The sequence below is a fragment of the Schistocerca americana genome, chromosome 3 (genome assembly GCF_021461395.2).
Source record: "Schistocerca americana isolate TAMUIC-IGC-003095 chromosome 3, iqSchAmer2.1, whole genome shotgun sequence".
NCBI classification, from domain to species: Eukaryota; Metazoa; Arthropoda; class Insecta; order Orthoptera; family Acrididae; genus Schistocerca; species Schistocerca americana.
The window spans coordinates 348,277,332-348,421,510 of NC_060121.1; the positions used below are offsets into that span (position 1 = coordinate 348,277,332).

Consider the following 144,179-nt stretch of genomic DNA (forward strand, 5'->3'; position numbering starts at 1 on the left):
AAGTGGACACGAAAGCATCTGCAGTTTTGTATGTTGGGTATGTTTCTGGATACCGAGAATGGTTTTTATCCTTTCATTATTTTGATCGGCATATATTCGTTTCAATAAAAATACGTGATTAGACTTTGCTTTGTGGACACTCCTGATTATGTGCTTACCCTAGCTTAGCCCGTCAGCAAAATGCTTGTCTCACAGAGAGTTAAGCGTCTTTATAGCAAAGACACGCTGTAGAAACCTTCTAAGACTCGGTGCAAACTGGCTGTCATAAAGAAATAAATAGAGAGCAAAAAGTGACATTTATTTCGATTTTGACATTTAATTTCAGTAACATGACACGTTTAGCGTCAGCGTCAGCACCAGCTGTTAGAGAAAGATAGGCGGTGAAATTACAATAAATAAGAACATCTAAGATTGAGGCAGATGGGCTGCAAAGTATGCTGGTGTAGTAAACTTTCAGCTGTTGCGTTGAGAGTCGTCCCCGTGAAAGATGGTATTTACGATGCCCTTGTCGTTCTTCACTGAGAATCCGTTTTCTGGAACAATAATAGGTATCTGAGTACAGAAATTACTGTTTTTACTAAATAAAAGATGTTCACAGTTAATTGGAGATATAGTGTTGTAAGTGCGCTGCAACATTACTGTGGCATCCTACCTGTAAGGGAATAAATTAAATATACCCCTTAATAAATATCTTAGAGCCATCCTGTACGTCAATTTATATGGTTATTGATTTACTATTCTAATCCACTTCAGAAGTTAATTTATATTAATTACATTAATTGGCTGTAAAAGTTGCACTTAGAGCGACATTTCTAGTTACTATAAAATAAAATAAAAGATGCATGAGCTGTAGAAACATATTCAAAATATAATTCCTCTATCATCATCATCATTTAAGACTGATTATGCTTTTCAGCGTTTAGTCTGGAGCATAGCCCCCCTTATAAAATTCCTCCATGATCCCCTATTCAGTGCTAACATTGGTGCCTCTTCTGATGTTAAACCTATTACTTCAAAATCATTCTTAACCGAATCCAGGTACCTTCTCCTTGGTCTGCCCCGACTCCTCCTACCCTCTACTGCCGAATCCATGAGTCTCTTGGGTAACCTTGCGTCTCCCATGCGTGTAACATGACCCCACCATCTAAGCCTGTTCGCCCTGACTGCTACATCTATAGAGTTCATTCCCAGTTTTTCTTTGATTTCCTCATTGTGGACACCCTCCTGCCATTGTTCCCATCTACTAGTACCTGCAATCATCCTAGCTACTTTCATATCCGTAACCTCAACCTTGTTGATAAGGTAACCTGAATCCACCCAGCTTTCGCTCCCATACAACAAAGTTGGTCGAAAGATTGAACGGTGCACAGATAACTTAGTCTTGGTACTGACTTCCTTCTTGCAGAAGAGAGTAGATCGTAGCTGAGCGCTCACTGCATTAGCTTTGCTACACCTCGCTTCCAGTTCTTTCACTATGTTGCCATCCTGTGAAAATATGCATCCTAAGTACTTGAAACCGTCCACCTGTTCTAACTTTGTTCCTCCTATGTGGCACTCAATCCGTTTATATTTCTTTCCCACTGACATTACTTTCGTTTTGGAGATGCTAATCTTCATACCATAGTCCTTACATTTCCGATCTAGCTCTGAAATATTAATTTTCAAACTTTCAATCGAATCTGCCATCACAACTAAGTCATCCGCATATGCAAGACTGCTTATTTTGTGTTCACATATCTTAATCTCACCCAGCCAGTCTATTGTTTTCAACATATGGTCCATAAATAATATGAACAACAGTGGAGACAGGTTGCAGCCTTGTCTTACCCCTGAAACTACTCTGAACCATGAACTCAATTTACCGTCAACTCTAACTGCTGCCTGACTATCCATGTAAAGACCTTTAATTGCTTGCAAAAGTTTGCCTCCTATTCCATAATCTCGTAGAACAGACAATAACTTCCCCCTAGGAACCCGGTCATATGCCTTTTCTAGATCTATAAAGCGTAGATACAATTTCCTATTCCACTCAAAGCACTTCTCCATTATTTACCGTAAGCTAAAGATGTGGTCCTGACAACCTCTAAACCCACACTGATTTTCATCCAATTGGTCCTCAACTAATACTCGCAGTTTCCTTTCAACAAAACCTGAGAAGATTTTACCCACAACGCTGGTTAAAGAGATACCTCTGTAGTTGTTACAATCTTTTCTGTTTCCATGTTTAAAGATTGGTGTGATTACTGCTTTTGTCCAGTCTGATGGAACCTGTCCCGACTCCCAGGCCATTTCAATTATCCTGTGTAGCCATTTAAGACCTGACATTCCACTGTATTTGATGAGTTCCGACTTAATTTCATCCACCCCAGCTGCTTTATTGCACTGCAATCTATTGACCATTTTCTCCACTTCCTCAAATGTGATCCTATTTCTATCATCATTCCTATCCCATTTTACCTCGAAATCTGAAACATTACTGATCGCATTTTCACCTACATTGAGCAACTCTTCAAAATATTCCCTCCATCTGCCGAAGGCATCCACAGCAGTTTTCCTGACCTGTCCAAAAAACTTGTCATTTCCTTCTTACCTCCCTTTCGAAGACGGCTAATTACACTCCAGAATGGTTTTCCAGCAACTTGACCCATAGTTTCCAACCTGTTTCCAAAGTCTTCCCAAGATTTCTTCTTGGATGCTGCAATTATCTGTTTGGCTTTTTTTCTTTCTTCAATATAACTTTCTCTGTCTACCTGAGTTCTAGTATGTAGCCATTTTTGATACGCCCTCTTTTTCCTTTTACAGGCTGCCTTGACTGTGTCATTCCACCAAGCTGTTTGCTTCATCCTACTTTTACACACTACTGTTCAAAGATATTCTTTAGCCACTTCTAGTACTGTGTCCCTGTACCTTGTCCATTCCTTTTCCAATGACTGTAATTGACTACATTCAACTAACTGGTACCTTTCTGAGATCGCTGTTATGTACTTGTGCCTGATTTCCTTATCCTGAAGTTTCTCCACTCTTATCCTCCTACATATGGACCTGATCCTGCACTTTCGGCCTCACAATCCCAATTTCACTGCAGATTAAGTAATGATCAGTGTCATCAAAGAATCCCCTGAATACACTTGTGTCCCTCACAGCCTTCCTGAATTCCTGATCTGTTATTATATAGTCAGTGACAGATCTGGTTCCCCTGCCTTCCCAAGTATACCGGTGAATGTTATTATGTTTAAAAAAGGAGTTTGTGATTACTAAGCGCACACTGGCACAGAAATCCAAGAGTTGTTGTCCGTTCCTGTTGGCCTCCATATCCTCTCCAAATTTACCCATAACCTTTTCATACCCTTCTGTTCGATTTCCAATCCTAGCGTTAAAGTCACCCATGAGCAGAACACTGTCCTTGTCCTTTACTCTAACAACTACATCACTGAGTGCCTCATAAAAACTATCCATCTTATCTTGATCTTCCCTTCACAATGCGAATATACTGACACAATCCTAATTTTCTTGCTAGACACTGTCAAATCTATCCACATCAGTCGTTCGTTTACATGCCTTATTGCAACTACGCTGGGTTCCATTTCTTTCCTGATGTAAAGCCCTACACCCCATTGTGCTATTCCTGCTTTGACTCCTGGCAGGTAGACCTTGTATTCTCCCACTTCCTCTTCTTTCACACCCCTTACCCGAATGTCACTAACAGCTAAAACGTCCAGCCCCATCTTACTTGCAGCCTCTGCCAGCTCTACCTTCTTCCCAGAGTAGCCCCCACTGATATTAATAGCTCCCCATCTCATTACCATTTGTTTGCCAAGTCGTATCTTAGGAGTCCCTGGTTTGTCAGTTAGAGGTGGAACTCCGTCACCTCCAAAGGTCTGAGGCATTTTGCTCTGATTGTTGCCAGCATCATATTTAAAGTACCCGGGAAGCAGGTTGCTAGCCTTACTTGCCCCGGGTCCCATTGGGTTTTACCCCTAACGGCTGGGGGACTAACCGGTGCCGGCCGCGGTGGTCTCGCGGTTCTAGGTGCGCAGTCCGGAACCGTGCGACTGCTACGGTCGCAGGTTCGAATCCTGCCTCGGGCATGGATGTGTGTGATGTCCTTAGGTTAGTTAGGTTTAAGTAGTTCTAAGTTCTAGGGGACTGATGACCACAGCAGTTGAGTCCCATAGTGCTCAGAGCCATTTGAACCAGTTGACTAACCGGTGGATTTGGCAGTCTTTGCCGTATGAGCATAAAGGTGACCTCGACTCAGAATATGTCCGAGATGCCCAGCCTTATTCCAAGGTAACTGGTATCCCGACTGTCGGGACCACTTACTTGGCCACTCATACGTTGCCCGTGGTTCATGAACTAGGACATGACTACAGGAATCCACACCATTCCTCTAATAATTATAAAATTTATCTTATTCTCGAGCACAGCTAAGTCGATTGTATACATCCTTTACACAACATGCACAAAATAATTAATGTGTTTTCATTACACTTTAAGTTCGAAAAGCAACGGTCAGTAAGCCCATCCATTAATAATTATCCCAAGGTCTCTTTTCTAGACGTTAGCTATTACTCTGAGATAGAAAGAACATTAGCAGATGGACTTTTGTTGTATAGCAGTTCATTACCAGGTGGTGCATGACTGAGGAGCTATAATACATAGCAGCACACGTGCCCTAGTAGGAATATCACTCACACTCTTCTCTGTCTTGGATCAGTTTATTTTTCCAGCATATACCACTCATACTTTTCATTTCGATTCTATTTTATTTTTTTTTGTTCTCTACAGTTCTCTGGTTGACAAGTCTTTCACAGCACATACTTCTTTCTCGAAAACAGACAGATATACCAGTACATTAACTAAACTGAGGTGACAAAAGTCATGGAACAGCTATATGGACATTTACATATGGCGGCAGCATCGCATATATACAGGATAAAAGGGCAGTGCATTGACAGAGATGTCATTTGTACTCCGACCGCACTACGGAAATTAATAGAATTTTAACGCGGAATAGTAGTTTGACCTAGACGCATGGGACATTCCATTCTGGAAATCGTTGGGGAATTCACTTTTCCGATATCCACATTGTCAGAGCATGCCAAGAGTACCAAATTTCAGGCATTACCTCTTACCACGGACAACGCAGTGGTCGACGGCCTTTAGTTAACGACGGAGAGCAGCGGCGTTTGCGTAGAGTTGTCAGTAATAACAGACAACTGACACTGCGTGAAATAACCGCAGATATCAATGTGGGCTGTACGACGAACGTATTCGTTAGGACAGCGCGGTGGCATGAGGCGTTAATGGACTACGGGAGCAGACGACCGACACGAGTGCCTTTGCTGACAGAACAACATCGCCTCTCCTGGGCTCATGACCATATCGATTGGACCCTAGACGACTGGAAAAGCATGGCCTGGTCATATGAGTCCCCATTGGAGTTGGTAAGAACTAATGGTAGGATTCGAGAGTGGCGCAGACCTCATGAAGCCAGGGACCCAAGTTGTCAACAAGGCACTGTGCAAGATGGTGTGGGCCGTGCTTACATGAAATGGAGTGGGTTATTCGGTCCAACTGAACCGATCATAGACTGAAAAATGGTTATGATCGGCTACATGGAGACCGTTTGAAGCCATTTATGAATTTCATGTTCCCAAACAACGACGGAATTTTTATGGAGGGCAACGAGCCACGTCACTGGACCAGATTGGTTCGTGATTGATTACATTCTGGACAATTCGAGCGAATGATGTGGTCACCCAGATCGCCCGAAATGGATCCAGTCGAACATTTATGGGACATAGTAGAGAAGTCAGTTCGTGCGCAATACGCTGCACCGGAAACACTTTCACAATTCTGGGCGGCTATAGAGGCAGCATGGCTCAATATTTCTGCAGGGGACTTCCAACGACTTTTTGATTGCATGCCACGTCGATTTGCTGCTCTACGCAGGGGAAAAGGAGGCCCGACACGATATTAGGAGGTACCCCATGACTTTTGTCACCTCAGTGTATTGTCCTTACGTATTTTTCTGCTGAGGTCACCGCTCGGGCAGACCCAATAAAAAAAACTGCTTATTTTTCTTGGTTAATAGATACGCTGAAATAGAATTACAAAGAAAGAGATGATGGACGTTTAACTTAACGTTTTATAAAAGACTAGGAAATACTTGTATATTGTGTGGAAACCGTATACAACACGAATCTCTAGCATCCGCCTCAAGATGGACAGCTCAGCTGACACTGAAAGCTATAGCTTTATGAAATGGATGGAACTATAAACAAGGAAACTTCTTTATACGTTGAAATGAAGCAGCTTACAACTTCCATAACGGAGCACACTAATGTACGTGTGTACATACTAGTAAGTTCATTAGTACTTAAACGGCGGAAACTATCTCGTATCAAACATGTATCCATCATATACATTTCTCTTTTAATTTATATAACAGTGGCCCTCTATTTTCATACGTGCTTGGATACGTTGTCCGCTATTAGACAGTTTCACCACCGGCTGCTTTATGTCACATACCCCCTCGAACATTAAAGTATATGTGAATGTAGACTTTCCCGAAGTTTACTACTGACGGAATCTTTTCCACCTTCCATCCAAGTGGCTGCACTGAGATTCTGCGTTTCGATCGTCTTCCGGTGAAGCGTCGAGATTACGCAGGCGTTTGATATGCAAACCTAAGCGGTGGCTGACTCCATGAACAAGTTGAGCCACTTGCCCCTGGGACTGACAGTCTAATGTGGGCACTTCGACATCACACTAAAAACTGCACGGCTCCAACCTAAGCTCTTTTTCGATTATGCGGATGACACGTTCGTTGTGCGGGAACATAGCAGAGGGCCCTGAATGGGTCCCTGAACCACCTGAACAGCGTCCATCAAAACATACAGTTCATGTTAGAGCTACAACAGAATGGACTTCCATTCTTGCCATTCTGATAAAAAGAAAAGCAGATGGTACCCTAGGTCATGCAGTCTACAGAAAGAAGACTCACACCGCCCTACATGCAACGAACTGTCATCATCTGGGGGAGCAGTACACTGTTCTATTAAGTCTAGTTCACAAGGCACGTGCCATTTGTGACAAAAGACAGCCTCGAACTGAGCTTCAATACCTTAAAGATATGTTTCGCCAAAATGGGAACAGCTAAACTCAGGTTAGACGTGTACTGAAAAAAACGAGTGAGCCATCAACAAAGAAAAGAAAGAGAAACTCACCTCCTTTATATTAGGCCTCTACCAGCCAAGATGATCTTGTCGGATCTGCACTCAGATAATACAAACATTTGCGGTCCACATGGTCGCGTGTCTGCTAATTTCTCCGGAACTGATTCATACCATGAACGGTGGTATCTTTTTGCGCCGTAGAAGAGTAGCAAAGCCTGCGCCAGAATTCATTACTGCTGACCCCTAACGCTAGTGAAGATACAGCGCTACAGTGGTGAAAACCGGACAAAAACGATGAATCGCTATCGGGTACCACTATCAATACATTCTACAGGCCCAGTCAATGACCACCATGGAGCGCTCTAATCTTGGCTAGCGCACGAGATACAGTAATAATATTGTATCTTTTTAAAATCCTTCCTATTTTTTACGATATACGCCCAGCCTGTGGTAGAAAAGCTACCTATCTACATGTTTCATCTACTGGTTTCGAAAAAGATCCAGACTCGAAAGCACAACAGATCTGTTTGTCTGTCTAACCATTCTGCTTGAACACGAAGGTGTTCCATCTCTTTCGCCAAACTTTCTGCGTCTGGGATGGAATAAGCCCTTTTTGCCAACGTCCGCACAGTGCGTTGGTACAATGGATGACAACTCGTTTCACGCAGATACTGATGCGTGTGCATAGGTTTTCGATAAACACTGTGTCACAGCGTACCATCGTCCTTTCTGTTGACCAATACGCCTGAAAACGAAGATATCCATCCGTTTCGATCTCAATCGCGAACTTGTTGCTGGGATGAACACAATTAAAATGATGGAGGCAATTTTACAGAGCGTCTGTTCCATATGGCCACACTATTAACGCACCATCGGTGTACCTCGAGAAAAACATTTGCTGTTGGTCTTCTGCGGCGTATAAAATGGCCGCCGTACGTGGTATGAATCAATTCGGGGCGAGATTAGCAAACAAGTTCTCACCTGAAGATGGTGGCCAGATGGACCGCGGAAATATTGTATCTAGATGATCGTATGATCAGGTTGCACACCCAACAAGAATGCCATCAGTTAATATGCCGGGGAGTCTAGGTACTTACAATTTTTTTACTATCCCCTTGAGTATATTCATGGGCTGCGATGTGTCCGATGGAGACCACTAGGAGGCCTGTGTCGACCCAAAATACGCAGCCATCTGTTCACGATTAATTTGGGCTCTAGATATCCATCACTAAATAAGATCATGAACTCCCCTGTCATCGTGGAACACGAAGAAGAAAACACCTGGAAATCAACCTGTCAGTGGAACTGTATTCTCTTCTCTGACGAGTGCACGATTTGTCTGGCGCCTGATGATCGTCGTAGAAGAGTGTGGAGGCGGCCAGGTGCCGTTGCATGTCTCAGGCTTACAGACCCACGTGTTCACCATGTAGATGGATCAGTTATGTTTTAGGTCAGTATCGTATACAGATGTCAGACGCCTCTCCCCACTGTAGAGGGTAATTTGAAGTATGTGAGGTATTGTGACAGGATCCTCCATGATATTCCTCATTTCTACAATCAACAATTCGGCGGCTGGTTTGTCTTCCAAGAGGACAATGCACGAGCGCCCCTTGTCCACCTTGTGAACATATTCTTCTATGCCACAGGAATCCACAGAATAGAAGTGGTCAGCAAATGATCCCTACTGAGCATACTTGGGACTAATTGAACCTTTCAGCATGTAGTCGTAGGAGCTCTCCTCATGCATGGAAAGACCTAAAGGGGCCTGACAGCAAAGAGTGAAACAGAGCAGTAAGAAGGCCAGCACAGTGGTGCTCTGTCAGAGGCAGCAGAAAACAGCCTCAAGCCCTCACCTGTGGGTGGGACGTTCCAAGGCTGCTCCTCGGAGGTGGTGAAGACGGCGTAGAGGACGTATCCCGCTACCAACACCGCCGCTGCCATGTAGAACACCATGTTCCACGTCGCCCGTGTCGGCTGTTGACATACGAGAAGAACGTAAGCACAGATACCCAGTAGCGACCATATTCAGAACATTCATCAATGTAAAGATTACAAAACAAATTTGTCATGATTCTAATTAAACATACAGAAATGCTGATATAAAAATTAGCGTATTTTCATAAGCTTAGAAATTTTTATGTTCTTCACAGCAAAAGATTTCGACTTCACTCCGTTACTAAAGCTACCCACTATGGACATGTCCGACAGAACAGACATGAGTCGAGATGAAGTGGCCGCTGTATAAATTGTATATGCAGTAGAGGAACAGAAAGTAAAGGGAAAAGGTGGGTGGGAAACTAGTGACATTCAGTCACACAGGATATTGTGGAAATGCAGTGGCGAAAGTCGAAAATTTGTGCCCAACAGGGACTCGAACCCAGATATGTTGCTTTCATGAGCAACCTTGACCGGTTCGGTCATCCAGACACGGTCCCTGATCGACCCAAATTTCCAACTTATCCCATGCTTGTAATTCAGCGTCTCTCTTCCGTTAACAACCTATTCGCAAATTATTGATTCCCGTTTGAGTTTGGAAAGGGGACGGTGGGAAATGTGACTTTCAGTCACACACAGTATTGTGGAAATGCAATGGCGAAATAAGAAACCTTGCACAAACCAAGTGTAGAAGTAAAAAAGTAATTAATTACATTTATCCAGTAGCTAGCAGTAATTGAGACTGCCTATTTGTTCTTGTGCTTACCTGATTAGCGTATTATATTAGCCAACAGGTATTTTCTGCACTTATAATCTTGGTCAGGTTATTATTGCTACAGCACCTAATTTAGGCCTAAACAGGAAGCTAAACTACCTGTTTCGGATGTTATTTTTTAGTCGCATATGCTTAGCCATGTAAACAACATTAGGGCAATTAATTTTAGAGTGCACAGTTCCGTTTTAGGTGCCAATTTTGATGCATATATATGTGTGCGTTTGTGTGTGAAAAAAAACATTACGATACTTGACGTAAATGTTGCTTTGTTTGTGATGACGCCGTATTATTGTGAACATTTTAGACTTTTAGAGAAGACTGTGAGACGTGCAAGCATCACTGAACAATTTAGAAATAGAAAATTTTTAATCAGCCCTTTCAGGCACAGAAGAAAATTGAAGCGCTAGTGTTCGAAATTTATGCACTTCTGTGATAACCGGAAGGTTTATAAAAGAAATATATTATAGTGTCAGACATTTTTGTTTGTACTTCTAAAAAGAATTGTGGGACATATTTGTATATATATGAGAGCTGCGTAACCCGTGTATCTGTTGTCTAATTGATATGTAAGTCCACAAAAACAGCTTCTGTTTGAAGCAAAGCATAAATTAACACCACACTGCTCACTCATGGTAAGTGTGATTTTCAAGATGTTTTGAAGCGCAATGAACACAATCACACCTCTTTTCCTCGCGTCTGATTTTATCATTCAGTTGTCTGGACTCTTTGGATTACAACATGTTTGAGATCTTTTGAGGTTTTTGCAGCTGTCGATAAATTCCTTTCTCGACTTGAATAATTGCCAGTTAGACTTCTTGCAATGTATTGTCTAAACTCTAAAGATGATAATGTTGTTTCAATCCTTCTTTTGCTGCCAATTTTGGACGTATTACATACGAATTTTTCCCACCGATGTCAAGAAGAGCGAAGAAAATTCTCAGATAATACTTAATTTTTGCCTTTCTGTCAGTCTCGTAAGTCGCTTTCTTCCGATCCATGAGATTTACCCCTCCAATTCACTTGTTGTACTTTCTTATCATGAAGGGACACTGACATTTTCAGAAGACCCAGACTGACGCCTCGTCACAGCCGTACATGGTACTTGGGAATTAAAATTAGTCAGTAGATAAACTGGCTTGTTATACATCCTCTTCACGATTGTCAGTCCAATGCTACTAAAACAGTATGTACTACTTATTTTCATTTAAATGCCTGGAGCGAATGACTTATTGATCTTTCTACGGTTGGCGCTTGCTGTTCCACCCCTTCTCACACTTTCTAAAGCAAAGTAATACCGCCTAGCGGGAGAGTTAAAAAATATCTACATAAACTTCACATCCAAGTTCAGGAGCCGGCCGGAGTGGCCGAGCGGTTCTAGCCGCTGCAGTCTGGAACCGCGCTACCGTTACGGTCGCAGGTTCGAATCCTGCCTCGGGCATGGATGTGTGTGATGTCTTTAGGTTAGTTAGGTTTAAGTAGTTCTAAGTTCTAGGGGACTGATGACCTCAGAAGTTAAGTCCCATAGTGCTCAGAGCCATTTTTGAACCAAGTTGAGGAATAAATTTTGTCCGTTGTAGAACTGCTGACTCACTGAGGCCTACTTCAGAGCCTGCCCTTTTTCTGCCAGTGTATAAATCAAACTCACGTAGATAACCTGTTTCTTAATCTCATCTACACCTTACTTCGAAACCCCATTTGACTGGCTTTTTCAGGACTTTCTATGACAACATGTTCACTTCCATTTTCCATATATCCTTCTAGAAACATTTTATCGTCTACATCTAGTAACATATTATCTTCATCATCACGTAGATAATCCGTTCCTAAATCACACCTGCAGCAATTTTGAAACACCGTTTGATTGGCTTTTTCAGGGCCTTGTATGACTGATGTTCACTTCCATTTTTTATATCTCCTTCCAGAAAAATTTTATCCTCCTCATCCAATAGCACATTATTTTCGTCATCACTATTGAAAACTTCCAAAATCTACATAACACTTTCATCAATGATAAAGAAACCTCTTTTTCTGGAGCACATGAGCTAAAAGAAGCTCGTAATTATACAAGTACAAGGTTTTTTTGCTTATATAAATAAAAGTGAAGGGAATATATTTACACACAGAAAATATGCCCTTTATATGTTTGTATGCTGTGGTTTTCATATCATCCGGCGAAATTTTAACTCAAAATTTAGATCTACATCCAAATCATCCAGTTCCTTCTCCCACCAGTAACTTGATAAATGAAAGGAAATTTTGTTCTAAAATTCTAATACATATAATTTTTTTTCCTTTAAACTATCACTTGAATGGCCTTCACAATTAACACAGTTCCTTATGGCAATTCTTATAGCTAAAAGCATTTGTGAATTTTAAGTTTCCCCTTTATTTCCTACATACACTGTTGTTAGTGCAGTACACGTCTTCTGCCCAAAGTTTTTACAGAATTTCTTTATAGAAGTTTACAATTTTAATAAATGAGTGGTTTTTATACGTTTTTATTCCGTCAATTTTAAACTCTGCCAGCCACTTTTCTATTGCTAGATGCACAGTATTCAGTCCACCACATTTAGCTTCAATGAAACCATCTTTTTAACCAGATCCAAATGGGTAAGGAGCTTTATAAACAGAGTGTTTGTGTTACCTTTAATTAAATAAACTTTCCTAAATCTATTATTTTTTTCAGTACTCCATTGCTATTTATACCAAATGATAATATCGTAAGTTCTCCGCTTGTCAGCAGATTTTGGCATACACTGTGTTTAAAGTAAATTATAAACCTTGACTGCACCTCTGCAATGGCTTCTCTTACTTTCCAATAACAGTTCATGTTTTTCCACTGTGGTAACTGTCTTCGCCACATACTCCAGTTTTCGTTATTTCAGCTCAGCATACACATAACATACAAAATGTACCTGAAGGTCTAATTTCTGAAATAGGGCATGGCTTAAGTTTCTATGATACATTTATTCCTTTTCTTAAGCTCTATGGCTTAACGTTATTCACAGGCACCAGTCCTAATTCGGCAAAAATCTATATTTGATGGTATTGTGCAGAACAATGACCTAGACTGAGAAAAATATGTTTCTCTAGCCTTAATGTAGCACTTCTGTATAACAAAAAACAATCGCTCCAGTTCGCAATGGCGCTTATTATTTAGTAACAGTTTGTTATAGATAGACGCTCCTCAGACCAGTATGTATCTCCATTGGTGACGTGTAGAGTTGTTGTATGGAGCTGCTGTACGTGCTAAGGACCGCCTGTCAATACACACATATCAAAAAAAAGTTTTGCATCACCTCAGTTCCGAGAGTTCCGGAACCTGTACAGAAAACTGGAATAGAGATCAACATAAACATCATTTCCGCCCTTTTTATTGCTCATGAAAACCACACATTGCATATTGTACCACCATACAGTGAGACCTTCAGAGGTGGTGGTCCATATTGCTGTACGCACCGTTACCTCTAATACACAGTAGCACGTCCTCTTGCATCGATGCTTGTCTGTATTGGCCGTGGCATACTATCCACAAGTTCATCAAGGCACTGTTGGCCTAGATTGTTCCACTCCTCAATGGCGATTCGCCGTAGATCCCTCAGAGTCGTTGGTGGGTCACGTCGTCCATAAACAGCCGTTTTCAATCAATCCTAGGCATGTACGATAGGGTTTATGCCTGGAGAACATGCTGGCCATTCTAGTTGATCGATGTCGTTATCCTGAAGGAACTTATTCACAAGATGTGCACCATGGGGAAGCGAATTGTCGTCCATGAAGACGAATGCCTCGCCAATATGCTGCCGATATGGTTGCACTATTGCTCAGAAGATGGTATTCACGTATCGAACATCCGTTAGGGCGCCTTCCATGACCACCATCGGCGTATGTCGGCCTGACATAATGTCACCCCGAAACGGCAGGGAGCCTCCACCTTGCTGCACTCGCTGGACAGTGTGTCTAAGGCACTCAGACTGACCGGGTTGCCTCCAAACACGTCTCCGACGATTGTCTGGTTGAAGGCACATGCGACACTCATCGGTGAAGAGTATGTGATGCCAATCCTGAGCGGTCCATTCGGCATGTTGTTGGGCCGGTCTCTACCGCTCTGCATGGTGTCGTGGTTGCAAAGATGGACCTCGCCATGGACGTCGGGAATGAAATTGCGCATCATGCAGCCTATTGCGCACTGTTTGAATCGTTACACGACGTCCTGTGGCTGCACGAAAAGCATTATTCAACATTGTAGTGTTGCTGTCAGGGTTCCTTCGAGCCATAATCCGTAGGTAATGGTCATCCACTGCAGTAGTAGCCCTTGGGCGGCCTGAGCGAGGCATGTCGTCGACAGTTCCTGCCTCTCTCTATCTCCTCCATGTCCAAACAACATCGCTTTGGTTCACTCCGACACACCTGGACACTTAGCTTGTTGAGAGCCCTTCCTGGCACAAAGTGACAATGTGGACGTGATCTAACCGCGGTATTAACCGTCTAGTCATGGTTGAACTACAGACAACATGAGCCGTGTACCTCCTTCCTGGTGGAATGACTGGAACTGATCGGCTGTCTGACCCCCTCCGTGTAACAGGTGCTGCTCATGCATGGTTGTTTACATCTTTGGGTGGGTTTAGTGACTGTGTCTGTGTTAAAATATCCAGCCAACTTCCATCTTCAGGAGTTCTGGAAACCGGGACGATGCAAAACTTTTTATGATGTGTGTATGATCGCTGTTATTCCAGATATGATTTCAGAAATTATTAGCTCATTTTTAATACTTGTCTCGTCCCTATTGGAACAAACTGCAGAGCACTGTAAAATACAACACAACTTTTATTCGTTAAGCTATTCAATAATTTACACCACATAGAAGTGATTGAGATAGAATACATATTGTAAATACTATGTGTTAGCATCTCATACACTGAAACAGACTACTACAGGTTGAGACACTCCACCGATTCTGTAGCTGTAAGCTGTAGCTTCCAGTCTTGTAATACCACGTTCTTTACCAAAGGAAAATGTAAGACTTCCGCATAGTCGCATATCTGGACACTTTATAAAATCAATAAGGTGATTATCGATATCTTTGTTTATGCCTGGCCTTGTCAGTTGACAAATAATTTTCTTATTTCTCTTCACTCTACAACTGGAGCGCATGCATGTTAAACAGTCTATTCCAACTGCCTTATCATTATTTACAACCACTTTATTTCCTTGGTAATCTTCTTGAACACAGAAGTCATTGTTTGAGGTTAGGTAGTTAAGCTAAACTAAACTCCACCCGAACAGGCCATGAAGGCCCGATGGTACCGACCGGCCGCAGTGTCATCCTCATCCCACAGGCGTCACTGGATGCGGATATGGAGGAGCATGTGGTCAGCACACTGCTATCCCGGCCGTATATCAGTTTACTTGACCAGAGCCGCTACTTCTCAGTGAAGTAAATCCTCAGTTTGCCTGACAAGTGTTGAGTGCACCCAGCTGCAGACCAGAGGATCACCATTCCAAGTGATAGCCCAGTCTGACAGCACTAAACTTTGGTGATCTGACGGAAACTGGCGTTACCACTGCGCAAGGCCATTGGCTGATGTTAGGTAGTTGCATATCTTTATTAAATCGTGTTACATGACTAGCTGGTTGTGGCAGAACCGCGAAGTAGCTGTGACAAAACATAAGATACAGTGGACAACACCGGAAATTCCATGAATCGAATGGCAGATTTGCAGTTGTCTATAAGGAGATAACAATGTCACACTGAATGTAAGTAAATGTAGTGTAAATTTCATAAGTCGGGCAAGAAATCCAATACTGTAAGATTACAATATTGATGAAAAATCAATAAAAACAGTAGCAACCGTAAAATACCAGGAAGTACCATCTGTACTGATGTAAAGTGAAATTACCACATAAAACACAAATTGGGAAAAATCTGATGACAGGTTAAGCTCCATTAGAAGAATCTTAAAGAAATGTAATCAGTCCACGAAAGAAAGGGCTTACAAAACATTTGTTTGACCGTTGTTTGAGGTTTGTTCGTCAGTTTTGGGCCCTTACCAAGTTATATTAATAGAAGAGCTAGACAAGATCCAACACGGTGGAGCACACACGTGCTAAACAAACTACAGTGGCAGATGCTACAAGAGGGGTCTTGTGTCCCACGGAGAGGTTTACAGTGACAAAGCTGAGGAAATAAGTTTTAGAAACAGTCAGGCGACATTTACTTCCTCCCGCACATATCTTGCAAAATGGCCACAACTACAAAATCTGAAGTATTAGCGTTAATGTGGGGGTGCATCGACAATCTTATTACTTCACACACCATTTTTGAATGGAAAAGGGACAGAAATTAGATGACAGAGGTAGCAGAAGTTCCATCTTTGTAACAAAATGTAAGTAATGGATTTGTTTAAAATAATTTTTTTCTACTGGCAGTCAGGATTTTCTTTTTAAACTATGGACTGCATAGCAAAGGCAGGTGCATGATGTTTCTCTACTGCCAATCACGACTTTCTTTTGTAAATACGGACTATGTAGCAATGGCAGATCCATGATACCTTTTTTAAGAATACATCAGTGTAACCATCTTTCTCTGCAAAGGAAGTGACAGTATGGAAAAATAATATTTTTTTTCTAATTCTAGTCACTATTTTCTATTTAAATAGAGTGTGTGTTTCCATCGGTAGACACATTTCATCCTAAAAGCTAGTAATAGGTGTCCAAATAGTATGTGCACAATATCGCTCACACATCCCATTACAAGAGGGAAGCAAGTTTGTAGATGTAGACCACCAAAGTGAGACGCAAGCTCTAGGCGAAACCTGATATCAAAGTCAACCATATTTCACTCTCGAGTAGCCGATGGAGAAAATGAACAATTCACGAATTAAGCACCGAGCCTTTCTGTATTCTTATACTAGATAGGCACTGTGTGCTGCCACCTCCTTAGAAGACGTTGTTATATAAAGTACTGCTGCTCTTTGTGTGTAATACTAAGAAATGTATAATTATTATTAACTTATGTTACTATAAAATGCACTGTTGACAAAAGGATATACTATTAATGGAACTGAAGATATCCGAGTTACACATCTTATCTCATTTGAAAAGTCGCTGCTGGTGTCAGCCAGTGGATTACAGGTCAAAAATCTGTCTGCTTCTGTGCATAAAAAACTGGACAAGTGCGGGTAGGACTCGCACTGTGAGTGTTCCATACAAACTTAATTATGTATACAGATAACAATAATCATCATTTCTTGTGGCTCAATGACCTAGTGCAAGTCTTTTCTATTGGGCGCCGCTTCAGCGACTTACGTGTTCCTAAACTATCTGAGTTTTCTAATCGTGGAAACGGGACCTACATTTTAACGTAGAATCCGAACCACATGTTGTTCCTGACGAATCGTCACATCGTTGATAGGTGAAGGCTAGGGTGAAACGATCCAAAAATCCGTGATCCGAACGAGAGTCAATCTCGTGACCTATTAATCTCAAGACGCATACTTTTATGCTAGGCCACCAGGTCCAACGTGTATAGATTCTGATGAGTGAGTCTCCAAGTCTCAAAATATGTGACAGATACGGCGGTATCTTTTGATTTCATTGACTTACAAGTGTAAATTTTTCACTCCGCCAGGGGACTGTAGATCCCAGTGCGCGACATAATTTTTAACTTGTTACCCATCCACGGTACTGGAAAAAAGTGGTCTTAACAGACAGCAAAGTGAGACTATAAAGATTCCTTATATACTGACTGAACTAAACATGCTTGGAAAGAAAATGCTTCTGAGTGCCTGCTGCAGTATACTGGAAAACAAACTGTACAGTTAAGAAATTGTTTCTGTCTGCAAATTATGGGTAATGCAAAGAAAAAATGTGATAATAAGGTAAGAGCAATCCAAGGGACCTCACTTTGAAAAGGATTTTTCCATATAATCACAGATAGAAATGCCCCATTGCGGAAGGGCGGCTATTCAGTGGTCAACAATCATTTATGCCAACCTATGACTTTTTCAGACATGCACCAATAATTTCTTTAACAATATCAACTTTGTGGAAATTAATGGCACTGCAGTATTTGTACCATGGTTTTACAGTAAGTAATGCATGACATCACTTCTAATAGAAGCAACTGTGGATAGTAATTTATAGGTTTCTTGGTTTTGCTGTTCAGCTTAAACAAAGACCTTGAGCTAATTTAACTACTAACTGCACTCTTTAGTACAATAGGGGCAAGGTAGATCAAATGCTGGCATTTTCGTACGTTCGTCACTGACTGACTGCCGTATCGTAGCCAAGGCTTCACAATGTTGCATTTTCGAACTACGGTAATCTGACAAATATTGCTCAAATCCACGTTCCTTAACCTGCCCTAACGTTATTTTCAGTTTCTTTCCCGAAGGCAGTACACTGTGAGCTAGGTGCTACGCTATTCCTACTTAACACAAGTGATGGTGACGTGACGTACATTTGCATTTGTGACGGCTCCAACGATGTACGGGACGATGATGCCCGATATGTTGGCGAAGGTGTTGACGAAACCGACGATGGTGCCAGCGTAGTTGGGCGCTATGGCCTGCATGTTCATGTAGATGCCGGTGCAGTGAGAGGCCATGCAGAAGCCGCTCAGCGCCAGCATCGCCACGATGGCGGCCGAGTCGCAGCCCACCAGCGCCACCACCACCAGCGCCACCGCGGGAACCAACAGACCTGCGTGCAATAGGGCGCTGTAGCTGGCTCCGCTCTTCTGCCAGCTACTTGACACGGCATGCAGAGTTGCAGTACAAGTGAACTGGCTGTGAGTATCATTACTTAATTGTACACTGTAGATGGCCCCTTCACAGTTACTTCATTCACCGCTTCCAATTGCTAAATTATAAACTTCTCTACCCAAAAAATTTAGCCTTCTATGTAAAAAGGTACAAGCCTATCCTGACATAACTAGTGCACAGTAGAACTGTCATACTAATCTTCAGCTGGGGTTTTCCCCAGATACAACGTATTTTTTTCTTTACCCAAACAAGTGTGGACACTTATGTGTCATCTTGATTGATGATGATGATGAGGTCCCATACCCCACGACAGAGCGTAGGGAAACAATGCGGGAGACCCGCACCGCCATACTAGGCAAGGTCCTAGTAGAGGTGGTTTGCCATTGCCTTCCTCCAACCGTAATGAGGATGAATAATGATGATGAAGACGACACAACAACATCCAATCACCTCGAGGCAGAGGAAATCCTTGATCCCGCCGGGAATCGAACGTGGGACCCCATGCTCGGGAAGTGAGAATGCTACCGCGAGACCACAAGCACCGGACCATCTTGATTAGATCCTATGTAACTCTGCAAGCTTCCGTGGTCGTTGTGTCCAAAAGGTCCTGAGGAAGATCCCAGCAGAGGGTTCGAAACGTCGAACATTTTAGGAGAAACATGTCGCGACCTAATAACCCAGAATTTTAACTTGATTAGATCCTGTTTTATTTCTGTAAGATACTAGATTGTTACACAAGTTCGCAGCGTTTTTCCGTAAGTTTAATAAACACAACTGATACACATTTGTTCAGCCAGAACATTATGACCACCTACCTAATAGCCAGTATAACCACCTTTGGAATGGTTGACAGCGGCGATGCGTCGTGGCATAGAAGCAATGAAGCTTTGTTAGGTCGCCAGAAGGAGCTGGCATCACATCTGCACACACAGGGCACCTAATTCCCATAAAATCTGGGGAAGGATCGATGCACTCTGACGCCAGATTCAACACATCACAGATCTGCTCAATCGGGTTCAGATCTGGCGAGTTGGGGGACCAGCACATCAAATGGAACTCACTAATGTGTTCCTCGAACCACTCCACCACACTGCTCGCCTCATGACATGACATAGTATCTTGTTCAAAAATGCCACTGCCGTTGGGAAACCTGATCTTCATGCAGGAGTGTACGTAGTCTGCAACCAGTATACGATAGTCCTTGGCCGTTATGGTGCACTGCACGAGTTCAACTGGACCCATGAAAGCCCACGTGAATGTTCACCAGAACATAATGGTGCCACCGCCAGCTTTTCTCCGACCCACAGTACAGGCGTCAAGGAGCTGTTCCTCTGGAAGACGACGGATTCGCGCCCTTCTAATCGACATGACGAAGAAGCTATTGGGATTCATCAGATCATGCAACCTTTTGCCATTGCACCAACGTCCAGTTTCGATGGTCACGTGCCCATTTCAGTCGTAATTGCCGATGTCATGGTGTTGACACTGACACTAGCATGGATCATCGGCTGTGGAGGCCCATCGTTAGGACTGTTCGGTGCGCTGTGTGTCCTGACACAATTTTACTCTGCCGAGCATTAAAATCTGATCTTAGTTTTGCCACAGTTCACCACTTGTCCTGTTTTACCAGTCTGCTCAGCTTACGACGTCCGACATCTGTAACGAGGGGTAGCCGCCCAACCCCACGAAATCTGGACCTGGGTTCACCTTGGTTTCGACACGCCTGTTGAAGACACTCACCACAGCACTCCTCAAACACTCGACAAGTCGAGCAATTTCCGAAATGCTCGTGCCGAGCCTCCAGGCCATCACAATCTACCCTGGTCAAACTCAGGTAGATGGTGCTCCTTCGCCATTCTACACACGGCAGCACGCTCACCGATACCTCATGCACCGTGCGTGTGTCTGACTAGCGGTCATACTTGCCAGGTGACGCTGCTATCGCTTGGACGGGCCTTATATCAATAGTAGATCGGTAGTCATAATGTTCTGACTAATTAGTGTGCACATAACAGAGACTTTAGTCATCAATAGCATATTCTCCTTCACTATTTACAACATTCTGCCAACGCTAGATAACTTCTCGATTCCACGACCGTAGAATCACGTGGTTTTGAAGTGAAGAACACGGCGAGCCATGTTCGGTGCACATTTTCATGTCGAAAGAAAATTCCTTTAAAGTTGTTCGACAGGGGGCGGAAAAGGTGGGAGTCTGAGAGCGAAATCTGGGTGCGGAATGACTTCCCAACCCGATTCCTGTATAGAGTTTTTTGTCACTCTATCAGAATGCAGGCCGGCTTTATTGTGGAGCAGCTTCACCCAATGCAGTCTTCCTGGTCGTTGTTCTTGGATTGCATCTGCGAGACGTCTCACTTGCTGACAATAAATGTCAGCAGTGATGGTCACAACTCAGGGAAGCAATTCGTGGTACACCACACTGCCGCTGTTCCATCATATCCATAACATTGCCTTTCTGGCTGAGCTCAGGTTTTTGTATGGGGACTTCTGCTTTGTTTGGGCTCAACCATTCCATTAATTTTCTTATGTTAGCATAAATACACCATTTCTCGTCACGAGTAACGATACAGTATATGAATGGTCGGTGTAGTTCATGATCCAGCTGATGAGCAAGCAGTGATGCACATATGGCTACCCGCTGATTTTTGTGATTCTTGGTTTAGCGCAAGCAGTAGCCACACATCCGATTTTTGGGCCTTCCCCAGTGCATGCAAATATCGCACATGGTGAAATAACCACAGTTCATCACATTTGCCAATTCTCAAGTAGGCTGACGTGGATCGTTGTGGATTGACATAGAAACCATTCGGATCGCATCTCCAGAAATTTTGAGAGCCACTTTCATAGACTGCAACCTACGTATTCAGGGCCTGCTGCCACTGGGTGAAAATGTTAATGTATAAAGACGCGTATTCGCGCCGCCGATACTTGGCGCATCCCCCGAAGACGTATCCAAGCGCTGAACAATTCCCGTATATCGGAAGCAACTGTAGGAACGCAACATTTTATAGTTAATGTATTTGGACAAGGAAGTTCGTACGGCACTTATGCGCATATCGTCAGAAAGGAATTTAATTCCATGGGTTACAACACTTCTGCAGCCGCATTTCATTGTCATCCCAAACCAATAAGTTCAGAAAACAAAAGACGTACCTTATGTTCTGTCAACAAATAGTTCATTAGCAATAAGGTTGTAAGATTATGGCAAATACTGATTAACATATCACGATATTAAACTCTAATAACCGTTGTTTTCTGTGGTTCATTCGCGTTCAAGAAGTTAATATCCGTGCAAAGTATGGAAACTTCTTTTGTTTCTGTTGTAGAAAGAACCGTCACAAATTCATTTGCACCAAAACTGAAAGTTGTGTCTCACACATAGCTCCCACAAATTCTACCTCGGTTGACAATGTGTTCCAGTGTATTTGAGTTTGAAATATACTGATGGAAAAAAAATCGCAATACCAAGAAGGGGTTGTGTGACATAAAATAAAGTTGGTAGTCGTGTTTCTATATCTGATACATGATGTCTATTCAAATTTTGCACCAGTCGCATAAGACAGGCGCTAGTAGCCTTATTATGAGAATGCAAGTCAGGTTTGCCTTAAATATACCTTCTAATGGTCGTGAGCGTTTGTTGCATTTGAGACTGGACGTGGTGGGTTGATGGTCGTCAAGACTGCCTTTGAGGCGACAAAGACGACATTATCAACACCTCACAGAGTTTGATTGGAGTCGTGTAATATGGCTACGAGAAGTTGGATGTTCCGATTCTGCAGACAGACTTGGCAGGAATGTTGCCAGCGTACATCATTGCTGGTAGCGGGACTCACGAGAATGTACGGTCTCAAGAAAACTGGACTCCGAGCGGCCACTTGGCACTACCGAGAGGGTATTCGACGTACGGGTCTGAGGCATCCTGCCGCATCTGCAGCAGCAGTTTGAGAAGAAGTTAGCAGCACAATGACCCAACGAACTGTTACAAAACGGTTACGTCAAGGACAGCTTCGAGACAGACACCCTGTAGCGTGCTTTCCACTGACCCCAATCCACCGCGATTTGGGACTTCAGCAAGTTGGAGGGCAGAGTGGTGGTGTGTTGTATTTTCTGACGGAAGCAGAATCTGCTTCGGTATCAGTGATGGCAGTGCATTGGTTCCAAGGAGAGTAGTTGAGGGCCTGCAACCAACCACTCTGCATGCTAGACACACGGGACTACACCAGGAGTAATGGTCTGGAGTGCAATTTCGTATGACAGCAGGAGCACTCCCGTGGTTATCCCATGCACCCTGCCCGCGTATTTGTAACAGTCTGGCGATTCAGCCTGTTGTGCTGCCATTCATGAACAACATTCCATGCGGAGTTTTCCAGCACATGACGCTCCTCCACATACCGCTTTTGTAACCCATCATTACCTACAGAGTGAGGACATGTTGTCCTGGCGTTCTTGATCACCAGATCAGTTTCCAGTCGAGCACATACGAGACATCATCGGACGACAACTCCAGCGTCATCCACAAACAGCATTGACCGTCCCTGTATTGACGGACCAAGTGTAGCAGGCACGGAATTCCATCCCACAAACTGATATCTGACGTATGTGCAGCACAATTCATGCTCTTTTGGATGCTTGCGTTCAACATTCTGGCGGTCGCACCGTTTACTAAGGCACATTTGCAATGGCTTATCTCGCGCATTGTTGTTGCAATGTTTATCAGTTTAATTATTACTTTAATATGTTACCTAGACAAATGTATTCCCGAAATTTCATTACTCTACATTAATTATTTTTTTTTGATGATTCGTTTTTTTTTTTTTTTTTTTTTTTTTTTTTTTTTTTTTTTTTTACTGCAGCTCGTGATCGTGCGGTAGCGTTCTCGCTTCCCACGCCCGGGTTCGATTCCCGGCGGGGTCAGGGATTTTCTCTGCCTCGTGATGACTGGGTGTTGTGTGATGTCCTTAGGTTAGTTAGGTTTAAGTAGTTCTAAGTTCTAGGGGACTGATGACCATAGATGTTAAGTCCCATAGTGCTCAGAGCCATTTTTTTCGATTTTTTTTTTTTTTCGTCAATGTGTATTCAAACCGCACGTATACGCATCATACAACGTAAAGATTTGAGTAAGTTGACCGCTGTGTTTGTATGATGGCAGTCAATTCAGTTTTATCAGAAAACCATTGAGTGACAGCCTGAAGTTAAAAACATTGTATTAACCGCTGACAGTCCACGCCTTCGAGAATTATTACTTCAGATCAGATTCAGGTCGTGCTGTTACATTAAACCTGTGAAGACTGTATTACAATGAACAAATCTCTCTTACTACCCTACGGAGTACACATTGCTTACCGCAACACTTAACATTTCTTTAAGATCCAGAAATACTGAGAAAGACACGAAAATCACAGCTATCTGATCCTAGACACGAACTGGATCTTCATATCGAATCACCTGTACCCGCAGACCAGTACTGTAAAATTGATCAGTACGATACCCCAATATCTATCACTCGTTTTAAGACCTTAGGAGAACGATTAGATATTTATCGACCGTTAATGTAAATGTAAAAGCTACTCAACAGCGTATTTAAACACTCTGAAGATACCTGCTAAAGCTTCTGCAACCTAGCCTCCATAGGAATAAATCCGGATGAAGATCTTCCTATAAGGCTAAGACATTCTGTACTACTGGAAGAATTTCACACATCTTACGGCCTAGAAGGCCAGCGACGCATTATTCGCCTGCTGCGGCAGCAAATACCCTTCGTATCTAACAATATTCCTGATTCATTTAATATACGGGTTTTGTATCACTGGAAAGAAGATCTGAGAAGAACAGTATCAAGAACTGACATACTTGTAAAACTTTGCTGGTTATTTCCAAAGAACTATTACTGGTGAAACCGACATTTCGGCCACGGTTACAGTAGCCTTTTTCTGGGTCTCACAGTAGCAGTAAAAAAACTGTTACTGGTGAAACCAACGTTGCCGCGCGCGATTAGCCGAGCGGTCTAAAGGCGCTGCAGTCATGGTCTGTGCGGCTGGTCCCGGCGGAGGTTCGAGTCCTCCCTCGGGCATGGGTGTGTGTGTTTGTCCTTAGGATAATTTAGGTTAAGTAGTGTGTAAGCTTAGGGACTGATAACCTTGGCAGTTAAGTCCCATAAGATTTCACACACTTTTTTTTTTAAACCAACGTTCTGGCTACACTTACTATGATCTTCTTCTAGGTCTACCGGTAGACACTGATGGATACTGTAACCGTGACCGAAACGTAATAGATTTTTAAAAAATGATGTGGTATCATACCCATAATACTGATACGTCAGCTGTCTCGGGCCACAGAAGCCTACGCAATTAGAGTATCAAGTGAGTCTACGAAGTGCAGGTGGTAGACAATATTAGAAAGAGTATGGAGAAATGGTCTCACCTCAGCAACCAGAAGGTATGTTTTTTATATGCCCCACAACTTGCAGATAAAGGACAGATGGGAAAATGTTAAATGGTGCATTGTTTTCTACGGACCTTCACTCGAAGAGAATGCCCCTCATTCAGTGATCTATTTGAGATTGGCGTTAATCTCCTAACACGAATACAATACTAATGAGATTTCGTCTACACCCTAACGTATTTCTCTGGTATCGTACCATTAACACTGGCAGAGAATAATTTATCATTACTACTGAAAGTACCATTTATCGAGTCCAGCGACTTCCTTTTGGACGCATATGTAGCCCCTTCCTTCTCTCTGCCACTCAGGGGGACTCGTCAGATGCCGCTCAGAGTTTCCGAAAGTTGCTGCTCTTGTAGATTGAAACACTTGGCTGCAAAAAGTGAAGGCGCGAATACTGTAGTTATTTACTGTTACCTCACGTCCTTTCTGTCTATGGCGAAATAGGCTACAAGTTCTTCGAAGGTCATGGGAATATAAACAGGAGAAGTTTGAGACGGGGTTCACAGATGGTGATCCTCGCCACTGCTGATGGACGAATTATCACCAGGTCTGTGCAGATGGTCATAACTTGATAAACCAGGGAGGGAAGGACGTCGCGGATTTTGTGTTTGAAGGAAACATTATCTCTGATCCATGTTTGCATTCTTTCACATGCATTAAGATTAGTCTTGGTGGAGAAAGTGGCACATGTTACGTATTCCTCTGTGTTATATTCCAACATATACTGTGATGTGAAACATATATAAGAGTAATTGCCGGCCAGTGTGGTCGAGCGGTTCTAGGCGCTTCAGTCTGGAACCGCGCGACCGCTACGGTCGCAGGTTCGAATCCTGCCTCGGGTATGGATGTGTGTGATGTCCTTAGGTTAGTTAGGTTTAAGTAGTTCTAAGTTCTAGGGGACTGATGACATCAGATGTTAAGTCCCATAGTGCTCAGAGCCATTTGAACCATTTTTTGTGCTACACAACGCTCTTTAACACTCATTTGTTATTAACAAGACACATACCACGGCAAACCGAAAGGATCATTGATTGGCTTCGGTTTAATAAAGTCGATATAAGTGATGACTTTAAAGAGGTGGATCTTATGGAAAAAATATCTCTCCACAAGCCACAATCGACGAACTGGCATGCAGTCGTTAGGCTACAGCCTTACCACTGCCATTTCAACCCAACAGAGTTGACATAGGCCCAAATTAAAGGTTGCTTTCCCAGGAATAATAATAAATCTACCCTTTCTGCAGTCGAAGCATTCACAAGAGAAGCTGACAGGAGCGTCGCCACTGATAATTGGAAGACAGCCGTCAAGCGTACGCAGAGAATCATGGAAAGAGCATGGCAGAATGGAGCTCTGTTGGAAATTTCACGGGATGAGATGATAATTTAAGTAAATGACAACAGTGATAGTGACAGCTATAGCGACACTTCAAGAATCCTCCATAGCGATGAAAGTGATATCAGTGGAGATTTTCCATTATCCTAGTAGAAATGGAGCACAGGCGGATCCAGTTACATGTCTGGCGTGCGCAGTTATGTAAGCACATACGTATTAAAATCATATCTTCGTAAGTTTTGAAATTTTAATAAGAAGGCCTTAACAGCAACTAATTCCAGAGGAAGTTCATATCAGGAGTTTAGTATTTATAACACAAAATAAATGTTACTGTTTACAATATAACTGCTGTAATACAGATACCCTGTTATTTGTATCCCTTTTCTTCGTGCCATACAATAGAGGTTGGCCTGTTCAAAGTACGTTTTCCCACCGTCATAAATAAACTTAATCTTATTTTCCGTTGTGTTAGAATTAAGTAGGCGAATCAGAAAAATTAATAACAGTTTCATTACAAACCTACAACGATGATTTTCTCTTGTCGAAACGGTACAAGTGCCCGATAGGTAACTGACTGGAAAGCGGACCGTTGTGCGTCACATTTAAGTCAAATTATTTCGCATTAGAGATCTCCGACAGAGTTCTGGTTTCGAATTTATGATGATATGATGTATTCTTAAGAGTTCATTCGCATAAAGTGTTCGCCTAATTTCAATAAAGAAAAGTTTCCCGCATGTCTTGAGAAAACTGTCCTTATATCGTCTTTGTTGCGCAATTAAACTAAAATCAAAACTATTGTAACGTTTCCAGAACATATTGATGCAGTTTCCATAGTCATAAAGTGAACAGTTTGCCTGACAGCCCGAGTGAATGAAATGTAAGATTACGCATGTGTTCCGTGCGGTACGTGGCAAATCTGTTCGGCGTCTCCACGTGCTCTTGCCGAAGTGTCAATCCTAAAGGAATTTTGGACAGACTATAGCCATCAGGGGAACACTTTTCAGACTTTCGCATTACAATAGAAGGTTCATTAAATTTTGTTGTTCCGTTTTTAATTATAAAACTCAATTGATGTTCGTTGCGGTCTTTTCCTGAAACTTCAAAAATTACTCTGGAAAAGTAAGGTTTTTCAAAACGTGAAAAACTGTTCCAAAATACATCATAGTGATGTGTCTAGGAACAAATATTCACGATAAAAATTAATAGTGTTGCATTTTAGAAAATCTTGTAAATACTGCACGTAATAGCCTATGTTTGCGTCAATAGTGTACTAACAAAGCAATAACTAGTAAGTTAAATCAGATTAATAAGAAGTATTCCCACCAAACTAATAAGGAGAGTTATAAAAAGCCATTTACAGGTTAGAAACATTTTGAAATAGAAGCTATTGGAAACTAACACAAATTTCAATCTTCAAAACAGTAAAAGCTGTTAACACTACAAAAACTTAGTTTATTTGCAAATGTCGCGTGTTCCATAGTAGAGCACTTTCTTCCGTTTCACGGTACAACATGTCGAACGACGAAGGAAGCATGGCTCAAACGTCCACACTTTATGCAACTAGTTTTAAAAATATACAGAATTTTACTCACCATAAAACTGTGTAACAAGTAGCTTTAATTTATTATACAGCACTTAAATATGTGGAACTCATAAATTTACAAATGCTACATGTCCCACAACAACAACAAAAATACAGTAGAAAATGCCGGATATTGCTTATGGTGGTGTCCAGTGCGCATTTCTTCATGTTATAGTAAAAATCAGTAACTAGACCGAGACACCGACAACGAAACATCATGTGTTCCTAGGTATAATATCCTCAAGGTGCAACACTCTGTCCTACTGTTATTCCGAGTGGTCATGTGTGTAGTTCATCCTTCCGCTTCTATTATTATTATTATTATTATTATTATTATTATTATTAATAGTATTATAATCATAACGATAGTTAATTAAAAATGGGATGTAAAAGGATTTCTTTCTTTAGAGCCGTAATCCAATGCAAGAAACGGCCTAAGGCCTTAATCTAACGAAATTAAGTAAATCAATAGCCACTATGTCCCCTCAGTCGGTTACCGAAAGAGAGTTTGAAGCCCAGGAATTCCCGAGAGCATTGTGGACAGTAAAATAATGAATAAAAATATAATTATTCAGGGCTGCTCCACTACACAGCGTCACTTTCGGTAAAAAGGAAATTAGATAAAAATTCTAGTAAAAAGGCTCTAGGCACAAAAAATAGATACAATTCATAAACTTACCTATTCCGTTTATGATACGGAATCCACACATTTTTGACACGTAGTCCTTCCGGAGAATAAGGTCAATCAACCAGCCAAACAGCAAATTACCAGCTGCGCCAGTGATGTGAGGAACAGAAGATAGGATGCCATTCTGTGCAAAATAGAAGGACCATTTTTACAATGCGCTCGGGGCTATGAACAATTAGGTAGATTAGTCCCAATGGTTGTCGCATCTACGAGTATTTATCTACAATACAGACACTCCACGACTTAATGGAAGCTAAGTCTGAAAATGAGCTACCAGAGGTCGAAATACTTCGTTAACTAATAAAATTGTCAGTGGATGATATATGACATTAAAATACTTAAATGAAATTTCTTTAATCCAAAATATTATTGACAGTTTCTTTCTGGATATAAAATCATATATTTTCTGTGAAATCTAAGAGACTGTTTTATATAAGAAGTGAGTAAATTGCTCAAAATTAGGGACTTAATCTTGGCGACGAAGTGTTGTGTATCTGCAGTTCAATAAATTTTGATGTATAGAAAATCTGTTTTCCAAACAGTTATCTTCATTATCTCCTCTTCTATAGTACAAAAGGATCAGAAAATATAGCTCCGTATTAAATCCATGAAATCAGGTTTAATTGTCCGGAAAAAGTTACAGTCCTATGAGAAAGATTGTAACATTTTTCTTTTGGCTGTATTAAGTCCTATGGTAAGCACGTGATAATGGACTGTATGTTCTGAAACCAGTTACTTAACATCATATGAAACAATAAAAACAGCTGTCTGGAAAACAGGTTTTCAATATATTTATATTTAACATTTGCTCATATTGAGGGGTGCCTGAAAGCGGGTACAGGCAAAATAAAGCGACTGATGGAAAGCATATTGAAGCAAGCAGACCGAAACTTTGCATTATATTCCCGAATTTCAGACCCTATGTGTGCATATTATGTTATCTTTGTCTGAGCAATGAGGTACAGTAAGTAGTAAGCACCTTGGATTTGTGTTCTAGATCGAAATCTCCAGCTGACTTTCCTGATTTCAGTTTCCAACTCTACCAGAGGGGTCTGCTTGTAAATAACTCCAATATTGCTTCCCTCACCCGAATGCAATAACAGGGAAAACGTTATTCTTCCCGGCGTAGGGGCAGCGCTGATTTCAATAAAGTTTATGTAACACATACTCCACAACCAGGTTAAGCCTCGACACATCAGCAATTCACAAGATTGTTTGAGACAATTGCCCAAGCTTTTATCTGGGCAGACCGGCTGAAGCTTTAATACAAGACACCATGGACACTTGGGTACATATAGACTAAAAAACTCAAATGAATTTGCAGTCACCACTTACGTAAATCAACATGGATACTCTGTTTCTAACATCAACGATAGTTTACAGATATTACTTACCACTGACGAAGCCACGAGACCTCCTAAACGAAAAAGGAACATACATTCACACCCTCAATTCGCCTCGATACATTCTAAATGAGCAGCTGGAGCTAGCTAACAAACCATTTCCTTTGGCTGTTCGCAAATATTAAAGACAACTTGGAGCCCCCCGCCCCCCAGCTAAAAATCTGAACAGGAATTTTCTTACACCAGTAGAAGAACGCCTGCAAAACGTAACATCCTAACAACTATTACAGAAGATAAGGAACAGAGATCGAAATCAATCCACTAAACGCTAAGCAGACACTCAGGGTAACCTAATAACAACTTTTTTTAATTTTTAGCTTTTCTTAAAACATGCTATAAAGGTAAGAGCTGCGTTTACACAGCTACTGATCGAAAATATGAAATGGTCCACCTTAAAGGCAATACTTAAGGAATGTGCTTCACGAACACTGGAGCGTGAGTCGTGTACCGGTATTACGCAAGACAAGCGCAGGGGGGATGCATCGATTAGGAGCTGACGTTGTGAGTCTGTATTCCTGGACAGCTCGCCGTTTCTTAGATGGAGGTGCGTCCGATTGAAACTGGACCAAATTTCCACCAGGGGTGGTCGGCATTGCTTATGCTCAGAATTAAAGTAATTAAAATCTTGAGCGATCCTTCAACAGTAGATGGAGTGCCCCAAATAACGCCTGACAATAAAGTGTTCCACAGTAGGGGAATCTCCAAGTCGCCTCTCTCCCACAGCGCCCTGAGAAATTGTCTGTGGTATCTTCTCATGTTCGATAGGCCAGATTGAAGCTGTTCGTCCTGCTGCTTCGATTATTTATTATTGACTACAGTTACACTTATTTCACGCCATCTGTGCGCACGCTCATTGAGACGTTCAGAAGCAAAAAAAATGTTTCTTCTTTAAATATTGCAGAATAATACTTACACTGAACAGCCAAGACCTCATTACCACTGTCCACCGCGACGTTGGATGCTGCCTCGTGCCGATGCGGGCACAAAAGCATGTAAGCGGAGCAGACACGATCGGGAGATCACCCTAGCGAAGATTAGGTGCTCCAAATGGGTATATCCGTTGAGATAAGCGACTATGACAAAGGGCAGATTCTACGCAGAGCCTATGAATGAGCATCTCAAAAACGACGAATCTGGTCGAATGTTCAAGTCTTTCTGTCGTGAGCATCTATGGAAAGAGGTAGAAGAACAGTGAAACTACTACTAGGCGCTAAATGGTTGGACGTCCACAAGTCTTCATAGAACATGGCGTTCGGAGGCATCTCTGCTCTGCAAAGTAGGGTAGATTATCATCTTTGGCATCTCTGCAGGAAGAGCACAATGCTGGTGCACGCACAAGTGTTTCGGAGCACACTGTTGATCGTACATTGTTGAAAATGGGGCTCCGCAGCAGACGACCCCTACGTGTTCACACGTTGACCCAACAACATCGTGAATTACGATTGCATTGGGCACGGACCATCGGGATACGACCGTCGATCAATGGGAACGTATCGACTCTTCAGGTGAGTCACATTTTTTATACACTAGATCGATGGTCGTCTCTGCAAATACCGTCATCGAGTTGAACGGTGGCTCGAAAGGTGCAGCCCGCCATGGACGCAGGATGATGGGAGCAGAATTATGCTATGGGAGACATTCTCCTGCATGGGACCTGTGGAAGTAATCGAAGACACGCTGACAGTTGCGAACCACCTACATCCCTTCATGCTTTATATCTTCCCCGACAGCGATGTCATCTTTCAGGAGTATAATTGTCACAGTGCTATAGTGGTTTGAGCGGTATTATAGTGAACTCACGTTGATGTTACGGCGACCAAATTCGCCTGATGTAAATGCTATGTAAATTATCTGGGTCGCTAGCGGGCGCCATTACCGCTTTCGCAAATCAGTGGCCCGTTATTTACGTGAATTACATACCTCCACAAATCCACCAACAAAAAGTCGGATCCCTGATACGCGGAATATGCGGTGTTTTTCGTTTCAAAAAAGGACAAACAAGCTATTAAGCAGGTGGTCATAATGTTTTCGCTCGTCAATATATTTTGGCGATATCTCTTTCAGAATCTGCAAACCCCATGTCGTGTTGTCTGCGACTCTTGCCAAACACTTTTGACTGTCTTCTCCATTGTGCATCACCGTCCTTCTGTACAGGCGGGACCAGCTGAAGTTTCTTCTGCACACACAACTGTTTCGGAAGGCTCAGCGACAACGCCCTCTCTAGTAAGGTGATACAAACTGTGTCCAGCGCTGCCACATGCATACAAACTACGAAGGGTAGAATTTACGATACTCAGATCCGATTTGGACCCTTTGACTTCCAGCCGTTTGCACATGTAAGGTAATTGGTACCTTAAAGAGTTTTGGAATCTTTCGGAACCCCATTTGTGGTTGAATATATTCATTGAAGGATCTTTGAACAGTGTACATTGATTTATAAACTGACAACGTCTAAAAATGTCACTGTCAAGAAGAGATCTTTTTTTTTTTCTTTTCTCCCATCATTCGCTGTCAAATGACTGACCATAGTTTCGCTAGAGATGTAAGAAGAGAAACTAATGAATTCGATAAGGACAGAATGTTAACAAAAAAGAACCGGTCACCAGCAGCTGTAATATGAACCAATGTGGATGTATAGTGAGGTGACAAAAGTCGTGGGAAACCTCCTAATATCAAGTCGGACCTCCTTTTCCCGGAGTAGTGCAGCAGCTCGACGTGAGTTGGATTCAAAAAGAAGCAGGAATTCCTCTGCAGCAATACTGAGCCATGTTGCGATTAGAGCCGTCTATAATTGCAAAAGTGCTGCCGGTGCGGGATTTTGTGCACGAACTCAACTCCTGATTACGTCTCATAAGTTTTCGATGGGATTCACATCGGGCTATCTGGGTGGCCAAACCATTCGCTCGAACTATCCGGAATGTTCTTCAAACCAGTCGCGAACAACTGTGGCCCTGTGACAATGCACACTGTCATCTAAAAAATGCCATCGTTGTTTGGTATCACGAAGTACATGACCGGCGGAAAATGGTCTCCAAGCAGCCGAACATAACCGTTTCCAGTGATCGGTTCAGTTGGACCAGACGACCCAGTCCATTCCATGTAAACACAGCGCACAGCATTATGAAACCACCATCGGCCTGCTCTGTGCCTTATTGACAACCTGGGTTCACGCCTTCTTTGGCTCTCCGCCGCACTCGAACTCTGCCATCAGCTCTTACCAACTGATATCCGGACTCATCTGACCAGGTCACCGTTTTCCAGTCGTCAAGAGTCCAGGAGAGGTGCTGCAGGCGATTTTGTGCTGTTAGCGAAGGCACTCGCGTCGGTCATCTGCTGCCAGAGCCCATTAACGCCAAATTTCACTGTACTGTCCTAGTCCGCCCCCGGTAGCTGAGTGCCGCCGGCACGGTAGCTCAGCGTGTTCGGTCAGAGACCAGTCTGGTCTCTGTAATAAAGAAAACTGAGTCAAAGGATCAACAACGAACTTCATTGGATGTCTTGTGACGTCCGCTACGACCAAATATACCGAACAACAACGGAAGAAAAGGTGGTCAGCGCTACAGAATGTCAATCCTAAGGGCCCACGTTCGATTCCCGGATGGATCGGAGATTTTTTCCGCTCCGGGACTGGGTATTCTATTGCCCTAATCATTATCATTTCATCCCCATCGACGAGCAAGTCGCCGAAGTGGCGTCAAATCGAAAGACTTGCACCCGGCGAACGGTCTACCCGACAGGAGGCCCTAGTCACACGACATTTACATTTTACCCCACTGTCCTAATGGATACGTTCACCGTACGTCTCACATTGATTTCTACGGTTATTTCAAGCAGTGTTACTTGTCTGTTAGCACTGACAACTCTATGCAAAGGCCACTGCCCTCGGTCGTTAAGTGAAGGCCGTCGGCCACAGCGTTGTCGGCGGTGAGAGGTAGTGCCTGAAATTTGGTATTCTCGCCGCACTCTTGACATTGTGGATCTCGGAATACGGAATTCCCTAATGATTTCACAAATCACTGCCCTTTTATGCCTTGTATCCTCACTATACCACCGGTATCTGTGTTTGTGCATATCGCTACCCCACGACTATTGTCACCTCAGCGTATGGTTCAAATGGCTCTGAGCACTATGCGACTTAACTTCTGAGGTCATCAGTCGCCTAGAACTTAGAACTAATTAAACCTAACTAACCTAAGGACATCACACACATCCATGCCCGAGGCAGGATTTGAACCTGTGACCATAGCGGCCGCTGGGTTCCAGACTGTAGCGCCCAGAACCTCACGGCCACTCCAGCCGGCCTCAGCGTATGTGTCACTGAGAGTGTGTTTACGCTGAGAGCATTGGTAGAAGTTTCCTATACTTACACTTTCCACATCAAAGTGCAAGATGTCGGCGATATAGAGCGGCAGCGAAGAGAGAAACAGGTAGAAGGTACAGTCGTAAGTCACGAAGTACGCTACCAGCGCCCAGATAGCTGGCGTCGACAGCAAGCTTCTCCAGGGCACTGGCAGTTTTTGCTGCAACATGAGAAACATAGTGCACACGTTACTCCTCCTTACCACACTACATTGCTCACGCACTACTGCACGAACAGCTTGCTAAACCAAACGAACAGTGAAATGATAATCAAGAGAGAAATTATGACCCTGTCTCCTTGAACTGGTGTATGGCAGTGATATTGTGGAAGTAAGTGTCCAGTAATCACCTAATGATTATCATTATAGAGCAGTTCAAATCACATCCTCAGCGCGAAAGGATTGAAAATATGACTTTGGTACTCAGGCAACAAATAAAACAGTATCCTACTAAAGGGAAAAATGTGTTTTGGATTAACGTTTTCTTTTTTAGTATTTTTATACTGTACCACCAGCTTTGCTGATACAATATTTTTGTTGTTGTTTCGTTAGATCCACCAGCTATAAGACCGGAGGTATAGCATGTGGAACTTTGCATTCCTTGCCGATTTTTGACGGTGATAATTTGGTAAAATTGACACTAAGTTGATGGCGCAGAAGTCCAAAGACAGTCAACGTTACTACTGAATGGAACTGGATCCCAAATTAGTACCAATGAGCGAAGCCAGAATCGTCTTACAAAATAAACACGTTTTTAAATCATTTTCGGATACACTAAATCGTGATAACAGTTGCATTCTAGCAAAGATGTTATGAAGGCTTCAGTACCGAGACACGAACTGCCGACGCTACCAACGGAGGGGCAGTTTACTCCTCGTCACTGTAGTCTAGAGATAGTTTCATTAACTACTAGTCAAATCGACACGGGTAACGAGTTGGATCCCAGCACTGTTTAATTTTGAAGGAATCATCCTCGTTCTTTCAATGGCCTTGTCAAAGACAGTGGATAAAAGGACAAAGGTTCATGGAACCTTCTAGACCTTGGGGTGGGAAACTGCCTTAAAAGAACAACGGCATGAGGATGAAGAAGACAGTGGAAATCACTGCGATAAAGGTACTTCATGTGTATTCACTGGACATGTGGCGTGTAATTGATGATCTCTCCTTTGGTAAACGATTCTGGATTAGTATTCCATCCGAATTTCCTGGAGAGGACTGCAAATGGAGAGAAAAAGAATAAACGACCAACGAAAGAGTAACATACAACGAGACAGAGAGTGGAATGTTAGAAGTTTCAACGTGGAAGGGAAGTTACAAAATCTGCAAATGGAAATGTAAGGGTTCAACCTACATACAGTGTGGTCAATAAAGTGAAACGAAAAAATAGTCAGAATTTTTAGTCAGACGAATGTAGCATAATCTCAGCAGCAACAGAAAACGGTATAACATGAGTAGGATGCGTTATAAATAGGATGATGGCGCAGAGAATGAGTTATTGTGAACATTTCAGTTTTAGGATTATTCTCATCAGAATCGGCAGCAAATAACTGCCAATACAAACAGTTCGAATATACATGCCGACGCCACAAGCAGAAAATGAAGAGCTAGAGAAAACATATGAGGACACTGAACGGCTAATTCAGCGTATAAAGTGAGACAAAAATCTAATAATCATGAGCGGCTGGCGTACTGTGGTAGAGAGAGGAATAGGAGACAGATATAGGAAAATATGGGCTCAGTAGTAATTTTACTGAATAGATTTTTCCTAACACTGCTCAATAACCTAAGTAATAACCCAGTATTCGTGTTAGAATTGCCAAATCAACGCAAATTACTAGTGATGCATGAAAATGTGGACGTAGCTGAAACTAACGCCAGTTATCGCCAATCTAATAAGTATTTTTCCATTTCATTTCTTTATAGTCAAATGTATGTGTAATGTTTCTCTGAAAACTGTGACTGGCGGCTGACTGCGAGGGCCTGAGAACTGAAGATGAGTCGCGAAACAGATCCCCGCTGAAAAGTAGAGTCCTGGGGCAGGCACGCACTGAACGAACAAGTGGTGCCAGGGACGGGCCTCACGTTTCGGTAAGTGCCTTACAGAGTGCTGGAGGCGGCTTCCGGAAAGTTATAAAGTTCCATTTTCAGAAGCAGCGTAAAGAATGCTTTCCAAAAAGATAGAGATCTGTAGGTGGATGGGAAAACACGACACATTCAGGGTGATTAAGTATCTGTTGGACGCAAAGGACAGCAGTAGTAATCGATGATTGAATTTTGTAGGGGAGTTCGTTTCCGGATTGGTTCACAAAAAGTATTCTCGTACATCTACATCTACATCTATACTCCGCGAGCCACCTTACGGTGTGTGGCGGAGGGTACTTATTGTACCACTATCTGATCCCCCCTTCCCTGTTCCATTCACGAATTGTGCGTGGGAAGAACGACTGCTTGTAAGTCTCCGTATTTGCTCTAATTTCTCGGATCTTTTCGTTGTGATCATTACGCGAGATATATGTGGGCGGTAGTAATATGTTGCCCATCTCTTCCCGGAATGTGCTCTCTCGTAATTTCGATAATAAACCTCTCCGTATTGCGTAACGCCTTTCTTGAAGTGTCCGCCACTGGAGCTTGTTCAGCATCTCCGTAACGCTCTCGCGCTGACTAAATGTCCCCATGACGAATCGCGCTGCTTTTCGCTGGATCATGTCTATCTCTTCTATTAATCCAACCTGGTAAGGGTTCCATACTGATGAGCAATACTCAAGAATCGGACGAACAAGCGTTTTGTAAGCTACTTCTTTCGTCGATGAGTCACATTTTCTTAGAATTCTTCCTATGAATCTCAACCTGGCGCCTGCTTTTCCCACTATTTGTTTTATGTGATCATTCCACTTCAGATCGCTCCGGATAGTAACTCCTAAGTATTTTACGGTCGTTACCGCTTCCAATGATTTACCACCTATGGCATAATCGTACTGGAATGGATTTCTGCCCCTATGTATGCGCATTATATTACATTTATCTACGTTTAGGGAAAGCTGCCAGCTGTCGCACCATGCATTAATCCTCTGCAGGTCCTCCTGGAGTACGTACGAGTCTTCTGATGTTGCTACTTTCTTGTAGACAACCGTGTCATCTGCAAATAGCCTCACGGAGCTACCGATGTTGTCAACTAAGTCATTTATGTATATTGTAAACAATAAAGGTCCTATCACGCTTCCCTGCGGTACTCCCGAAATTACCTCTACATCTGCAGATTTTGAACCGTTAAGAATGACATGTTGTGTTCTTTCTTCTAGGAAATCCTGAATCCAATCACAAACCTGGTCCGATATTCCGTAAGCTCGTATTTTTTTCAGTAAACGTAAGTGCGGAACCGTATCAAATGCCTTCCTGAAGTCCAGGAATACGGCATCAATCTGCTCGCCAGTGTCTACGGCACTGTGAATTTCATGGGCAAATAGGGCGAGCTGAGTTTCACATGATCTCTGTTTGCGGAATCCATGTTGGTTATGATGAAGGAGATTTGTATTATCTAAGAACGTCATAATACGAGAACACAAAACATGTTCCATTATTCTACAACAGATTGACGTAAGCGAAATAGGCCTATAATTATTCGCATCTGATTTATGACCCATCTTGAAAATGGGAACGACCTGCGCTTTCTTCCAGTCGCTAGGTACTTTACGTTCTTCCAGCGATCTACGATAAATTGCTGATAGAAAGGGGGCAAGTTCTTTAGCATAATCACTGTAGAATCTTAAGGGTATCTCGTCTGGTCCGGATGCTTTTCCGCTACTAAGTGATAGCAGTTGTTTTTCAATTCCGATATCGTTTATTTCAATATTTTCCATTTTGGCGTCCGTGCGACGGCTGAAGTCAGGGACCGTGTTACGATTTTCCGCAGTGAAACAGTTTCGGAACACTGAATTCAGTATTTCTGCCTTTCTTCGGTCGTCCTCTGTTTCGGTGCCATCGTGGTCAACGAGTGACTGAATAGGGGATTTAGATCCGCTTACCGATTTTACATATGACCAAAACTTTTTAGGGTTCTTGTTTAGATTGTTTGCCAATGTTTTATGTTCGAATTCGTTGAATGCTTCTCTCATTGCTCTCTTTACGCTCTTTTTCGCTTCGTTCAGCTTTTCCTTATCAGCTATGATTCGACTACTCTTAAACCTATGATGAAGCTTTCTTTGTTTCCGTAGTACCTTTCGTACATGATTGTTATACCACGGTGGATCTTTCCCCTCGCTTTGGACCTTAGTCGGTACGAACTTATCTAAGGCGTACTGGACGATGTTTCTGAATTTTTTCCATTTTTGTTCCACATCCTCTTCCTCAGAAATGAACGTTTGATGGTGGTCACTCAGATATTCTGCGATTTGTGCCCTATCACTCTTGTTAAGCAAATATATTTTCCTTCCTTTCTTGGCATTTCTTATTACACTTGTAGTCATTGATGCAACCACTGACTTATGATCACTGATACCCTCTTCTACATTCACGGAGTCGAAAAGTTCCGGTCTATTTGTTGCTATGAGGTCTAAAACGTTAGCTTCACGAGTTGGTTCTCTAACTATCTGCTCGAAGTAATTCTCGGACAAGGCAGTCAGGATAATGTCACAAGAGTCTCTGTCCCTGGCTCCAGTTCTGATTGTGTGGCTATCCCATTCTATACCTGGTAGATTGAAGTCTCCCCCTATTACAATAGTATGATCACGAAACTTCTTCACGACGTTCTGCAGGTTCTCTCTGAGGCGCTCAACTACTACGGTTGCTGATGCAGGTGGTCTATAGAAGCATCCGACTATCATATGTGACCCACCTTTGATACTTAACTTAACCCAGATTATTTCACATTCGCATTCGCTAATAACTTCACTGGATATTATTGAATTCTTTACTGCTATAAATACTCCTCCACCATTGGCGTTTATCCTATCCTTGCGGTATATATTCCATTCTGTGTCTAGGATTTCGTTACTGTTCACTTCCGGTTTTAACCAACTTTCCGTTCCTAATACTATATGCGCACTATTTCCTTCAATAAGAGATACTAATTCAGGAACCTTGCCCTGGATACTCCTGCAGTTTACCAATATTAGGTTAACTTTTCCTGTTTTTGGTCTCTGAGGACGGACGTTCTTTATCAACGATGATAATGTCCTCTCTGGTAAGCCGTCAGGTATTTTATCGTTTCGCCCAAGGGGGGGTCCCTCTAACCTAAAAAACCCCCGTGTGCACGCCACACGTACTCTGCTACCCTAGTAGCTGCTTCCGGTGTGTAGTGCACGCCTGACCTGTCTAGGGGGGCCCTACAGTTCTCCACCCAATAACGGAGGTCGATGAATTTGCAACCATTATAGTCGCAGAGTCGTCTGAGCCTCTGGTTTAGACCCTCCACACGGCTCCAAACCAGAGGACCGCGATCGACTCTGGGCACTATGCTGCAGATATTAAGCTCAGCTTGCACTCCGCGTGCGATGCTGGTTGTCTTCACCAAATCAGCCAGCCGCCGGAAGGAACCAAGGATGGCCTCAGAACCCAAGCGGCAGGCGTCATTCGTTCCGACATGTGCTAGTATCTGCAGCCGGTCACACCCAGTGCGTTCAATAGCTGCCGGAAGGGCCTCCTCCACATTACGGACGAGACCCCCCGGCAAGCACACCGAGTGCACACTGGCATTCTTCCCCGACCTACCCGCTATTTTCCTGAGGGGCTCCATAACCCGCCTAACGTTGGAGCTCCCTATAACTAATAGGCCCGCCCTCTGTGACTGTCGGGACCTTGCCGGAGAATCGGCCACTGGCCCAACAGGCGAGGCATCCTGTGGTGGCTCGGAAACGATGTCATCACCACTAGGAAGCACCCCGTACCTGTTGGAAAGGGGTAAGGCAGCTGCCACGCGGCCAGATCCCACCTTTGCCTTTCGGCCAGGCACGCGCGAGCCCACCACTGTCCGCCATTCACCCTGGAGTGATGGCTGACCGGTAAGATGCTCACTGCCGGAAGACGCAGCGACATCAGGGGTTCCATGTGATTCCAAGGCCACCGAAGTAGGCATAGGTCTCACCACAGTTGCCCCAACGCCACTACGAGTCGACGCCTGCGCCTCGAGCTCGATGAGCCTAACAGACAAAGCCTCCACCTGCCCCCGAAGAGTGGCCAATTCTCCTTGCGTCCGCTCACAACAACCACAGTCCCTACACATGACTATGTTTACCCTACTCTATACGGTGACAAATTCCCAAGATAATCTTCTGATGAGCTACTCTGATAATCAAGAAACACTCACTGAAATACGAGACGCGAAAACTACGCTAGGTTTTCCCAGAAAAACTATTTAAAAGCTAAGCGCAGCAAATAAGTACAAAAACGCTTTATACAAACAGTACTCGCTGCTGCTGGTGCTCTCGCTCTGGCTGTCACAAGACAACTGCTGATTCAAGTGACTAGTGGCTAACGGCCGCGAAACAAACAAAAGACGGTTTTAGGGCGCTTTCTGTTCTAAACGATCAAGAAAACACTAAGAAATCTAACACGAAAACTACGTAAAGTTTTATCAAGAACTGTTAGTTACTATGCAGAGCAGATAAACACAAATAGAATCCCTTCCTTAGTGGATGGTCGTAAACAAAATGCAAAATAAACGCTTTATACAAACAGTACTCGCTGCTGCTGGTGCTCTCGCTCTGGCTGTCACAAGACAACTGCTGATTCAAGTGACTAGTGGCTAACGGCCGCGAAACAAACAAAAGACGGTTTTAGGGCGCTTTCTGTTCTAAACGATCAAGAAAACACTAAGAAATCTAACACGAAAACTACGTATAGTTTTATCAAGAACTGTTAGTTACTATGCAGAGCAGATAAACACAAATAGAATCCCTTCCTTAGTGGAAGGTCGTAAACAAAATGCAAAATAAACGCTTTATACAAACAGTACTCGCTGCTGCTGGCGCTCTCGCTCTGGCTGTCACAAGACAGTGGGAAGACTCGCTGAATTTCTGCTTTCTGTCCCATTCTGAAAGGGAAATGTGAATCACTAGTTAATCACAGCCGGATTATTTACGAGGAGGGAGATTGTTGCTATTGTCATAAATTTATCATTGGTTGGTACTTGGAAGGTCCACAGCGACTGGCTAACAAGAATCTGGTGCTGGCAGCACCAGCCTCATTTTGAGAAGGAGAGCAGCTATTCGTACAAATTTCATCCTGAATCTCTAGAGGGGAACTTCATCTTGGACTGTCAGAGGAAGAGATGCCATCGTGTTTTTCGAACCATGGTATGGATGAACTGCATGTCTATGCTTTGTGACGAGGAAACCGCAAAGTCCTTTCATTCGAGTTAGTCTTGTTTTTCTAAATGAATTCATGCAGTTAGCTAGTAGAACACGGAGTTAGGCAAGGGATCTGGTGCTTATATGTACTTTTCTGGGTCTTTCCCTTACTCTGTTTACCAACTCCGCATTCATCGGGGGGGGGGGGGGGGGGGGGTTATGTGAACATAGCTAATAATATTTCCTTTCCAATCGCACCCTCCTGTGCCAAGGGTTTATCGTGTATATTTTTAATTCATTTTCTCATTACATCTGTCTGAGATGGTTTACCCATATTCCATGTTTATTTGGTCCACCCCTGTTTGACTTCCTATGTTCATTAGTTTCCATCGCGAGACTTTTTTCTTAGTATTCCACATGATGTTATGGGGAGTGGACTTTTCTTTGTAATTTTCACTTAGTTGGAAAAGGCCAAAGGACACGGAAATATTCCAGCTGGATTACCTCACGGTCAGACAAACATTCTGAAATCAGATATCGTAAAGTATACTCAGACAAGATATAAACTCGGATCAAAATTTAAAAATGATGAAGAGTAGCCTGAGGTTTAACAGAATCGTCCCGAAGAATCAGTGCGAAAAGAGGTACTGAACTACTGAACTTAAGGTGGTAGATACTGGGATAATGAAACAACAATACGCAGTTGAAGAAGAATGGGCATAATTAAACAGGACAGTCACAGAAGTTGAACAAACAACTGTAGATATGAGGCAGGGAACTGGCAAGAAACCTTGGCTAACCGAATAATTGCCGGCCTCTGTGGCTGAGCGGTTCTAGGCGCTTCAGTCCGGAACCGCGCTGCTGCTACGGTCGCAGGTTCGAATCCGGCCTCGGGCATGGATGTGTGTGATGTCCTTAGGTTTAAGTAGTTCTAAGTCTAGGGGACTGATGACCTCAGATGTTAACTCCCATAGTGTTTAGAGCCATTTGAACCAACTGAAGAATTTCAGTTGACCGATGAGAGACGGGGTACAAAAATGTTCAGGAAAGACATAAACACAAGATATAACACACGTAGGAATTAAATCACTGAAGAGCCAAAGAAACTGGTACACTTGCCTAACATCGAGCAGGGCCCCCGCAAGCACGCAGAAGTGCCACAACATGACGTGCCGTGGACTCGACTAATGTCTGAAGTAGTGCTGGATCGAATTAACATCATGAAACCTGCAGGGATGTCCGTAAATCCGTAAGAGTACGAGGGGGTTAAGATCTCTTCTGAACAGCACGTTGCAAGGCGTCCCACGTATGCTCAATAATGTTCATGTGTGGGGAGTTTGGTGGCCAGCGGAATTGTTTTAACTAAGAAGAGTGTTCCTGCAGCCACTCTGTAGCAATTCTGGACGTGTGGGGTGCCGCATTCTCCTGCTGGAATTGCCCTAGGACAATGGACATGAATGGATCCAAGTGATCAGATAGGATACTTAAGTACGTGTCACCTGTCAGAGCCGTATCTAAACCTATCAGGAGTCCCATATCAATCCAACTGCACACGCTCCACAACATTACAGAGCCTCCACCAGCTTGATCAGTTCACTGCTGACGTGCAGGGTCCATGGACTCATGAGGCTGTCTCCATATCCGTACACATCCATCCGCTCGATACAATTTGAAACGAGACTCGTCAGAGCGGGCAACATGTCTCCAGTCATCAACAGTCCAATGTCCGGTTTGACGGGCCCAGGCGAGATGTAAAACTTTGTGTTGTGCAGTCATATAAGGTACACCAGTGGGCCTCCGGCTCCGAAGAATGAAATCAACGTTTTGCTCAATATCACCTTCCTGAATTAGAAGGTGATTTACAAGGATGGATCTAGGGCGAAAAGTAGGATGTGCAATACACAACCTTGCAGAAAATTATCAAGACCCATATTCCCCACATAAGAAGGCAACAATCTCAATTAGGGAAGCAGTAAAATATGGTAGATCTTACGCAAGGAGCAATATGGCGTTGTTAACTGTTTCCCAAATCATGCTGAAGTACCTCAAATAACCAAACCGGAATAAAAGTGTGTCGCCCATAATTATAGACATTATCAAACAAGTCACTACAAGTAGGCAAGCGGGACTAGTAGCAAATTTATTTTGCATTCTTGGAAACAGTGACATCTTTCATAGTGAAATAGTAGACATCTTAGCGAAGCGAGCACTGAACTTAGGCGAACTCTTAGACGATGGTCTTTCTTACCAAGCTTAATCAACGAAAAGAGAGAAACAACTGGCAGACCCAATCAGATTCGCCCAATACTTCAAAATGAATTCGTTATGGCCAGCTGCAACCTGAAGGAGCATTGTCTCCACGGATTACCTAGTAGAATAGAAGCAAACGATTCATAACAATCATTTTGCACATGCTCTTAAATTGTGTCAAATTTCCATCCCACCTGTTACGAATAGGACTGAAGGAATCTCCATTATGTCGTTTATGCAGTGAAGAAGGAGACGTGCACCATCTACGATTCTCGTGCACCAGACACAAGACACAGAAAAAATCTTTTAACGTTCCCCTTCCGACACCGGCTGTAGTGTTGCTGTCGATTCAAAAGTGTGAACTGTTATTAAATGTAATGTTCAGCCAGTTAAATATGTATGACTCAAATATCTATATATACTGTGTACATGATATTTTGTATGATGCTACAATATGTGTTTCTGTATTGTTAACGTATAATTACTTTGTAAGTAGTTTCTAGTGGTGTCAGGTATCAATCATTTATTCATACCCTAATTTCTTTTTATATACCAGTTAACGAAGTGCAGAGTAGAATAACCATTAATAATGATGCAGTACTATGTAAATGTGATGAACAGCTATTTGTAGATGGCCAAACGCCAATAAAGAAAGAAAGAAATGCTAGATCAAACATAGTATTTAATTTGGGGAAGAAATTTTGAGAAAGACGTTTGGAGCATAACATGGACTTGGGAAAACCGGGAACAATAAAAGCGTTTGAGTTGTAATGCTACAGGATGCTGAAAACTATGTGGACTGTTCAGAAATGGTAAGGTTGTCGGCAGCGTCACAGAGGCAAGGAATGTATAGAAAACATCGAGGAGAAGAAGGTACAGGATAATTGGACATGTATTAAGTCATCAGGGAATAATTTTCGTTCTGATAGAAGCAGCCGTAAAGGCCAAACCTTGTAGGGGACGACCGAAATTGGAACATATCCATCAAATAATTGAGAATGTTTGGTGTAAGTGCTACCCTGAGATGAAGAGGTTGACACGGGAGAGGAAGTCAGGATGGGAGGCGTGCAACCACTCGGGAGGCTGATGAAATACAAAAAAAAAAGAGGGAACTGTACCTTGGCACTCGATTGTATAGTGGCCTCGATGTATCGACGCTCATCCGGGTCGATGTTCTTGTGCTGTGCTGGCGAATCGGAAGCCAGCAGCCACCATGGCAGACACCATAGCAGTCCGACGCCGCCAAACACGTAGAAGGTCAGAGGCCATCGTAGCGACGTCGCGCATAGAGCGCCTGTTGCTGCCATTGATAACACCGTACCGACGTATTGCCCTGCAGGAAGATCAAGTAAACCTAGCATGCTTTTAATTACAATCTCGTGCAGGAGAAAATCGAGCATTCATGTATCGCTATTATGTTCACAGAGTGTACTGCAATGTATACAGTCGATTCTAGTGGCCAATATGTCATATTCCAAACATCCTTTTTTCTTCGGTATTCTATGAAACGCGTCTGACATGACTGCGATTACGAAAAGTCTGTCATAGAGTATTTTTGTAGAATTTGTCTCCCACGAACCATGAATCTCGTAGAGGTGGGGTGACTTTGGTGCCTCAACGATACAGATACGTGTAACTACAACGGAGGATTATCTATGGAGGGGCTGGACTAACATATCATTCCTGAAGAGGGCAAGTAGCCTTTTCGGTAGCTACAGAGGCAGCAGTCTGGATGATTGACTGAGATGGCCTTCTAACATCAGTTACAATGGCCTTGATACGCTGTAGCAAATGGGTGAAAGCAGGGGGAAACTACAGCTGTTATTTTTCCCGAGGGCATAAAGTTGTACTAAAGTTAAATGCTTGTGGAATCCTCTTGGGTAAAATGTATCGGAGATAAAATAACCCCCATTTCAATCTCTGAACTTGGACTACTAAGGAGGATGTCATGAGGAACAACATAACTGGCACTCTATGAGTCATTTGTGGAATGTCAGATCCCTTAATCACTTAGGTAGCCTTGAGAATTTAAAAAGAGAAATGGATAGGCTGAATTTGGATATAGTGAGAATTAGGGAGGTTTGGTGGCAGGATGAGCAGAACTTCTGGTAGGTTGAGCACATGGTTATAAATACAAAGCCAGATCAGGTTAATGCAGTAGTAGGTTTTACAGTAATAAAGAAAATAGGAAAGCGGATAAACTACTAAGAACAGCATAATGAACGCATTTTCCTAGCCAAGATAGACACGAAGTCAACTCCTACCACAGAGGATGAAGAGACTGAAAGAACATACGAAGAGATCGAAGTAATTATTTAGATAGTTAAGGGAGAGGGATACTGAACTGTGTTGGGGGCTAGAGTTCGTTAGCAAGAAAAGGAAGAGAAAGAAAAATATAAGGAGAACATGGACTGGAAGAAAGTGATGAAAGAGGACGCCACCTGGGATAATTTTGCACAGCGCATAATTCAATCTTTGTCAGTGCTTTATATAGAAATAGTGAGAGGAGGTTGTATACGTGGAAAAGACGTGGACGAACAACAAAGTTTCCAGTAGATCGCATAATGGTAAGACAGAGAATTCGAGACCACATTTTAAACTGCAGAACTTTTGCAAAGGTATATGAGGACACCCCTAACAATTTATTTGGTATGATTTGCAGATTAAAACTGAAGGTATTGCGGAATGGTAGAAAATTAAGGAAATGGGACTCAGATGAGTCAAAAGAACCAGAGGTTGCTGAGCGTTTCAAAGGGAGAATTATGCACCGACTGACTGAATGAGGGGTAAGGAATATAATGGAAGACAAATAAGTAATAAGAGATACAATAGAAAACAAATGGGTGGCTTTGAGAGGTGAGCTCAAGGCAGCAGAGGTTCAACAGGCAAAAATACAGAGCCCAAAGGAAATTCTTGATTAACGCATGAATTATGAGATCAAAATCACTAATGGATAAAGTATAAAAGTACAGCAAATGAAGCAATCAGAATGGAATACAGACGTCTAAAAACTGAGACTGGCGGGAAGTGTAAAATCGAAAAACCATAATTGCTGGACTTGATATGGAAGAATGGTAGAAGCATCCATCACTAGAGGAAAGATAGATGCCACCAGCAGGAAAATTAAAGGGACATTCGGAGAAAAAAGCTGAATGAGTATCAGAGGGAGAGATGACAAGGCAGTGTTAAGCAAAGAAGGGAAAGCTGAAAGGTGGAAGGAATATATTGAACGGCTATGTGGAAAATAAAGGCAACATCATAGGAAGGAAAGAGGAAGTAAATGAAAATGAGTTGGGAGATAAGATACTTTGAGAAGAATTTGACCGAGCACTGACAGTCACGTCCAAATAAGACCCTTGAATTAGACAATACTCCTCAGAATTAATGAGATTCTTGGGAGAGCTAGCCTTGAGAAAACTGTTCCACCCGACGTGCAAGAAATATGACACACGCAAAATTCCCACAGACTTCAACAAGAAAGTAGTAATTCCAGTAACAAAAAAGGTAGGAACTTACAGGTATGAATATTACAGAACTATCAATATAATATGGTATGGCTGCAAAATATTACAGAAGAATCAAAAAAAGTGGTTGAAGTCGACCTTGGGTATGATCAGTTTGCATTCCGGAGAAACGTAGGAACACGAGAGGCATATACGGACCCTACGTCTGCGTTAGAAAACACGTTAAAGAAAGGCAAACCTATGTTTATAGCACTTGTAGATTTAGAGAAAGCTTTTGACACTGTTGACACGAATACTCTCATAGGAGCTCTGATGGCAGCAGGAATGAAATATAAGTAGCTGAAAATTATTTACAACTTGTATAGAAAGCAGACTGCATTTGTATGAGTCCAAGGGCACGAAAGGCAGCGCTTGTTTTATAATCAAGCAGCTTTACATTAGTCCAATGTTTTGCTGAAGTGCGTGATAAATTTTCTAATTAGCCATTCAGTTTAATTTCTTTTACTTATTTCGTGTCTTAATATAAGTGTATTGTGATGCAATGAGTTGTACGAATTTGTTATTTTCCTTTGAATGTAATTGTATGTAATTTTTGTGTACTCTGACGCTTTGGGCCAGTAGGGAATATTTACTCTGTTATAAATTTTATTAATGCGGTGGTAACAACTGAAATGAAGTAGTCGAAGTCTGCACTCAGAAGTGTTGAGGTGTACGTTAGTCCTGTGTCGAGATTACACCGTATTAGCATAAAAATCTGCCATTTTTTTCTAAGAAGAAGTGTTTTCCTTGGCGAATTGAATGGTTGGAGTAATGTGAAGAAGAGAACGCTAAGTTTTGAAATATAGAGAGCCTTTGGTCAGACGGACTTAGTTACAGAATTAACTGGTGATAATTTTTGTGTCCAGTAAGATTACACAGCCTTCGTTGAGATGGAAACAGCGGAAGCAGTAGTAACGTACGCAAGCGAGTAGAACGTAGAACTTTCAAGAAAAAAATTGCTACAACGTTGTTGCATTAGCCCATCAAAATTTTCGAGAAGAATTCTGGTAGTGACAATCGAAGCAGAAGGGGTATAGCCAGATGGGAAGGTTTAGAAGAGAGAAGAAAGGCAAGAACCAAGATTTACTAGACTGGAGGTTTTTCAAGATTCAGCACGGTAGGCAATGGGATGTCAAAGCTAACAATACGCAGAGAGTCGTAGAACTAGCAGCATTTTCCTCAAGAGAAAGCAGTATACCGAAGTTTTCCATATTATTTTGGATAGAGGAGAAACTCTGAATTTCGCCCGATCTGTCGACTGTGTTATGAGAAGTGACTGTTAACAATCTGTGTATGTACTGAAGTGTAGGAAGAAGAAGGCGTTGATCAAGAACAATGAACGTTACTAAAGTAACTTGATTGGTGGGGGAAAGAATTCAGTCTGACCAAATAAGGATAAGGACACACCAGTGACGAATTTTTCAGAATGCGTGAGGAGAGGGGGAGGGAGGGGGGTTGGCGAAGACTTCTGTTGCTACATTTTATGTGAGGCATTCAGGTAGTGAGTGTAAGAAAACGATAATACGGTCACCGCTAAAAGACTCCTGAGGTCCACTAAGCTGTATTTAGCCTTCCGACAAACATTGGCCACTCTAACGTAAGGTGTTGCCCATGTACACAGTATGAAAGCCACAAATCACTCAGTACCAGAACATTGACTATGAACTTCCTAACAATGAATTTGTCTAACATAGCCAAGTAAAGGTCTCTCTACCAACGCTCCATTTGTCTCAAAATTATAACTAAGATCTAGGAAAGACACCCCGAAATTACTATTAATAGATTATACATAATTGTGTTTCTAGTCTTAGAATTTGTGTGTGGTGTAAAATGTCAACTGTTTGGGTGCAAACACGTCATGGAAAGAGAAACTTTCCAAAGAATAAGCGTGATAAATCTAGCTACAGTCTAACTAGATACGTTTTTTAAAACAAAAAGGTTATATCTGAGCTAAATTCATGCATCTACTAAAATTGTTATTTTCAATGATTGTAAATTTAGTAATGTATTACATTTATGAATCACAAAAATTGTATTTAACGTAAATTAGCTTCTCAACATGGGCTGTATGACAAATCCATCACCATATAAATAAGCCTCCCAAAACAGACGTTAAAAACTGTATCGCTATAGTAAGATAGCATTAAGCCAACTAAAGCATGACATCAACTTGGGGCAAATATTAACTGGTCCTTCCTAATCGTGTGTCAGAAAGCAGCGCAGATGCACACAAATTTTCTAAACACTTGTTACTTATTGTGGCGCCGTGAAAAATGTGGTGTAAATCGAAACCGCAACTATGGACTGTCATCTTCGCTGAAAACTCGCCTAAAATGCTATATCTGGATGGTGTAACAAGAATTTGAAAAAGTGTTTCGTGTAACCACAGCCTTACGAGCCTAAACGTTCTTTTGAAGAATATCATCTCCACCAGGCAGTTATTTCAAAATGGTACTTTTTTAAGCACTACTAGCTAGTTTCGTGCATTCCCCATTCTCAAACGCGTAATAAATACGGATACACCATCCTAGAAAGGATTAAAAATCAGATCTCACAAAGTCATGAACAGTTACGCATAGCATGATCGTCAATGTATGTACACGATCTCGGAACATATTTCAACAAACCATACTTACACCAGCTGTTTGCAGTTCCGCCATATGTCTACAATCAAATACAATTAATGCCATCTACACATACGCTTCTGTGGTTTTTCGAGGCGTAACTCTTACGTTAACTGTTTGTTTTGACCAAGGACTAAGGGCAAAGGAAACTGAAAATTTCATGCTATTTGACTAACTGCCGTGAGTCCTATATACATAAAAAATACTAAGGAAGTCTAAGTTACTAAGCAAAGTTTCTTTCTCCATTGCAAAGGAAAACCCTCTCCTTAAAAGTGGAGGCTGTAAGTATATAAGCTTAATGCAGATCTAATTAATTTATGGTTCTGACAAGCAAATGTAATACACAATTGCAGCGACTACACGCAAACGTTGTCTGTAAAATAATGACCGGAAGAAAAACTGAGCAAATTTAGTGCGTAGCGCTATAATGTTTAATCAGTATCATTAAAATAACAATAGGACAACGAGTTCAGTATAATTATCGGTTCTACCGACAAACAGTGTTGTCATTACGGAACAGAGGAGTCGATACCATTTAGAGCAACTAAGTCACAAGGCTTACAAATTTCGCAGCTTACCTAGAAAAATTATAGAGAACTTGCTTCTTTCGTGGTCTGGCGCCCACCTGCAGATAAGAGTTTGTATGGTTGGTATTATTCCACCCTAGAACAGAGAGAAACTATTAACTTCACTTGTAAGTCATAATTCTAAATATATATTATACGTCACTGATTCCCAGTTGTAACTGAACTCTCTGTTGCTTTATGTAAGGTCGCTTACGAAACATCACTTCTGAAACTTACTGTGCGCACCAATGCATGTACTTCAAATTACAATTTAGAGAAAAAAATAAAACAAATTGTAGCTTACAGAAGTAACTATAAATTATGGCGTCGCATTTGGACGGGAATTAGGTTTTTCTGAAGGTGTGCAGTTGTGGACTTTTAATCAGTATTTTTTTGTTGAGCCACAATTTACAGTACCAGAGCAGACATGAATAAAGCAAACACTTGCGCTTAACTTCTTGCAGTAATTTACTTCAGTTAACTAATAACATAACTAAAAACCAAACAATTATTCGCTCCATGGTAATTAAATAATCTGATCTCCACAGTGGGCAACAACAATATACAACAAAACTTTATCATAACATGAAGGTACACATTCTACAAACACCTGTAAAATAACATTACTTCTGCACACAACTGGCTTTACAAGAGGACGCCAAAACAAAACAGCAACAAGTGGTATTTCTATGGAGCTTCTGGAACATTTTCACTGACATTGACCGTGAAGACATCAAGTCATCAACATGGAGAATTTCGGAAAATTTAAAATTCCAAGAGGTCAGATGCCGGAAAATATAAAAATCAAAGATGGTGGATGGCGATAAACTTAAAAATCAGAGATACTGCTGACAGGAAATTTATAAATGTGTTAGATGATGAATGATAAGAAATTTAAAAAACAAAGGTAGTGTGCAAAATTTTTTTATTGAAATGAAATAGCAAATGGCACCACAGAATATTTTTTGCCAAAATCTTCCATTTTCAAAACTATCTTAATTCTTTATTTTTGCCTCATTTTTAAAAGTATCCAATTATACTACAGTAATTCCACAAGCTTCTCCAAATGGCATGTTCAAAAGTACTAGATTATTTATCAAACAAGTTTCGTAAATACAAAGACATTGTTTTCCACCTGTGTATTTCAGCTTTCTCTGTTCTCATACTCCACTGTACTATCTCATCATCAGTAAAGATCATGTCTCCCCTTCAATGCTCCACTAATATTTATGTTAAATACTATACCACCTCATCAGCAGTAGATTACACCTCTCTGTTCAGATTCAATATTGTTGGTCTAATCATCTGTAAATTTCATCTCTGTAATATTTTACAGAGGGAATGAGAAGGACGAAAATTAGACAATAAAAATACTCTAGACATAAAATTTATTGTAAAAAATATTACACTAAGGTTGAGTGTGCAAATTAACATACACTGTAGCTATGACATGGAAGAATCAGAGTTGAAATAGTATAATTATTTTACTTTCATATTTTTACATTTTTCACACACATCTTTACATACAACATTCAGCTGAGCCTATTGCACACACTTTAACTATGACACGTCATATTCAGACTTTAAATTGTTGAATCCTTTACATTTTTTCACACATTCACTTTATGTGAAATTACAATGGGTTTTTCTGGCTTACTTATATTTGCAAATATTTTAAGTTACATAAATTTTCGATTTATCAAAAAGCATACATCATACTTGAACTCAAGGTAACAAGAACATATTCTTCTGGCAATTGCGAGTTCAGTCAACATGTAGTAGATCAGAAAGAAATTCATGTCAGTTACAAAGACGAAATATAGCTAAAATTTACAAAAATAATTTACAATAAATCTGCAATTTACATTTTTCATACACAATAAAATCTATCATTATCATATCATTTTTCATGTGATTGTCTGACCTCAAGCAAATTCATTCACCTAATCAGATGTATGAAATTCTTACCATCTTTTGGCGAAATTGTGAATTTATAGTGTGTTATGGTCGAAACTGAGTGTAACTTTGAATTATATACTGCACAATGGACGCTCCATTACCATTTAACATACATCCCTCACAGTCATCAGTGCTAAGGTCTTTCGATAAAGAGTGTTTCACACTTTCACTCTACACATTGTATGTTGTGTGTAAGTACTGAGAATGTTCATCTTTGCTCTCAGTCCTATGAAGTCAGCAAAAATCTGTTCTGTCAATCCATCTTTCAATAAACTTGTTTTCATTTTATTGACACATGGAATGCTATAAACGTTAATCAGAATAAGCCAAAGTGCCAAACAACCTATGCACATCACTTTTAATACAGTCGTAAGTATTTGAAACCGTTACAGACTATATAAGGCTATAACCACCTGTGTAACACATTTTTACATTTTTTGGCTCAAGTGGTTTTCAGAATATAACCAGGACGATAAGCTACATGTAGCGTCTTGGAAATATCTAAAATAGCCATTCCTAAAGCTACAGGTTTATCACAAACAGTGTTAAGCCCACTTAATTCAATTTTTACTAAAAACAAATCTCCACTTGAATTCGGCTTTGCAGTCAGAGTAGTAACTCTACATCTACCATCCCAGCTCATTACTAGCTTCAGACCACACATTTTTCTCGTTTTTTGTATAGTTCTGCCAAAAATACAATTATTTATGAGCCTTTGCTTTATGCATTTCTCAGCACTAATACCCACATACGTTTTCATCCGGGCAGCATGACAGAACTACAAAAACTGGTAAATTTAGCTTGGAGTAATATTACTTTTCAGTCACTACTTTGAATTCTATATTGAATCACATAATTTTTCTTATCGTTTAATATAGAAATGAGCTTCTTGGGAACGCCTGCTTGTTGAAGCTAGGTGATGATAAAATTTTCTCTGTACATGATGACAGATCAGAATCAAGTTCATGTAAACTTTCTGTATATTCAACATTCTCTTCTAAAAATGTAGCCCATATCTGAATCATCAGATATGTTCACAAAATTAAAACCGTCAGTGCAAATTCAGGGATTGGTGGGTATAACTATATGGGTAAGCTATACAAACTGTTACATTGAGGTGTACGATATAAAACATACCTATACTTTCATTATAGTAAGATATGAACCTATTGTGTTCAACTGTACGTCGAAGTGCTAAGTGTGCAGTGAGAGTGAGCAATACCATCTCTGATACCACACTCAACAGATTGCAATTACACAGTGTCAACAATACACTGAGGTGACAAAAGTCATTTGATAATACCCAGTAACTTGTTACAGTTTCACTGTAACATGGAGGGGAAAATGTTACAGTTTTGGTGTAAGATGGTTGGTAAATTTGTTTCAGCTTTGTTCTAACATGAATCAATTTGTTAGTTTCACTGTAACATGCGATATTTGTCACAGTTTTGCTGTGACATGTAGGACAATCTGTGATTGGTTTGCTGTAAAATGTGTGGATATTTATTATAGTTTTGCTGTAACATGGGTCTGTTTGTTACATTTTTGCTGTACCATGGAGAAAATTTGTTACAATTTTGCTGTAATATGTTGACACTTGGTTACATTTTTGCTGTAATATGTTAACAATTTGTTACAATTCTGCTGTAAAATATGCTGTTTGTTACAATTTTTGCTATAAAAGGATAATTTGTTACAATTTTGACGTGACACAGTGATGCATAGAGGAATTTGTTAAAATTTTGCGATATAACGGTGACATATGGAAGTGAAGTGACATGTGGTTGCACTCTGTGACAAATGGCTCTGAGCACTATGGGAGCACTCTGTGACAGCATAAGTTAATATAATCAGCAGATGACAGGCCTTTAGTACCACAAGTTAAAATCTCAAAATTAGGCCTCTTGATTTTAGAAGGCTGCTGAAGCTTCACTCGCCATTGCAAGTACTATGGAAATGTGTGGATGAAGCCGGAATAACTGATCGATTCTATAAGATTTTTTCCGTGTTTGTATATTGACTAAATGCTTATGCTTGTTCATAGAACTGACAGTAGAAATCTATACGCTTGAGGTCGAGTGAGGGCACATAAAGCAAAGAGCAAGGGATGTAAAACAATCTTCTGCGAAGGATTTCAGTACTGGTGATTACAGGCTATGTGAATTTGGAAGTTAAAGCAACTGTGCAGAATGTAATTCAATCAAAGCAGTGTGTAGTTCCTACAGCTAAACAGCACAAGTTACCTTTACCTGCAAAAGATGATAAATGCTTTATACTTCTGGATAAGGTGAGTATATTAGCCATCTGAAAAATGATGGTGACTGGTTTTATTGTGAGGCTGAGTGAATCCCATTCCAGACAACCCTACCTCAGATCAGTCTGAGGATGCGTCAGGAATCGAACCCAAATCCTTCCACACCAAAAGCAGTGCCACTAACCGTTTTTGGTGGTTGATTTTATTGTGAATATGTGAAAATGAAACTGAAACGCGATGATGACTGATTTTATTATGCATGTGTGGCAAAATGTAAAAACATCAGATGTGATTATATTTTACATGTGTGGAAAATGCAAAAATATTGAATATAGGAACTTTGTACAGTTTAAGCTCCGAATATGTCGCATTCTTGCTACAGAGTAAGCAATAAGCTGTCCTGAATGGTGTATGTAAATGCACACAGACAACCAAGCGTGCATCCAACTGTCTTCAGAATGTAATCTTCTTTGCCTCTAGAATACTTTTGTATTGCGTATGTGAGAAAAATGTGAAACATTTAATGTTAAAAACACTGAACATTTTAAAGTTTGAATACTTATTGTCATCGCCAGATTGTAAGTAAATGCGTCCATCTAGTTTTCTGTGGAATGTTATCCTTTTAATACCAAATTTTACATCAAGAGTATTATTGTCTGAGCTTTTCTCCTTCCCATAAACTCTGTAATACATTACAAAGAAGCAGACTAAGTTTACTGATGAGTTGGTACATTATTTGGCACATGTGCAATATATGTATGTGTATGTGTGTGTGTGTGTGTGTGTGTGTGTGTGTGTGTGTGTGTGTGTGTGTACTTATGTAATTTACGATAAATAATCGAATACTTTTGAACATAGTGCCCAATTCAGGTGAAAACAAGAAAAAGCTTTTGGAAACATTGTAATATAATTGGATACTTTTTAATATGTGCAAAAACTGAAAACGAAAATAATTTTGAACATGGCGGATTTCGACAAAAAAATATGCTTTGCTTTCACTGGCTGTTTCATTTTGATTTTTAAATTTCTTGTCACCCACCATTTCGAATATTTTTAAATTTCCTAGTAGAACGTTCATTAACTTTTACATTTCTTCTCATTTTTAAAATATTGCCATCTGTCATTATAACGACGTTATTTATAGAAGGCCAGTGACTCCACATGATGTCATCAAGGTTCAGTGTTGGTCAAAGCTGTTCAGATGCCCCATAGATATACTACTGCCAAATTAAAGCACGTGAAGACTTCTTGTAAATACTCAATATGCTCCTCACAGCTCTTCCTTCAGTCACTAAATCGTGAAGATAATGATATACAAATTTAAGCTTGATATCGGAAAATATTATATCCACTAGTGGAGACAACATTGCCACATGCATTGTGAGCCTGAAGGGCAAGCAATTAATTTCAAAAAGGTACCAGTCCTTAGCAAATGCCTAACCCCTCAGCTGAAATAATCTGACTGTACAGCTAATTGAGATCTAAGATTGTCTATATTTTGGCACATGCGAACGATCTAAAATACATTTGCAAATCCAGCAGCGTTGTGGGTAAGGGAACTACCTTCTTATTTAGTTCTCTACAATCCACTATCATGCTGGGTTTACCTGACAGTTTTGACACTGAGAACATAGGTGCAGTGTAGTGACTTAGACTGACGAATGATCCCTTGCTCTAACATCTCCTCCACTAGCCCATTTTAATTCATTCAAAAGGGACAGCAGCAAACGATATGGCATCATATCAGACAACTCAGTTCGATATTTAATCAGACTGGTGAGCCCCAGCTTGTTCACCAGAACATCCTTAAATTGCGCACACAACTGATTTATCTATTTTCTCCCGCTCAAGGGCAAGTGTTCCAAGTGAACTATGACATCCTCACCTCGTTTCTGTTGTATTGTGACTATAGAAACGTAAGAGTGCTGGCAGAAGGAGATTCTCACAGAATTGGAAGGTGAAATAGTCAGGACCCAAATTAGGAACAATTTCCATCACCCTAAGGATATCTGACCCCAAAATCACGTCTGTGGAAAGTTCTTCCGCCACCCTCATTTTCCACGTAAATCACGAATCCTCAGTTCCTCATATATCTGTCCTAGCATATGCACTGAACTCGAACTATCAGTAACGTAAGACATATCCTGATTAAACCTGGCGATCTGTATGCTGCATATTAGGTATGGCACCAACTTTCTCCTAACATAATAACTTAGCTACCTGTATCTAGAAGGACACACGATGACTCACTGTTAATCTTACAAGATATAAATGTGGTCACATTTCACTGTCAGAAAAACGTCGCCCTAATACCACACTGTGCAACGACAGAACTAACACCACCAACTGTAAACCTGGGAATCTGTTCATGGTAGAATCTTTATTTCCTTGTGTGTAGTCGCATCTAAAATGGCCTTTAGTAGCCGGCCGAAGTGGCCGTGCGGTTAAAGGCGCTGCAGTCTGGAACCGCAAGACCGCTACGGTCGCAGGTTCGAATCCTGCCTCGGGCATGGATGTTTGTGATGTCCTTAGGTTAGTTAGGTTTAACTAGTTCTAAGTTCTAGGGGACTAATGACCTCAGCAGTTGAGTCCCATAGTGCTCAGAGCCATTTGAACCATGGCCTTTAGTGCCGCATAGGAAACACTAATCCGACCTTGTCTCTTAATTCCGTGGAACATTCCCTCCATATTTAGCGACTTCCTCTCTTCTACATCCCTTCGAAGACATGTCTGAAACCGTCAATATTGCATGCTAATTTCTCTAAGTCATTGAATGTTTGACGGGGCGAGGCAAGCATTATGCACTACCGACCTGTAGGTTTGATCCTTTCTACTATATTAGCTACGATTTCCGCCTCAGTATCTAGAAGACAAGACGCATGAATGGCTGTCCCTAACCCATTCATGTAGTTATCGAACTGTTCCCTTATCCCCTGTTCGCACCCGTAATGAAATCGATTAATTTTCTTATGGCTCTAAATGGAATTATTCTCTTACACAACTCTTCATGGAAGCTTGCCATCATTTCCTTTCCAATAATATCAGCCGCTACTCTTTGCACTAAACAGCCCATGGTATGTGATTACAACATCTGCAGCATTTCAACAAAAAATGGCTCTAAGCACTATGGGACTTAACATCTGAGGTCATCAGTCCCCTAGACTTAGAACTACTTAAACCTAACTAACCTAAGGACATCACACACATCCATGCCCGAAGCAGGATTCGAACCTGCGACCGTAGCGGTCACGCGGTTCTAGACTGAAGCGCCTAGAGCCGCACGGCCACAACGGCCGGCAGCATTTCGATATCAATCAACCCCAACTCCTGATTTTGCTCATTTAAGGCTACCAAGTTATATATAAACTTCACTATTCTCGGTATCGAATCTACAAAGAACTCACAGTTCTTCAATATACCTACTAGTTGGTGTGACATTCTACCAAACTGTTTACTCCTCCTGTTTCTAACTTTGGTACCTCTAGCTCCTCTGCCTGATAAATATCATTCCCCTGTATCATATTCATTCTACTGCTCTGTAAGGCTGTAATTGACAACATATCACTTGTAATAACATCCACCTACCTTCAGTTTATCTATGACGTCCTTGCTTACTGCCCCTTTAGTTAAAAATATTAAATAATTTACCCTATTTACATAATGCGTAGACATAACCTGTAATCTACGTTAAAAACAAGAGGGAGCCTCGCACACGAAAAATTGCAGCGCCAACTCTGCCTCAATCAGCGCCAACCTAGCACTCGTATTTATTTCATTAGTCATGTTCAGGTGCTCCCCCCTCCCCCCCCCCCCCCTCGCCTAGTGCCAACTGTAACGACCTTCCCCTTTACCTAGCGAAGCTGTTGGGTTGACTGGGCCACAGTGCTCGCAGGGGGCCTCTCTCGAATGACTGCCTCATAGGCCATCCCATCTTTACGCAGCCAAAAGGCACTTGCCACATCTCTAACGACCACAGCTGAAACATGACAAAGGAGTGAAAGACACAGTTTCCAGAGATTACTGTACTAAGGCACCACGCCAGCAAAATACATTACTTCGCTTTGCAACAAAATTGTTGCGCAGGATTTGGAGTTTGGCTGGAGATTGTGCAAGTTGCTTTTTTTTAAACAACAATTTACAATACTATAGCACACGTGAATACAGGAAACACTTGTGCTCAACGTCTTGCAATAATTAACTCAGATAACAAATGGGTAACAAAAAAAATTATTCGCCCGACAGTAATAAAATAATCGGAGCGGACAACAATGATGTAAAGTATAAATCTATCAAAAGATACAGGTACACATTACATACATAATACCATATTGCTTCTGTCCGCAGATGACTTTGCAAAAGAGAGCCAAAATAAAATAGCAACATCTACATCTACACCATTACTGTGCAATTCACAATTAAGTGGCTGGCAGCGGGTTGATCGAACCACGTTCAAGCTATTTCTCTAACTTCCACTCTCGATCGGCAGCGGGAAAAAAGAACACTTAAATATGTCTGTGTGAGCTCTGATTTCTCTTGTTTTATTATGATGATCATTTCTCCCTATGTATGTGGGTGCCAACAAAATATTCTCGCAACCGGAGGAGAAAGTTGGTGATTTAAATTTCACAAGAAGAACTAAGAGTGGTACTGAAATTGTCTCCTAAGTCGCTGAAGCAGAACATCAGATGGCCTATAACACTTCCCTGTGGAACGCCATATATTACTTCTTTTGGCCCGCATCTCGTGGTCGTGCGGTAGCGTCTCGCTTCCCACGCCCGGGTTCCCGGGTTCGATTCCCGGCGGGGTCAGGGATTTTCTCTGCCTCGTGATGGCTGGGTGTTGTGTGCTGTCCTTAGGTTAGTTAGGTTTAAGTAGTTCTAAGTTCTAGGGGACTTATGACCACAGCAGTTGAGTCCCATAGTGCTCAGAGCCATTTGAACCATTTTTTACTTCTTTTGTACTCGATGACTATCCGTCAATTGCTACGGACTGTGACCACTCACGAATCCAGTCGCACAACTGAGGCGATACTACATAAGAAGTCACTTACTGTGGAAAAGTATCAAAAGTCTTCTAGAAAATTAAAAATATGGAATCAATTTGACATCCCCTGTCGATAGCACTCATTTCTTCGTGAGATTAAAGAGCTATTTTCGTTTCACAAGAGCGATATTTTCTGAATCTGTGTTGGCTGTTTGTCAACAAATCGTTTTCCTCGAAGTAACTTACGATGTTCGAACACAGTATGTGTTGCAAAATCCTACTGCAAATCGAAAATAGTGATATGGGTCTATATTTCAGCGGATTACATCTGTTTCCTTCCTATATTCTTCCGCAATAAGCAGAATGGCTCATTAGAATGATCTACAGTCCACTACTACCTGCGCCTTCACCGTTCCCAGACAGACAACAGACAGAGCAACACAATCTACACTGATACACAACTTACTACAACACCTACAACAAAAATGGATAAACAAGTAAAGGGAATCATGGCTTATCGCTAATACAGAATGATCTCACAATGGCCTCGCCATGTTTTCCAATTCAAAACAATAAGTCTACACTCATATAGCACCACGGCCACGTCACATAACTACACTTAAATACAGGCATGGCACTATGGAATTACCCATGACCCTGCTGTACTTGTTCACAACAACTGACAATACCAGGATGATTTCATTGATACAGCCAGAAACCGCAGTGCTGTATTTTGGTCGGTCAGAACTCTGACAACTATCGGTGCTCACGAACTGCAATTAAGACACACCCTAGAACATACGGCACTTCAAGCTCAGCAATTTATTGCTAAGCGAAAACTTCCACCCTCTTTCCTCCCTGTCTGTGAGTTGCCATCTGCAATCCGGACTCTGAAACAAACACGCCATCTGCTACGATAGCTCGCGACATTCACATTACAGTCGACCACACCCCGCGCTGACAGTTGCAGTCCACTGATGGTGCTTGCACACTGCCATTGGAACTACAGCTCTCTGCTTCTTCAGGGTCTGGTTTCCTTGGTGACCGTCATCGAACTCCAGCCTGCTCTGCTTCGCCTCTTGACAACAGTCACAAAGGTGTTTTCGGAATTTTCCGCGTTCTGCATAGCGCGCTACCGCAACAGCACTCGGAAACGCGCCTCCAGTGCAGAACGTCCATATGTGCCGCGATACGCTTCACAAAATAACCTTAAAAAAGAATGAGCAACCTCCGTTGTCAATGCTGGCAAGGTGTCGTATTTCCTGGTTCGCCCTCTTTAACTTCCCTCCAGACATTTACACTCTATGACCGAAAAAGGACGAAGAAGGAATTATCTGAATGGGATGGAAATCGGAAGATGTGATGTACAGGCACAGAAAAAATAAATGATTACAATTTCAGAAACATTGATAATTTATTCAGGAGAAAGAGCTGGAATACCAACATGACTGTCGTCCGCCATACAGTGAGACAGTCAGGTGGCATGGTCTGGAGTGCCAATCCTTTTCATAGCAGAACCCGTTTGGATGTAATCCGCGAGACTCTTACAGCACAGCGGAACGTCGACGATATTCTACGGTCATTTTGTTTCCCTCCATGGCAAACCATCCAGGGCTTATATTTCAGCAAGATAATGCCTGCCAGCAAAGGGAGAGGACCTCTACAGCTTGTCTTCGTGCTTGCTAGGCCCTACCTTGGCCAACAAGGTAGCTGAATCTCTCCCCAACTGAGAACGTTTAGAGCATTATGGACAGAGCTCTCCAAAGAGCTCGGAATTTTGACTTTCTAACGCACCGGTTGGACAGAAAGTGGCACGATATCCCACAGTATCAGTCAGTGCGAAGGCGAATAACTACATGTATAACGTCCAGAGGTAAAGCCACATGTTATTGACTTGCGAAGTTTTTTCTCTTGAATAAGTCATACAATTTTTCTGAAATTGAAATCATTTATTTGTACATTTACAACACATCTACTGATTTCCATCCCATCCGGATAATTCCTTCGTGGAACCCAGGTAGGTTTTCTTTTGTCTTAGAATGTATTTCGCTTATTTACAGCATAGGAATATAATGTAACGAAAAATAATCTCACAACGCTTTAGCTGTGCAGACGGAACAGATCATTACGATTAATTTATGTGAAATGGAAGTGTTTGCAACCAACCCATGGTTTTACAAGGCGAAGGAGGGTGTTGTTTAATGTATGAAAATGCCTGACTGAGATTTTCACTCTGCAGCAGAGTGTGCGCTGATATGAAACTTCCTGGTATATTAAAACTGTGCCGGACCGAGACTCGAACTTCAAAAATGGCTCTGAGCACTATGGGACTTAACAGCTGTGGTCATCAGTCCCCTAGAACTCAGAACTACTTAAACCTAACTAACCTAAGGACATCACACACATCCATGCGCGAGGCAGGATTCGAACCTGCGACCGTAGCAGTCGCGCGGTTCCGGACTGCGCGCCTAGAACCGCGAGACCACCGCGGAGACTCGAACTGACAGGAAGTTTCACATCACTGCACAGTCCGCTGCAGAGTGAAAATCTCATTCTGGAAACATCCTGCAGGCTGCGGCTATGTCATGACTCCGCAATATCCTTTCTTTCAGGACTGCTAGTTCTGCAAGGTTCGCAGGAGAGCTTCTGTAAAGTTTGGAAGCTAGGAGACGAAGTACTAGCAGAAGTAAAGCTGTGAGGAGGGGGTGTGAGTCGTGCTTGGGTAGCTCAGTTGGTAGAGCACTTGCCCGCGAAAGGCAAAGGTAGCAAGTTCGAGTCTCAGTCCGGCACACAGTTTTAATCTGCCAGGAAGTTTTATGAAAATGCCTGTTGCTGCTCGTTGTGTCATGAGTAGCCTAGGGTGCTTTCATAAAAGCACATGACGATGTAAAAAGTACCTGCACCAGTCCCTGTGCGACTCTGTTGGCAAAGAGGACGTAGTCACCAGCCCACGCCGAAGCCGGAGAGAGAACAGAGAGCAGAGACGAAACGAAGACGCTGACTGCGAACACTATCTTCCCTCCAAAGTAATCGGCAAGCATGCCGCCAGGAACGTGTCCGATAACGTAGCCGTAGTAAAAGGCAGCCAGGAGCTCACCCTGCTTTTGCTTGTCCCACGTGAAGTCGCCATCCTGCAACAAACAGACACAGTTAAAGAGTTTAAGTTTGTAACACTCGCCTCCTCTTCCTTTTAGCTATACTTTCTAACTTCACAAACATATGATGAATGGGTGGAGAGAGTATGTGAGAGCACTGGAAGCGAAACTCAGTATGTAAAGGGAGGTGACAACATAGTAACCATGGGGGATTCGAACGAGAGAGTTGAAAGACTTAACGAGTTCTGCAATAAATAACAGTTGGTGATAGTGTATAGACTGTCCAAGATTCACAAGAGGAGGAGGCACACTTGGGGAAGACCTGCAAACGTGGGAAAATACCAGCTTAATCAAGTCATGGCAGAACAGAGATTCCTAAAGCAGATACTGGATTGTAAGGTATGCTATAAGCAGATATATACTCAGATTACAATTCAGATATGACGGAGACCAGACGGAGGCTTGAGAGAATCGCCAAGAAGTATCACTGTGCCAGGAGGTGGGATACTGAAGTGTTGCGAGATGAAGATGAACGTGTGAAGTTCTCCGAGTCTGTATATCAAGCGCGGCTCGTATTCTCATCATAATTTTAAATTATGATGGTCACCTTTTTTTTAGAATTGTTGATGCACCCTTAGAGTGATGTTCTTCAATCATATAGTAGCTAGCGTTAAGGATGCGCGTTGAAACGTTAGTTAGCTCCACGTAGCCGAGGTATGGGGAATGGCTTCTGTAAAGTACAGCTCCAACTTACTTCTAAAAAACTCAGCTACCTGAACCTAAGGGGGTGCTACGAAACTGCGCATGACATAAAACATTTCACTGCTTACAACATAGGGGAATCAGCAGAATGGCTGAATCATGACTCGCGAATCCCCATATCTGTATCTGATTATCCTTTGATGCATTCATAGATATTTAACATTAAAGTTTTGGTATTGTGTAGAATATATGAGGCTAGCGACATACTCTCAGACTTGTGAAGAATACCTTCCACTCAATCCCAAAAGCATGCGAGGATTATCATGCAATTAACTTAGCAGCTCACTCGTCCAAATTGCTGACAACAATGACATGAACAAGGATGGAAAAGATAACAATCAGTTTGATTTCAGGAAAGGCAAAGGCACCAAAGAGGTAGTTCTGACATTGCCAGAATGCCGAGACACATCAGCGTAATAGGCTTTGTCGACTTAGAAAAAGCAGCATTATTGAAAAGTAACACCTCTCTAAATTTACTAGCTTATATTTGCCTGGCAAGGACACAAATATTATCAGGCAGATTGTTAATACTTTCTGATGGCTTTAATTAGTGCTCATTCTCCATCCAAGAAGTTCAGAGACTGTTTTTCTTCCTGGCTTATGAGCGACCTCAGCGTAGTATGCACAGTGCCAGCTTGAACCAACAATTGTAAACAACGTACTTTTACTTGGCCGCTCTGTGATCGGAAGAAGTCTGCTGATTTCGTGCCATTCCGGAATGTTTACGGTCTCTGCCAACCGATCAACGTGTGTGTCACTTCTGCAACACACTAACCTGTTGCACGTTCATTCCTTTTACAAACAGTATGCTGGCTCCTCTGAGAGAAGGAGGTGGAGCTTGTCTCAGCAGCCAATGAGCTACTAGCCGATTGCAAGTTGTCGTTCCCAGCATCCTCCGCTCAGGAGCCAAGTAAAAGTGTGCGATCTTGTGCATTCGCACAGTTAATTGTCAGCAGATAGTATAAATAGTGGACATTCCACCACAGATGCATCCGGGTAGGCGCACATCTTGAAGCGACCGATTTCGGCACAAGAGTACGCAGGCCACAGATCGAATACCTCGATTAACGAGGTATCGGTGTCCCAGTTAGACTGCATGCGCCTTTTCGGTGCTTTCCCACATCCCACTAGCTGAATACTGCGGCGATTCGTATTTTCTGCCTCAGATACATGCTTCACAAATATTCAAAGCATTTTCTCAAAGTTGTTCAAATTCAAATGGTTCAAATGGCTATGAACACTGTGGGACTTAACATCTGAGGTCATCAGTCCCGTAGAACTTATAACTTCTTAAACCTAACTAACCTAAGGACATCACACACATCTATGCCCGAAGCAGGGATCGAACCTGCGACCGTAGCAGTCGCGCGGTTCCGGGCTAAAACGTCTAGAACCGCTCGGCCACCGCGGCCGGCTCTCACAGTTGTGCACAGACTTTACTCCAAACGTAGACAGATTTGACACACTGGTTCTGTCCTTCGGGATGGATAGGAGATTGATGACTTTAGCTGTTGAGTCTACTTAAACATTTACTCAGCATCAGCATCAGCACCAGCAAAGTGTGGTCAGTGTTGTTGTGTTACAAAACGCAATGGAGCATCAACTGTTCAAGACAATTTTCAGAATCTTTTGAGGAGGAGAAAAGTGTGTGCAAACTTTGTCCCAGACACCTTGACTCCGAGCATAAATAGTGACGCCTCCCGTGACATATTGGAAATGCGGACAGTTCTTCTCTAGAAAATAGCAGCACTGGTGACGATCCTTTTTTGTTAGCAATATGAACCTCCAATAAAACAACAAAGCACAGAAATTCACATGAAGGGTCAACACTTCGGTGATACAACAAACATTCAAGTCAACCTGCGTGTTGAACAACATCCCAAAGCATGATTTCTAGCAGTATGAACGTTCTGTGCGTTGTACTCAAGTGGGGAGAAACTACATAGCAGGGTTATTCGGAAAGTAAGGTCCTGTAGATCGTGAAGTGGAAAAGACAATGGAAATCTGAAGATGCACAGATGTGTTACGCATTGTGTCTAGTATGCCCATCAGTCGCGTCACGTCGCTCTTTTCATTTCTCAGCGCACAGTGAGCACGTAAGGATACCTAGAACAATAGTGTCTCCGGTCAGGTATGGGTTCCTGCCGTGAGATTTCACCTGATTTCGTTCATGCAGCCCACATAACGTAAGTATTATTCATTTCTTCCTTCACAACAGTTCTTGGCTGCACACTACAGGGGCAATGAGGATGCCCCTGCAGCGTTTTCGATGCGAAGATTTTGATCACCCACCATACAGCCGGATTTGGTTCTCTCTGACGTTCATCTCTGCTCATATGAACCGATGGCTATGAAGACAACGTTTTGGCACAAGCGAGGAATTTGTAGATGAAATTAGAGAATTGGCGGAAAGCACAGGCGGCTGCCTTCTATGACGATGGTACTGGAAAGTTGGTACAACGCTACGACAAATGTCTAAGTCGGAGCGGCGACTATATCGAGAAGTAGCTGGAAGATGTAGTAAATTGTTGCAAATAAAACATTTTGGATTTTCACTGTGGTTCCCATTTCGCGACCTATCGACCCTACTTTCTGAAGAGGCCTCGTAAAACACCTCAAGCGTTTGAAGCTACCATCTTATCTTTTCTCTGGTTTTTTATTAATCCAGTCTCGAAACTTATTGGACTGATGGAGTATACCTCGACTCGTTCCACATCCCTGAAGGTTCTTCCAGATAGGATCGACAGAACATGATGACTGGCCGGCCGAAGTGGCCGTGCGGTTAAAGGGGCTGCAGTCTGGAACCGCAAGACCGCTACGGTCGCAGGTTCGAATCCTGCCTCGGGCATGGATGTTTGTGATGTCCTTAGGTTAGTTAGGTTTAACTAGTTCTAAGTTCTAGGGGACTAATGACCTCAGCAGTTGAGTCCCATAGTGCTCAGAGCCATTTGAACCATTTGAACCATGATGACTGAATTAATTGATTAAGTAAGGGATAATAATGAAGTTGCTGAGATCTTATCAAATAAAGCAAGTAAAGTAGTAGACGACGGTAGCTTGTTAAATACTTGTGTGCCAGTACCAAGGCTCCTATAACCATTATTTGGAAAACTTCTAAAGTCACTTCATGAGGCTACTTACATTCGCAGCTTCTGAGGGTAAAACAAGACATAATTTTCACCATAGGAGAGACTCACTCACTTTGCGACCACCCTGACCCCTGACCGCCAGCTCCCCCGGACAGGCGTCAGGATCGAAGAAGAAGAGGGCGCTGCCGTTGGAGTCCCGCTCCCGCACGGCCGTCCCGTTGACCATGTCCACGATGGCCACCGACAGGTTGACGCGCGTTGTCAAGCTGGAGGTCAACCCCAGGAGGCACAGAAGCGCCATCGTGTAGCGCGTCTTCCACAGGCCTGGGCACACAGGCACGCCGTCGTCCAAATCACCTCTGTCAATTGTTCAAACATCAGATGACTCTCTCGTCAAAAGTGCAAGAATTTAGTGACTGTGAAACAGAGTTTTACATCTATGAAAAATAATAAAAATTATAACAACTCCATCATGTGACACCATCCACTTTACATGACACCAATCACATTCAGATCTCCTCCCTGTTTGTTGTCACTGGAGACCAACCTTCTGTTTCCTACTTTCCAGCTGTGAAGTGAATCATTGTTGAACTTTCCTCTAATCTCATAACGGTCCAAATTAAGCAAAAATCAGCATTAATGACATTAGCTGCCAATGGGCATTGATTTAAATCAACGGGGAAAGTTGAACATTTGTGCTGGACCGGATTCGAAGAAAGGTCTCCTCCTTACTAGACATATGCGCTGACCACTGCATCATCCGGAAACAGTGGTCATCGCAACTGCATGGATTACCCCAGCACGCCTCATATCAACTTATCCACAAACTGCTGATGTATTGCCTCGTGCCCATTACTCGGTGGGGATGATCAACTGAGCACCTAACTGTTACAGGGATCATCGAGATGTTGCGAGTAATGAGAGTAAAAGGCAAACGGTACTACATCAGTAGTGTGTGGGCAAGATGACAATTTGGGTCTGCCGGGAGGCGTGCTAGGGTAGTCCGTGCGTTTACAATGATTACTGTGTCCGGATGGTGTAGTGGCAAACGCAGCTACGTAGTAAACAGAAGACCCGCGTATTCAACGAGGCCTGGCAAAAATTTCCAACTTTTCTCATTGATTTAAATCATTGTCCACTGGCGGCTAATGTCATTAATTCCTTTGTGTTTTGATTCATAGTAGCTGCAGGAACAAAGTGGTGTCTAATCTTTCGGACATGTCCGGAAAAACAGACACCTTATATATAATATTAAGAAAAAGCACTGCAGATTCCATACAATCAATTTTTTCAGAAAGTTCAGGAGAAGGAAAAAAGATTAGTTAAAAACGACTGAACACAAGAGATGTAAAAACACTATCTGTTTGTCGACGCTTACTGCCAGTTCTCATTCACATGGTTCACATGGCTCTGAGCACTATGCGACTCAACTGCTGAGGTCATCAGTCGCCTAGAACTTAGAACTAATTAAACCTAAGTAACCTAAGGACAGCACACAACACCCAGCCATCACGAGGCAGAGAAAATCCCTGACCCCGCCGGGAATCGAACCCGGGAACCCGGGCGTGGGAAGCGAGAACGCTACCGCACGACCACGAGATGCGGGCAGTTCTCATTCATCTGAGATGGTTACACGCATCATTTCTCTCTGGTAGTAAACCACTGGCTGATTTGCTGGAAACAAACGCATCACTGAGATGTCACAAATAGTGCCTAATAACTTTACGCCATGTAAAGACACATTCTAATCTCTGTACATAAAAAGCAATCTCCGGATTGACTGACTCAGCCACTGACTCATCATCGCCCAGCCCAAACCACTAAGCACAGAAGTTTGAAATTTGGAGAGCTCTTGATCTTATACTGCAGACGTCGTTTAAGAAGAAATTTTTCGAAATTCCACCCCTAATGGGGTGAAATAGGTGATGAAAGTTTTTTGAAGACATGCCACCATTAAGACAATTTTGAAGGTATACCTACAAGAATCGATATTTGGGCTCTCGACCGGAAATAGATAAATACGAGGCTCAGCATGTTTTTAAATTTGACGCCTATGGGGTAAAATAGTGGATGAAATTTTTCTGAAAATAAATCGTTATCAAAGAACTATTAAAGTACTATTAAAGCTAGATCTATGAACATTGGTATTTGACGTCTCACTTAGAAATAAAAAAAATACGTGTTTCTCAGTTTTAGGAAATTCAGCCCTTATGGGGTGAAATAGGGGATGAAAATTTTTATGGAATTATTTCATGAAGCAAACATTTTTGAAGATAAATCTATGAAAATTTGGATTTTCTGATAGAAATAAAAAATACATATTACACTGTTTTGGATACTCAACCCCTTAGGGGTGAAGTAAGGGGAGGGGTATTAAATTTTTTATGAAAATTTTTCATTGTGAAAACATTGTTAGAGCTATGTCTATGACAACCAGTATTTGGCTTCTCTCCCTTCCTTTCTTTTTTTTTAATTCAGCCTCTAAGGGACTGAAGAGGACTGATTCACTGAACCATCATCGCCCAGCCCGAACTGCTAAGGATAGAAACTTGAAATTTGGAAAGGCTATGTATCTTATACTGTAAGCATCGTAAGAAGGGACTGTTCAAAACTTGACATTCGGCTTTCGGTATTTAGCATGAAAAATTTAGAAAGTCTGCAATTTGTAAACAACATATAAATTCGACTAAAGAAAAACAAAACAAAAATCTGTGCAGACAATATTGTCTACACGACCTAAACAGAGAACACTAAGCTATTTAAGTTATAAAAAGGCAAGCAGTAAGAAAAATATTTATGCAGCACCAACAGGTTGCCGCACTTGAATTTTGAAGAGTGCGCATAAAATGACATGGCAAGTGTCGTTGCTGTCTCTTTACTGCAGGGGCTATTTTGTTTGAACCTCCGATCAGTCGTCAAACGGAAACAATAGAAAAAATCAAAACTGTGTTTTATTTGCAACATTTAGCTACATCTTCCAACTATGTCTCTACATAGTAGTGTGTAGGATTTTACACACAACGCTAAGTGGAGGTGGGCTACAGGGTGTTGCGGCAACTGTTGTTGTAGGGAAGCTGGGCAGAAGCAGAAATGCTTAGCGGACAAGTCAACACAGTAAACAGAAGATTTACTTAACTTGTATTTCTCTAAGCGTGCGAAAACTCATTACAAAAAATTCAGTAAGAGATAGAGTCCAGCTTTCAGTGTCTACAAGGATGAAGCTCTCTATATTAAAGCACTATTCATGGTGTCAGAGCCGCTGCTAGGTGGCGTCTGCGTAGCATAAAGTAGCGAAGAGGCTCCAAGTGCGAGTGTGCATGTGGTTGTCACCGGCCATCTATATTGCGGCGGCAGGCGGCGCTCATGGTATGGAACCGCTGAAGGCGTGGTTCAGCTGGAGCACACCGTTGGGTCCGCCAGATCCTGTATAACCGCTATCGGCATCCGGCGGAAATTTGTAATTCCGTTGCCAACTCTGTGATGCCCATGGGTGGTATCAATACGTGATACCGCACATAGTCGTCACCCCGACTTTGACTTTGGTGACAGCATGGTATTAACTTTCCAATACTCTCGTCACAGAAGTCAGCTGCCTGTTCCCTAGGCTGGTCTGCAGCTCGTTGTCTGTGCAAAAATGTTGTCCACATTGCCAACGGTTCATGTGAAAATCTTCAAATGTGTGTGAATTTCTAAGGGATTAGACTGCTGAGGTCATCGGTCTCTGGCTTACACACTACTTAAACTAACTTATGCTAAGAACAACACTCACACCTACGCCCGAGAGAGGACTCGAACTTCCGGCTGGAGGGCCCGCGCAATCCGTGACATGGCGCCTCAAACAGCGCGGCTGTTCATGTGAGCCAAGAAATTAGAATCAGAGGGATCCAACTCCGGACTGTATAGTGGATGATAAAACACGTCCCAGAGAAAATGCCGCAGGAAGGTCTTCGTTGCACCTGCGGTATGTGGCTGAAAGTGTCATGAAGAGTTTAAATATAGTTCGAGGTGTTACATTTTCTGCGAATTCCATTATTTACATAAAGTTATCACTTATAAATTTTGTTTTACCGTTACTGACTGTTACTGACTTTTATATTATCCATTACACTTTATATTCTATTTTGCTGCAAATATTGAGTAGAGGCTACGAGGAAGTGGACATATTTATGAAATCTCCTACAATTATTATATACAGGAGTAACGTTTGAAAAAATTAACTGTTCACTATCTAGTTTGTCAATGAGAACGCTTCCCACTGTTTTGTGGTGTACAAAAATTTCCATCTCCCCTTTAAATCCATTGTATGTGATTTTGGGAAGTGATGGAGTATAGTAAGATCTTCTTCTATGGTTTTAAATAGGTGTCCAGTGTTTTTGATATGTTACCGATTTTGTCATTTGGTTATGTCTGTAACAGTCGACGTATTCAATGTATCCAGTGTGAAAGTATCTGCTAGTCTCTCCTTTGTAGTAGCCTGAGAAGTTTTTACATGCAATTTTGTATATTACTGAGTCTGAATATTATGTCTATAATTGCTTAGAGTGCGTGTTAGTTACTGTTGAAGATTGTTGCTTGTGCAGAAAGCTAATTCCACATTATGCGACCTAAGTAGATTTGCTATTTTCTAAAGAATGTTACTTACAGAAAATATGCTGGCCACACATTTAGTTACGGTATTTCTTCTACAAAGCCAAGATCTTTATTTTTTTGCTATTTATTTCTTCATTTTGTCTATCATTGAGTTGGGGAGGTCATTAGCTACTGGAAGTCCCTTAATGATGCCTAATTCCTTCTCCCTGACTATTTTTTTCAACGGAATTTTGTTTGCTCTGTGTACCGTATAACTTTCTTGTGTATATCTTAGTGACATGATGTGGCAGAAATTGTGGTGCTGGAAGTTATCTTTTTGTATACATCTTGAAAATGTGCCTGTTGTATTTTAATTAGGTAAGCAATAATATCAGTGAAAGCGTTACAGCGTTGAATGGATGATCACTTTCAACCAAAAATTACAGGTTTTTAAACCACCATGGAATGTCAAAACTACAATCAGAAATCCTGTAACTGCCGCAGAAAGAAAAACACTGCCTCACAAAATCTACAAAGCACCCAGATGATATGGTAGGATGTCAGCGTAACTTGGTACACTTACAGACCACTGGCGGGTATGCAAATTATTAGAGTTGCAATTCTCTGTGACAGGCAGAACGGCCACCATGGTGCATTGTTTTCGTGTTCAGTGTCGTTAATAGGCCTGATGGAGTACACATTTAGGTCATAAAAGTCATGGGATGGCAATAAGCACATATACAGATGGCTGCAGTATCGCGTACACAAGGTATAAAAGGGCAGTCCACTGGTGCTGCTGTCATTTGTGCTCAGGTGATTCATTTGAGAAAGTTGCCGACGTGATTCTGGCCACACTACGGCGATTAAAAGACTCTGAACGCGGAGTGATAGTTGGAGCTAGACGCATGGGACATTACATTTCGGAAATCGTTAGGGAATTTAGTACTCCGAGGTCCACAGTGTCAATAGTGTGCCGAGAATACCAAACGTCAGGCGATACCTCTCACCACGGACAACGCAGTGGCCGATGTCCTTCACTTAACGACCGAGGGCGGCGGCGCTTGCGTAGAGATGTCAGTGCTAACACATAAGTAACACTGCTTGAAATAACCGCAGAAATGAATGTGGGACGTACGATGATCGCATCCTTTAGGACAGTGCAGCGAAATTTGGCGTTAATGGACTATGGCAGTAGACGACCGATGCGAGTGCCTTCTCTAACTGGACGACATGGCCTACAGCGCGTTTCCTGGGCTCGTGACTATATCGATTCGACCGTAGACCACCGGAAAATCGTGGCTTGGTCAGATGAGTCCAGATTTCAGTTGGTAAGAGGTGATGACAGGGTTCAAGCGTGGCGCAGACCGCACGAAGCCATGGACCCAAATTATCAACAAGGCACTGTGCAAGCTGGTGGTAGCTCCATGATGGTGTGGGCTGTGTTTACAAGGGATGCACTGGCTCCTGTTATGTTCGGCTACGTGGAGACCATTTGCAACCATTCATGGACTTCATGTTCCCAAATAACGATTTTTATGGACGACGATGGCCATGTCACCAGCACACTATTGTTCGAATCCCAACAGTTCGAGCGAATGATTTGGCCACCCAGATCGCCCTACATCAATCCCTTCGAACATTTATGGGACGTAATCGGGAGGTCAGTTCGTGCACAAAATCTGCACCCGCAAGACTTTCGCAATTACGGACGGCTATAGAGGAAGCATAGCTCACTATTTCTGCACGAGACTTCCAGTGACTTGTTGAGTCCATGCGACGTCGAGCTGGTGCACTACTCCGGGGAAAAATAGGTCCGACACGATATTAAGAGGTATACTTTTATCACCTCAATGTATAAGGCTTATGAACAGCCTCAGACGTTGAATGGTCCCTGTGAAAGACATGGAGATGCCGTGTGCTCGTGTGAGATTGCATTATCATCAAATGAAACATTTTAAAAGGGACCTCATTGTGGGTCTCCGCTTCTTGATCGAATAGTTCAATATCCAGTTTCGGGGGGCATCCAGGGGTGATAGTGTCCCGACGTTATACTGCTTGCAAATGTTAGGGAAGGCATACCTGTAACCAAGGTTCCAAGCAACCACGGAGGACCCACAAGGGACGATCGCCGTACTCTGCACCAGGCGCATCACACTCATTCACATCCACACCTGTCGTCCGACAACAATTAATGGACTCCCTGCAACATTCTGCGTCATCCCGGACCACTGACTGAAGATAGCAGCAGCGGGACTAGGCAATTTTTATGCCATGTGAGTCTGCCATTAGCGCCATAATACAAATGGCTGTGGTTGGAGTGATGCCGTCACTGATAAGCGAGGACTGCTCACGCATGACGTCGCATTGTGTCCAGCGATAAAACATTGGTTTTCATTATCACAGATGATCATCATCGGCGACTATGGCAGCGTCTTGGAGAGACGCCTCATTCTTCCAGTGTTTTGGAGATGTGCAGCAGTGTTACTCCTGGAATCATGGTGTTGGGAGCCGTTGGGTATGACTTGAGGTCACGACCGGCAGTAACTGAGAGAACTATAAGGGCACAACGGTACATTACGGACATTCTGTCCTCTTATGCGATAGTACCATGGTGCCATTTCCCAACAGGATAGTGGTCATCTACACATGGAACGTTTCTCTATGAATTGAGTTGTGCTGAGATCTTTTTGCGAAGAAAAACGTAAATGTCTACGTCAGACGTCAACTGTGTCCCAATGCCAGCATCTGGAATGTGAAGGACTAGTTACAACAGTTGTAGGCTAGCTTGGTTCTGGCAAGTAAACAACGGCTTTACGACGCTCTTTGCAAGCGAATTAGTGCATAGGTCCAGGCCAGAGAGCTGGTCGTAGGTTGTGTTCCAAAAATGAACAACATAGAGACAGAAGTGATGACACTTTCTGCAGGACCTGACCATCATTTTGCAGGACAATGCTCAGGCACGTACAGTGCAAGCTGTTACTGATTTGTTTGACTGATTGGGCTGCTAAGTGCTATACTAACTACTGCGTTCCCCTGATTTAAGCCCTCGTGAGTTCAACTCGATTTCAAAACTGAAGGAAACACTTCACGGCATTCGCTTCAGAGCTGCTACAAATTCACCGGGCAATAGACCGCGCCGCTGGAACTGTCAACACAACTGGCACTGCTGAGAGTATCCTACGACTTCCACATCGCTGGCAACGGGTTAAACATAATGCTGGTGACCACTTTGAAGGTCAGTAAAACTTTGAAAACGTACCTATTTTGTACGAGATGTAAATAAATAGTTGCCACTATTAAAGTTCCAACCCTCGTATATGGGGATGCGCTGATGCACTGATAACCTCAAGTGAACATCCTTTACGGGAAAACGCTGTGGCGCTCGTAATTTCAGAAAACGTTGCAATTCTCGCAACTGTTGTAAAAATGTTCACATTCCGGTGAACGAATGTATCTAGTTGACCAGGCAAGCGTTTTAAAATTTTGTATCAAATTCAATAGTCTCGCTTGAAACTGATCCTCCCAGAACTCCTTCGTTCAAGACTTAATGCTTCTTGAAATGGCATGTATAGATTATCGTCTAATTCCTTTTTCAGATATTCTAGATCTACACAGTAACTCTATACACAATAGTATTTGTCCCTACCTTCTTCCATTTTTCATGTAACACTAGACTAAATGTATCGGAGATTATTTGTAGCGAAAAGCAATACCTATCACAATTTGACGAAAACAGAAGCTTTCAAAAGAATATTATTGAGTCTGAATGATGAAAAGGCGACAGAGCTTTATCTGGTAGACTGAGCCTAATCAGTAGACGATGTTAATAAATATGCAACTAAGCAATGTGTCCTTTTTTCCCGTGCCTATGAACTCAGATTCTTCGTTTAAGAGCTGTACGTACTTGAGCTGTTCATACCTCTCTCTAAGCATTCGTTGTTACGTTGCTATCTTTTTGTATGTCTGTAAGTCTTGCCCCACGGCACACGCCTTTACTGCGTCGCAGTAATTCCTCTGTGTTGATTTCAACGTCCAACTTTCCACAAAAGCACTATACAAAAAAAAAAGAACTCAAATAGTAGTTCCGTGAGTTACCCGACAATTGCCTGTCGTCCAGCTTTCGCCGCATTGTTTGAAGTTCTCCACTGCCTCACATAAGCATATTACAAAACACCGAGACACGGCAATGCTGCCTGACGGCGGCCGTCTGCAGTGGCAATGCACAGCGAAGTAATTACGATATCCAGGCGGCAGTTGCCCTGTGCCGCAACTTGCCGTAAGAGCACCCAAAACAAAGCTGGAGGCTACCTATAAAACACCGTCCGAGCATGCGTTGAAGGCCCAACGGTATCGATCGACCGCCGTGTCATCCTCAGCCCGTAGGCGTCACCGAATGCGGATACGGTGAGCATGTGGGTTGGGTTGTTTGGGGGAAGAGACCAAACAGCGAGGTCATCGGTCTCATAGGATTAGGACGGGGAAGGAATTCGGCCGTGCCCTTTCAAAGGAATCATCCTGGCATTTGCCTGGAGCGATTTAGGGAAATCAAGGAAAACCTAAATCAGAATGGCCGGACGCGGGATTGAACCGTCGTCCTCCCGAATGCGAGTCCACTGTGCTAACCACTGCGCCACCTCGCTCGGTGGTCGGGCATGTGGTCAGCATACCACTCGCCTGGCAGTTGTCGGTTTTCGTGGCTGGAGTCGCTACTTCTCAATCAAGTAGCTCCTCAATTGGCCTCACAAGGGCTGAGTGGACTCCGCTTACCAACATCTACATCTACATCCATACTCCGCAAGCCACCTGACGGTGTGTGGCGGAGGGTACCTTGAGTACCTCTATCGGTTCTCCCTTCTATTCCAGTCTCGTATTGTTCGTGGAAAGCAAGAAGGATTGTCGGTATGCCTCTGTGTGGGCTCTAATTTCTCTGATTTTATCCTCATGGTCTCTTCGTGAGATATACGTAGGAGGGAGCAACATACTGCTTGACTCCTCGGTGAAGGTATGTTCTCGAAACTTCAACAAAAGCCCGTACCGAGCTACTGAGCGTCTCTCCTGCAGAGTCTTCCACTGGAGTTTATCTATCATCTCCGTAACGCTTTCGCGATTACTAAATGATCCTGTAACGAAGCGCGCTGCTCTCCGTTGGATCTTCTCTATCTCTTCTATCAACCCTATCTGGTACGGATCCCACACTGCTGAGTAGTATTCAAGCAGTGGGCGAACAAGCGTACTGTAACCTACTTCCTTTGTTTTCGGATTGCATTTCTTTAGGATTCTTCCAATGAATCTCAGTCTGGCACCTGCTTTACCGATGATCAACTTTATATGATCATTCCATTTTAAATCACTCCTAATGCGTACTTCCAGATAATTTATGGAATTAACTGCTTCCAGCTGCTGACCTGCTATATTGTAGCTAAATGATATGGGATCTTTCTTTCTATGTATTCGCAGCACATTACACTTGTCTACACTGAGATTCAATTGCCATTCCCTGCACCATGCGTATTACCGCTGCAGATCCTCCTGTATTTCAACAATTTTCCATTGTTACAACCTCTCGATATACCACAGCAACATCCGCAAAATCCTCAGTGAACTTCCGACGTCGTCCACAAGGTCATTTATGTATATTGTGAATAGCAACGGTCCTACCAACAGCACTCGGCAGGTCCGGTTGGTGACCCATCCAGTGCAGCCAAGCGTAGGCTACGTACAAGCCGGCCACTTCCCAGGCGGCAGCAACCGTGGCATGTGCCTCCCCATATGTGTCTTCATAACCATTTGTAGCTATAATGCGCTTAAAATAAGTTGCGAATTTTGACAGTGCATTACGGAGCGAGTGGAGGGAAGCGTATCTGCCAGCATGTGCTTAGCTTGTCAGCAGGTCGCCACAGTACAACAATGCCAGAGCTACTCGGCGCGGAACCTGGCAGGCTCGCTTGACTGAGTGAACAGCAAGCCGGTCGATCTGCGATCTTTCTCAAACGATTTAAAAAAAACCCTAGTAATAAATTCTCATTCTCGCCCATCTTATAGTTTAATTCGTCAGCTTCGTGATGATCCGCCTATCCGCCTATCACTTCGTTAATGATGCTAGTTATTGTGATATTTCGATAGCAGGTCAACTACTGCAAGAAATTCTTAGGTTGCAATGAAAAGTAGATGTCCCTACGAATTTTTGTTTGGTGTGGGTTAGGTTAGATGTTGCCTCGTATTAAATGTAGGTAGTACATTGAATTATTCTTTAAACTTGGAACGACTTCCCTGTCTGTTTCCAATCCCGAGAAAATGGAATCTAAATAAAGCGCTTCTGTCACGAACTCGTGGGGTGATTAAAAAAAAAATAAGAAGGAGAAGGAAAAGAGAGAATGAAGCGTTTATAAATCCCTCGTATCTCGTAATTGGTTTGAGATATCGAAACAACATTTTGGCAAATGATAGCGTGCAAAGACGAGAGTGTTTTGCCATATGACTAATACGCGGAACTTGCATATCTGCCGCTGTATTCAAGTGACTACAGATGTGAAAGGAGAACTGCTGTGGGTTTTTTAACAATGTAAGTGAAGAAGTTACACGTTTATTTTTATACTGAGAAAGGGTCATTTCATAAACTACTGACTTGACTTGCACTCAGTTATTAGTGCACACACTATTTCACGATTCTCTCACAATTTCAGCTGCATTAGAATGTTAGTGAGATGAATATTTCCAAACAAAAGAAGTAGATTTTAACATGGCAACAAGACAAGTTACGCACTCCTCAAAACTCGTCACAGTACTTCATGAATCAATGTCTCCTCAACTACCTTATTGGTATGGCTGACAACCCAAGAACAGACCTGTCGTGCAACATTTGCAGTGGCTTCTCTTGTCAGCATTTCAGTCTCGGTGAGCGTAAACTTCTTGTTGTATTTTGCCACATTACTTTTCACTTAGACCCGTATACTGTCAGTCGGATTTAAATGAACGTGATTTAAAGAAAGCCTGATTAAACTATGGCATTTACCGTTAGCCAGTTCGTCGACCTGGTAGCGTGAAGTTTCGGCTTGTACAAGACTACAACTTTCACTAAATTCGCCACATACCTGCTAAATTTGATACCACGGAACATTTTTTTGTACCCAGAGCAAACTACCCACTTTCCACCAATGCATTTTTGGAGCTTTATGCGTCCACTACTATTGTTGAATTCCGAGAAATGTTTTGCAGCAGAACGTTATCATCCCCGCCGGTGAACGTGTTCTTGGACGGCACCTTTATTGCAAATCTCGTATTCAGGTACTGCACTGTTATTGTTAATTCAAGGCCAACACAAAACATTTGTTCACAATATCGAGGACTACAGAATAGTTCAAAGCCAGAAAATACGACTTCAAACGAGAGCTGACGATGCGTCTGATGCGTGAAACCACGTGGTACTGTTTACTCATAGTGTGGCATCATATGCACTTCACCAGCCGAACCGCTGGCGGCGTGGTAGGGAAAGCAGGCTCGCCATTGGTGTTACCTGGGCAATGGCGTCGCGTCCCCCTCTATTCGGGCAAACGTCAAAAGTCGCAACTAATTTTAAACGCACTTTCCTTTTATAGAATGCAGTTCATAGCTGTTGTCGTGCTTCCTTCAGAATACGTGTTTCAAGTTCGGAGCCACATGGTATCATTCTTACTTCACGAAATATCGTTACAGAAAACAAGTGGTTCAAATGGCTCTGAGCACTATGGGACTTAACATCTGAGGTCATCAGTCCCCTAGAACTTAGAACTACTTAAACCTAACTAACCTAAGAACATCACACACATCCATGCCCGAGGCAGGATTCGAACCTGCGACCGTAGCAGTCGCGCGGTTCCGGACTACAGCGCCTAGAACCGCATGGCCACCGCGGCCGGCATCGTTACAGAAGCCCTACAGTTTTTTTTGTTTTGCTTTTTTTCTTTTTTTTCTTTTTTTTCACAAGTTCCGCAAATGAAAAACTTCTCGTATTAAGAAACAATAAAGAGACTCGAGGCCAGAAATGAAAACACAGCCACGATCGCCCGAAGATAGTTAACAAATTCTGCCTTTTCAGGGCTGTTAAGTCTGACCAAGGATTTAGCGGTGCATTTTCGTTATCAGTGTGATAAGATACCACATCCTGTTGGGATGCAAGATGTACTATTGCGTTGTCTTCCAGAAAAGTCACGCTGCTTACAGCCCAGATATTCAGCAAAGTCTTCCTTCTATTCGCTCAACACGCTAGTCCTGGCTCTGTGACACCCGTTAAGGTCAGTGTACCACATTTCTGAGAGTGGCGTCCCCGTGCTCGCCATTTAGAAGAAAGCAAGGTAACACACAGAGTGAAATGCTGACACATGTTCCGGAGGTGGATGTAGTCACCGCCCGATCATCTGATTTAGACGTTCCGTGTTCCGCTAAATAGCTAGAGCTGAATGCTGGGATGGTTTCTTCAGCAAGGTCACGGCTGATTCTCTGTCTCTGACGATGACGCTATTAATCTAACGTGAAACGCTAAGCTTCCTCCCCGCTTAACGGCTGCATGTGAACTTACCGCTGCTGTCCTGAGGTGTTGTCGCCATGGCTGCTGTTCCTTTGTGCCCTTGCGCTGCTCCTCTGCAGGGAGCTGATGTGCGGGAGACGACGGCGCCGTTGACTCGACTACACCGAGACCTCCTGCCGCCTGTTTTTATCTGCACACTCACCTGATCCTGCGTTGCAAGCAGGGAGGGTGGGAAGGTACACATGCATTCTGACACCAACGTCACTTATCTCGAAAACCACACGTCATTCTGAGCGAGGGTAAAATCTGAACCCTGTTGTTTACAGTGTCGGTTTGTTCAGTTCAGAACCACGCAGGAAACGACATTAGTTTTGCTGCTAAAGAGACTGAATTCTTTATCCGTATGACGCTTTTTAAAATGTGTGGATAAAATTCCTGAGTCAAGGTGGCCCGTCAGTGAGCTGAAACTAGTTATCAGTAAAGGAACTTTGCGGTCTCGACTTAGGATTTTCATCCACACATTTTAACGTAAGAGATCGCCTTTCTCCCTATTCACATTGTCAAATAATAACGACGCTACGTAAGGCGCTCTTCAACGGCCGGAATACTGAATTCGGTCTTTCGAAATACACCACTGGCCATTAAAATTGCTACACCTAGAAGAAATGCAGATGATAAACGGATGTTCATTGGACAAATATGTTATACTAGAACTGACATGTGATTACATTTTCACACAATTTGGGTGCATAGGTCCTGAGAAATCAGTACCCAGAGCAACCACCTCTGGCCGTAATAACGGCCTTGATACGCCTGGGCATTGAGTCAAACAGAGCTTGGATGGCGTGTACAGGTACAGCTGCCCATGCAGCGTTAACACGATACCACAGTTCAACAAGAGTAGTGACTGGCGTATTGTGACGAGCCAGTTGCTCGGCCACCATTGATAAGACATTTTCAATTGGTGAGAGATCTGGAGAATGTGCTGGCCAGGGCAGCAGTCAAACATTTTCTGCATCCATAAAGGCCCGTGCAGGACCTGCAACATGCGGTCGTGCATTATCCTGCTGAAATGTAGGGTTTCGCAGGGATCGAAAGAAGGGTAGAGCCACGGGTCGTAACACATCTGAAATGTAACGTCCACTGTTCAAAGTGCCGTCAATGCGTACAAGAGGTGACCGAGACGAGTAACCAATTGCACCCCATACCATCACGGCGGGTGATACGCCAGTGTGGTGATGGCGAATACACGCTTCCAATGTGCATTCACCACGATGTAGCCAAACACGGATGCGACCATCATGATGCTGTAAACAGAACCTGGATTCATCCGAAAAAATGACGTTTTACCATTCGTGCACCCAGGTTCGTTGTTGAGTACACCATCGCAGGCGCTCCTGTCTATGATGCAGCGTCAATGGTAACTGCATCCATGGTGTCCGAGTTGATAGCCCATGCTGGTGCAAACGTCGTCGAACTGTTCGTGCAGATGGTTGTTGTCTTGCAATCGTCCCCATCTGTTAACTCAGGGATCGAGAAGTGGCTGCACGATCCGTTACAGCCATGCGGATAAGATGCCCGTCATCTCGACTGCTAGTGATACGAGGCCGTTGGGATCCATCACGGCGTTCCAAATTACCCTCCTGAACCCACCGATTCTATATTTTCCTAATAGTCATTGGATCTCGACCAACGCGAACAGCAATGTCGCGATACGATAAACAGCAATCGCGATAGGCTACAATCCGACCTGTGATGGTACGCATTTCTCCTCCTTACACGAGGCATCACAACAACGTTTCACCAGGCAACGTCGGTCAGCTGCTGTTTGTGTATGAGAAATCGGTTCGAAACTTTCCTCATGTCAGCACGTTGTAGGTGTCGCCACCGGTGCCAACCTTGTGTGAATGCTCTGGAAAGCTAATCATTTGCATATCACAGCATCTTCTTCCCGTCGGTTAAATTTCGCGTCTGTAGCACGTCGTCTTCGTGGTGTAACAATTTTAATGACCAGTTGTGGTTTTTTTAACGAGGTTATCGGTCTCATAGGGTTAGGGAAGGATGGGGAAGGAAGTCGGCCATGCCCTTTCAAAGGAACCATCCCGGCATTTGCCTGGAGCGATTTAGGGAAATCACGGAAAACCTAAATCAGGATGGCCGGACGCGAGATTGAACCGTCGTCCTTCCGAATGCGAGTCCAGTGTGCTAACCACTGCGCCACCTCGCTCGGTTTTAATGACCAGTAGTGTAATTATAGACCTATATTGTTGACCTCAATCTAATGTAGAACTATGGAACATGTTATATTTTCAATAATTATGTTTTTGAAGAATGAAAGTATCCTCCATAAAAATCAACATGGATTCCGCGAACAGAGATCTTGCGAAACCACAATTCGCCCTGTTCCTCCAAGAGATCCATAGCACAGTAGACAACGGCGCTCTGGCTGATGCCGTGACCCTTAACTTCAGGAAGGCCTTTGACACTGTCCCACACCGCAGTTTAGTGAAAAAATACGACCTTGCCGATATCGGACCAGATTTCCAACTTGATTCAAGAATTCCTCGTAGAGAGAAATCAACATGTCGTTCTTAACGGAAGAAAATCGATAGATGTAAAGGGAATTTCTGGAGTACCCCAAAGAAACTTGTTAGGACAATTACTGTTTACAGTGTATATAAATAATGTAGTAGAATGATCCGGAAGCTCTTAAAGGCTGTTCGCAGGTGATGCAGTTGTCTATAAGAAGAGAGCAACGCCAGACGACAGTAAAGATTTTCACAAGTACCTGCAAGGTTTTGATGAATTGTGCACGGGCTGGCAGTTGATATTGAATATAAATAAATGTGATACATTGCGCATACATAGAACAACAAATCCACTACTCTAAAACTGCAATATTACGACAAATTACTAGAAACAGTAACTACCGTTGAATACATTCTAAGGCAAAAAATAACGACTTACCAAGAATGAATTATCCGAATGAGACGAAAATCGGTAGATTTGACGTAGATTTAGAGACTAATTATTACAATTTCAGAAGAATTGGACGATGTATTCATCAGAAAGGTCTTCACAAATTGAGCAAGTCAATAACACGTTGCCCACATCTGGCCATTATGCAAGCACTTATTTCGCTTGGCATTGATTTATACAGTTATTTGATGTCCTCCTCAGGGATAGCGAGTGAGTCCTGTCCAATTGGTGCGTTAGATCGTCAAAATCCCAAGCTGACTGAAGAGCCCCACCCACAATGCTCCAAACGTTTCTCATTCCGTGAGAGATCCGACGACCTTGCTGGCCAAGATGTCTTGTTGAAATGTAAGTCCGGGATGGCTTGCCATGAAGGGACAAAAATGGCGCATGAAATAAGCAATTACAAAGGCACACTTAGAAAAATACATACATATACAGTTTATATTTGTAGATGATAAGTACTGCTATAATTAGACATTATGAAAGAGACAGATTTTAGATAGGAGTGCTAGCAGCAGGAAGTTTGAGGGAGACTGATGGTGAAGGGAGGAGAAGAATAGAAACATGATGAAACATAATTAAGGAAATATAAAGGAAAAGAAGATTGCGTGTCTAATAGAGATAGACGAAGAGGAAGAAGAGAAAGGAGCAAGATAGGAGACTCTAGCTTTGCTGTTTGACAGAGGAGAGGATTGGCCTTGTACCTTAATTTTGTGGAAAACGTTATGAGGATGATAGTAGGAAATGCTTCAACTTCTTCTTAAAAGCAGCAGGGGATTGAATTTTGCGCAAGGTAAGGGGCAGTTTGTTCCAGAGGCGGACAGCGGCAGTTGAGAAGGAGTTTGCAAAACTTTTTGTTTCGTGAGTGGGCACAGTTAAGATACCAAATAACAGTGACCTCATGTTTCGATTATGATGGCATGAAAGGTGTTTAATCTCTGAAGCAAGGTATTGGGGTGCTTGCGCGACGAGGAGTCGGTGAAGTAGACATAGAGTGTGGTAGTCACGCAATTTGTCCGGCCGCAGCCACCCTAGTTGGGAGTATGAGGCACTAACATGATCATATCGTCGAATGTTGCAGATGTAACGCACGCAGGCATTCATGGTTAGTTCTAACCGTCTTTTGTTTTCACTACTCATGCCTTGTTGAATTTCGTTACAATAGTGGAGGTTCGGTAGAATATCGACGATACTGTCGACGTGCTACTGTGTTGTAAGTGTGCAGCGGATGACAAGGGAAGGGGTCGCCCTATGAAAAGAAAAGGCACCCCAGACTATCACTTCTGGCTGTCTGGCTCTATAGTGGGTGACGGTCAGGCTGGTATCCCACCACCGCTCTGGGCGTCTCCAGACACGTCTTTGCTGGTCATCAGGTCTCGGTCAGAAGCGGGACTCAAGGTATTTCTACTCCAGTCAATGAGATTCCAGACCGAAGACATGTCTGGAAACATACAGGACAGAGATGAGATACCAACCTACTGTCGCCCAAGGGAAGCGCATTTGCATCCTAGCATTACACAGAAAGCAGCAGGGCCACAATATCAAACATACACAGCTTGCGTTAAACAATTTTATTTACCTTACACAGTTTAATACAACAAGATAGCTTGGTGTTTAACAACCTTACCACAATTACAATAAAACTTTTCTCAAACCCCTATGAACATTTACTTAACCAGTGTATAAGCATTAATTAAAATTGCTCCTGGCACTAACATTTAATAAAACTAACTTGCGAAACTCAAACGGATAAGACTAGGCTATACAATGACTTCCCCTTGCAATAAAATTTTGTACCAAAGGAATACTGCAGACTCCTAACTAAGGTAGGAGCATATGGGATTGGTTTCCAAATATGTGAGTGGCTAGAAGACTTCTTAAGTAATAGAACCCAGTACGTTGTCCTCGATGGTGAGTGTTCATCGGAGGTGACGGTATCATCTGGAGTGCCCCAGGGAAGTGTGGTAGGTCCACTGTTGTTTTCCATCCACATAAATGATCTTTTGGATAGGGTGGATAGCAATGTGCGGTTGTTTGCTGATGATGCTGTGGTGCACGGGAAGGTGTCGTCGTTGAGTGGCTGTAGAAACATACAAGATGACTCGGACAGGATTTGTGATTGGTGTAAAGAATGGCAGCTAACTCTAAATATAGATAAATGTAAATTAATGCAGATGAATAAAATAAAAAGAATCCCGTAATGTTTGAATACTCCATTAGTAGTGTAACGCTTGACACAGTCACTTCGATTAAATATTTGACGTAACGTTGCAGAGCGATATGAAGTGGGACAAGCATGTAATGGCAGTTGTGGGGAAGGCAGATAGTCGTCTTCGGGTCATTATTAGAATTTTGGGAAGATATGGTTCATCTGTAAAGGAGACCGCTTATAAAACACTAATACGACCTATTCTTGAGTACTGCTCGAACGTTTGGGATCCCTATCAGATCAGATTGAGGGAGGACATAGAATCAATTCAGAGGTCGGCTGCTAGATTTGTTACTGGTAGGTTTGATCATCACGCGAATGTTACGGAAATGCTTCAGGAACTCGGGTGGGAGTCCCTGGAGGAAAGGAGGCGTTCTTTTCGTGAATCGCTACTTAGGAAATTTAGGGAATCAGCATCTGAGACTGACTGCAGTACAATTTTACTGCCGCCAACTTATATTTCGCGGAAAGACCACAAAGATAAGATAAGAGAGATTAGGGCTCGTATAGAGGCATATAGGCAGTCATTTTTCCCTCGTTCTGTTTGGGAGTGGAACAGAGGTACCCTCTGCCACGCACCGTATGGTGGATTGCGGAGTATGTATGTAGATGTAGATGTGACGTGAAGAAATATTACAAAACCCAAGGAATTAAAAGGTAACTTCTAAAATCTTAACGCTCCCTACTGAAGGCAGCCGATGCCCCAACTTCTGACTAAATAATAATCAAGTAGGTGCCAGTACAGATAAACACTAATTAAAATAACAAACAATTAAGTAAAGATACCCTTGGCATTTAAAGATTGCTTGTTAACATAGACACATAAAACCTTGCTTTATAAAAATTTAAACCTTTACAACTCACACTCAGGGTACAAATAACAACATGCTGAATAATAAAAAAAGGACAATTATCCAAGCGGAGCCTTAATGAATCTGATTGGGCACTAGTGACAGAGTGCCACTCAACATCACAAGATCGACGTCATACTTCAAGCTCGAAGTACATTCGCTAGAGTGGCAGAGGAATGGGCTACCAAGTTTAACGACCTGACAGAGCCAGAAACAAAGGTTGGTGCAATACTCAACTTAAAGACGTGACCGAGGAACATGGCCTCCGCATTGAGCCGGTCAGACGAATCTTAGTTCTGGCAACGGACAAGGCGTCAAGCCCCGATGCCACGCCCCACCTTGTCGGACGAAATGCACTGCGCTCCACGTAACTGAAACATAAATCAACCACAACAGCACACTTGCATTTACCCATTCATACTACGAGAAACATAATACCATAACATTTAAAACAGGAAAGCTCACCTCAAAAATGTTTTTAGCTCAGCAACTTAAAGCATTCATTTAAACATCGTAACACCACGCGATACTAACAGCTGAGTTTATTTTGAAGACGGAGCCAATCAGACTATATTTTCATGAAATATTATGTGATTTTACGAGACAGCATCGTCTTTCATTACTCGTCACTAATGTGTAGATGCTTGTATTTAAAAACCACGGTTAGTATCACCATAAACATAAAATCACTAAATAATCTTGCTTACATATATCTGTAGATACTTTATCAAGTAGCAAGAAACCAAGGTGGAGTGCCTAAGGCCCGTTACCTTAGCATGTATGACTTGACTTGCCATGACACACTCGAGACCAAACTCATACATACGAGCAGAGGGACGGTTAATCCAGGCAACACTTCGGCAAGCTCTTCTTCTCAACGTTCACTGCGTGTTGAGCAGAAAACCAAACACCACATGTTGTGCCAGGACCCAACTTCGCCGACGTCTCCTACTGCACCACCCCACTCGTAACACGCGCAATGAGCGTGCGCACCAAGTGAGAGCCAATCTCCCGACCCCGTAATACCTCGCGATCGACAGATCACACAGAGGCCGCTTCCTCGACGCTGCAGACGTAAATACACTACTGGCCATTAAAATTGCTACACCATGAAGAAATGCAGATGATATACGGGTATTCATTGGACAAATATATTATACTAGAACTGACATGTGATTACATTTTCACGCAATTTGGGTGCATAGATCCTGAGAAATCAGTACCCAGAAAAACCACCTCTGGCCGTAATAATGGCCTTGATACGCCTGGGCATTGAGTCAAACAGAGCTTGGATGGCGTGTACAGGTACAGCTGCCCATGCAGCTTCAACACGATACCACAGTTCATCAAGAGTAGTGACTGGCGTATTGTAACGAGCCAGTTGCTCGGCCACCATTGACCAGACGTTTTCAGTTGGTAAGAGATCTGGAGAATCTGCTGGCCAGGGCAGCAGTCAAACATTTTCTGTGTCCAGGAAAGCCCGTACAGGACCTGCAACATGCGGTCGTGCATTATCCTGCTGAAATGTAGGTTTCCGCAGGGATCGAATGAAGGGTAGAGCCACGGGTCGTAACACATATGAAATGTAACGTCCACTGTTCAAAGTGCCGTCAATGCGTACAAGAGGTGACGGAGACGTGTAACCAATGGCACCCCATACCATCACGCGTGGTGATACGCCAGTATGGCGGCGACGAATACGCGCTTCCAATGTGCGTTCATCGCGATGTCGCCAAACACGGATGTGACCATTATGATGCTGTAAACAGAACCTGGATTCATCCGAAAAATGACATTTTGCCATTCGTGCACCCAGGTTCCTCGTAGTACACCATTGCAGGCTCTCCTGTCTGTGATGCAGCGTCAAGGGTAACCACCGCCATGGTCTCCAAGCTGATAGTCCATGCTGCTGCAAACGTCGTCGAACTGTTCGTGCAGATGTTTGTTGTCTTGCATACGTCCCCATCTGTTGACTCAGAGATCGAGGCGTGGCTGCACGACCCGTTACAGCCATGCGGGTAAGATGCCTGTCATCTCGACTGCTAGTGATACGAGGCCGTTGGGATCCAGCACAGCGTTCCGTATTACCCTCCTGAACCCACTGATTCCATATTCTGCTAAAAGCCGTTGGATCTCGACCAACGAGAGCAGCAACGTCGCGATACGATAAAACGCAATCGCGATAGGCTACAATCCGTCCTTTATCAAAGTCGGTAACGTGGTGATACGCATTTCTCCTCCTTACACGAGGCATGACAACAACGTTTCACCAGGCAACGCCGGTCATCTGCTGTTTGTGTATGAGAAATCGGTTGGAAACTTTCCTCATGTCAGCACTTTGTAGGTGTCGCCACCGGCGCGAACCTTCGGCGGCAGCTCTACATGGAGGCACCAGCAGCCCAGCCAGGCCGCCGCCGGCACCGGCGCGCCACAGCGCAAGGAGTCGGCGGCCGCCCTGCAATGCCCCCTGTCGTTGCATATTACACCCGCCTTATATCCTCTCCATGTCTGACTCACTACCCTAAATGACACTGCAGGCGACGTGCTTATTACTATCGCTTTTGGAAGAACCAAGGCGCAGATTCTAGTGTCGAACCGGTATGTGAATGCTCTGAAAAGCTAATCATTTGCATATCACATCATCTTCTTCCTGTCGGTTAAATTTCTCGTCTCTATCACGTCATCTTTGTGGTGTAGCAATTTTAATGGCCAGTAGTGTAGCTGGACCCAGAATCAACAACTGACTCGCGGCCGGGCAAAGGAAAATCGAAAGCAAAGATGACAGGCACTAGCGGGACGGAAGTACTGGATCCAGCCGCGCGACGTATCACCAATCATACGGCCCATCACCTGGTAGTGATGGTCTGCGGGGGTGCAATTTATTTTCATAGCAGAAAACCTTTGTTTGCCATCCGCGGAACTCGTCAACGATGTTATATCTCTCGCTTCGTTGACCTTAATGGCAGGCCATGCTGTGCTATTGTTTCAGCAAGATAATGCCCCTCCGCACCTAGCGGGAGTTTATAACGCTTGTCTTGGTCTGTGCCAAACCCTAGCTGGGCCAGAAAAGTCGTCGGATCTCTCCCCAATTGAGAACGTCTGGAGTATAATGGTCAGGGACCTCCAATGAGCTCTGGGTTTTGACGATCTAAATTGCCAGCTGGACAGAATTTGACACGATACCTCAGGAGAACACCCAAGTCTATCAATCAGTGCCGAGTCATTGGTTGCATAAGAGCCAAAGGGGGCCAACATATTATTGACTTGCTCAATTTTTCAACCTCTATTTGACCAAATCATCCAAAGTTTCTGAAACTGTAGTCATTTGTTTGTCTGTCCATGTACACGGCATCTACCGATTTGCGCCCCATTCATATAATTCTTTCGTGGTGCGTCTTTCATCATTTTTGTATCTTTTGTGCCTTTTGTATAAATAATATCTGTGTAATTAGAACATCTGTAACCTCCCCACAAAAATTTAAAAGAGAAATATTATTTAAGAATGCTAATGGACATTGCGCTAAGTGTAAACTCTCCACTGAAATTTTAAGGACAGAAATAATAAATGAATAGGAGCCAAACGTAACCTCCCTAGCAATTAAATTTAATGACAATAAAAGTGAGAATCGCTATCTGACCCAAGTATAAGTTCGTCACGAAAATAATGAAAGTCATTTCAGTGATAAGAAAATCTCAGAAAAATGATAATTCAATTAAACCGAAATATCGGTCTTTGGCCCTTGTGCAAAAATCAGAATTAATTTCTTACCTCATTGAAACTGCTTGTCAAATTTCTGCTCTTATTGTTGCGTACGGCTTGGAGGAACTGCATTGCAAATAATATTATTTTTTTTTTAAATTTAACTGAAACTTTTCTTTAAGGGAAGTGGAACGAAATCGTTAGTTCAATTAAATAAAAAAATTTTTTTTTGTAAAAATTGCTTTGAAATCAAAATTATTATTGGGGCACTTGTTGGAAATTAATTACAATAAATAAACTTTACATTATCTGATGATTACCTTAATTAACAATATACCTCATTCAGCATCTTGACCAGTATTGCCGACAGACTACATCACACAACCGCACTGGGCTGCTACTACTGACCGACTGCTCTGCATGACGACTACTAGCGTACTCCACGACGACTACTACTGTACTGCTCACACTCGCGCGGTCAAGCGCATACTAACTACGATAATAGGCTCTCTGGTCAAAGATTTTAACGTGCCTCACCATCGCTGCTACGTTACATACGTGTTTCATAACCCTCCACTGGGGGGGCAAAAATTTGGCAGCGATGGTGAGTCATTTGGACTTGCCATCGCAAGAAATTTTTACAATTTACAGAATATTCAAATTTAGTACATAAATTAAATGTGGTGCACACGCACCAAGTACAAAATATATCAGACAAAGACAAAATGTGAGTACAAAACATAGTAGCAAATCAGAAAACTGTATATACAAATTATTTGACAGATAACAGAGTGCACACGCACTGAAAAAATTCTTTAGCATGTTCAGAACAAATAAACAGACTGGCAGAAAATCGTGTTGATAAGTGACATGAGTGTACTCGCACTGGAGTTGAGAACATATTAGCAATTGACGAAATGTATATACAATTAGTAACAAATGACATAAGTGCATACGCACTGAAGTATTGAACATACAGAATGAGTACAAATCATATTGAAAAATGAGAAAAATGCACAGGCACTGAAGTTCAGTAGAAAACATATTAACACCTAACATAAGTGCACATGCACTGTAGTGCAGAACATATCATCAAAATAAAAAATGTATATACAATACAAAAGACAAGAGTGCATATACTGTACTTGAGAACAAATCGAAAAAATGTCTTAGGCATTTTTGCAGTAAATAAACATAATGGCAAAAAATCATATCGACAAGTGACATAACTGTACTCGCACTGAGGTTCAGCAAATCCAAAGAAAAAAAAATGTATAGCCATGAACATAAATGATGTTAGCAAAAAATGATTTTCACTACGTGACAAGAATTAGGATAGGAAAGGGAAGGATTGCATCATGGTTGTAGCACTTTGGATTGCACACAGCTGTTCTGAAAGTCCATATCTTTCCACAGAAGTACAACACCAAGTGACACAATTTGAAGTTCTTTTCCCATCAGAATTTATCAGCGTAGCCAAGACACTGAACTGTCGTAGTAATGTTCCATGTTTTCATTTTGGCAGTACACTAGGTACACCAAACAGTGGGACCATAATAACGTCTTCATCGCTCACGGTGGTGGACAGCATGTCGTGTCAACACCACGCTCTTACAAGGAACACCAACGTAGAATTAGTGCAAAACCAAATTTAGTGCTCCATGATCACTAGGATAAACAGGACAAATGGACATTGCAGTAATTCAGGGTAGTTAGCTCATGAGGTGAAGGACATTAAGTAGTTTGCGGCATTCATAGCCCAGTTATTGAACATTTCTGTACCAAGTATGTAGTATTACAGAAAAATGTTCATTAATTGTTTTACATAGAATCAGTAGCTTTCTTTTCCTAGTTACAAAGCATTATGAAATAATCGGATTCTTTTCCAGTTACAAAGTATAGCATAGTTAATTAATCATTTGTCATTCCAATAGTATTAATCATTAGCCTTTTCCTAATTACAAAGCATTATTAAACAGTCACATTCCTTTCCAGTTACAAAGTATGGCATAGTTAATTAATCATTTGTCATTTCAATATAGTATTAATCATTAGCTTTTTCCTAATTACAAAGAATTATTAAACAATCACATTCTTTCCCAATTACAAAGTATCAACATTGAAAACAAGAGCTAATTAATGGCATAATTAATAACAATTCATTGAGTGACATTAATTATTGGTACTCAGTGGCCAGCAAGTATTGAATAGAATAAAACATTGTTCATCACTCAGTATTATTCAGATCATTACGAAGTCATTATAAAAAATCAGTTAATTACAGTCATAGCATTAATAATCATGGGCATTATAAGTAGTCTCATTACAATAAACAGTGGCAGTTATTAGCTAGTTACAAAGCATTATTTTATATATATTTTTTTTTGTATCATTAAGAAGTCATTACTGAAGTGACATACTATTCAGAGCTAATTAGCATTACTCAGAACTTTCTGAAACTGGTATCACTATTTGGGACTGGTAATACATTTTTTTGTTAGCAATGCATTGCGTTGGGATCGATAATTAATTGCTGAGGCATAACACTATTTGCTTTTGACCTATTGCTGCAAATGAGGATAGGGAACGTCATTCGTCATGAGTCAGCTGTAGCAAGGTTATGTAACAAGGCAGTATATGTGGTCACATTTGTAAATGATAAACACAAATGGGTAAAAAATAAAAATGCAAGTACTACAACAGGTATAATAAGTAACAGGTTTAGTAAGTATCATGAAAAGCCTCTCCTGGAAAAAATACAAAATGGATTATTGACCTGAAAGAAGAAACGCACACTATGCTGAAAAGTAGTGAACTTCGAATTAACAGGTAGTGAAATGTGTATAAAAAAATGTGTTCCATAGCCGTCCTTTCCAAAACTTTCCGTCATCCTACTATGCAATATAACACCTGCTGTCAAAGCAAACTGCAACAAATACTTAAATAACTACATAGCATAAATACATAACTTCAACATTATCCTCATCTGTAAAGAAAAAACTTCATTATCAATCACTTCATTATCCATATTATCATAACTTCATTATTATCATCACCTGTAAAGAAAAACTTCATTATTCATAATAGCATATCCTTCATCATTATTATCCTCATCTGTAAAGAAAAAAAAAAAACCTCATTATCCATCACTTCATTATCCATATTATCATAACTTCATTATTATCATCACCTATGAAGAAAAACTTCATTATTCATAATAGCATATCCTTCATCATTATTATCCTCGTCTGTAAAGAAAAAAAAACCTCATTATCCATCACTTCATTATCCATATTATCATAACTTCATTATTTTCATCACCTGTAAAGAAAAACTTCATTATTCATAACAGCATATTCTTCATCATTATTCATTATCATCTGCAAAAATATCACTTCATTACTCATTACACAACTATTCCTTATCTCTAACATATTTCATCACTAAAACTAAGATGTGTAGTTCTGTCTGACAGCCTGCATCAATCACCTTGTATTCTGAAAGAAAAATTAGTTAAGACTGCTATTCTACGATGAGTATAGTATATTCTTGTTAATGTTTGTTAATCCTGATCCATTTACTCTTCCTCATAAAGTTATTGCATCTTCTTTCGTTTATTCCGTAGGTGAAATTCCCATTTCTGTTGAAGTTATTTCTTACACGCATCATTTCTTTCTGAAATTGATGAACAAAGATTAATGTCCTGCATTTAAATCATATACCCACAAAATAATGACTGGTTTATGGTGACATAATTAACCATACAGCATAACATGACAGAAAACGTAATATGTCAAAGACATTGACAGTGTTCAGATGCAAAAATGTACATAGAATATCACAATGCAACAGCAAAATGTAAAACAGTCACGATCTTGAGATGTCATAGGGCAAAAAGAATGTCAAAGTCAACTGGTGTGTGTTATATCTTAACTATTTCACAATGCATATAAACAAAACTGGAGTACAATCATATACACAAAAAAATGGAAAATGTGCACGGTCTGATGTGTAACGACAAGAAAAGCGACCTGCTAACCTTACCTTGCCGGGCACTTGCCAAGAAAAAATACGATAATCATCAGTAATTAGTCATGTGAATATAATTGCATTAGTAAATGGCATCATAGTGTGTTGAATTATAAAGTGTCTTCATTCAATAAACGGTTTAAGGTTTGAGATATGGTGGTTGCCTTTCGATTTTCTGGTTCTCAAAGTTTCGACGTGTACAACATTGGGGTGAGGGATGCTGCGAATCCGATATGGACCTGCGTATAGAAGTTCAAATTTACTGCACTTACCTTTTAATTTACTGGATAAATAGTGTGTACGCACTAATATCTTCTGTCCAACGTGAAAGTCGCGGCGTGTACAAACATGTTTTTGCTGTCTTCTCCGGCGCTCTGCGGCACGTTTGATGTTGTTCAGCGCAATGTCAATTATTTCGTGGTGTCTTAGTCGACGACATTTAGGGAAGTTTACTAATTCTTTAATTTTGTTTGGTGGTTCAACGTTTTTCAATATAACAGACGGAGATAGCATAGTGGATTCATTTGGAATGGAATTAATTACATCTTGGAATGAGAGTATGTGTGTATCCCAATCAATATGTCTTTTGTGGCAGTATATTCGGCACAGCTTACCAATTTCTTTCATTAATCTTTCACAGGGGTTCGAAGAAGCATGGTACTTGGATATATAAATCGGAGAAATGTTTCTAGCTCGTAACATGCGTGTCCATATGCCAGAACGAAATTGAGATCCATTGTCAGAAATTACTCTCATCACATGCCCTACATGAAATAGAAAATGTTTTACAAATGCTTTCGAAACAGTTTTAGCAGTAGCTTTGCGTAATGGAGTGAAAGTAACAAATTTTGAAGTGAGCTCAACAGCGACAAAGATGTAGCAAAAACCTCTGTTAGTTCTCGGAATCGGACCAAAAATATCTACAGCGGCCATATGTCTTAATTTAACAGGTATAATGGGATATAAAGGAGGAATATGTGAAGTGGTGTCTGATTTAGCTTTCTGGCAAATTTTACAAGACGCTAAAACTCGTCGTATACGTTTCTCCATGTTAGTAAAATAACAGTTCTGTTTCAGTATAAGAAAACATTTTCGTGCTCCGTAATGTGCGTAACTTAAATGAGTGTACCAGATTAATTTGTTAACCAGTTCGTCAGGAATGCATAATAACCAATTGTTGCTGTCAGGATGAGAGCGGCGAAACAGAATGTCATTGCGTACAGTGTAATGGTTTCTAATCGTAACATTATTCTTATCTTCCCAAAGGTGTTTAATTTCTTTCCATACATTGTCTTTATTTTGCTCTTTTGCTATGTCCTGTAATGACGATGAAATAAAGTTTTCAAATGCAACTTGCTGAATGTACGTGACACTGAAATTTGCTTTGCAGAAGTTGGTTGCTACGTCTTGCTGATTGTTGCTGAGAGAACGCGATAGTGCGTCTGCTATAACATTTTGCGTGCCGGGAATGTGAACTATTGTAAAATTAAATTCTTGTAATTAAAGTTTCCATCTGCTTAATCTGTCGTGAGTGAATTTAGCCGAAAGTAAAAATTGTATAGCTCTATGGTCTGTGTAAACGGTGGTATGTCTGCCATAAAGAAAGTGCCGAAATCTCGTAAAAGCCCATACAACACATAATGTTTCCAATTCTGTAACGGAGTAATTTCGTTCAGCAGGTGACAGAATGCGACTTGCAAATGCGATGTTTTTAATTACTGTAGAACCATCTTCTTCAATTTCCTGGAAAATATGTACGCCTAAAGCGGTGCTGGAACTGTCGGTGGCAATGGAAAAATTTCTAGTAAGATCTGGGTGCGATAAAAGTGGAGCATTCAACAAAGCATGTTTCAGGTTCATGAATTCAGAGTGTGCTTGCTTATCCCAAGACCAAATACTGTTTTTACCTGTTAATTGGCATAATCTGGGTGTGTCTAAAGCGGAGTGATGAATAAATTTACGAAAAAAGTTAATTAAGCCCAAAAAACTGCGTAATTGCTTCTTCGTCGTAGGAACACTAATGTCACGTAGAGCCTGAAGTTTTTCCGGATCAGGTGCAATGCCTTCTGCTGAAATCACGTGTCCAAGAAATTTTATAGAAGTTTTGCCAAAATGCGATTTACTGAGGTTAACTGTAAGTCCTTGTGCATGAAAAGTTTGCAACAGTTGTTCAAGAATCATATTGTGTTCAGACCAATTAGCTTCTGCGATAAGAATGTCGTCTACATACGTCGTGATTCTGTCCTTAAGTTCTGTCGGAAGTATTGTGTTCAAACCGCGAATAAAGGCTGCAGAAGAAATAGTTAAGGCGAACGGTAATTTGCAAAATTGATAACAGTCGCCGAAACAGAGAAAAGCTGTATATTTTCTGCAATTCGGATGAAGTTGAATTTGCCAAAATCCCGATTTCAAATCTAATGTAGAATAAATAGCTGTACCATGAAATTTCTGTAAAAGTTCCTCTCGTGTCTGTGGTCCATCAGTTTCATTAATAATAATGTCATTAATGTGACGTGAATCAAGTACAAGGCGAAGTGAGCCATCTTTTTTCTTAACAATATGTAGCGGGTTTATGTACGGACTAACTGCTGGTTCAATAATTCCTTGGTCAAGCATATCCTGCAATTCCTTTTTAACTTGTTCTCTGTGAATATATGGGATGGGATAATGCTTTGCTTTAAATGTGTCGTGCTGTTTGACTTGAAATTCATACATAAATCCGGACATAGTACCAGGAATGTTGTCAAAAACTGGAGCTTGCTGTAAAAGAGTTTCGTATAATTGCGTTCGTTCGTCGTCTGTAGTTGCACTGCTCTCTTTAACCTTATCACAAATCAATTGCATTACGTCGTAGTCAGCTTCGTCTGCAGTATTATAGTTGTGTACGTACGTATCCGTGAACAATGTGGGATTACAGTCTATGTTACGTGTTGCGGAAATGACCTCTGTGCGGTTAATTGTTTGTTCTTCCGCAGATAAAGAGTGCTGAAATTCTAAAGCCAATTGTACATTTTCATCCTTTAACATTAAATAAGAATTTTGAAAATCGATAACTGCGTCGTGTTGTACCAGAAAATTCGTACCTAGAATAACGTCTGTTGTCAATAAAGGAACAATCCAAAAATTTGAGTGGAAAGTATGACCTCCAATACAAAATGACAAATGCGTCTGTAATTTAACGTCTACTCCTTTACTCGGTACTGCTCCTTTCACTTTTGTTTTGCCTAAAGGTAATGTCGGATAGGTATTCTCTTTGTTGCACTCGTTGAAAGTCTCCTCATTTATTACTGATATAGGTGATCCGGAATCAATTACTGCTGAAAATTTTGATGAACCAATTTTAATTTCGATAACAGGATGTGAAATAGTTTTCTGAATAACTGGTCTTTCCTGCAAGAGAGTGTCTCTGATATCGTCAAAAGTAATTACATTTTCGTGAACAACATTTTGCGTGTCAAAGCTAGTGCTTGTGTTATTAGAGGATGCGTCCTGTGCAGTATCTAGTCAGATTCTATCTGACGTGTTATTATTATTAGGAGGATTCTGTGGCATTTCTACTATTTGAACTGTTCTATTACTTCTTCCAGACGTGTTACGCTCTGGATGGTACCTACTGTCGGGTTCATTCATGAGAATAGGTTCTCGTGCATAATTTTGCTGTTGGTATGACCGACTGTTGTTAGATGTACGCTGATAATTGTGCTCATCGTTTTTACGTCTGTCGTGAAAGTCATTCCTATACGGTGCATTACGATAGGAATTGAAATACTGCCTTCTTTGTACGTAGTTGTTTCCTTGCTGCCGTGCGTTACTATTTCCTGTATCAGGGACTATACGTGCACGCGGCGGAACATTAAAGCCTGGTTGACCTTGTGCATTCCATTGTTGGTTAGGTATGCTAACCGGCTGGTTTTGATGTTGTTGTTGTGAAACACCTCTATTGTTACTAAAGTGTGATTCCTGTTGCTGAAAAATTTTGACGATATTGATAATTAGAATTTTGTCTGTTACCAAAGTTCTGGTAGTTGTCGTTTCTAAAGCGTCTGTTATCTTTTCTATTGAAATTACGTGTCTGATCATAATTGCTGTACTTATGTTGACCTTGGTTGTTACACGAAAAGTTTTTGTTTACAAAAGAATAATCAGATTGCTGTACTTCCAAGAGCTGTAAAAGATCTCTGAATGCTGAAATGTTTTCTTTTTGCTGGCCCGTTAGAAGCGACACTCGTAATGACCGTGGTAATTTGGAGATGCATAATTGTATAAGTGCGGATTCACTGTACGGCTCACTTAGGTACTGGTTCTGTTGCACCATGTGCTCAAAAAATTGCGTCACACTGGGAAAATTGGAGTTCTCATAATTTGGTAAGCTAATTAACTGATCTTTAATTCCGCGCTGTGTCGTCTTCGACCAGTACGCTGACAGAAAAGCATTCTGAAATTCCTCTACTGAATAGCATTGCCTCGCGATCGGTCTCATACGAGTTGCCGGTTCGCCTTCCAAAAAACTGCAAATAAATTCAAGTTTATGTGTTACAGGCCAAGTCGGTGGAAGAGCAAAGCTAAATTGTTGAATCCAATCCAGTGGGTGAATCTGCGTTCTATCGTTTTTAAAAACTTTAAACTTTCTCACTGACAGAAAATGTTTGTAATCGAAATTATCATCTCTGTGTGATGGAACAGGTTCAGGATCGTAAGAGAATCTATTGAACTGTGGTTGATCGGAATCTAAGTCCCGTACTCTCTGTAGATTACCCAAATTATACCCGCTGCGTGAGTCTGACACATGTTCATAAAGTGGCGTCTGTTGTGGTATGTTATTAACTGAAATGTTTTTTATCTCTGTTACTTCTTGTTGTAAATTTGATAACTTCCTACGTAACGTGTTGTTAGATGAATCGATCTCATTAATTGTCTGCTGTAAATTTTGAAATTCAGGTGTTTGGATAAATGAAACCGGTGCAGTATCGTCTGATTTATTGTCATTAGTATTTTCGATAACATCAATACGACTGGCCAATTCATCACATTTTTCAGTCAGTATTTTAACCTGATCATCGGTTTTAGAATCAGACGCATTAATCTGTTTTTGCAACTTACGCGTAGTTTCGCTCAGTTTTTTAACATCAGCTTTGATGACATCGCAATCCTGTGTTAGATCTAATTGTTCGAATCTGTCTGTCACTGTTTGAATATTTACTGTGTGTGTATCTGTTTTTGATTTAAGATCAGAAATTTCATCCCGTAATTCCGCGTTCAACTGTTCTATGGTATTAATTTTGTCGGACACTGTAGTAATATTATTGTCTACATACGTTTTTGCCTTCGCAAACATTTTACGTTTGTCTTCCTGTCTCTGTGCTGTGATTGTTTCCATTACTTGTCGTTTTACTTTGTTTTGATCCTGAATAAATTTACGGAAACGCGTATCACTGTTTTGTATGTGAAGATTAAAGCGTTCGTCAATCTGAGTGTTCTGTTGGTCGAATTTCGCGTCGATCTTTTCATCCATTGTGCGCGAAAGTTCTGCTGTCATTGCTTTAAACTCGTCGCGTAATTGTGTAGCTTTTTCAGAGCATTGTTTAGCGACTCCGCTAATTTCGTCTCTGAGTGTTTCTGTTGCGGCTGTTTGCATTTCCCTTAATTCTTGCGCAGCAGACTTAATTTCTTCGCTATTTTTTCGTGAACAAGCCTCAATTTCCACGCGCAACTGTTCCTTAGTGTCATGGCACTGCGCGGCAACGGCTCTAATTTGTTCACTAAGCTGTTTGTTCTGTTCACTGAGTTGTTTGAGATTTTCATTCTGTTGTTTGTTATCTTCCCTAAGTTGTTTGAAACTGTTGTCTGTTTTCTCACTCTGTTGTTTGATATCTACACCAAGATCGTTCTTAAACTGTAGCATTATTGTCATAAATTGATCCAAACTTAAAGTAGCTGTTGCATTCTCAGTACTCTGTGATGGAGTACATGCAATTGTCACGCTTTGTGTGACCATTTGGTCATTCTGCAACTTACAAAAAGGATTATCAGTCGGATGTACACTGTCAGACATTATTTCGGAATTAAATGGATCCGTCATACTCTCACTACACTGACCATTTTCATTCGAAAAATTTGTCTGCACATTACTTGGATTTTCTAAATCGGGTGTGTTAAGCTCGGCAGCGCTCATTACTATAGACCGCTCCGCGTCATCAATTGTCGTCAAATTAACAGACGAGACAATTGAGTTCGTTTGTTCATCATTAAGGTAAAAGTCATCACTAGTGGTTGGAATGCACTGATTGTTAGTGAACGCAGGATTGTCATCATTACACTGCGTGTCACATGTCCTATCGGTAAAGTTGTTTGAGTCGGTAATTTCATTCAAAATACCTCGCGATACACTGTTCACAGTCTTTCGCGGCATTTTTACAATATTCACAATTTTTCACAAAATAAATAAGCACAATGCAAAAGCAACACACAAATACAACAGAGCAACGAATTGCCGTTGACCTGTAGAAAGAAAGTCACAAGTTAATAAAAGCGTAGCGCCAAATCCTAATTATATCTAAGCAAATAAGAGCAGATATCTGACTGTCGTTCAAAAGACTCTCAACGAAATACGATCCTGGACTGGGTGTCGCCAAGTGTAACCTCCCCACAAAAATTTAAAAGAGAAATATTATTTAAGAATGCTAATGGACATTGCGCTAAGTGTAACCTCTCCACTGAAATTTTAAGGACAGAAATAATAAATGAATAGGAGCCAAACGTAACCTCCCTAGCAATTAAATTTAATGACAATAAAAGTGAGAATCGCTATCTGACCCAAGTATAAGTTCGTCACGAAAATAATGAAAGTCAATTCAGTGATAAGAAAATCTCAGAAAAATGATAATTCAATTAAACCGAAATATCGGTCTTTGGCCCTTGTGCAAAAATCAGAATTAATTTCTTACCTCATTGAAACTGCTTGTCAAATTTCTGCTCTTATTGTTGCGTACGGCTTGGAGGAACTGCATTGCAAATAATATTATTTTTTTTTTAAAATTTAACTGAAACTTTTCTTTAAGGGAAGTGGAACGAAATCGTTAGTTCAATTAAATAAAAAAATTTTTTTTTTGTAAAAATTGCTTTGAAATCAAAATTATTATTGGGGCACTTGTTGGAAATTAATTACAATAAATAAACTTTACATTATCTGATGATTACCTTAATTAACAATATACCTCATTCAGCATCTTGACCAGTATTGCCGACAGACTACATCACACAACCGCACTGGGCTGCTACTACTGACCGACTGCTCTGCATGACGACTACTAGCGTACTCCACGACGACTACTACTGTACTGCTCGCAACACTCGCGCGGTCAAGCGCATACTAACTACGATAATAGGCTCTCTGGTCAAAGATTTTAACGTGCCTCACCATCGCTGCTACGTTACATACGTGTTTCACATCATGTTACCTGTTCTTGTGCAATACGGTTGTCACCTGACGATGGCCGAAGAAGCAGAAAGCCAGTTCGTGACCAGATAAGTGCAGCTCTGTAGAACATCAGGAAGACTTTCTTGTATATTATTATTATTATTATTAAGAACCATTCCATTTGTAATGGTTTGTATGAAAATATTTTGATTAAATGTTCAAACTTTTCATCAAAAGATTTTCCGAAAAAGAAACATTTTCTCAATGATTTTAAGTCGTTATATAAAGACAATCCCTTCTCAGTATTTGCGAGACAATCAGAACGCTAAACAGCACCGTAATTCCACAAATGTTAGCCATAGTCATGCATGTAGACCGACACACCAATGAACCCAAAAGCAGTGTAAAATCTTATCAATAGCCACAATACTTCATAATCATTTAAATGTAAGTGCTCAATACTTCTACATGACAAAATCATAAACATTGTTAAGCTGCTGCATAGTTCCGAGCAATATGCTTAAATTTCTTTTAAAGTTCTTCCTGGCAAGATCAGCACTGAGGAGACTAGCTCGGACCCGGTATTCCAATTGGACTGTCAGCAAGCGGTACTGCCGATGTAGTGGATGGCAGGACACCAAGCGAACATTACCGCACAATGTCAAAACGAGGGAAGCTGTGCTACATAACGAGGTGGTATGAGGGAATACTTTTTAACTGCAGCGCCAGAGTGTCACTGCTTTAGCCAAACATTGCAGAAAGACTTGAGCTCGCCAACCCAGAATAATTAATAAACTGCCACACTGAGGTAGGTAGCACTGACAAGACTAATACACGAGGGCAAATGTGCTCGTACACCCAGAGCCATAAGCGCAGGCTCGCGTCTATAAACAGTAACGTTATTGGGGCTCAAATGCACAGCCAGCCGTGCCACCATTCTGTCACTTCAATAGAACCAGAATTTGACTGACAGTGTATTCAGTTTCAGTAAAACCATGAAAAGCTGATCAATGATGATTTGCCTGTATACACTTGCTGAGGTCAGCACTGAGACGCTGCCAACGTGATGCAAACCAAAGCTGTACTCTGCTACTGCTGTGCCTACTGGGACATCACATATGAGAAAAAGACTGGTGGGCGGCCAGCCCTCCTCTGCTGAGGGTCAATCACAAATGGTTCAAATGGCTCTGAGCACTATGAGACTTAACATCTGAGGTCATCAGTCCCCTAGAAATTAGAACTACTTAAACCTAACTAACCTAAAGACATCACACACATCCATGTCCGAGGCAGGATTCGAACCTGCGACCGTAGCAGCAGCACGGTTCCGGACTGAAGCGCCTAGAACCGCTCGGCCACAGCGGCCGGCGGTTAATCACAGATGACTTTTAAGATTTCATCTCCATGACGACCAGGCACGGTACATTCGCGCAGCCCTTTGGATGACTCATGGTCAACTGGTGCACTCATACAATGAAGGCTTTCACGACCGGATGTTTCAGCTGCTGAGAATTTTTCTGGGTTGTATGGCCGAGGTCCATGGAACTCTTCCTGGTTGTGCTGAGTCGGCAAGACTCAGCACAACTAGAAGCACTTCCGAAGATGTCCAAAGTAGCCGTGGACGAAACTTTAGGGATTCAAGAGTCCCATGGACCACGGCCATACAACCAGGAAAAATTCTCAGCAACTGGTGCACTCTTGGTCGTTCCATGGTGGATGACCATAGCCTACTCTTCACGACAGCCGACAACCTGGACCACACAGTCGGATGTCCTGGCTTGAGCGCGTGACAGGTGTCTACGAGAGCGCTGGCGTGTGAGCCATACTGTACCGCAGATATTATGGACGGATGACGCGTTGCTGTCTCCACACTGCCTCCTGCATAACACCTAGCTATGGCTCACTGGCTCCGACGTAACAACTCACAACCCACTCCTTTGTGGTCCATGCTTACTTCCGACCGCCGTCCGACGGCTAAGACACTTTACAACTCTATAGACTCACCCCGGCAAATAAATGTTATTACAGATACCGGTGTGACTAACGCCTCTGGGCATAAACTGGGCCACTCTCCTAAACTCCGCACCCTGCCTCCCGCACACATCGTGACCCAGCTGCCTGGGTCACAAACATAAGCGTAGGAAGTGGTCGCGGCAATATAAATGGGATCGATCATACATCTCATATAGCCAGATTGGTATTACTATTTCTGTTCAACCTTTGACACGTAAACAAATTGATTTCACTAGTAGAAATTTCCTGATACATTAGTTTCTGTTGTAGTGCCTATAAACCTAGCACATTTGTTTTAAAAACATAATACTCATATCTACATCGTTTCTTTTGCTCTGTCCACGTTAAACAGACTATTCTCATTACACTGTGACTACATTCTCGTCTACGAGGGGAGTACAATAAGTAATGCAACATTTTTTTCTGAAAGCAGAATGATTTTGTTCAGAGTTCCAGTACACCATATTATTCCCTGCTCTTTTGGCTACCAAAACCCTGTGTTTTCAACATAATCTCCGTTCAACATGTCGGCCTTGCGCCACCTTCCTGGAAGGGCCTGTATGCCCGCATGATATAACTCTACTGCTCGACATCGGAGCCAACATCTCGCTGATCAATGACCTCCCCATCCTCCACGTATAGCTTCATTTGGCCAGACAGATGGAAGTCGGAAGGTGCGAGATCCGAGCTGTAGGATGGATCAGCAAGAACAGTCTAAAGAAGTTTTGTGAGCCCCCTGGCGGGGGAGGGGGGGGGGGGGGGCGGGGGGTTGCACAGACTTGTGTGACGTCTTGCATTGTCATGGAGAGGAGGAAGTTCGTTTGCAAACACGCTAAAGTCGTTTCTTTAATAGTCTGAGGGTAGCAAAATACACTTCAGCATCGATCGTTGCACCATGAGGGAGGACATCAAACAGAATAGCCCCTTCAGATTCTAAGTAGACCGTCGCCATGACTTTACAAACTGAGGTTGCAGCTTTGGACTTTTTTTCGAATGGGAGGTGATGTGGCACCACTCCATGAGTTCCCGTTTTGTTACCAGTTTGAGGTGTTGAACATTTCATCGTCTGTGACGATGTTCGACGAAAAATTGTCGTTGTCAGCCTCGTAACGTGCAAGCAATTCCGCACACGTGGTCCTTCGTTGCTCTTTTTGGTGTTGTGTTTGGTACCAATGAAAACAACTGGAGCATACATACCTTTGAGTACCTAAACTGTGTCAGCACTACTAATAGAGACAAAAGTTGAGCAGCCAGCTGCGTGCGGTCGGCCGGCACGCGGTAGATCGGACAGATTTATGCGACCTCGTTACGATGATGATAGACGCCTCGCCCAACGACTCTTCGCGCTTTTGTTCGCTGCCAGGTCTCCGTAGGCCTTATGCAAGAGCCTACGAATATCTGCGATACTCTGGTTTTCCTCCAAAAGAAACATAATGACAGCCCTCCGCTTGGTATGCACCTTCGTTATAGTAATGTAAGTTACTTGTTAAACATTGATAGTTGACACATCCGATATTATCGATAGCATTTTTAAGAACTATCGACATATCGATCATCTATCGAATGCTTTGGGCAGGTATTTCAAATGAAAAGTATCTGTCTAAGAATTTTTATTGCTTAAAATACAACAACGTAAGACGGGCAATTTTTTTACATAAAAAGTAAGGTATTTAAATTCTTGTCCTTTTGCCTGTTTATAAAATACAACATTAAAAGATATCAAAGGTGATTAAATTCTTCTTCTTTAGTCTATTGCGTTTTAAGTAATTATTTATTCTGCCTTGGAGAAAACCCTCTTCACTGAAGTTGCTGGACACCACAAAAATTTAATGCCCATTACATGCAACATACTATTAGATTTTGCAGAATTTGCTAATGCACAAGCATGCTCGTCTATTACAGGTTTTTCAGAATATTGATGTAGGTCAGTTGTGGAATCATTGACTCGTGTAACGACATCGACTTTACGTTGTTGCTAATTGGGCAAAAAAATGTAGATCATCCGATTTCAAACTGTTAAACGTATTCAGTAGACGTATTAGCACTGTTCATGGATGCTTCTGTTTCAGCTCTAGATCACAAATTGATCCTTCACCTTTCAGTTCTATTGCTAATTCGTGGTTCATAGTTTTTCACCATGTTTTCTTTTTAGTGGTCTCTTAAATTAGTCCTATTCCCTGATCATGTTTATAATCTTTAATGAAGATGGTACACTTTACAAACCGACTATTATCCCCCACTTTCTTGAAAAAATTCCACACAGAAGATTGATTTTTACGGTTCATTTTCAACACAATAACAAAAACACTCTGTTTGCGCACCTCTTAACATAAACAAATAATCTTGACAGCGCGGAATTTCCTGTCAACAGAGACTATCGGTACTAATCGTTTCAGGTCTGCCCCATTCGGAACACCTCTTCTCTGCTGTGCTCTTTGTCTCACTGCTACCAAAGACAGCGATTCAACAGTTGTGGCACTATAGTTGCGTGTTGAAGAATAAGCCTGTTGTTGTGTGGCGTTTAAATAATGAAATGAGTGACGAAGAAGCCTTGTTGGCACATTGAGGTCACCTCCTACGATATCCTGTATAGCTAGAAGCTCCTCCTGACGCTCGAAAAATTATTAATCAGGTTACAGAATGAAACTCGAGAAAGTGACAAAAAAATAAAAATAATGGTGAGCTTATTCACCCGTTACACAAGTTTCAAACAAGGGTTTTCAGCATTAACGGACAAGAGTTTAAGAAATATCTACAGGATTTGGAGTTTTGCAAAAACATCTGGACATTCACAGTCAACTGTTGGTAAGAAGAGATTAGCTTTATCTCACATCCGCTGAAACATTCACATTTCGCCCGAATTGCTTATGAATATGCACTGCAATGCTGTGAAAGTAGATAGCATGTAAATACAGCTGTATATTTTAATGATTACGCCCAGCGACTTAACAAATAAAAAAACTTGGCACTCGACGGGTTGTGCTTTTACTACATTCAATTTTGCGGGAGCTGGTGAGACCTCGAAGGAGCAAGCTCCGCTGATCGACACAACACGGGCAACCAACATATGCATGATATTCGTGCTTCTGCAAAAGAGGGATGACGCAGGGGCATTAGGATTGCGTCAGTATTTTGTGTTTTCGAATCACTTTACACATTAACATGAACAACTGAAAACTATTGTAAGTGATGTGTTGGTAAATGTGCCAACACCTTGTAGATAGAGGAGGCCGAAATCTAACGCAGACGGGCGTGAATTCTGGAACAGGATAAGTAGTGAATGGTAGCAAGAAAAGTATGCAGCTCCTCGAATACTTAACTTTTATATATCCTTTGTTGTTTACAGCATTCTTGATGAGACATTTCATATGATAACTTTCAAACTATGTAAGGCTAATGGCGCCTTGCTAGGTCGTAGCCATGGACTTAGCTGAAGGCTATTCTAACTGTCTCTCGGCAAATGAGAGAAAGGCTTCGTCAGTGTAGTCGCTAGCAAAGTCGTCGTACAACTGGGGCGAGTGCTATTCCGTAACTCGAGACCTGCCTTGTGGTGGCTCTCGGTCTGCGATCACACAGTGGCGACACGCGGGTCCGACATGTACTAAATGGACCGCGGCCGATTTAAGCTACCACCTAGCAAGTGTGGTGTCTGGCGGTGACGCCACATTCCTCCCCCGCAAATCGGCGAACGGTCGTGTTATAAGGCTTCCGCCCGCCGTGGGGAGGACCCCATGTTGAGGTAACGATGAGGTGGGGAGCCTAACAACAGGCGAGGCTGTGCCACCCGCACCCGGCCATTCGGTCCGAGGGGAGCTAGGAAACGCCTGAAAACCTAGTCCAGGGTGCACGTCAACATGCGGTGTATGCGCCCGTAAAGAGACAGGAGGGGCCGAAGGGTCGACCTCCATTGCGTCGGGGTAGCCGACGCGCGAAGACGCCATGTGGTCCGGAGCGGGCAAGAGTTCCATGGCGGAGGACGGCTGGTCACGGGAAGCGATCGGCGGCGCGTGACCCAGGGAGGCGCTTGGCGGCTGCAGCGAAGCGTCGAATGCGGGCGGCGCCGGCGGGAGAACAGGCGGCGGCGGCGGCGGCTGTGGCGGCGCGTCGCCATGGGGCAAAATGGAAGGCATCGTCGGCAACACCTGGGGATGAGGCGAGCCAGTAGATGGGTCCCCAGGGCGCTGACCGGACGGCACCGTCGCTGAAAGCAGACGGGGAGCGGCAGAACCCGTGCGACGACAGAGGCGCAGCTGATTGAGATGCCGACGCACCTCACCAGAGGCCCCCAAAACCAAATACATCGCGCGGCCGAGGCAGCGAAGAATGCGCCCTGCGAGCCAACGCCGTGAACCTCGATAGTTGCGATAAAATACAACGTCGCCTGGAGCAAAAGCAGGAGTCTGCCGCTGCACAGGAACCTGATGCGGCGGATGCAACAAAGACATCAAGGTTCGATGAGGACGACCATGGAGCAACTCAGCCGGCGAGCGACCATCTCGGGGCTGAGAGCGATACGATGACAAAAAGAGCAACAACGCGTCCGCCCGAGAATGCGACTCTTTCATCTTCAACATCTGTGACTTGAAAGTCCGGACCAATCGTTCAGCGGCACCGTTTGACTGAGGTGAAAACGGCGCGGATGTCAGATGTTGAATACCATTGGCCTGGCAGAATGACTGAAATTCTGCGGACATGAATTGTGGGCCATTGTCGGAAACAATAGTCTGCGGAAGACCTTCAATGCAAAAGATAGCAGACAACGCTTGGATGGTGGCAGAGGACGTCGTGGAAGACGTCCGGACAACAAAAGGAAAATTACTGAAGGCATCTACCAGAACCAACCATCGAGCATTCCAGAATGGACCAGCAAAATCGATGTGCAAGCGTTGCCAAGGGGAAGTGGCTTTTGGCCATGCAAAGACTTTCCGCGGTGGTGCCGATTGTTGTTCGGCACACGCCATGCAAGAAGAACACATATTCATAATCGCAGCATCGATTCCGAACCAAGTACAGTGCTGACGAGCAAGTTGTTTCGTTCGCACCATACCCCAATGTCCTTGGTGAAGAAGCCGTAAAACAGAGGACTGTAACGAACGTGGGACCACGACTCTGGACTGATCATTATCAGAACGCAACAGCAAAACACCACGTCGAACAAAAAGTCTCTCCTTATGAGCAAAAAATCGGCGAACCAACGGATCCTCGATCCGAGACTTTGACAAAGGCCATTGCGTAGCAACAAAACGCAAAACCGTAGCGAGGACCGGGTCAGCAGCTGTGGCTGTAGCTACACGACGAAAATCAATCGGAAACGATTCGACCACTGCATCGGTTTCCGAATCAATGAACGTGCAAGCAAGTTTGGAAGAATCGAATGCTTTATCCTCAGCAACAGGCAAATGGGACAACGCATCGGCGTTTCCGTGCTTAGCAGTGGACCGATACAAGATATCGTAGCGGTACTGCGAGAGGAAAATAGACCAGCGAATGAATTTCTGCGCTGTACGTGGAGGTACAGGCTTGTTCGGATGAAAAAGCGATGTCAAAGGCTTGTGGTCTGTGATGATGGTAAAGTGACGACCATACAAGAAATCATGGAACTTAGTAACACGAAACACGAGAGCCAAAGCTTCTTTCTCTATCTGTGAGTAATTTCTTTGCGCAGACGAGAGCAATTTTGACGCAAAGGCAATAGGGCGATCATGCGAGCCAACTTTGTGCGCAAGCACAGCACCGATCCTGAAATCCGATGCATCTACCATCAACAAAAGGGGTTTCTGGGGATCGAATGGCGTAAGGCAAGTATTAGAAAGCAACGGCGATTTCAACTGGCGAAAGGCGCGTTCGCATTCCGTCGTCCAGACGAACGGAACACCCTTACGGCGTAAGCGATGAAGCGGAGCTGAAATGGAAGAGGCATTGCGCAGAAAGCGATGATAATAGTTAAGTTTACCCAACACACTCTGTAGCTGCTTCACATTTTGTGGTGAAGGCAATTCTTGTATGGCACGGAGGTGCTCTGGACTCGGATGTATGCCTTGGGCATTGATGACATGTCCCAAATACGGCAAGTCCCGAGCAAAAAACACACATTTGTCCTTCCGCAAGCGAAGACCATTTTGTCGCAATACCTGAAATAATGTTCGTAGGTGTGCTAAATGCTCGTCGGCTGTCTTTCCGGAGATCACAATATCGTCCAGATAGTTAGCAGCAGTAGGGACCGACGCACAAATAGTTTGTAAATATTGCTGAAACAATGCAGGGGCGGAAACACACCCGAATGGCAGTCTTTTGAATCGGTACAAACCAAGATGCGTGTTAACCACCAAGACGCTCTGGGATTCGGCGTCCACTGGGATTTGCAAGTACGCATCTGCTAGGTCCAACTTGGAAAAGTATTTACCCGGGCACAGTTTATCAAAAAGATCTTCCGGGTGGGGAAGGGAAAAGTTGCAGTCACTAGTTGTGGATTCACTGTTGCCTTGAAGTCCACACAAAGTCTCAGTTTTCCGGAAGGTTTTGGCAAAATTACTAAGGGTGAGGCCCAGAGAGAAGCTTGCACACGTTCAATTACACCTTGTGATGCTAAATCGTGTAATGCTCATGCGACCTCATCACGCAATGCGTGGGGAACATTGCGCGCTCTGAAAAATTTCGGTTGCGCGTTTACTTTCAGTTCCAAATGTGCTTCATAGTTTTTAGCGCAACCTAAGCCCGGTGCAAAAATGTCTGCAAATTCTTCACACAGACGAGAAACACTGTCTGAAGGCACAGTCTGATTCTACATCTACATCTACATTGATACTCCGCAAGCCACCCAACGGTGTGTGGCGGAGGGCACTTTACGTGCCACTGTCATTACCTCCCTTTCCTGTTCCAGTCGCGTATGGTTCGCGGGAAGAACGACTGTCTGAAAGCCTCCGTGCGCGCTCTAATCTCTCTAATTTTACATTCGTGATCTCCTCGGGAGGTATAAGTAGGGGGAAGCAATATATTCGATACCTCATCCAGAAACGCACCCTCTCGAAACCTGGACAGCAAGTTACACCGCGATGCAGAGCGCCTCTCTTGCAGAGTCTGCCACTTGAGTTTATTAAACATCTCCGTAACGCTATCACGGTTACCAAATAACCCGGTGACGAAACGCGCCGCTCTTCTTTGGATCTTTTCTATCTCCTCCGTCAACCCGACCTGGTACGGATCCCACACTGATGAGCAATACTCAAGTATAGGTCGAACGAGTGTTTTGTAAGGCACCTCCTTTGTTGATGGACTACATTTTCTAAGCACTCTCCCAATGAATCTCAACCTGGTACCCGCCTTACCAACAATTAATTTTATATGATCATTCCACTTCAAATCGTTCCGTACGCATACTCCCAGATATTTTACAGAAGTAACTGCTACCAGTGTTTGTTCCGCTATCATATAATCATACAATAAAGGATCCTTCTTTCTATGTATTCGCAATACATTACATTTGTCTATGTTAAGGGTCAGTTGCCACTCCCTGCACCAAGTGCCTATCCGCTGCAGATCTTCCTGTATTTCGCTACAATTTTCTAATGCTGCAACTTCTCTGTATACTACAGCATCATCCGCGAAAAGCCGCATGGAACTTCCGACACTATCTACTAAGTCATTTATATATATTGTGAAAAGCAATGGTCCCATAACACTCCCCTGTGGCACGCCAGAGGTTACTTTAACGTCTGTAGACGTCTCTCCATTGATAACAACATGCTGTGTTCTGTTTGCTAAAAACTCTTCAATCCAGCCACACAGCTGGTCTGATATTCCGTAGGCTCTTACTTTGTTTATCAGGCGACAGTGCGGAACTGTATCGAACGCCTTCCGGAAATCAAGAAAAATAGCATCTACCTGGGAGCCTGTATCTAATATTTTCTGGGTCTCATGAACAAATAAGGCGAGTTGGGTCTCACACGATCGCTGTTTCCGGAATCCATGTTGATTCCTACATAGTAGATTCTGGGTTTCCAGAAATGACATGATACGCGAGCAAAAAACATGTTCTAAAATTCTACAAGAGATCGACGTAAGAGATATAGGTCTATAGTTTTGCGCATCTGCTCGACGACCCTTCTTGAAGACTGGGACTATCTGTGCTCTTTTCCAATCATTTGGAACCCTCCGTTCCTCTAGAGACTTGCGGTACACGGCTGTTAGAAGGGGGGCAAGTTCTTTCGCGTACTCTTTGTAGAATCGAATTGGTATCCCGTCAGGTCCAGTGGACTTTCCTCTATTGAGTGATTCCAGTTGCTTTTCTATTCCTTGGACACTTATTTCGATGTCAGCCATTTTTTCGTTTGTGCGAGGATTTAGAGAAGGAACTGCAGTGCGGTCTTCCTCTGTGAAACAGCTTTGGAAAAAGGTGTTTAGTATTTCAGCTTTACGCGTGTCATCCTCTGTTTCAATGCCATCATCATCCCGTAGCGTCTGGATATGCTGTTTCGAGCCACTTACTGATTTAACGTATGACCAGAACTTCCTAGGATTTTCTGTCAAGTCGGTACATAGAATTTTACTTTCGAATTCAATGAACGCTTCACGCATAGCCCTCCTTACGCTAACTTTGACATCGTTTAGCTTCTGTTTGTCTGAGAGGTTTTGGCTGCGTTTAAACTTGGAGTGGAGCTCTCTTTGCTTTCGCAGTAGTTTCCTAACTTTGTTGTTGTACCACGGTGGGTTTTTCCCGTCCCTCACAGTTTTACTCGGCACGTACCTGTCTAAAACGCATTTTACGATTGCCTTGAACTTTTTCCATAAACACTCAACATTGTCAGTGTCGGAACAGAAATTTTCGTTTTGATCTGTTAGGTAGTCTGAAATCTGCCTTCTATTACTCTTGCTAAACAGATAAACCTTCCTCCCTTTTTTTATATTCCTATTAACTTCCATATTCAGGGATGCTGCAACGGCCTTATGATCACTGATTCCCTGTTCTGTACATACAGAGTCGAAAAGTTCGGGTCTGTTTGTTATCAGTAGGTCCAAGATGTTATCTCCACGAGTCGGTTCTCTGTTTAATTGCTCGAGGTAATTTTCGGATAGTGCACTCAGTATAATGTCACTCGATGCTCTGTCCCGACCACCCGTCCTAAACATCTGAGTGTCCCAGTCTATATCTGGTAAATTGAAATCTCCACCTAAGACTATAACATGCTGAGAAAATTTATGTGAAATGTATTCCAAATTTTCTCTCAGTTGTTCTGCCACTAATGCTGCTGAGTCGGGAGGTCGGTAAAAGGAGCCAATTATTAACCTAGTTCGGTTGTTTAGTGTAACCTCCACCCATAATAATTCACAGGAACTATCCACTTCTACTTCACTACAGGATAAACTACTACTAACAGCGACGAACACTCCACCACCGGTTGCATGCAATCTATCCTTTCTAAACACCGTCTGTACCTTTGTAAAAATTTCGGCAGAATTTATCTCTGGCTTAAGCCAGCTTTCTGTACCTATAACGATTTCAGCTTCGGTGCTTTCTATCAGCGCTTGAAGTTCCGGTACTTTACCAACGCAGCTTCGACAGTTGACAATTACAATACCGATTGCTGCTTGGTCCCCGCATGTCCTGACTTTGCCCCACACCCGTTGAGGCTGTTGCCCTTTCTGTACTTTCCCAAGGCCATCTAACCTAAAAAACCGCCCAGCCCACGCCACACAACCCCTGCTACCCGTGTAGCCGCTTGTTGCGTGTAGTGGACTCCTGACCTATCCAGCGGAACCCGAAACCCCACCACCCTATGGCGCAAGAGGAATCTGCAGCCCACACGGTCGCAGAACCGTCTCAGCCTCTGATTCAGACCCTCCACTCGGCTCTGTACCAAAGGTCCGCAGTCAGTCCTGTCGACGATGCTGCAGATGGTGAGCTCTGCTTTCATCCCGCTAGCGAGACTGGCAGTCTTCACCAAATCAGATAGCCGCCGGAAGCCAGAGAGGATTTCCTCTGATCCATAGCGACACACATCATTGGTGCCGACATGAGCGACCACCTGCAGATGGGTGCACCCTGTACCCTCCATGGCATCCGGAAGGACCCTTTCCACAACTGGAATGACTCCCCCCGGTACGCACACGGAGTGCACATTGGTTTTCTTCCCCTCTCTTGCTGCCATTTCCCTAAGGGGCCCCATTACGCGCCTGACGTTGGAGCTCCCAACTACCAGTAAGCCCACCCTCTGCGACTGCCCGGATCTTGCAGACTGAGGGGCAACCTCTGGAACAGGACAAGCAGCCATGTCAGGCCGAAGATCAGTATCAGCCTGAGACAGAGCCTGAAACTGGTTCGTCAGACAAACTGGAGAGGCTTTCCGTTCAGCCCTCCAGAATGTCTTTCGCCCCCTGCCACACCTTGAAACGACCTCCCACTCTACCACAGGTGAGGGATCAGCCTCAATGCGGGCAGTATCCCGGGCAACCACAGTCTTAGTCCGATCAGGGGATGCGTGGGACGAGCTGGCCGTCCCCGACAAACCCCCATCCGGACCCCCACAGTGATGCCCATTGGCAACAGCCTCAAGCTGTGTGACCGAAGCCAACACTGCCTGAAGCTGGGAGCGAAGGGATGCCAACTCAGCCTGCATCCGAACACAGCAGTTGCAGTCCCTATCCATGGTAAAAACTGTTTTGCAAAGAACGTCTGAACTAATCTACAGAGAGCGCAAACAAATCGACAAAATTTAAACGGTTATTAAAATACAAGATTGCCTAGTAAATGCAGTAATGCTGCTACTTGCGCACTGCTGACACTGCTCGGCGGCGGAAGGAGACTAAGCGAAATTACACTATTCAGGTACTAAAACACGCTGCTACACTCTCAAATACTATAATACGCCCGAAATTTATGAATTAAACAATGCAAGTACCAAAAACACGCAAAGAAATTAAGAATTAAACTATGTAGCAAATGAGTGAGCTAGGAGTATACGACTTGCTGCTGCAGCTGCTTATCCAACGGCGGCAGGGATTCACGAATAGGACCTGATTTACAATAGACATGTTAAACAGCTGAAATAAATCTAAACCAAACAAGTTCACTGCAGTAGAAGAACGAAGACCGTAAAATGACACAAGTTTTGTTTGGCCCTTGTATGTTGCAAGAAGGCTGCACTGTCCTAACACAGGAATCTTCTGTCCTGAATATGTACTGAGCTGAACATTTGCGGAACGCAACGGAGGTTTGCCCAGTTGTTTGTACGTGTCGTGATTGAGCAATGAAACTGCAGCACCAGTATCGAGCTGGAATGGTATGGCCTTGCCATTAAAGTCCAAATCTACAAAAAGTTTATTGTCTTGCTGACGACAAGAGCGACTGTTTTGTGCAACTTGAACAGACACTGATACAGAATCACTTGCGACGTGACGGGATTGCCGTCGACATCGACGCACACTTTTCGTGGGACGAACACAGTCACTGTTAGAGAAAGTGGCACTGGGCGGAGTGTAATTAACTACATGAATGTCCATGGGCGAAGGTCCACGAGCCTGAGTATTCTTGGTTTGATTCCGGCGCGAAGCAAAGGGCCTGGAATGATTAAGAGTGTCTGATCTGAGCTTTTTCTGGCAAACACTTTGAACATGTCCTTTCTTATTACAGAAAAAGCAAATAGCTTGGCGTGACGGGCACTGTTCACGCGAATGTCTAGTTGCACACCGCGGGCATGATTTCACTGCATTTGTGTGCTGGCGCGGCACACCTGGTGTAGAGCGTGGCGGCAGCTGCGCAGACGTGCGCGAGGGCAGTTTACCGGGCCACGCAGCGCGCCCGACGGGCCGGTTAATGTTACACACTGCTGGCGAAGTTTCAAAAGATTCCTGAGCACAGTCAAGTGTGTCTTGTCTATCCAATATGTCTATCACTTGTTGAAGGGAGGGATTAACTAGTTCCAAAATCTGTTCCCGTATGCGAACATCAGAAACGTTCTGTGCAATTGCATCACGCACCACAGTATCTGAATAAGGAAGGCCACAGTCACATTCAAATGAACAATCCCTAGTAAGGCCTTGCAAAGTTGCAACCCACTCCCGATTAGTTTGACCGGCCGTACGTTTTGTACGAAAGAAAGTATACCTTTTTGCAACTACATTAACTGTTTCTTTGAAATAGGCATCCAATGCCGACAAAATTTCCTCGTAGGACAGAGTTGCTACGTCGCGGCGGGGAAATAATTTCACTATCACACGGTAGGTGGACACACCTACACACGAAAGCAAAAACGGCTGCTGCTCATTACCTTGAATTCTGTAGGCGGCGAGATGGAATCCAAATTGGCGTGACCATTCAGTCCAGGTCTCGTGCTGTGCATCAAAATTGCGAAACTGCGGTGCAACTGCACGTTGTGGCTGCGGGAGCGATGAAGCGGCGGCCGCCGCATCGGTTTGAATGGCACGTTGACCCTGGACGAGCTGTCCAAGGGCATCCAATAACGCCTGCGTCTGCTGATTCTGCAAGCGATAAAATTCGGACAGTACATCTGGAGAATGTGGCGAAGCCATGACACAAGTAAATGTAAGCAAGTAGAAAGAACAAGACCCTTTTCGTTAAATCGTCGCCAATGATGTGTTGGTAAATGTGCCAACACCTTGTAGATAGAGGAGGCCGAAATCTAACGCAGACGGGCGTGAATTCTGGAACAGGATAAGTAGTGAATGGTAGCAAGAAAAGTATGCAGCTCCTCGAATACTTAACTTTTATATATCCTTTGTTGTTTACAGCATTCTTGATGAGACATTTCATATGATAACTTTCAAACTATGTAAGGCTAATGGCGCCTTGCTAGGTCGTAGCCATGGACTTAGCTGAAGGCTATTCTAACTGTCTCTCGGCAAATGAGAGAAAGGCTTCGTCAGTGTAGTCGCTAGCAAAGTCGTCGTACAACTGGGGCGAGTGCTATTCCGTAACTCGAGACCTGCCTTGTGGTGGCTCTCGGTCTGCGATCACACAGTGGCGACACGCGGGTCCGACATGTACTAAATGGACCGTGGCCGATTTAAGCTACCACCTAGCAAGTGTGGTGTCTGGCGGTGACACCACAGTAAGTACAATGAGGACGCAGAAACAGAAGACGACAGTAGCAAGTGTGTTTAATTAATAACGACAATAATTGTATTTATTTTAAAATGCATTAGACATTACAATAAAGAAACACTTAACAAATGTTTAAAATGTCATTTTTTTCTCTACTAACTGCGTTGCATTACAACGGCCTTATCTACATTTGTATTCATGGCATAAGTAAACAAGCTCAAACATGTGAAGATGAAAATCAGTATAATGCACATTCACGAATCTACGTGTGTAGTTTTTACCATCAGCATCTGATCGGTACGAGATGCGCACGACCGTCAGCTCTCATCACTGTAAGACAAACAAGAAAATTGTCTCTTTCACGACCCCTCCCCCAGAGCGACCAATCTATTATCAACTTAGTTTATAAACAACTTAGACTGGCCAAGACGTTTTTTCAACCGAAATTGCCCGAGGAAAGAAATGTGTTGCATTACTTACTGAACGTCCCTCATATATTACTAAACGGCTATCCCTAGACGGGTTCCAGTTCCAGGCTGCCTATGTAACAGCTTCCACGGATAAGTAGAGCCGCGCGGGATTAGCCGAGCGGTCTCAGGCGCTGCAGTCATGGACTGTGCGGCTGGTCCCGGCGGAGGTTCGAGTTCTCCATCGGGCATTGGTGTGCGTGTTAGTCCTTAGGATAATTTAGGTTAAGTAGTGTGTAAGGTTAGGGACTGATGACCTTAGCAGTTAAGTCCCGTAAGATTTCACACACATTTGAACATTTTTTTGGACAAGTAGAAGTTGATTTTCAATACTTCAAATTGTTATTTACCGAATTTAAAAATTTAAAATGTCTTAATCTTCTGATGACGACTGATAATCTCATGTCAAAGCATAACACAGTAAGTCAAACTTCACAGTTAGAAATTGCGCATAGCCTTGAAGCAGCGTAGGTCACGGCGCACAAACTACCCAGACTATATTCATTCACGGATTGAGAAAGAGAGCACTCACCGACTCCCAACGAACTTTAACACAATTTAACACTTTTACGAAAATTTATCTTGCTGAACCCCCTCTTCGCGTCCCCCCTTTTCCAAACACAGCTGAAACGATCAAAGGAGAAAACGTTATCGCTTACTACATTTTCGCTGTTCATGTAATAAAACTACAGCATCAGGCATGACATTTTAATTTATTACTTCTTTATTTCTAAATCTTTTCGCAAGACATTCTGCGCACAATATCCACAGGCACCTGTAAAATTATATCATCGTACGAAACATAGTTCGGGAGATATGACGTTTATACATGGAAGATCGATTCTCTAAAGAATCGGAAGTAGATGTTTATTGACAAGATAATTCGTTTACGAAAATTTGAGTAAACAGTAGTATTTAATGAACACGAAGGTGCACTTGTTTCGGGCGTCAGTTGTTGTGACACTGAGAAAAGACCCTACAGTTACTCATTTTTCAATTTTAAACAAAGCAGACAGAGAACAAAATAAATACGTTCCACTGCAACGAACGACCTTACATAATTGCATCCAGCGACAAACATCGCAGACTCATGTAGCTGTACTGAAATTTTTACCGTCAAAACTCGTCTCAGTGACTATGCGGTGCCGCTCGACTCGAAGATACGTGCTTCGAATCCTGATCGTGGATGAAATCTTCACCATCAATATTTGTTTGACCAGAAAGGAAAGAAGGCGCTGTGACATGAAATTCCTGATCACAAGACTTTGTGCCTATGTGCTGATCGTGGATGAAATCTTCACCATCAATATTTGTTTGACCAGAAAGGAAAGAAGGCGCTGTGACATGAAATTCCTGATCACAAGACTTTGTGCCTATGTGCTGCTTTAGATCAAAAACCTTTCCCCACAATGGTTTGTAGAGTTAGGGCAGGTACGCCATTTATGGTGATCTGTCCTTCGGATGAGCATGTTAAGATCGACGGCCCCCTTGGTGGTATTCGAGATGACAAAAAAATGGTTCAAATGGCTCTGAGCACTATGGGACTTAACAGCTGTGGTCATCAGTCCCCTAGAACTTAGAACTACTTAAACCTAACTAACCTAAGGACATCACACACATCCATGCCCGAGGCAGGATTCGAACCTGCGACCGTAGCAGTCGCACGGTTCCGGACTGCGCGCCTAGAACCGCGAGACCACCGCGGCCGGCGAGATGACAAGGCTATGTGCCTGCACCAGGTTTCTCCCTCACCCTTCTCTTATCACAGTAGATCACAAACATGATGTTACCCCACTCACACACGCTATAGAATGGTCTACAATCAACAGAGACACTTTAAGACACAACTCTCAAATACTGCGAGAAAATGGGCAGTTGTCTGTGAAGGAATTAAAACCGATTCCAATTATTTGACTGAACCTAACCTCGGGATCTCCTTCCAACAAATGTTGTACGTGAGCCGTGGTAAAATTTGCTGTTTTGAAAAGCGCACCGCAGCGCGTAGTGTGAAGCAGTCGCCCTCCGTTTCTGCCGGTGGCGCCGCTGTGGCAGTCGCAGCTTTGGTGTCTCCCTCTGGTTTGAAAGGGGAAAGGTTGCCTTGTTCACGTGCATTTAAGGGGCGCTATGAGCTCGGCAGGGGGTCAGTCTGAGTCAAATGGTTCAAATGGCTCTGAGCACTATGGGACTCAATTGCTGAGGTCATTAGTCCCCTAGAACTTAGAACTAGTTAAACCTAACTAACCTAAGGACATCACAAACATCCATGCTCGAGGCAGGATTCGAACCTGCGACCGTAGCGGTCTTGCGGTTCCAGACTGCAGCGCCTTTAACCGCACGGCCACTTCGGCCGGCCAGTCTGAGTCGGTCAGTCTGTCAGTTAGGGCGAGTCTGGTCAGTTGGTCAGCCAAGTTAGTCTGGGTTTGTCTCTCTTCCGCATTGGTGAGGCAGTTAGTGTCTGTCTGTCGTCCGGAGTGCTAGTATGTGTTGGCCGCCAGTCTGCTCAAGTTTGCTCAGGCAATGGGCATTGGCGGTTGGATCGATCGGTTGGTCGGTCGCGCACTGGGACACAAGATGGCTTGTCCGCCTGGAGCGTCGGCACATGTGAGGTCACCACGTGAGTCCAGTGGGCCGCGCCGGCGACGCTGTGAGACGGGAGATCGGCGCGCCTTCCTGCGTCCGTTGAAGCGGTTGGCAGCGGACGGTTCGGGAGAGCGTTTGGGGGTGCTGCGCCAGGTCTTCGCCAGTAATCGCAGTTATTAGAAGTTAGGTGATTCGTGATACGTTGTTTCAGTTACTTGTCAAATTCGACTTGTTTTCTTGGTCAGTCTCTCGTCCCCAGCTTGCTCGTTTGTCTCTCGCCCGCATTTGTTAGGCAGTTAGTGTCTGTCTGTCTGTCTGTCGGTCTGCCGTACGTTAATAGCTGCCTCTGTCATGTTTGTCGGGTTCGGTGTTAACGAATTTATTGCTTAAAGGCCGAATTCTTCGAGTATGTTTTTATCTTGCGTATCATCTTGCGAGGTGGTATATGTGTAATGTAGAGCATGTTGTACATTTTATGTAAGTCTGCATTTTATGGGTTTTATTTAAATAGTCATTTTAGGTTATAAGGTTTCCACCCTTCCACCGTAAGAGTCCTTTAAAAAAAATTGCACTTTTGGTGGCAAATAATTTGAGTGTTGTACCATTTCCATCCCTCTTACGGGGTGCATAGTTTACGTGTTTTTGTGAGTTATTAAAAAAATTTTTTTTTGTTTAAATTAATCTGGTGTGTTGCGGATTTGCACCAGTGTACTCTTTCAGAGGTTGTTGTGAGCGGTCATGACTACGGCCGTGTTGAGAGGGGGCCGGCAAGCTTTTCAGCCCGAAGGCTTCTACTGTTAATATTGTTCTTCCTGCCTCTAAATAAAATTGTAACTTGATATTTCGAGGGTGCTTTTCTGCTTATAATTTTAAATCTGTTTTGAAAAAGCTTTTAGGAATAAAATTCACATTTGTTAAAAGTAACTTTATTTTCCATCAGTTACTTCCTGGCAACTACTTCCACGCTCACCTAGTTTGATTAAATGTGTTAATGTTCTTGATGAATCGCTAGTAAATAAAGTAAATTCTTTAAGAAAAGATTTTGAAAGTAAGTAAATTCACGGTTCAGTACGACTCTTTCTTTTTCTTGTCTTCAAAATTCCATCAGGTGCCTCCTTCTTACCTTCACGAGCTTTTCCTGTTATTGCTTCCCGCATGCCTTTCTATTTTAAGGTAGCTTTTGACATGTTTGTCGTCTGCCTACCACCATGCGGCTCTGTATACGTGCTTTTGCAGTGCTGTCCTGCTAGATCTATACAGTCAATGATTATTAATTTTAACAACTTATGTTACTTATTGTTAACATGCTAAATCGTATTAAATAATCTTATAAGTTACAAGAATAGTTACTCTCCTCAGATACATCAAGATACACCACAACTGTTTTACCTACCACACTTACAACATAGTTCATATTTTGAGGCTGTCTGCATTGTTATTATAAAACATTGATTTAGGTAAACACGCAGCCGGAAATAATTATTGCACCTGGAAAGACGATGTCGAATTTGATCCGACAACGGCATTCGCCACCTGAGATATAGTACACTACTGGCCATTAAAATTGCTACACCACAAAGATGACGTGCTACTGACACGAAATTTAACCGACAGGAAGAAGATGCTGTCATATGCAAATGATTAGCTTTTCAGAGCATTCACACAAGGTTGGCGCCGTTGGCGACACCTAAACGTGCTGACATGAGGAAAGTTTCCAACCGATTTCTCATACACAAACAGCAGTTGACAGGCGTTGCCTGGTGAAACGTTGTTGTCATACCTCGTGTAATGAGGAGAAATGCGTACCATCACGTTTCCGACTTTGATAAAGGTCGGATTGTAGCCTATCGCGATTGCTGTTTATCGTATCGCGAAATTGCTGCTCGCGTTGGTCGAGATCCAATGACTGTTAGCAGAATATGGAATTGGCAGGTTCAGGAAGGTAATACGGAACGCCGTGCTGGATCCCAACGGCCTCGTATCACTAGCAGTCGAGATGACAGGCATCTTATCCGCATGGCTGTAACGGATCGTACAGCCACGTCTCGATCCCTGGGTCAACAGATGGGGACGTTTGCAAGACAACAACCATCTGCACGAACAGTTCGACGACGTTTGCAGCAGCATGGACTATCAGCTCGGAGACCGTGGCTGCGGTGACCCTTAACGTTGCATCACAGACAGGAGTGCCTGCGATGGTGTACTCAACGACGAACCTCGGTGCACGAACGGCAAAACGTCATTTTTTCGGATGAATCCAGGTTCTGTTTACAGCATCATAATGGTCGCATCCCTGTTTGGCGACATCGCGGTGAACGCACATTGGAAGCGTGTATTCATCATCGCCATACTGGCGTATCACCCGGCTAGTATGGGGTGCCATTGGTAACACGTCTCGGTCACCTCTTGTTCGCACTGACGGCACTTTGAACAGTGGACGTTACATTTCAGATGTGTTACGACCCGTGGCTCTACTCTTCATTCGATCCCTGCGAAACCCTACATTTCAGCAGGATAATGCACGACCGCATTTACAGGTCCTGTACGGGCCTTTCTGGATATAGAAAATGTTCGACTGCTGCCCTGGCCAGCACATTCTCCAGATCTCTCACTAATTGAAAACGTCTGGTGAAGGGTGGCCGAACGACTGGCTCGTCACAATACGCCAGTCACTACTCTTGATGAACTGTGGTATCGTGTTGAAGCTGCATGGGCAGCTGTACCTGTACACGCCATCCAAGCTCTATTTGACTGCATTTATCATCTGCATTTCTTCTTGGTGTACCAATTTTAATGGCCAGTGGTGTGGATGTACTGATGATAATGGTTTCAAGTTTGTCCGCCAACAGACTGCGTACTGGCATGCTGCCAGATCGCCAGAAGGCTCAGTGTGATGCAGACTTATGGAGCAAGAAGCAGACAACCATGCCACGGAGACGCTCTCACGCTTCTTACAGCCAAATGAGAGAGCATGAAAGGGGTCAAATTGTGGCCTTCCGGGTGGTAGCATGCTCCTTTCGGAGAATTACTACACAAGTTGGAGGTGCTGCCGCACGTGTGGAACTATGCTAGTGTCAGTGGTTACGTGAACATTCTCACTCCCGTAGACGAGGTTCTGGACGTCCACGCAGCACAGACGCCAGCCAGGATCGTCGTATTGTAAGGGTGGCAGTGGCAGATCGTACAGCTACTACAGCACAGATAAGACGGCTTGTGAGGCCAGACGTGTCAATACGAACTGTTGCGAACTGGTTATTATCAGTGGGACTACGGGCACTCGCACTTCTTGCCCGTCTTCCACACACGCCGCATCACCGACGTGCCCGGCTCGACTGGTGCCGTCGGAGCATCACTTGGAAGGTGGAATGGCGCGCCGTAGCTTTCAGCGATGAAAGTAGATTCTGCCTGCATGCAAGTGATGGTCGTTTGCTCGTACGACGTAGACCTGGTGAGCGCTGTCCCGTAGAGGGCATTCGTCCAAGGAACACTCGACTGATCCCGGGCCTTGTGGTCTGGGGTGTGCTAAGCTGCAACTCTCGTTCACTTTTGGTGTTTCTGGAGGGTACGCTAAGCAGCGTTCGGCAAGTGCGAAGTGTTGTTAGACTGGTTCTTTGTCTTTCTTGCAGTAGGAAGGTGATAAGTTGTTCCAACAGGATACTGACGGCCCGTGAAACTCAAGGTGTTCCGCTCGCTACACTATGTATGTGATCAAAAGTATCTGGACACCTGGCTGAAAATGACTTACAAGTTCGTACCGTCCTCCATCGGCAATGCTGGAATTTAGTATGGTGTTGGCCCGCACTTAGCCTTGATGACAGCTTCTACTCTCGCAGGCATAAGTTCAGTCAGGCGCTGAAAGGTTTCTTCGGAAATGGCAGCTCATTCTTCACGGAGTTTTGCACTGAGGAGAGTCACCTATCTCGCTCGCTGAGGCCTGGTACGAAGTCGGCGTTCCAAAACATCCCGAAGATTCTCTGTAGGATTCAGGTTAGGACTCTGTGCAGGTAAGTCCATTGCAGGGATGTTATTGTCGTGTAACCACTCCGCCACAGGCCGTGCATTATGAACAAGTGCCCGATCGTGTTTAAAGATGCATCCCCGAATTGCTCTTCAACAGTGGGAAGCAAGAACGTGCTTAAAACATCGATGTAGGCCTGTGCTGTGGTAGTGCCACGCAAAACAACAAGGGGTGCAAGCCCCTTCCATGAATAACACGATCACACCGTAACACCACCGTCTCCGAATTTTACTGTTGGCACTACACACGCTGGCAAATGACGTTCACCGGGCATTCGCCATACCCACACCCTGCCATTGGATCGCCACATTATGTGCCTTGATTCCTCACTCCACACAACGTTTTTCCACTGTTCAATCGCCCAATGTTTGCGCTCCCCACACCAAGCGAGGCGTCGTTTTGGATTTACTAGCGTGATGTGTGGCTCGACCATGAAATCCAAGTTTTCTCAACTCCTGCCAAACTGTCATAGTACTTGCAGTGGACCCAGATGCAATATGGAATTCCTGTGCGATTGTCTGGATAGATGTCAGCCTATTACACATTACGACCGTCTTCAACCGTCGGCGGTCTGTGTCAGTCAACAGACGAGGTTGGCCTGTACGCTTTTGTGCTGTACGTGTCTCTTCACGTTTCCACTTCTCTATCACATCGGAAACAGTGGACCTAGGGATGTTTAGGAGTGTGGAAATCTCGCGTACAGACGTATGACACAAGTGACACCCAATCACCTGACCACGTTCGAAGTCCGTGCTTTTCGCGGAGCGCCCCATTCTGCTCTCTTACCACGTCTAATGACTACTGAGGTCGTTGATATGGAGTACCTGGCAGTAGGTAGCAGCACAATGCACCTAATATGAAAAACGTATGTTTTTGTGGATGTCCGGATGCTTTTGATCACATAGTATATGTGCTCGCTATGTCGCTGCGAGTTAAACAGCGCGCTATTATCGGATTTTTAACTGCTGAAAAAATGACTCCTAGTAAGATTCATTGGCGTTTAAGGACTGTTTATGGTGGCGATGCTATTGATGGGTTTACTGTAAATCAATGGGCAACTAAAATTTCGTGGTTACAAGCCTGGAAACGCTATAATTGTTGATGATACACGCAGCCGACATCCGATCGCTGACACGGATGATAAACATTGCAAACTCGTCGACGATTTCATTCACAATAACCGGCGAGTCACTCACGAGTGTATTGCAAGCCATACTGGAATATCCAAGGAACGTGTTGGCTACATTGTTGAGCAATTAGGACACCTTAAAATCTGTACAAGGTCTGTGGACGATGGGCACCACACCATCTCACAGACGAGAACAAACAACGTCGATTGGAATGATGCAAGCAACTTTTGCAGCACTACTAAGACGACGGAAACGACTCCCTTTTGAATATTTTGATGGGAGACAAGTCACGGGTCCATCAGTACGACCCGGAAGAGAAAAGACAGAGCGCTAAATATCGACATCCGTCTTCTCCTCAGGCGAAAAAGTTTCGAACACAACCATCCGCAAAAAAATTCTTTTGACTGCATTTTGCGGTGTTCACCTAGTATATGTGACCGATTATCTGGAACGAGCGTCAACGTTAAATTACTCTCAGTACCCAGAGGCTCTAAAACACCTCCGACGTCAAGTTTGTCTTGTCAGAGGCAGCCTGGCGTCAATAATCTTGCAACACGGAAACGCGCATCCACACATCTCGCGCGGAACTGAAGAGGTTCTGAGAACCTTAAGTTTGAACCGATTCCACAACGTCCTTACTCCTCCGGTCCTGCGCCTTGATATTTTTATTTATTTATTTATTTTTTCTCTACACAAGAGAGTCCTCAAGCGTAATAATGACACTTCTGACGATGATATGAAGGCAACTGTCAAATCCTGGATTCTGAATCTACATCTACATCTACACTCTGCAATCCATCATGAGGTGCATGGCACAGGGCACTCCTCATTGTACCGTTATTAGGGTTTCTTCCTGTTCCATTCACGTATGGAGCGCAGGAAGAATGGCTGTTTGAATCCTCTGTGCATGCAATAGTTATTCTAATTTTATCCTCACGATCCCTATATGAGCTATACGTAGGGGGTTGCAGTACGAGGTGCGACAATAAAGTAATGAGACTGATGTGGAAAAAAAATGTTACTCACCGTTTTAGTCAAGTTTTGTCTTGTCTCCTTCAAAGTAGTTCCCTTGTGATTGCACACACTTTTTCCAGCGCTTCTGCCATTGATGGTAACATTTCTGGAACTCATCTTCTGTAATATCCTCCAAGACCCTCATCACAGCTTTTTGGGCATTTTGTGTTGTGTGAAAATGGTGTCCCTTGATTGTCGCTTTGACTCTTGGAAATAGAAAAAAGTCGCATGGAGCGATATCTGGTGAATAAGGTGGCTGTGGTAGTACTGAAATTTGTTTTGAGGTTAAAAATTGCTGTACTGACAGAGCAGTATGGGATGCTGCATTATCGTGATGCAGAATCCAATTATCAGCAATGTTGGCACGGACACGAAGAACTCTTTTATGAAGTCTTTCTAAAATTTCTTTGTAGTAATATTGGTTAACTGTTTGTCCAGGAGGCATCCACTCTTTATGAAAAATTCCCTTAGAATTATAGAAGCACACAAGCATGTATTTCAGCTTTGACTTTGACATGCGAACTTTTTAGTCTGGGTGATCCCTTTGAGCACCATAACGAACTTTGGCGTTTTATCTCTGGATCGTACTGAAAAACCCAACTTTCATCACCAGTGATAACACGGCTCAACAATTCTGGATTGACTCCGTTTGCTCCAACAGATCGACTGCCACATTTATCCGTGTTTCTCGCTGTTGTGGCGTGAGATTTTCGCGGACAATTTTTGCACAAATCTTTCTCATTCCAAGACCTTCAGTTATTATTAGACGAACCATTTCTCGACTGATATTCAGTTCTCCTGTAATCATTTTCACGGATAATCTTCGATCAGATCGTACGAGTTCACGCACCCTGGCCCAGTTGACATCCGTCCTTGAGGTTGATGGTCGTCCACTGCGGTCTTCAATATTCGTTCTGCTTCATCAGACATTTTATGCCAACGAAAAACTTGAGCTCTTGACATAACCTCCTCTCCAAAAGCCTTCTGAAGCTTACCGTAAGTTGTCGTCGCGTTTTCACCCAATTTAACGCAAAAAGAAATGGCATACCGCTGCGTAATATTAAGCAGTTCCATTTCCGTGACGAGAGACAGAAACATGTGTTAACTTATTACAGCACAACTCACGACTGAGCAGTTGCATCGATGTGCCGCTTGGACAAGAAGCAGCTTATAGACTAAAATCAAACATATTGCGCCTAAGCAAGCCTGCAGGGTTGCCACATCTTGCGAAGAAAATCAGTCTCATTACTTTATTGTTGCACCTTGTATATCCTTGAGTAATCATTTAAAGTCAGTCCTTGAAACTTTGTTAATAGACTTTCTCGGGACAGTTTACACCTGTCTTCAAGAGTCTGCCAGTCCAGTTCCTCCAGTATCTCTGTGTCACTCTCCCACGAATTAAACAAACCTGTGACCATTCGTGCTGCCCTTCTCTGAATACGTTCAATATCCCATCTTGATCCTATTTGGAACAAGTCCCATATACTTGAGCAATATTTTAAGATGGGTCGCACAAGTGGTTTTCAGCAATCTCTTTTGTAGACTGATTGCAGTTCCACAGTATTCTACCGATAAACCAAAGTTTACTGCCTGCTTTACCAACGACTGAACCCATGTGGTCATTCCATTTCATATCCAAAAATGGTTCAAATGGCTCTGAGCACTATGGGACTTAAATTCTGAGGTCATCAGTTCCCTAGAACTTAGAACTATTTAAACCTAACTAACCTAAAGACATCACACACATCCACACCCGAGGCAAGATTCGAACCTGCGACCGTAGCGGTCGCGCGGTTCCAGACTGTAGCGCCTAGAACCGCTCGGCCACATCGGCTGGCATTTCATATCCCTTCAAGGTGTTACACCCAGGTGTTTGCACGAGTTGATCGATTCCAAGAGTGACTCATTGATATTATGCTCATACTGTTGTGTCTAGACAAGACAGCCTAGACACAATGAGAGGAAGCCGATTTGCGGGGGAGGAATGTGGTGTCACCGCCAGACACCACACTTGCTAGGTGGTAGCTTTAAATCGGCCGCGGTCCATTAGTACATGTCGGACCCGCGTGTCGCCACTGTCAGTGATCGCAGACCGAGCGCCACCACACGGCAGGTCTCGAGAGACTTACTAGCACTCGCCCCAGTTCTACGGACGACTTAGCTAGCGATGCAACACTGACGAAGCCTCGTTTATTTGCAGAGAAGATAGTTAGAATAGCCTTCAGCTAAGTCAAGGGCTACGACCTAGCAAGGCGCCATAGCAATTGATAGTTATCGTATGAAGCATGTCTCATCAAGAACGATGTATACAAATGATGGATTAAAGTTAAGTTTTCCAGCAGCTACCTACTTTTCTTTATAGCATTCATTACGTATCCTGTTTCAGACCTCACGCCATCCTGCGTGAGCTTATAGCGTGCATTTCGGCCTTCCCTAGCTATATAACAAGTGGCGACGAGTCTTAAAAGAGGATTTCGCGTTCGTATTGCTCTAATTTATTTGTGTCATGGCTTCGCCACAATCTCCAGATGTACTGTCCGAATTTTATCGCTTGCAGAATCAGCAGACGCAGGCGTTATTGGATGCCCTTGGACAGCTCGTCCAGGGTCAACGTGCAATGCAAACCGATGCGGCGGCCGCCGCTTCACCGCTACCGCAGCCACAACATGCTGTTGCACCCCCGTTTCGACACTACATATTTGGCGACGAGTCTCAAAAGGCAACGAGGCTCAATACATACGATACTGCATTTTTTTTCGTTTTGCGAAGTACAAAATTTTACATTTCTGAACATTCAGAGCAAGTTGCCAATTTCTGCACCACGCTGAAACCTTCTGAAGATCTCACTCAATATTTATGCAACTTCTCTCAGATAGTACTTCATTATAGAAAACTTCATCATCTGCGAAAAGCCTGATTTTACTATTCATATTGTCTGCGAGGTCATTAATATACAATATGAACAGCAAGTCTCCCAACACACTTGCCTGTGGCACACCCGAAGTTACTTCCACATCTGACGATGATTCTCCATCGAAGATGACATTCTGTATGCTCCCTACCAAGAAGTCCTCGATCCAGTTACAAATTTCAGTTGGTACACCATATGATTGTACTTTTGACAATAAGCGTAAGCATGGCACTAAGTTAAATGATTTCCGGAAATCAAGAAACACTACATCTACCTGGTTGCCTTGATCCTTGATTCGAGAAAAATCGGAAGAGTTTTCTAGTAACGGAATGAAAAAACTTGTTACACGTTGAGAGAAATGTATCTTAACGGTGGCTGTTTCGAAAAATAAATGTATGATTTTGAAGCTTAAGATTTGCATTTTAATGTACTTTTTGCCCGATCTTCCTAATTGCTTTTGTTCATGTTCTACAAGCCTGTGTGCATTAGTTTTTCAGTCTACCATCGCACATTGCTGTTTCTCCGATTAATGATAATATCTTACCATTCTGTATATACTCAAGATTCCAAATAATCCCTCGGAAAATTAAATTTAGGTAAAAAAACAGTGAACATACATTGAATGTCTGACAGTTTTTCAGAGACAACAGCGAATAGGTGTTATGTAGGAAATTGGTGAATTACCCAGGGATTGTTATGACGTACTCTGAACGTCCTTCTTTTACTTCTTTCGTGAGGAAATTAACGCAGTTTCCTTTTCCTCATATTTCTTTGTGACATAGTGGTGACATAATACTGCATCGAGATCAGGCTCCAAGGCTTCATGGATACAAGATACATGGTATTTGCCACCTGCGTAGGCTATAAAAGCATATCCGTGTACTCAACTGTTAGCTTATGTTCTTTGTAGGTCTTTTCACTAAATTTTATCTCGGTCCATATTTCTTTGTGACGTGGATGATCTGTCATCATTTTATGACCTTTATGTGATAGAAGGAATGTAGTCAGGCAAGGTGTTGGTTCTTCTGCAAGCAGATATAACAGACCGGAGAACAATAGTACTACGACAAATGTGTGTGGGGGGATTTCAAGCAGATAACAAGGTCGAAATGGCACTGAACCCAGAGTAGGTTATGTTTATGAAATGAAATGTCGTTTATATACGCCCTCCCGCCAGGTAGAGCAGTCACCTGGTGCAAGTCTTTTTAAATGACGCCACTTCAGCGACTTGCGTGTTGATGAGGATGAAACGACATTGAGGACAATACAACACCCAGTCCCCGTGCGGAGAAAATCTCCGACCTAGCCGGGAATCGAGCCCTGGCCCCTCGCATGGCATTCTGCCGTGCAGATCATTCAAATGTCGAGGCAGACTGATCATGTTTACAAAAATATGTAATTAATGACAAAATCTTATACGCTGAAATGTTAATGCTTATGAAATAAAAGCTTTTTATCGAGTCAGAAGCCAACAATACACAGGTTTTTCATCCCATCGGAAAAACATTCACTGTCAAACTCTGCAGATTACACGACGACTGTAAGTATCAGTTCCTCATGTGATAAAAATTTCTTCCTAGCAAGCCAAAGTTTCAGATTAACGAAAAGGAATAAGTCACTTGGGGCTATGTTTGGAGAATGGGGTGGATGAGGTATAAATTCAAAATCCAATTCATGCACTTTCGCCATTGTTATCGCTGATGCAAAAAATGGTTCAAATGGCTTTGAGCACTATGGGACTTAACTTCTGAGGTCATCAGTGCTCTCATTATGAATCACTGGATAGATATAAACTGAATGATTTGCGTTGCATTTTAAGTAAATCCTAGTTTATCACGCATCTCAATTTTTACGACGTAATATATCCTGAACTGCGTGTCATACAATGATAAATTTTGCAGCTGCGTTCCATGAATGTATAATAAAAGGAGAAGGCGCTACAGACTTGCTCTGTGCATTGCTTTCAAGCCAGCGCCGTCATATTAGCTAGATGTCCCAAAACATTGTTCTTAATGTCCGGGTGTGTGCACCACATTTGCTTGAAAAGAAAATTTTACAGTACAAAACACCGTCAGGAAGGCATTTTCATAACCTTTTCTGATCTTAAATAAGTATTTGACCCAGTAATAAGACGCTTTTGCATCGTTAATGTAACTTTCTTTTTGTTATATGTTTTGAATAACCAAGAAGAAAAACATGTGATAATAGAAAGCTGCTTTTGTAATCCAGCACTTTCCTTAATACGGACTAACGAAATAGATTCTGTAGTGCCCCCAGAGTTTTACGAAAGTCTGGAGACACTTGTGTTCAGCCGTTTCGAACACGCGTTACTTTAAAGCAGGGCGTAAGGATGAGCATGGGATACTGCACCCATTTTTTGTTTGTGCAGGCGAAACTGGAAGGGAGACAATTCGTCGGCACTGGCAAGCGTTCAGCACGACCTGCCAAGAATAAACAAACAGCCCAGAAGCTCCATGGCTGGCTGCAAGGAGTAATGTAGCTTTGTATTGTTGAAAAACAAATAGAGTGACTCGAGATAGTGACTGTTTAGTAGACATTGAACTGCTGTTGAGAGTACGTGGACTGGACGTGGATAGTCAGCCACGATAAAAGCTTATGTATTAATTGTGTTCAAAAAGGTGTAATTAACTGATTCTGGGTGGCCAGTAATGTGTGGGCTTACGTCATAAAGTTTAGTTGTTTTTTTGTACAAAGTGGAAATAAATATGTTCTGGTGCATTGAATGATATTCCATGAGTAGTGTATTTTTTAAATAACAAGAGAGAGAGAGAGAGAGCGAGAGAGTGAAAATTTCCCCTTCCTAGCAGTGAAATCTTCGGAGAAGCGTCTGGTGCTAGCAGATGACATCGCCGCTGCAAGAAAGCAGAACCAGCATTCTTCAACAAGTAAGTCCACGAAAACGCTTAAGCTGTATAGAGAGAGCTTAACATACACCGGGCCACCGCAGTTCCTCTGACTTCTTCCCGAAACTGCTGAGAACATATTTTGCTAGGTTTGGTTGTTTGCCAGAGAGCTTTTCGAACTGAACTGATAGGAAATGTGAAGTAAAATGACAGAAATAAAGCACTACAATAAATGGAAACAATGAAACCTAAATTTATACGAGTATATGAGGAAAAGTAATGCCTCCAAATTTTTATGTGACAAGTATTAAAGCTATTTAAATGAAGCAAGCGGTGTTAACATTCTACATCTTCATATCTACATATTTGCAGCCTTCTGCCACTAGAGGGTTCCGAGTTGTGGTGTGTAACATGGCGGTGTCTATTGTAACTATGTCGGTATGTGAGAAACAGTGTGCAGTAAATGGGTTTCGAATTCAGAGAGTTCATCCACATATGAAGCACCTCTCTTTCAGCATGACAATGCCAGACCACACACGAGAGTTGCAGCATCTGCTACAAGGCAATGGCTTGGGTTCACTGCCATTGGTCATCCTCCATAGAGTCCCGACTTGACACCAACCGATCTTCATCTGTTTCCAAAATTTAAAGAACATTTTCGAGGACTTTACTTTGATAGTGATGAAACAGTGCGAGACTGTGGCTCTGTCAAAAAATTCAATCATTCTGCAGTGATGATATCAACAAACTGGTCTCTCGTTGGGACAAATGTGTTCATCGCCAGGGTAACTATGTTGAGAAATAAATACGTAAACATGAAGAATAAACATATTTGTTTTATTTGGAAAGCTTTAAGAGTTTTCACGTAAAGATTTCGGAGGCATTACTTCTCAGCACGTATAATAGAAAAGATCGCTTGAACGAGACCACTTACGAATTAAATGTGATTCCTTTAGGCTTTGGACTATAATCAGAATGACTAATACACCCATAAATTACGCAGGCTAGCATTTCTTTTTATCAAAACACCTACACAAGAAGTTAACTTCTGGGGCACCTAACGTGGGGGACAACCACTTCGAGTTTTTGGACTTCATGATAGCTCTGCTTATTATAGCTCAATGGTACATTCACTGGTACATGTGGAAAATGTCTAAAAACTTTGTTGCAAACAGAGTTGGTGATAACGAAGTAATCAATTAAAGCATCATGCCTGATGATGCCTTTTTACCGCATGAAGGACGGAAACATAGTAAGCAATAAACTTCTTTCCTTCCATCATTTTGTAGGGAGTTTTTTAATTGATTGTGAGATTTTGGAAGTCACTACGTACACCCATTCTCAAATACTAGGTGAACAAATTCTGGGGATTTGGGTGCCATCTGTTACATTGCCTCAAGGCAATTCCTAACTTTAATACAAGGTTATCATAAATTATTGAAGTGATTCCATAAATTCACTGTAGCTACATTAATTGACTTATTACCACAAAGCTCAACACTCATATAGAAAACTCAAATATGTTTGTATTGTTGCAGCTGCACTTCAGATTTCTGCCACGAGAGTGCAGCAGTGAGCAGTTAGGCAAGATGGCTACAAGTGTGGAGAAAGCATGTGCTGAGCTCAAAAAGCATTCACATCAGTCTGCCATAACAGTGCAATGGCACTACAGAACGAAGTTCGACAAAGATCCACCAACTGCTCACTCCATTCCGTGATGGTATGTGCAGTTTAAAGCTTCTGGATCCATCTGCAAGGGGAAATCAACAGGTTGGCCTGCAGTGAGTGAAGAAACGTCTGACTGAGTGCAGGTAACTTTCGCAGATAGCCCACAGAGCCCACAGAACTCGACAAACAGACCAAGCAGAGAGCTGAAGATACCACAACCGATCGTTTGGAAGATCTTACAGAAACAATTGAAACTGAATCCTTACTGGTTGCAGTTACTACAATCACTGACTCCCAATGACAAAAACAGACACTTTGAATTTTTAGCACAGTTGCAACAGCTTATGGATGAAAATAGTTTTTGTGAAAAACTGATCTTCAGTGATGAAGCAACTTTTGTGAATGGCACAATGAACAGGCACAGAGTGTGAATCTGGGGGACAGAGAATCACAACACTACCATGCAGCACACTCGGGTTTTATCAAAAGTTAACGTGTTCTGTGCAGTCTCACAGCTTGATGTTTATGGTCCTTTCCTCACCTGCAAAAATACCATTAAAAGTCAAGTGTCTCTGGACATGCTGGAAAACTGGCTCATGCCACAACTGGAGACTGAAGTGGACCTCGTTTACCAACAGGATGGAGCTCAACTTCAGTTCCATCATGATGTTTGTAAATTCTTAAACAGGAAATAGAGAAATCGATGGATGGATCATGAGGGGATTGGTAAGCACCTGTGCTTTCGAACGAAATGACAGGGACATTCTGCACCGAACGTGAGAAGAACTTGACTATCGATTTGATACCTACAGAATCAGTAGGGGGCACATAGGGAGCACTTATACTACCGCATCTCAAAAAAAAATTTTCGTTTGGTTTTCTATGTGTGAGCAAAGCTCTGTCAAACAGATCAATTAATCGAGCCACAACAAATCTTCGAAATCGCTTCAATCATTTATAACAACCTTGTACTTGTCTAATTGTGTTAAACTTTTAATATAAAATTGCACCTCTTAATGAGTAGATTACCTATGACAGCATGTTGAATTTTTAAATTCAGTCAATAATTACACAAAATACGAAAATCTAATTTTTGTTGCCCATGGAAGCCATTAGATGGACACTGCAAACGAGTTTGGATATAATGTCCCAAGTTCCGGGATAGCCATTAAAACTTGAGGATAGTGTTAGGATTTCACATGTTCACCATTCAATGAACACGTTTCAAAATGATGGGTGACTTGGCGAAGACAAGAAGTGTGTATTTTGGCTCTGCGGGAAATTTTCCATCCAAGAGAAAAGGAAGAAGTCACTGGGTGTCATGTCAGGACAATACAGAATAAGCTGGGGTGTTGTCATGGAGCAAAACCACACCTCTGGACAGCTCTCATGATGCTTTAACTTGACAGCTTCCCAGAACCTCGTTTGGAGATTTAGGTAGCATGTACCTGTGGCAGTGTGCCTATTACAAATGTACTTATTTACTTTATCGTATTCAGAAAAGGAATCATAGTCTTTCAGCTCAGCATTGGACCATGTCCAGGGCTTCTCCTGCCACAGATCTTCGATGATGCATCTTTAGGGACAGTTTGGGCAGGCCATAACATGTTCCATGTCTTGCACGACACAACAATTGCACTTGTCGTCATCCATGTTACTATGACTCCACCTGATCACGTTTGTTTTCACTGGGGCCACCCTTGTTCTTAAGCAGTTCAGGGTCTGTGTAACTACCAGACACTGCCTGTGCAAGTGGATAGGCAGGTGGCGGTTCTTCAGTGTATGTGTTGAAGTACCGTTTTCAGGATCTCAGTCGTCCAGGCTTTTCCTCAATGCCAAAGAGAGTATGTCTGTCACTAGTGGTTTGTCTGACCCTCTCTGTGAATTCGTGAGATTTTCTTCAGGAATGCGATTCACATGACCAGCAGCTATGCGAAGTTTTGGTAAGGGACTGGGTTTTGAGCAGCCCGTTGTTATTTGACACGTCTCATTAAGTCTTGGGCTGATTTGGTCCACACTGCGCAGGTGTATTCGGCCATAGAGAAACATAGTGCTTGTATAGTAGTTCTCAGGACAGTAAGATTTGCTCCCTCTTTTCTGTTTACAAATTTTCACAAAATAATATTTCTGGAGGCCACCTCCTGATGGATCTTTTCCCAGTGGTGTCCATATGTAAAAACCTATCCAAAATCACACACAGATAGGGTGGTCTATTTGTGTGTTCCAATGTTCTATTATTACAGGAACCTTTGATCTTTCGTTTTTCTTGCCCAGATCGAAGGTGGAAAGTGCTTACTTGAGTCTTTAAAGGGTTTGGTTTAAAGTGGTTATTTTGATAGTATTCTGTTAACTCTCTGAATGCTTTCTCCAACTTCCACTCCACATCCTCGAAAGTCTTTCACTGGGCTGTGATCGGCAGGTTGTCTGCATATAGGAAATGCTTTTTATGATTAGGTGTAGGCTGGTCGTTAGTTACAGGTTAAAAAGGGAAGGGGTAAGGACGCTTCCCTGGGACAGTGCATTTCTTTGGTTTCTCCATCTGCTCTTTTTTTCCATCGAGAGCGACGTAAAATTGTTTATTTTGTAAGAGACACTCAATGATCTTGACAATATGTGCAGGTGACAAAGATGTGATATAGGTCGATAGTTCTTTGGAGAGTATGATTCCTTCCCAGGCTTCAGCAGCGCCACTTTCCTTGCCTTCTCTACATTTTGGGGACCTTGCAAGTTTTGCGGCAACGGTTGAAGAGTCACATGATCTACATTTTGGCACTTGGGCCAAAATATTGAACTGTTCTGCGCACATATCATCCAGCCCAGACACTTTACTGTTTTTCGTAGTAGGTTGGGTGTTTCCTCAGAAGGCTAGCTGGAGCATTTTCAGTTATTGTTGAGCTTTTGCATAAGATTCCTGGATATTTTGCTACTGTGTGTCATGCCCGTCCTCTGAGAGGTCCCAATCCCTCTATTTTGCCCTGCTTCACTTACTATTTCCATCAGTGCCATACCACATGTTATAGTTTCTTCGTTAAAAGGATCTTTCTGATGTAGTTTCTCATATTTAGCGAAGGGTGTCTTAGATCTATGGAGAAATCTGGGATGAAATACTGTCTGCAGCCTTGCAGTATGTGTTGTCTCGGGATTCCTTGCAGTATTCTTACAGTTGCTTGGTAATTTTCAGATGCAGGGCGAGGTCCGCAATGGCTTGGAAAAGTTCCTCCTGGGAAGACGTCTATTTGGCTTCCCTGAAGCTAAATCTTCAAAGAACGGCACCATAGCAGTATTAACTGCAGCGCCATAGCAGTATTAGCTGCAGCATAAATCTGTATCCCAGCTGGGTTTGAGGAATGAACTGATACATCATTTCAACACAACAGTCTTGTAAGTTAGAGCTGTTGATGCAGTTATTAGGATTGTAGCCACATTACCATATTTGAGTCATGAAGGATAGAGAGACAATTTCTGTTTTCCTCACTCCTCCTCACTTCATTGTAGCCTAGCTTATGCTGTGTCAATTGAAATCACCTACTATGAATTTGGTATTTTGGTTGTAAAATTTTTTTGACGGTTGGAAAACGAGTTTTTCTCGTGGAGAAATGTGGCTGTGAGGTTTCCACTTTCGACTGTTAGTATTTCAGTGCATTATTATTGGTTTTATCGATAGATGTCACGATCATGTCTGGTCTAGCGAATATAGCACTGCCATGTTTGGGATGTGGTGCTTCCACAGCAAGTCATATTCCTTGTATTTCGGGAGTTTTTCGTTTTTCTGGCTCTGAGTTTCTTGAAGGCATAATATGTCCCATTTATATGTTCAGCGGAATGTCTATAAGATGTCTTGATTGTTCCTTGTAATTCCCTTGACGTTCAGGCCTACAGTCGTCGTAGTTGGCTTACAGAAGTGCCTATTTCGGTTCTGATTTGTCTTGAAGATAGTTCCTGTGGTGGAAGGACCGGCTGTTATCTTTGTGATAAGGTTTCCAAGTGAAGCTGGCATTCTCTTATCTATTTTCTGCTTTCTCACTTCGAGAATACTCTCTTGGAGGGTCCCTATGAGCGTACCAGTAACTTCTTAGCACCACACCACAACAGTCCCAAGAAATACTCAGTCACACTTCCCGATGATGGATGGGTCTTCACCTTTTCCATTCATGGTGAATCCACACCTTTCCAGTGCTTTTTTTGCTCCTTTGTCCCGTGACCATAGAGATACACTCAGCCATCGTTCATGGTTATTACATGACTAAAGAAGACAACTGCATTGGCCTGACACAGGCGCAACATTTCTGCTGCTGCTCAGTTAGTGGGCTCGTTGAATGGGTGTGAGCAGTCACAGGACCCAGTGGGTGGCGACCTTTTTCATGTTCGAAATGTCGTGCAAGAGGTTGAAAAATGATCCATTACTAATTTCCGCTTCTTCTACTGTCGACGTGATTGTGATACCCCAGCCGATTTTTTAACGGCGATTTGTCTTCGCTATTCGAACTTGTTTGACCACACAGTGTCGTATAATGGTGCATAGTTGATCTATGCTTCCAACAACTCAGTATGGATTGTTAATGTTATATCCTTCGAAAGTAGTAAATGGAATAGCATATGATTCTCCAGATCATCAGTAGGATGTGCTATTTTGTTTTGAGTCATCTGGCAACGTACTACTGTGGTGCTATGGTGTGGAGACTCAGTGTATTTGTATTTGTATTTCTTTGTTGGTCCTGTAAATCGTGTTTAGGTACATATTTTGCACAAACGATATAGGACAAGTCAGGTTGGTACAGTGTATACATCATCATACACATTGTTATTTTGAAAGGATAAATAATTAAAAATTATTCAATACATGTTGAATATTGATGACAAATTTAATATAATAAAATAAAATGATAGACTTATTAAGAATATTTGAGTAATTACACTACACTTTTCTGGTATTCTAAAAACTCGGAAACAGAATAGAAGCAGTGGTCAAGCAAGTACTCTTTCAGTTTCACTTTAAACTTTTGTAAATTTTGCATATGTTTCAAACAGGATGGCATGTGATTGTACAGCATTATGCCAGTGTGATACACTCCTCTCTTACAAATGTTTGTACTTACTGTATTGACATGCAAGTAATGTTTCTGCCTAGTATCATGAGGGTGGTAATCACAGTTATACTTGAAGATATTTCCATCTTTTAAAATACTTCCTTTTGTGAAAGTTAATATTTCATACATATATAAGCAAGGAAGTGGCAGTATACTGAAATTTTTTAAATATTGGTCTACGGGAGTCTCTGTACTTAGCATGGTTTATTATTCTAACAATCTTTTTCTGTAGCCTAAATGTTTTGTTTGTATCTACAGAGTTCCCCCAAAAGATAATGCCGTACATCAGCAGTGACTGAATACTGCCATGGTACATTGTGATCACAGACACATGGCTTGTATTTTGTGCGAGGATTCTTACTGCGTACGTAAGTGTGTTTAGCTTTTTATTTACATGGTTAAGATGTGTCTCCCATTTTAGGTTTTGCTGTATATGTATACCTAAAAATTTTGTGTCGCTCACAGATGAGACAGTTTTTCCACCAATTTTCAAAATTGGTCTTGCATGATGTAGTTTCTGTGAATTGTGGAAATTGACTGTCACTGTTTTTTCATTATTTATTATTAGCTTGTTTGTTCTGAACCATTGTGTCAAATTTTGTATTATACCTGTAGCTGTTTTTTGTAGGCTTTCCTCGTCACATGATTTGATTAGGATATTTGTGTCATCTGCAAAAAGTACTGTTGTCCCTTTAGTTATTTTTTCTGACAAGTCATTAACATAAAGAATGAAAAGAATTGGCCCAAGGACTGACCCTTGAGGAACTCCATATGTAATGTTTTGTGCATTACTGTAAAATTTACAAATTTTTTGTGTTTTTATGTCTTTGTATTTTATTTGAGTGATCTATTGATGGTCATGAAGGTAGGAATGTATCCACTTGTTTGGCAGGCCTCGTATTCCATAATTACCTAGCTTCTGCAACAGAGTATTATGATCAGTTACATCGAAGGCTTTACTAAGGTCAAGAAATATGTACTAGGACTGTTAACAAGTACCTGGAAGCAAACAAAAAATTAAGTATGTAACTTTATTTTTTGGGATAATACTTGAAACCTTATGACTAATCATTGTAAATGTTGTATATGAACTAAGTATATTCTAAACAAAAGAAAAAGATGCACCATGAAGGAATTACCTGAATGAGATGGAAATTGGTAGATGTGACGTAGGCGTAAACACAAAGAAATGATTACAATTTCAAGAAAGCTGTACGATTTATTCAAGAGAACGATCTTCACAAATTGAGAAAGTCAATAACGTGTTGGTCCACCTTCGGCCCTTATGGAAGCAATTACTCACAATGGCATTGATTGATAGAGTTCTTGGATGTTCAACTGGTGTATTAGATTGTCAAAAATCCCAAGCTGGTTGGAGGGCCCTGATCATAATGCTCCAAACGTTCTCAATTGCAGAGAGACCCAGCAACTTTGCTACCAAAGGTAGGGTTTAGCAAGCATGAAGACAAGCAGTAGGCACACTTGCTGTGTTTGGCTGTGCATTGTCTTGCTGGAGTGCAGGTATAGGATAACCTGCCATGAAGGACAATAAAACAGAGCATAGAATATCATCGAAATACCACTGTGCTGTAAGGGTGCTGCAGATGACAGCCAATGGGTCCTGCCATGAACAGAAAAGGCACCATAGACTATCACTCCTGGTTGTCAGGCTGTGTGATGGGCAACAGTTAAGTTGGTATCCATCACTGTCCATGTTGTCTCCACACATGTCTTCACTGTCCATCAAGTCAAATTCAAAGTGGGATATCTGGAGAAAAAAATATAAATCGTTTTATTATTTTTGATTTGTTGCCTATTTTTTCAATAGGTTCTCTGAATTAGTAGTCCAAATTTTGTCACTGAACACAATTCCACTCCAGTCATTGAGAGTCCAGGCCAAATGTGGCTGACACTATTGCAAATGCGCTGGTTGGTGTATGGAGGACAATGGCAGTCACTGCCAGGGGCGATGTGAGCTCAACCCCCTTTCTATGAGCCGCCTATTAATGGCCCCTGTAGTCACTGAAACACCACTTGCGCGTTGGATCAATGAGGCTCTGACTGCCTCTCTGACCTCTCAGTCTTCACGTTCTGTCATCTCTCTAAGTTGACCATTTCCTTCTTCACACTCTCTGACCATGGTTCACCCATTCCTGTCAACATTGTCGAATAATGGCATTGCTCCTATTCAAATGTCAATCAATTTCCCCATTATTTCACCCACATTCTCTGAGCGCGACTACACGTCCTCTCTCTAATACTGTCTGTACGGCATAGTTACTGTCCAAGTACACAGAACAAAATTTGCAAAGACTTTATGCTCTGGTACTGATATGTCCCCTGTTCACTAACCTGGCCAGCTGTGTGGTAAAATCGCTCTGCATCATCACACATTCATCCATCGGCTGCCAGACTTTGCAGTTGTGTGTTTTTCACTGATACAAGTATCACTATCAATGTGTCACCCACTTGCATAACTCCTACACAGTGCAACATTTTTTTTGTCTTAGAGTGTATTACTGCTACTGTTGCTGCTACGATTTCTTGTGCTGGTGCTGGTGGTTGTGGTTGTTCTCCAGGTGGTGGCTCCTGATGGTGGCTGCTATCTGCTCTACACCTGGAGCACAACAGTAGTTGATTTTTTCAGCCACAGCTAATAGTCCATCACTTCCAGCCATCCTTCATCCCAGCATTACATGACATGTGATCAACAGGAAGAGCAGAGCATGTAAGGGAGGAACACTGAGCCATAGGACTTTGATTATTGGTGCATACTTCCTTGGCTGCCACATCCGCTAATTCATTTACCAGAATTCTCATATTGTGATCTCCAGCACAGCACCACCTTCTTTTCCAGCCTTTGTCTAGGGAGGAGTTATGGCTGTTCAGGTTTCACTTATGTGTTTGGTATAGGTGTTCCATGGGTTTAAGAGCACATTGGGAGTGAAAGCAGATAAGGAATTTCTCAGCATATGTCCCATCCGCTCCAGGGCAATCAAGATTGCGTCCAATACTACGTCAAATACAGTAAAGTTGTGATGTAAATGAATCCTGGAAACCACACAGTAGCCAAGATACTCATCCTACATAAACACACCTCTGTGTATTGCCATATAATTGTGGTGTCAATGTAAAATATCATTAATTATTGAGTTAAACATATACCCTGTCGTATTTCAATAACTTAAAATTACTCTGGGCCTCTTCGATAAATGGGGTGCCAATCTACTATAGCCCTGAGAATTGTCAAATGCCATTCCACTAGGCCATGCTTTGTATGACTCCCAAATGGCCTCATTGCTGGGAATGATTTGTGGAAGTTGCTTCCACAGCTTAGAGAGAAACAGCTTGATATACCAGCGATTCTGAAACAGTGGAGAACCTAGATGCCTCATGCACCACACTGTTCCCATAACAAAGCCTACTATGTAGTGTGAGCGTTCCCATAACAAAGCCTACTATGTAGTGTGAGCTAACATCCCAAAGATGTTCGGGCTCACAAGCAGTTCCCCTTCATCGAAATGTTTTGGCTCAAACTTGTCTAGGGGTTGCACCACATTTGCCGCATTACACACCCTAAATTAGACACTGTGACCCTTTGGTTAAATTGTCTGGCTGATGGCAAGTTTTCGAAATACAAAGTTAACACAACATATAATAACAGTAATAATAATATTGGGAACTAAATTAATGACCCATAAATGATGTAGGCCACACAGTTGTGATTTGGTTAGAATAATGTTTATTCAGAAAGCAAACTAATAGCAAAAGTGGTCATATTTAGGGTTACTCTTACACTCGAGTGCACAACCATTTGACATAGTTCGATCATTCACAATCTCATCGCAAAATACAAGTTACGCAAAAGTTAAGAGTTCATACCAGGCCTGCTCACCGCTCAGAGACTAAGCCCTGCGATACCACACAACGCGAAATTTTCTAAGTCATTTAACTTCCAAGCTGCCTAAAGACTGACTGTCCGCTTTCAGGTCTGCATCCGAACTGTCCGCTTTTGCGTCTGCCCCAGCACTGTCCCTCTGCCCGTCCCCAGCCATGTTTCCGGTGTGCCGAGCATCGTCGCTCAACTGACTAGCACAGTTCCCTTTCCTTAAGCTGTCCATCTGGTCGGCTACAGCTTATTCTACATTATTTTACATTATAACATATTTAAATAATCAAAGCTTGACCACTTTCATGTTCTAAATAAAGTAACAATAATATCCATTACATAATAAATGTTAAATTCTTTTACATAAACTCAATACAATTTCCTTCTTAGCTTTGAATGTCATGGCCAGTAGCCTTGCACCAATGTGTTTTCTGATAAATAAATAAGGTACAAAAGTAGTTATTATGCACTAAACTTTACAACAAATATTCTATTACCTAATGATTTAATAAGGTGTCATGCCATCGTCATTCAATGTGTTTTGTGAGGAGGAAATGATGACCTGATGCTTAACTAAAATACTGATAATTTAAATTTACTATATCTTTTAAACAAATAGAGTTACAGAGTTTATATTTACAGCATTTATCATTTTAATGATGCGCTTCTATTTGAAATGTTGATCACTAAGATCGACCAAAGTGTTCAGATTTTAGCATTCAGGTCTTTGTTACAAAACTTGTTAATTTCACTTTAACAGTAAATCCTAAACTATTAGGATATGATCAATATTCAAGTTTTATTGGGATCACCATGAAATTTTATGAAGGATGGTAGATTAAGGTTACTGTGGCTTCATTCCCTGCACTACTACAGAATTAAATAGGTTCCATAAATGTCTCCCTTTATGGCCAATCTTAGGTCCACCATATTTAACACTGCTACACCTCCCTGGCCACAGACGCCTTCTGTTGGGTTTCCCTATGACATAGATTCTTGTCTGTCTCACTCAAACACTACAGCGCTTAGGCCTCAATAGACAACAGACACCTGTGAGTTTCCCCATCTCGTGGTGAATCTGCACCCTTTGTGACACACGGTCCTGGATGACGGAGTTCGTTTCACAATTACTTTAGGCTGATTCTTTCGGCCATATATTTAAATGATAGCGCAATGCTCGTTAACTAACAGTAGCCATCTCCAGCAGAGTCAGGTTGCCAATTATGAATCAATACCTACTGAATCCATGCTGTCAACAGCTAATGATTTCCCTGGTCTCTAGGTTTGAGACCAAGCACCAGCTAACTGTATGCTCCATGGACTTTCCATAAATAATTGAGGTAACACTTTGATAACTACTGGGGCATATTTGGTCCCTTTCTAGTTTGAGGAGGAGGATCAAAACTGTCTCCATTGGAAATTTGTTCTATTTTCATACTCTATTAAAAATTCCAAGAAGAATTTCGTTTTATTTCTCTCCAAGTTGCCACCGGTTGTTATTAATTTCATCATGAACATGTGCACTATCACTAGTCTCAGACAGTACTAAACATACCTCCCACATATAGAAGAGGCAGTTACTGCACTTGAAATTTAACCCATCCCTTTCCTTGATCCCGTAGGGTGACAGGATACCAGATTCAGCTTGGCAGTAGCAGCAGTCTAGGCAAACAGTGGTACCATTTTGCAGGTGATGTCTGTGGTGTAATTTGGAGAAACCCCTCCGTCATTACATCTGCCAGAGATGACCTACCATACTTTCTAAAAATCCACATAATGGTTCACACAATGAAGACAATGTATTCTTGATATGATCTCTTTTAACTTTCCTTATAATACAGCATAATTTGATTGTTGCTACCTGAAAGACTATAAGGTTGTACATAGTAGATAAACAACTGCACAAAACGATTCACCTGATGCTGATTACTGATGGGTACTCCTCATTTCATCAAGGTACAAGCCACTTATTTAAATGGCTTGAAGACTTGCAATGAGTGCATTGACAGTTTCATACATCAGTATCCTAAACGGGTCCACCTGTTCCTGGATGGTCTCAATGTTGAAAAAGAGCCACCTGCCTCTAATGTGTCTTGTTAGCATTGCTGAGAATCCGCTTTGGTGTCTTACTTTCAGGAATTGCTTGGTCTGTCAGCTGTATCCAGATGATGAAATGGTGTCTGAAGTGCAAATTATGCTAAGTAGTGTACGTGAGGACAGGAGAGTTATTGGTTTAGAATGATCCTGCACTGAAATACATGCTCTGCTCTGTGTTAAGAAGCATAATACTTCTGAGGGTTTGAGGCTCTCAATAACTCAGCTTCTCAGGACAGGTAATGGTGGTACCCTACAGCATATTACAAACATTAAAGATCCCA

The 144,179-nt window shown here is 42.5% G+C and overlaps 1 protein-coding gene across 1 annotated transcript; it reads right to left on the reverse strand.

Annotated features, from left to right (window-relative positions):
• Positions 1-405: 405 nt before the first annotated feature.
• On the reverse strand, positions 406-80,059 carry LOC124607278 (sialin-like). The gene is made up of 10 exons (XM_047139557.1): positions 79,970-80,059; positions 66,959-67,170; positions 62,798-63,031; positions 50,717-50,801; positions 45,130-45,344; positions 34,488-34,640; positions 28,709-28,841; positions 18,350-18,591; positions 9,035-9,155; positions 406-533 (listed from the first exon to the last, which is right to left on the reverse strand). The coding sequence occupies exons 1-10, from the start codon at positions 79,995-79,997 to the stop codon at positions 454-456; spliced, it is 1,503 nt and encodes a 500-aa protein (XP_046995513.1). The 5' UTR covers positions 79,998-80,059; the 3' UTR covers positions 406-453.
• Positions 80,060-144,179: the final 64,120 nt, after the last annotated feature.

Bases quoted from the DNA above. Each gene is read 5' to 3' on its own strand.
- LOC124607278 (XM_047139557.1), bottom strand. From the start codon at position 79,997: ATGGCGACAACACCTCAGGACAGCAGCG. The intron at 45,345-50,716 runs GTAAGCTGCGAA...ATCTTCCTGCAG, and splicing joins GTTCTCTATAATTTTTCTAG to GGCAATACGTCGGTACGGTG. The intron at 9,156-18,349 runs GTACGTCACGTC...GTATGTCAACAG, and splicing joins GAGCCGTCACAAATGCAAAT to CCGACACGGGCGACGTGGAA.